This window comes from Emys orbicularis, chromosome 5, assembly GCF_028017835.1.
Source record: "Emys orbicularis isolate rEmyOrb1 chromosome 5, rEmyOrb1.hap1, whole genome shotgun sequence".
In the NCBI taxonomy this organism is placed as follows: Eukaryota; Metazoa; Chordata; order Testudines; family Emydidae; genus Emys; species Emys orbicularis.
This window is the reverse complement of record NC_088687.1, coordinates 101793110-101904004: the sequence shown is the minus strand read 5'-3', so window position 1 is coordinate 101904004 and position 110895 is coordinate 101793110. Positions and strand designations below refer to the sequence as shown.

The 110895-nt window shown below is 43.5% G+C and overlaps 1 protein-coding gene across 2 annotated transcripts; it reads left to right on the top strand.

The window, feature by feature from the left end:
- The first annotated feature begins 46428 nt into the window (after positions 1-46428).
- On the top strand, positions 46429-110491 carry KLHL5 (kelch like family member 5). 2 transcript variants are annotated; one of them, XM_065404822.1, is made up of 11 exons: positions 46429-46911; positions 55312-55494; positions 65834-65970; positions 66541-66737; positions 73341-73553; positions 90320-90506; positions 91918-92142; positions 92445-92607; positions 103100-103312; positions 108250-108421; positions 110435-110491. In XM_065404822.1, the coding sequence occupies exons 1-11, from the start codon at positions 46529-46531 to the stop codon at positions 110489-110491; spliced, it is 2130 nt and encodes a 709-aa protein (XP_065260894.1). In that variant the 5' UTR covers positions 46429-46528. The 2 variants fall into 2 exon arrangements, with proteins under 2 accessions (XP_065260894.1, XP_065260895.1); XM_065404823.1 differs by lacking the exon at positions 55312-55494.
- The last annotated feature ends 404 nt before the right edge of the window (positions 110492-110895 follow it).

Here is a 110895-nt window from a genome sequence, read left to right as displayed (position 1 = left end):
GCCTAAGAAAGTGATCCTCCAAAGCCAGCAGCTCTTTAGAGAGCCCCCTAAGCTAGTTGGGAGTGAAACACTAAGGAGAGGGGCTTAGGTGCCTAAACAGTTGACCTAGTGCACCTAGCTGATGGACCAGAGAAGGTACCTCTGTCCTCTTGGAATCCTCAGCCACAAACTCTCTCTTACAGTTAAATGGCTGACCTGTCTTAGATGCCATGGTAGGCCAAACCCTAGCAGCTGAAACTGTTTTTTTCCCCCCTCTCTTGCTCTCTTTCCTGCTCACAGTCAACACATCTCTCGCTCTAACCCTCTTTCCCTGTGCCCCCACCTGTCTTTTGTGCAGGTGCTGTGTTGCTCCCCTTTCAGCTATTGTTGGTCTGTATCTGGCCCTCCTGCTGTGAGGTGTCACAGGTCTTAAGTGTGCTCAGAGCATGCCTGCAGGATTGGGCCCCACTAGTGAGACCGGTGTTCCCCCTAGCTAGCTTGAGAATCCTGCTCTGGGGCGTCAGCTTGAGCTAGGGCTTAAAGCTGTTTGTTAGCTGTGGGGTAGCATCAAAGCATAGGTGGCTTTGCAAATGCTACCCGGCCAAAACTTAGGTGCCTAGCGGGGTAGGCAGATGCTGCATGATGATTTTCAAAATGTCATTGGTGCCTCAAGAGGTGGACTTGGGTTCCTAAAGAGACAGATAGGCACCTAAATACCTTTGAGGATCTGGGCTCAGGTCTGAATACTGATAATTACAGTTTAAGTTGGTTTTTAAAATTCTGCTTGGTGTTTTATGGAAGTGGATAATGATGTGTGGATTACAGCAGATTCTGAACTACTCACTGAACCACTGGTTAGCTTTATGACTTACCTCATACATTTACTTTTAAACTTAGGGAAAGCATACATTTTTTTGCTCAATTTTTGGGGAGCAGCATTTCCAGTTGTCAGCATATCATAATCAAATATATTTTAATCTTTTTTTTTTCTTTAACATATAATTTACACATTGCTACAATTAACTTAGAGCTCTCTTTTGATGATGTGGTATAAACACAATATTTCTTGTACATAAGATGGGAATGTAGTTTTGCTTAAATATGTATGTTCTTGCAGCTTGATTCCTAGTCTTGCTTAAAGAAAACTAAAATAGGTTGTGTTGTATTAAAAGGTTATATTTTTGTAACAAGTTAATATCTTATGGCCTGCTTCAGTAGAAAATTAATAGAATCAACTCTAATTAAGCTTCTTTGCCGCACAGAGAGCACTTTCAGGTAAGCTAGAGCCCATGGCTTCAATGAATAGCTGTGACATTTACTGGAATATGTAATTTGATTTTGCCCCTTTGATTTAATTCAGAAAATTATTTGCAAAGACTTGCAAGTTTGACTAGAGGATATACAATCAGACCATTAGATATCATGGGGATGGGTACAGTATGGGAACCAGAATAGATTAGAATCATATGTGCTTCATCTATCTCAAAGGATACAGTTTAGTTAAATTTTTCATTTTATGAACATTAATATGTTAAAGATACTGATTATCAAGCTAAAAATCTTTCACAGTAGAACATCTGCAGAAACTGCAGGCTCATGATGTTTCCATGAACACTTGTTCTCCTCTTGGCATATGAAGAAAATAATTCATTCTCGGAGGGGGGGGGAATGTATTTGTTAAGAATTAAATCATTTTTTTCTTCTCTTGCAATTTTCTGGATAGTCTATTATCATTTAGTTCTGCATCCCCACACAATGACATTTAAAAAACAATGTACAAACTGAAAGTCTATAGTTTTACTAGGGTCACATCAATTTTCTTTTTTAATATTAAAGCTGAAGGGTAATAGACAATTTTTTTAAAAGTGTTAGATGCATATGAATAAGAATTGCACTGCCTAGGTTCAAAAGTTACAGATAATGTCAAATAAAGACAGTGGAACTACTCAAACACGCGAATAACTTTACTCAATTGAGTGTTGGCAAAACTAGTCCATAAGTCGTTGTACAGTGGGGAAACTAGATGTGAATACATGCGAAGTGCTGTCAAATGCACAAAGAAAATAAACTTTAAAACATAGATTAATTTTGCTAGCTGCTTTCACTTATATTAATCTTGGGTGTTACTCAATAACTATAGTAAGCACAAAATTTTCAAATAGGATTTTAAAATAATCACTGTTCTTTCAGTCAAGCACATCATTGCAAGAGGCAAGATACCAGACTAAATGGTCCAGTGAGTTGTTCTTGGAATACAGAAGCTGCAATACCAGAACTTTTATTCATGGACAAAATTGTGCATTGTTAGGGGTGCAGAACTGCCCTATAATACATGGACTTAAGTATTAAGCATCCTGCAGCCTGTCTTCCAAAATCTTCAATTTCACAGATGTGATGTTACATCTGTGAACTAAATTTAAACTAATTGCCTTTCCCTGCCCCCCAAATCGTTATCAGAGCTGGCAGGGAAAAGGCAATCATAACGAGAGTCACTCCATGAAGCTTTCATTGGAGTGGGAGGCAAGAGCCACACTGTGCAGGATAAGGTACTGGAGTGGGAGGGAATGCTATCCTTAAAAAAACAAACCCCAAAACAGAGAGGACAGGAATGGCAACAGCAAGGGAAAGAACAGCGGGCAGTCCTTGTCTGCAGTGCATGGATCTGTCATCCTGGTGTATGTGTGTATAATATACTGTAGAATGGAATACAAGCCCATTTTTAAAATTATAGAGCTATAAGTCCATAGCCAGATTTGAGCTTCGCTCTCATCGTTTGATGTCACTCAGAGCTCCTTCATGGAATTATAGCTCTATCATTCAGTTACTTATTTCTTAACTGGTTTCAGAGAGTGTTCATATTGTATACAGATAATAGTTTAAGGGTAATATCTTTAAAAGTGCTCGGCAGTGGTCTAATTGCTTCCTTTGACTTCAATAGGAGCTTTACTATTGACTCCAATGGTAGCAGAGTTAAATCGACACTGAGCATTTTAAAAAATTCCACCGTAACTTGACATTAGAAATGTAACAATTTGATAAAATCTTTTATGTAACAATTTGATAAACGAGGCAGCCCATATCAAACCCTGTGCATACACTCTTTTGAGAATTTGACTCTTTTTCACTTTTGGGAGGAAGGATAGTCTTGTGGTGGAAACACCAAACTTGGACTCGGTAGACCTGAATTCTGGTCCTGGTTCAGCCACAGATTTCCTGTATGACTTTGGGCATGTCACTCAAGCTACCCTGTGCCTCAGTTTCCCATCTGTAAAATTAGGATAATACATACCTACTTCACTATGATGTTGAAGATTAAAATCTGTTAATCATCGTGAAGCACTCCGCTATTATGGTGATGAGGGCCATATAAACACCTAAAATTCTGTGCAAGTAAGTCCTAATTTGTGTTGGTGAATTGGACAGTGTATGCACACAATGTATGTATTTTGTGTATGAGTTTGAAAATCTGAGTTCAAATCAGATTTAAAACACTTAATTATTAATGTACTTATCCTCATACATGCAGCTCATTTAAAAGTAGGCATCAATTCTGGGCGCTATATTTCAGCAAAGATGTGAACAAATTGGAGAAAGTCCAGAGGAGAGCAACAAAAACGATTCAAGATCTAGAAACATGAAGCATGAGGAAAGATTGAAAAAATTGGGTTTGTTTAGTCTGGAGAAGAGAAGACTAAGGCCTGGTCTACACTGGAGGAGGGAGGGGAGTCTATCCAAGTTAGGCAACTTCAGCTACATGAATAATGTAACAGAAGTCGATGTACTTAGATCTACTCACCACGGTGTCTTCACTGCGGTGAGTCGACTGCTGCCTCCCCTCTCCCCCATCGACTCTGCCTGTACCTCTTATGCCAGTGGAGTACAGGAGTTGACGGGAGAGTGCTTGGGGGTCGATTTATCACGTCTAGACTAGACACGATAAATCAACACCCCCCCCCCCCCCCCGCTGGATCGATCGCTATCTGCCGATCTGGCAGATAGTATAGACATACCCTAAGAGGGGAACATAATAGTTTTCAAGTACCTAAAAGTTTGTTACAAGGGGGAGGATAAAAAATTGTTCTTGTTAACTTCTGAGTATAGGACAGGAAGCAATGAACTTCAACTGCAGCAAGGGAGGTTTAGGTTGTACAGTAGGAAAAACTTCCTAACTGTCAGGGTGATTAAGCACTGGAACAAATTGCCTAGGGAAGTCGTGGAATCTCTGTCACTGCAGATTTCTAAGAACAGATTAGACAAACACCTCTGAGGAATGGTCTTAGTTATTACTTAGTCCTGTGTTGAGTGCAGGGGACTGACTAGATGCCTATTGAGGCCCCTTCCAGTCCTACATTTCTATGATTCTGTGATTACAGATACTGTGCATCATACTTGAATTGTCTTCATAGCAGTCCTCAGAAGAGTAAGAAAAATAGCTTCTCCAAATAAAATAATCTCTTATTTTCCATTCTTGGATCTTTTGCTTTGAGCACACAACTAGGCAAGAACTCTTTGATTTCAAAGATGAGTCACTGGAGAACCTGAAGAAGGTGCTAGACTGTTCCACTGTATTCTGAGTTCAGTTCCTTACTGACTTTAGTCTGATAATTCCTTAGGGTACGTCTACACAACAATTAAATGCTTGCAGCTAGCCTAGGTCAGATGATGGGCTTTCAGACCTAAGGATGTGGGGCTATCAAATTTCTGTGTAGATGTTTGGGCTCGGACTGGAGCCTGAGCTCTGGGACCCCGCAAGAGGGGAAGGTCTTTTATTCCAGTGGCCATGACTTTGAGGTCAGCATAGATAAGGAAAGCTATATTCAGCCCCATGTCAGTTTGTCATGGGTTAAAACCCTAGTGGGCAATAAAATATGTTTAATGTATATGTGCACTGAGACTCAAAAAGGTTTTCACTGTACCTTTAGTACATCTGAGACATCAGCTGCATGCTTCTTCTTGCTAAAGTAGGCTAGCTGATGTCAAGGTGCATCTGAGCTTTCTCTGGTCCCCTCTTTGGTGTCTCTTATCTCTTGAGGTGTAACCGTGCTATGGATGTTGACTCAAATTGGATTCAGGCCCTGTTACTCCCCTCATTGTAATTTCCTCCTCCTGCTTTTTGCTCTGTGTGCCATCAATGCAATTTGTCACTACATATGTTGTTTTCTCCCAGTGATTTAAAGATATGCCTAGACTGTGATCTTTTGATGTTCTTTATACTCGTGCATGATTAGGGAAAGGGCAAAGACGAGGTTCACAATTGTTGCTTAGTGCTCTTGGGTCCTGCAGAACCACCTAAAACACGTTTGAATCCTCCAATATGTCTTACAGTTAGTTAGCCCAGAACTGAAGCATCATGCTCCTAGGCCAGGGGTTCTCAGGACAAATTATTTGGTGGCCTCAGAGTGTGGCCACCAACTCTTGCTGGTGGCCACTCTCATGCTTTCCCCTAAAATACTTAATTAGCTTTAGGAAAAACAAATAAATATGCACATACACATGTCCAAATTATTGTAAATTATTTATTGATAGCTAGTATGCCTGTTGTGAAAAGTGATATTAACAAACACACAAGTATTACTTTTCACAGCAGACTTACACAGCCCTGCAAGCCTGGGGACAAATTAAGCCCTGGATGGGAGATCGGGGGAGGCAGCGAGGCCAGGGGCAATGGGGGTGGGTGGCCGGGGGAGGCAGCGGGAGGCTGGAGCCTGAAGCCCCATGTCTGGAGGATGGGGCATGCCACCACACAGCTGGAGCCCCATGGTTTGAGCCTCATCGCACCTGGGAAGGTGGGGAACACACTGGCTGCCTGCTGCCCCAGGTGTCTCCAGAAGTGGGCAGGGCCCAGTCCCTGCTGGCAGCCCCAGCAGCCAACACCAAGGTGGTGCATCCAGGAGCACCAGGGAGAGGGAGGGGCACCTGCTTTGCCCCCCACCCCAATCACAGCCCAGGAAGCTGTGGCCACAAGAAAAGCCCCTGGTGGCCGCATGTGGCCACGGTGGCCGCATTTGAGAAATGCTGTCCTAGGCCATTTCGAGGCAAGTACCCAAGTAAGTGACTTAATACATTATTCTAGTGGAGCTCTGCTTAAAGCCATGTATCACTTTCTAAGGTAGCCAAAGAATGTGTACCATAGGAGACCAGTGATAGCAACTGCCAAAGGCTTCTGTTGACGCCTCTTTGAACAGCATCAGTATGGGCATATGAGCCAGTGGATTCTAAAAGACAACAGGGGAGGACATTGGTGGTCCTGATGACCTTCTCTCTCTCTCTCTCTCTCTTTGAGAGATTCCTTTGATAGTGTAAATGCCAAAATCCTGACCTTGGCTCTTTTAAAACACTTCTCCAACACCAACTGTCATGGGATGAAAACTAAGTACATTTCGCATTGATCCCCAAGGGTCAGTCCTAGGACCAATCCTGTTCAACTTATTCATAAATGATCTGGAGAAAGGGGTAAAAAGTGAGGTGACAAAGTTTGCAGATGATACTAAACTGCTCAAGATAGTTAAGACCAAAGCAGACTGTGAAGAACTTCAAAAAGATCTCACAAAACTAAGTGATTGGGCAACAAAATGGCAAATGAAATTTAATGTGGATAAATGTAAAGTAATGCACATTAGAAAAAATAATCCAAACTATACATACAATATGATGGGGGCTAGTTTAGTTACAACGAATCAGGAAAAAGATCTTGGAGTCATCGTGGATAGTTCTCTGAAGACGTCCACGCAGTGTGCAGAGGTGGTCAAAAAAGCAAACAGGATGTTAGGAATCATTAAAAAGGGGATCGAGAATAAGACGGAGAATATATTATTGCCCTTATATAAACCGATGGTACGCCCACATCTTGAATACTGCGTACAGATGTGGTCTCCTCATCTCAAAAAGATATACTGGCACTAGAAAAGGTTCAGAAAAGGGCAACTAAACTGATTAGGGGTTTGGAACGGGACCGATATGAGGAGAGATTAAAGAGGCTAGGACTTTTCAGTTTGGAAAAGAGGAGACTAAGGGGGGATCTGATAGAGGTATATAAAATCATGAGTGATATGGAGAAAGTAGATATGGGAATAAGTAAATAACTTTTCCTTAATACAAGAACTAGGGGTCACCAAATGAAATTAATGGGCAGCAGGTTTAAAACAAATAAAAGGAAGTTCTTCTTCACACAGCGCACAGTCAACTTGTGGAACTCCTTGCCTGAGGAGGTTGTGAAGGCTAGGACTCTAACAGCATTTAAAAGAGAACTGGATAAATTCATGGAGGTTAAGTCCATGAATGGCTATTAGCCAGGATGGGTAAGGAATGGTGTCCTTAGCCTCTGTTTGTCAGAGGGTGCAGATGGATGGCAGGAGAGAGATCACTCCCTCTGGGGCACCTGGCATTGGCCACTGTCGGTAGACAGGATACTGGGCTAGATGGACCTTTGGTCTGACCCAGTACAGCTGTTCTTATGAACTAAATTTATTCTATAGCTGTATTTTGAGACTTGCCCACAGTTAGTTTTACATGCTAGTTGTGGATACAGTCTAACATCCAGTTTTTTCAACTATTCACTTTTTTATTAATTATTTTAATGTGTGTTTTTCCTCCTTTAGGTTCTCTTATCTACCTGGAACATTTTGAAGGAGGAGAACAAATGGAACTACAGGGCTCTATGAACATGTAGAGAAACAGTATAGGTAATTATTATATATCTTTTATTATAACAGCAAGCTATGCTCAAATAACATTGTGAGGGATCCTCCCAGGGTGCAGCCTGGGACCACTGTGCCCCTTTAACTCTCTCCAGCCTGGGCTGTGTGTCTCAATGCCTTGCTAGTGACCAGCAGCAATCCCCTCCAGGCGCTATTATCACTTAGCACAGCCGCATGTGGAGCCCCACACCCAGCTAGATTGCACGAATGCTCCCAGAGCCACTCAAGATGAGCAATGCAAATTTATTAATTGGTTCACCACTTCATCAATGGAAAGTGGATATACACCAGCCTTTGCAAACCTGAGCACATTTGCTACACCCTTCATACAAACTCACTGGTAAAGATAAACAGTAAAACAAATTTATTGACTACAAGAGGTGGATTTTAAGTGATATTAAGTGATAGGCAAAAAGTCAGAGTTAGTTACCAAAAGAAAAGAAAATATAAGCACGCAGTCTAAACTCTCAGCCCTATTAGACTGGACAACATCTAGATTAAGCAATTCCCCCCCCCCCCCCCCCCCGGATATTGCAGTTCATAATACACAGATTTCACCCTTGAAATCTGGGTCAGTCCCCTCAGTTGGAGTCTTCAGAGTGTCCTTGTTGCTTGCAGTGTAGGTGGGTGAAGGAGAAAGGCCCAGCATGTGGCCACTGTGTCTGTTTGTTTTATACCCTTAGTCCATGTGCTTGGAAAACAAAAGTCCAGGCATGTCTGGGTGGGCATTGCTGAGTCTCCAAGCAAGGTTGAGCAATTACCCTGGTGTGGCCTCATGCACGTGAGTCACTGCATTGTAGCTTCTTTGCTGGACAATGGTTGTTGATGGGTTGATTGACACCCTGCCCGGGTGGTGGTTACATACCTTGCTGTTGCCTCTGGGGAGCTAATATCTGGTTTATTCCCCAATTTACAGCATATTTTAGTGACAACCATACAACACAATTCTCATAACTTCATATGCATTAATGGTATACATATATGGATAGAGAAATGACTTTCAGCAGATCATAACCTTTCCCCTGATACCTTACAAGGCATGCTTTATATCTAAGTTCACAAATATATATATTTTTAAAAATGAGGAATATGGGGGTTACAGGGCGCTCCCCCAAGGTACAGAATGTCACAAACATTACGGTGTTGACTAGCCAACAAAAGCATAGTAGTTTCAAAGTTTTACTGAAATTCTATCCCTTCCTTTTTTGTTGTGCCACACGTTGTCAGATCCCCTCAGTAAGTGAAGAACACTTGAACAGTTTGAACTGAATTTACTTTTATGGATTTCAGACCCTTAATGTTGTTTGGAACATAGTCTTGTGTGCCTTTATCTCCTTTGCTCTCTCCTTCAAAGCATAGTTCATATAAGAATATCTGTACTGCTATAAAATGCGTTTATTCTTTTTAAAATACAGAAGAATTTGTAAACAAGCATTAAATGAGAATCTGTTTAATCAGGGGAGGGGAAAAAAAACAAAATATTTTAATATTGAATCAGTAAATGGAATTGTTGCACTCAGAGGAATGGCTATGTTGAAGAGGAACTAACAGCTCTGTTGAATCTCATTACTCCAGTAATACTGACAGGTTTTAGCTTAAGAGTCTTTTCTTTTTTGTTTTGGATGAAAGTTAAAGTAACTTTCAAAAGGCATAACTTTGACATCTGCACAAAGCAAGATGATAAAAGAATACTAAAAACATGAATATATATAGGAATCTAGCCTTTTTTTGAAGTCACTGTAAAGTGAATTGTTGCAATAAAAACTGAAGGGTTATCTCCAATTAATTTAAGATTTCTTATTTGTATTAAAAATGGAAATTGATCAGCTGCTACTTGCTTGAACGATAGAACCATTTTCAATGTTGGATCTTTGATAAAGAAATATTGAGGGGAAAATCAGTTTTCCAATATTGTCTAGAACTCATTCATGTTGTGATATTACTACAGAAACAGGTCTTTCTCTGTATTTGTTTTAATTTCTGTCACGTTATCAGTAGCGGTGCACATTTTACAAAGTAAATGTAAGTTGTTCCACTATCTTTATTACTACCTATCTAATTCTAGGAAAACATCATTTTGACTTTTTGGGGGTGGGCATGGTGGTGGAGCATATTACACTCAAGCAATTTCAACATAGAAGTTTGAGTGGTATGCCTTGTGAGCCACAGAATCATTCAAAGCAGTAAAACTATTGGGGCACATGTGTACTGACTCATCTAAATATTTAATTGTCAGTCCCCCACTCCGTCAGCTGGAATGGTCATAGAACCAGCTCTTTCCTTGTTCATCCTCCTTCTCTTTTACCTCTTTTGTTTCTTGTGCTGTCTCACACACACCCCATAAGGTAGGTCTGCACAGCAGCTGGGAGCGAGCCTCCCAGCCCTTGAAGACAGACTTGAGCTAATGCGCTAAAAATATGTTGTGGCTCAGGCTGCAGCTCGGGCTCCTGAACTCACCTGAGTTGCAGCCTGAGCCACAATGTTCGCACGGCTACGTTTAGCGAGAATCTGTCTACCTAGGCTGGGAAGCTCACTCCTCGCTGCAGTGTAGACATACCAAAACTGGCAATGAAAAGAACTACTCTTCAAGGAGAGAGCATTACAAACGTATGGATATACCTTCTTGGTCCCTAAGGCAAGATTGAAACAAGGAAATAGAGATGTTAAGAAACAAGTTTTTAAATACACCTCTACCTCGATATAACGCTGTCCTCGGGAGCCAAAAAATCTTACCGGATTATAGGTGAAACCGTGTTATATTGAACTTGCTTTGATCCACCGGAGTGCGCAGCCCCGCGCCCCCGGAGCACTGCTTTACTGTGTTATATCCGTGTTATATCGTGTTATTCGTGTTATATCGGGTCGCGTTATATCGAGGTGTATTTTAGAATCTAGTGCCAAAGGCTACAGTGGACCCCCTGATAAAAAGAGGCCGACTGGAGCTTGCAGATTATTTAGCCATGGCTAGATTCATCCAAAGTTAATGTAACTCATTGTGTCATTGAGGATTTTGAATTTTTTTTTGCACATCTATTTAATGGTGTATGAAGTTGGTGAAAAGGTTGAACACTTTCTGAGTTTCTGATACACTCCTCAAGATAAGGAATCTGATAAGATACAAGTTGAGGAGGAAATTCTGTGTTCATTGAGTCATTTACTAAGCGAATAGCTGATTATCACATGGTGATGAATCAACTGCAGTGTCTTTTATGCGCCAAACTCAGCTTCTCTGCATTTCTTTTCTGAGATGGTAAAAGGCTGGAAATGCAGATGACCATCCAGAAAGGTCTAGATCTGACCAAGTTTACTCTGCATATGTTATGTGTCCATTACTGTTCATTGGCATCTGCAGTCACACTTCACAGGAATTCTTAGAATCCTAGAAATGTAGGGCTGGAAGGGACCTCGAGAGGTCATCAGGTCCAGCCCCCTTCGCTGAGACAGGACCAAATGAACCTAGATCATCCCTGACAAGTGTTTGTCCAATCTGTTTTTAAAACCTCCAGTGATGGTGTGACACTGAGCCAGAAAGGGCTAAGCAACTTGTAGGCTAAATGACCCAAATTCGACCTTTAAAGACAAATTAGGGCCATTTTTATAAATAGTGAACAAAGCCATGTTAAATAGACTAGAGCTTTGAAATGTAGACTTGTACTGTTGGAGAATTAGAAGAAGATAGTGATTGTATTTGTCTGTGTTTACCCATATCTTGTTAGAGGTTAACAATGTAACCAGATGGTTCTTGTCTGTTACTATATTCTATTGATTCAGAGATCAAAAGGGAATATTAACATTTAGATGAAACTTGGGTTTAATAACATCATTGTCTATATTTCTTTTTGAAGTTTAGTAAACTGTCTAGGAACTAATTAATGGATATTATCTTATGCTGATGAATGCAATTAAGTACCTGTGTATACATAGAAAATAGGTTTTACTTCAAAGCCACTATTCTTCACCCAAGGAATACCTGCTGTCAAGAGGCTATCAGTAGATTTCCACAGATCTATAAAAGAACTCTAGGGCCGCAATCCTGTATCTCAGATCTGCTTAAGCTTGGTTAGGAGAAGCTTGAGTCGCAAAACTGAGGTCTCCAGCTTCAGTTTGAATTACCCTGCTAATTCTCATGAAAGAATTAGAACAAAGTCTATATATAGACTGCATATTTGGACTATAACCTGATGAACTGATTCTGGAAAGAACTTTTGCTACTCAGCAGCTCACTGTCTCTACTATGAAACTGACCTAAGACTTATTCATATCTGTATGTATAATCTTTTACCTATAATACTCTTTTTTTAATAAATCTTAATTTAGTTAATAAGAATTGTCTGAAAGCATGTATTTGGGTAATATCTGAAATATTCAGTGACGTGGTTGGTAATGTGTCCGATCCCCTGGGATTGACAGACCTTTCTGATGAACAAGATTTTCAGTAATCCTCATCATATTTGACTAAGCTGTCTGGGTGGGAGCGCAAGGCTGGATTCCTTTAAGGGAACTGTGTTTTTGGCTTCAGGGTAACAAGTAAGGTATTGTAGAAACTGTTTTGTTGCTTGATTGGTGAATCTAATTACTAGAATAACCACCAGTTTTGGGGATCATCTGTATCATTCTTTGCAGTTTGCCGTGATTGAGCAATCTCAGTGTGGTCCTCCCCAGGCAACAATGGTCACAGGAGCGGATTCCACAACCTCCCTTAGAAGCCTATTCCGGAGCTTAATAGTTAGAAAGTTTGTCCTATTATCTAACCTGAATCTCCCTTGTTGTAAATTAAGCTAATTATTTCTTGTCCTGCTTTCAGTGGACATGAAGAAAAATTGTTCACCATCTTCTTTGTAACAGCCTTTAACAAATGTGAAGACTGTTACTAGGTCTGCCCTCAGTCTTCTTTTCTCAAGACTAAATATGCCCAGTTTCTTTAACTTTCCCTCACACATCAAGTTTTCCAAACCTTTTATCATTTTTATTGTTCTCCTCTGGACTCTTTCCACTTTGTCAACATCCTTCCTAAAGTGTGGTGCCCAGAATTGAACACAGTACTCCAGGTGAGGCTTCACCAGTGCTGAGTACAGTGAGACAATTATCTCGTGGGTCTTCCATATGACACTCCTGTTAATACATCCCAGAATGATACTGGCCTTCTTTCCAATCTCATCACATTGTTGACTCATCCAGTTTGTGATCAACTATAATCCCCAAATCCTTTTAAGCAGTACTGCCACCTAGCCAGTTATTCCCCATTTTGTAGTTGTGCATTTGGTTTTCCTTCATAAATGTAGTACTTTGCAATTGTCTTTACTGAACTTCTTCTTGTTGATTTCAGATCAATTCTTTAATTTGTCAAGGTCATTTTGAATTTCAATCCTGTCCCCCAGACTGCTTGCAATCTCAGTTTGGTGTCATCTGCAAATTTTATAAGCTTACTTCACTCCATTATCCAAGTCATTAATGAAAATATTGAATAGTATCGGACTCAGGACTAACCCTTGCGGGACCCCACTAGATATTCCCTCCCAGTTTGACAACAAACCATTGATAACTACTCCTTTGAGTGCCATCTTTCAACCAATTGTGCACCCACCTTACAGTAATTTCATCTAGACCATGTTTTCCTGGTTTGCTGTATCAAAAGGGACTGTATCAAAAGCCTTATTAAAATCAAGATGCATCACATCTAATGGTTCCCCCCATCTTCTGGGCCAATAACTCTGTCAAAGAAGGAAATTAGGTTGGTTTGGCATGATTTATTTTTGACAAATCCATGCTGGCTATTCCTTATAACCCTAATATCCTCTGGCTGCTTACAAATTTATTGTTTAATAATTTGTTCCAGTATTTTTCCAGATATCAAAGTTAGGCTGACTGGTCTATCATTCCCTAGATCCTCTTTGTTTCCCTTTTTTAAAGATAGGTGTTATGTTTTCCCTTCTCCGGTCCTCTGGGATCTTACTCCTCCTCTATGAATTCTCAAAAATAATTGCTATTGGTTCTGAAATTTCTTCAGCTCATTCCTTAAGTACCCTAGGATGAATTTCATCAGGGTGTGCTGACTTGAATACATCTAACTGATCTAAATAGTCATTAACGTGTTATTTCCCTATTTTGGCTTGCATACCTTCTCCATTGTGGTTAGTATTGCGTTAAATGACTGGTCACGATTGACCTTTTTTTGTGAAGTCTGAAGCAAAATAGGCATTAAACACCTCAGTCTTCTTGTTGTCATCAGTTATTAGCTCTCCTTCTCTCCTAAGTAGAGGACATACATGTCTCTTGGTCTTTCTCTTGCTCCTAATGTATTTAAAGAGCTTCCTCTTATTGTCCTTTGCTAGGTGTAGCTCATTTTATGCCTTAGCCTTTCTGATTTTTGTCGCTACATGCTTATTCTATTCTTTTGTAAATCTTCTTAGCAATTCATCCATGTTTCCACTTTTTGTAGGATTTTTTTTAAATTTTTCAATCATTAAAGAGCTCCTGAAGGAGTCTGTAGTGGTCCCTCTCTCTTAAGTGGGGAGGGTGGCCTCCACCTCGCTGTGTCAGGCAACAGCACTATAGCTCAGGTCCCGCTGGTGGGGCCGAGCAGTAAGAAGTCTACAGTCTGCTGTAGCCACTAGCAGAGGCAAACCAGCACTAACAGTTTGATGCTCTAGCCCTCTCCGATGGGGCCAAGCAGTGAGCAGTCTGTTAGCCCAGAGCCTCCTGGCTGGGGCTGGCAGTAATTAACAGTCTAGGGCTCTGTCCCTTTGGGTGGGGCAGAGCAGGGAGCATGCTTTAGCCTAAGCCTCCTGGCTAAGGCAGCCAGAACACACAGTCTAGGGCTCTGACCCTTTGGGTAGGTTTGCCAACCTTCTAATCGCACAAAACCGAACACTCTAGCCCCGCCCCTTCCTGAGGCCCCGCCCCCCACTTACTACATTTTCGCCTCCCTTGATGGCTCGCTCTCCCCCACCCTCACTCACTTTCACTGGGCTGGAACAGGGAGTTGGAGTGTGGGAGGGGGTGAGGGCTCTAACTGGGGGTGCAGGATCCAGGGTGGGGCCAGAAATGAGGGGTTCAGGGTGCAGGAGGGGGCTCCGTGCTGGGGCAGGGAGTTGGGGTGAGGGCTCTGGAGTGGGGCGGCCGGGGATGAGGGGTTTCGGGTGCAGGAGGGGGATGGGGCTAAGGGATTCGGAATGTGTGAGGGGGATCTGGGCTGGGGCAGGGGATTGGGGTGCGGGGGGGGTGAGGGCTCAGGCTGGGGGTGCAGGCTCTGGGCTGGGGATGAGGGGTTTGGGGTGCAGGAGGGGGCTCCAGGCTGGGGTTGGGGCTGAGGGATTCGGAGTGTGGGAGGGGACTGCGGGTTGAAGCAGGGGGTTGGTGTATGGGAGGGGGTGAGGGCTCTGACTGGGGGTGCGGGCTCGGGGGTAGGGCCAGGGATGAGGGGTTCAGGGTGTGGGAGGGGGCTCTGGGCTGGGGATACGGTGGGGTGAGGGCTCCGGCTGGGGGGGAAGGCTCTCTGGTAGGGCCGGGGATAAGGGGTTTGGGGTGCAGGAGAGGGCTCCGGGTTTGGGCTTACATCAGGCAGCTCCCGATCAGCAGCACAGAGGGGCTAAGGCAGGCTGCCTGCCTGTCTTGGCACCATGCTGCTCCCCGGAAGCAGCCAGCAGGCCCAACTCTTAGGCAGGGGACGAGGAGGCTCCGCGTACAGCCCTCACCCGCAGGCACTGCCCCCCAGCTTCCATTGGCCGTGCGGAGCCGGTGCTAGGGGCAGGGGCAGCACACGGAACCCCGTGGCTCCTCCGCCTAGGAGCCAGACCTGCTGGCCGCTTCTGGGGCGGAGCACGGTGCCAAGACACGTAGGGACTAGCCTGCCTTAGCCGGGCAGCACCACCGACTGGACTTTTAACGGTCCGCTCGGTGGTGCTGACCGGAGCCAGTGTTCTGGTTGAAAACCAGACACCTGGTCACCCTACCTTTGGGCGGGGCAGAGCAGGGAGCCAGCTTTAGTCTAAGCCTCCCGGCTGAGGCAGCCAGCCCACACACTAGGCTCACCGTCTCCTGACCGGGGAGATGGGGGAGCCACAAGCCAAGCGCAGGCCTTCTGGCCTAGGGGTACAATGGCTGTCACCCCAGGGGTGGGGTTGGCGGCAGGGAGGGTAAGGGGACCTGGGCCCACCCGATTCCACCGGTTCCTAGCCCACGGCCCTAACAGTGGCGGAGTGTTCTGCCACTGGGTCAGTGGGGATTCTAGTGGCAATGCACTGACCCCTGTTCTTGCAACAAAACTGGACTAAAGTCTGGTTTCCCCAGGCTACTTCCTACCACAGTTTAGAGAGGGGGTTCGTAGTCTAAGGGTCCTCTGTCTCCTCAGGGTATACTGCAGACGGCAGTCCTGGCAACTCCTGTCCGGGGTCGGTCTTCTCTGGAGGCAGGGCACTGTGCAGCACAGGCTCGTCTGCAGCGGTTAATAGCAGACTGGAGAGGTCTGTCTACTTCTGTGGTTCCCACTCAACTGAGCTGCAGGGCCTTCCCTTTATACTTCCTGTCCTGCTTTGGTATTTCTGGCAAGGAGGTAGAGCGGATCTGGCTCCGCCCACCAGGGGGAGGGTAGTGATCCCTTGCTCTCAAGTCTCGAGGGAGGCTACTCCACCTCACTACAGAGCCGTAATGCCCTCTTACCATTCTTCCTATATTTCCTTTGCATTGGGATAATTTGCAATTGTGCCCTTAATATTGTCTCCCTGAGAAACTGCCAGCTCTCCTGAACTCCTTTTTCAAGTTTAGTCCTTTTCCAATATTTTTCTCAAATAGTATCCTCCCAATATCTGCAACTCTTATTCATGTTGGCATTATTTAGTGAGCAATGCAGTACTCCTAAATGCTACATTTTTGTTCTTTACTTCTATTGGACATCAAGGTCTGGTCTACACTAAAAAATTAGGTCAATTTAATGTCAGTCAGGAGTGTGAAAAATCTAGACCCCTGAGTGGGGTTGTTAAGCCGACCTAAATCCCCTTGTAGCCAGTGCTAGGTCGATGGAAAAATTCTTCTATCAACCTAGCTACCACCTCTTGGGGAGGTGGATTACTTATGCCGAATGGAAAATCCCTCCTGTTTGGTGTAGGTAGTGTCTATAATGAGTGCTATGGCAGGGCCACTGCATGGTGCAGCAGTCCCACTGTCGTGTTTTAAGTGTAGACAAGTCCTAAAAAGCCAATATTGTTTACTCACGTAGCCAAGAAGATTGCACTGATCATCCCTAAATTAAATTAAATTTTAGGGAATTTGCCTTTTCAGTTAGATGCTAGCTTAGTCATTATGTGTGTGATTCCATTTGGGCTTCTTTATGCTTATAAACAGCCCCCTGGTTGATTGCCAGAGCATCTTTTGTGGTATCTGCAAGTCTGTTGCATAATAAGTGCCTGTGTGGTAACACACTAACTGCAGAGGTTGCTTTAATTCAATGGCAGAACCAAGGTATTTGGTAGAATATATGAAAACTTCCTCTTTCACAATCAGCTAAAACAGAATATATAATAAAAGAGCCGCCCAACTTGGAAATATTGTATAGAAAGTGGAATATGTTACCTCTTCCCAGATTTTGAAGTCTTTACATGTAGTTACTACAGCTCATAGTATTGTACTCTTCTTATTCCATGTGGATATTTTCTCCTCAAGAAGTCTTTGAGGCTCACTGCTCCTGTCAAACAGGATATGTGTTGGAGAATTTCACCTGTCAGCTCATGACCGCATCACCAGAAAAATCATCAGCTCATCACAGTAGTACCAGAAAAAGATAACATTGACTAAACTAAGAGTGACTGGGAATCAGCTTTAGTAGCACTAGGAGATTGCAGTAGGAGAGGTGTGTGTGTGGGGGGGTGTAAGCTCCAGGGGAAAAGAAATCCAGACAGAGGTTTACCAAACCTGAAAACTTCAAATTGTAAAGTTCAAATTTTTGATTGTGTGAGCAGCTTTTCAAACACTTGCATTTTCTCCCATTATTTTTAAATAATGCAGCATAAAAGATTTTTTTAATTAACTGTAATCCTGGCTGTTCATTAGTAAGAAAAGTGAGGCCTACTTAGCAACTCCTCATAAACAAAGCAAGCTTTAAACTGGAGGGAACCATTTTTCCTTCAGAAAGTTGGGTTTGGGGTGTGGCAAAAATACTTACAATCATAGAACAAAACAGATGAAGGGAATAGTCATGGCTCTGGCCTCTAAATGTTGCCAAAGCTTGCACAGGAAAACCTAAATTAAGATTTACAAATGCATATTTTATAGATTCACTGCCAAGATTCATTGGCCAAAAAATTGATTCTCTTTGTTCCATCTGTTCTACATAGGGTTTTCCATGTGTGTGGTCTAATATAATCCTCCTGTGGTTATGCACGCCCTTCATACTCATGGTCTAGTATTGACAGTAACATTCTCATGTGTAAATAATTCTGAACTTGGAGTCTTGCTAAATATTGAAATCCAATATGAAGATCTTGCTGCCTGCTTTACGCATAACCTGTTTCACTTTTGATCATGGGTTCTTCTTCTCAAAGTATAGATGTAAGAGAGTCCTTCCAGAGAAAGCGGGAAGAGAGCAATGAAGGGTAGGAGAAAACAGAAGGATTTTGACTATTGCTTTCCATGACTTCCCTCCATTCCCTACTCCCCTCCCACCACTGTCAAAAAACTAAAGGTAAGCTGTCTCTTGGCAGCCCACTAGGCTACTGTGCAATTACAGCTAATCTTTAAAACAGTATAAGTAAGGAGAGAGCTACTTTACAATAAAAGCCTTTTTGAGATTGTCCTGGAAAGATTTCCCTTTTCCTTTCCAATGTGCCATCCATCCCCATCTCTCCTTTCTCCCCCCACCCTCTCCACAATACTACAGCACAATGCAAGTATATGAGACCTGATGTTGTGATTCAATATGAAGTTGCAGGAGGTTGTCCCATTTGGCACAGAGTGGCAACACTGTAAACAAATGTATAGGGCATGTTAGATATACACGGGTGTAACATTTAAAATGTGAACAATATTGAAATAAGAAATACTTTAAAATTCATAATGCTATGAAACTTGATTGTACTTTATGTATGTAGAAAGTTAATGGCATTGCCATTAAATTCTCAATGGGAAGAGAGGATATAGATGCATGGGATCATCAATAATTCTGAATATTGTAAGTAGATGAGAAAAGCATTATGTATGAGTTCTTGCAGTAGCAATCAATCAAAAGATATGAGATGTATTATAACTTTGCTATCTTTTGAAAGGTTGAAATAAACTAGACTGATTAATGCATATGCTAAGTTTAAACTGTTAATTGTTCTTATTGGTAGTGGACAATACCCCACATTATAAAAACCTGCACACCATTCTTATATTTGTTAGTAGCATACAGATTGTGTAGTATAAGCAACGTCTCTCGTTCCTCTTGTTCTTGAATATTAGGTTTTCTCCTTATCAAGCCTGAAATTAAGTGTTACCTATAAAACAGTTTAGGAACATATTTATTAATTGTATCTGGCTTATATTATTTAATACTGTAGGTGTCTGTAGAAGGTTCGTGCCGGGGCTCGACCCTCCTGGGCAGGAGGGGAGCCACACCGACTCACTACTGGTGGAACAAACAACCAGTTAGTTCAGGACTCAGGCCCTTAGTTCAGGACTCAGGCCCTCAGGTGCGGGGGCTGAGCCAACAACAGATAGTTCAGGGCTCAGGCCCTCTGGTGCAGGGGCTGAGCAAACAACAGATAGTTAGTCCTGGGGCCCAGGCCCTGGAGCAGGACGGGGCACAAACAGTCCCAGCTCAGGCCCTTTGGGGCAGGGCTGAGCGAGCAATCAGTCAAGTAGCTCAGGCCCTCTGGTGCAGGGGCTGAGCAGACAAGTAGTTGAGGAGCCCAGGCCCTCTGGTGCAGGGGCTGAGCAGACAAGTAGTTGAGGAGCCCAGGCCCTCTGGTGCAGGGGCTGAGCAGACCAGTAGTTGAGGAGCCCAGGCCCTGGATCAGGGCGGGGCACAAACAGGCACAGCTCAGACCCTTGGATGCAGGGGCTGAGCAGACAAGCAACAGTTAGGTAGCTCAGGCCCTCTGGTGCAGGGGCTGAGCAATACACAGTTAGGGAGCTCAGGCCCCCTTGTGTAGGGGCTGAGCAACAATCAATTGGGGGTAAGCCCAGGCTCCTACACCTGAGCGTTGGGTGAGGGGGAAGCCTGCCACCCGTGAGCGGGGGTGGCAGGGGAGAACGCAGGCCCACCCACTCCACTGTGTTCCAGCCCGGGGCCCTAGCAGCGGTTACTGCCGCTGCTGGTCAGTGGGGTATCCTGACCGAAACACACTGACATTGGCTCACATGCGTCTGCAGCCTGACCGAGGTCTGCTACCCCCGGGCTACTTCCAGGTTCCCCCTCAGGGCCTACCTCATCCGTGGCATCGGGCCCAGTCCAGTCCACCAGCATGGGCTCCTCTTGGCCGGGGCTTGGTGGCAGGTCCGGCAGCTCCGTGGGGAAATCCGGCCAATTGCACTCGGGCGGCTCCTCCGGGTAACAGCAGGGGCGGAGGGGCTCTGGTGCGGTCTCGCCTTCGGGGTTGGTGTGGGGGAGTTCCAAGGGCTCCTCCCAACTACGGGAGCGGACGGGCTCTGGCGGCTCCTCCTCGTAGTGGGCTCGGGGCAGCTCCGGCCAGCTAGGGCAACGGCCTCGGAGGTGTCCCGGCCGGGAGCTCCCGGCCGCACGTCTGCTCCGTGCGGTGGCCGGGCTCTGACTGAGCTCCGGCGGCCGGCCTTTATACTTCCTGTCCCGCCCCTTGACTTCCGGGGGGCGGGAACAGGCGGCAGTGGCTCCGCCCACTCTGGTGCCTGCAAGGGTGCTCCCTCTTCTGGGCAGGAGGGGAGCCACACCGACTCACTACAGTGTCCATAACTTCATAGATGCAATAAGACATGATCCAAGTACACAGACGCTTAAAATCTAAACTGTACAGAACACAAAGATATCAGCAAGGTTGAGTGTCAAAGCAAGAGTGGGCACGTGTGCGTGTGCAGTGTGAAAGGAAGGGGGAGGGAACTCGCAGGAAAGCATTTTGTCGTTCATGGACAAAGTTAGCATTGCCATTATTGGAGTCCTCATTTTACATTAACTTTAGTATAATAAAGCTCCCTAGTATTCTAGTTTGTGTTGAATTATGCCTTCTACATTGTTTACATCTAATTTGATCTAAATAAATTTTGACTTAACTTAAAAGCTAAAATATTATGTCTAAAAACAGCAACAAAAATCATAGGTGTTGAATGTCAGTGTAGTAACAAACCTATGCAATCTGATTATAATTACAATATTAAATCATTAGATGTATTTTGTATATTAAATCTTTATTCTTATTTCTATTAGCCTAAACCTGATAAGGCTCAAAAAGCTTTTCACTAAGAAGAAGCATGGAATTTTAAGCCTTGAAGTGTTCTTCTAGGAAAAAAAAGAAGAAAGAGAATCTATTAAGATTCCTGAGCAGATACAGGTATTTATCATTTGATCTTCCCACACTGTCATAAATCCACAACTTAAATTTAGTTAATCAGTGGTTTATTTCCTTCAACTAGCTAATTTAAATTTCAGTTGCATTTTTGCATAAGTAATTGACTGAATTTTGGCCAGAGAACTATAGTTGAAAATACAGTAAATGCATTTCAGTTAAAATCCAACTAGTTCTTCGCTTCGTCATAAGTATTCTCAATGTATTATATACTTTTAAAAAAAATTAGATGAAGCATTTTAAAGAGCGACCCTATGATTTGTATGTGTGTGAAACAGGGTAATGAATGGTAAGGGGAAGATAAATTAGTAAATAGTTGCAAACCATTTTAAAATACTACACAAAAATTTAGATTTAAGAAAGTGAAAATAGTAGTTAATCTTGACTGTCAGACTTACCATCTGGGACAATAGAGAAAATTGGATGGTAGACCTTTGTCCTATAGTTTCGTCCTGGTTCAGCTCTCACTTTCTTCTGGAGGCCAAGCCAGTCCGCTTTGAGGTTTGTAGAAGTTCATGTATGCCCCCATTGTTCAGTTGTCACTCTGCATGTGTAATGAGAAAATGCTTTTGGGAGTCTTGTGAAACAGGGCATTGCAGTGTACTTTGAAAGAACTATCAGAAAATTAAATTAATTGGTGCCAATTCTTCAGGAAAAGGAATTTTGGCATTTAGGGGTACTGTATTTCTCAATAGATAATGCCAAAATAAATAAGAGCTGCGGATATTGGGAGGATACTTCTTGAGAAAAATATTGGAAGAGGACTAAACTTGATTTTTAGAAATTGGAATTGGAGAATTACTATTCAGATAATTCCCAAATGGATAAGACCTAGAGATAAAAGCAAAAACGTTTTGGGCTTGTGTTTTGTTACTTATGAATTGCTGCTGGTGCAGTTACTGAAAAATGTGCGTGCACGATCGTCGGAGAAATTTTCTACCCTAGCAACGCCCGGTGGGTCAGCTGTGGAGCCCCCTGGAGTGGCGCCTTCATGGCGCTGGATATATACCCCAGCCGTGGTATATATATCCCAGTCGTTGGAACTGTGGAGCGCGTCATAGCTGTTCTCCACTCTCCCTAGCTTATCCTGTTAATTCTGTAGATAGTTGTAGTTATAGTTGTTGTATAGTGTTAGATAGTTATTCATCTTAGTTTTTAATAGTTGTAAATAGTTAGCGGGGGTTAAAGGGGTTGTTCTCCCCCCTTTTCTCCCCGGCGCATAGCCAGGCTCATGCCCAAGGCTCCTGGCTTTAAGCTGTGCACGTCCTGCGCTAAGCCTATGCCTACGAGTGATCTGCACGACTCGTGTCTGAAGTGTCTAGGAGAGTCCCATCAGACAGATAAGTGTAAGATCTGTAAGGTCTTCAGACCGAGAACCAAAAAGGAGCGGGACTTTAGGCTTAGGCAGCTCCTCATGGAGGCGGCACTTAGCCCGGATCCTCCCTCGGCGCGCCCAGCCCTGGCACCGAGCGCCTCGGTGCGCAGCGCCCCTGCGGCACCGACCGGTACTGCACCGTGGGCAGAATCGGACAAGGCCTCACGGCACCAGCCTCCTTCGGCACCGCGCCCGCCACAGGGGCCTCGGTGCCGATCCCTGTCTCCGGGACACAAGAAATCCCGCAAGGCGCAGGAGACTGCAGTCCTGAAGATGCCGGCTCCCCCGGTGCCGGGGGTAGAGCCGCGTCCGCCTTTGGACCGCCAGAAGCAAGTGCCTGCTACACCGTCGACTCCGGCACCGCGGCCGTTGAGTCCGGTGTGGACTGGATCACCACCTCGGTCGGCGGTGGAGCCTTGTCTTCCGTCCACCCCAGGGACCTTCGCGACGGCGAGAGACCTTATTGCTCTCACGGAGCCGGCACCGTCCCAACCACCGGCACCGCCGGCTCCTCGCGCAGTGCAATCCAGGGGCAAGCCTGCCCTGGTACGCCCGCCGTCTCAGGACGTGGACTCACGGCACCGCTCCAGGTCTCGGAGCAGGTCCCGACGTCGCTCGCAGTCCCGGCGCCGACTATCGCCTCGGCACCGGTCGTACTCGCGCCAAGATCCTCTTCACGGCACCGGTCTACGTCTCGGCACCGTCACGATCATCGGTACCGATCGGACTCAAGACATAGTTCTCGGCACCAGTACGAGCGCCGCTCGAGTTCGAGGGGCCGCTCCCGGTACCATGTCTACTCGCGGTCGTCGTCTTCTAGGTCCAGATCCGGATCTCGGCACCGATATGGCCACCGGCACCGATCCTGATCCCGGTACCGCTCACCGGCACCGCGCAGGGACCGATCACCTCCTGACCGGCACCGATCGGCACCATATCATCCTGAGCCGATTTTGACGCGTTCGGCACCGCCTTGGCCCTCGAGATCAGCGTCTCGCTCCTCCGACGGGGCCTCGAGATTGGCATACCCTCCTCAGGGTCAGGCTGCTGCGGCTGACTTGGGCCACTGGCAGGAGGTGGCGGAGGACCCTGCGCAGGGACCTACGCACTGGTCGTTCTGGACCCCGTGGGCGTATCACCAGGCGCAGGGGGCTCCACCATCAGCCTCTCGCTCGGCACGCTCTGAGCCCAGGGTCCTGGAGGCCACCATCTCCCGTCCTCCCCCAGGGGGCATGGAGGCTCCCGTGCCTACACCACCTGAGGCCCTGGACCCAGGGGCAGGCGATGCTCCGCTTCAGGGACCCTTGGAGCAGGACCCGCCATTAGACCCCTTGCCACCTGAGGCATCCTCCTCATCTTCCCCAGATGAGGCGGTGGCGGGCACAACAGCTTCAGGCCCGCCCCCGATAGATCTTCGTGCACACCAGGACCTATTACGTAGGGTGGCGCGTAATATGGATCTCCAGGCGGAGGAGATAGTAGAGGTGCAGGACCCGGTGGTGAGCATCCTCTCGGCTGATGCCCCATCCAGGGTGGCATTACTTCTGATTCGGACGATTCAGGCTAATGCCACTACAATATGGCAAACTCCTGCCTCTATTCCACCAACAGCCAGAGGGGTGGAAAGGAAGTACTTCATCCCTTCCAAGGACTATGAGTACTTATATACTCATCCCCCACCGTGTTCACTAGTGGTGTCATCGGTGAACGCAAGAGAGCATCATGGCCAGCAGGCTGCAGTGCCCAAATCGAAGGATGCTAAGCGCTTCGATTTGTTCGGGCGTAAGGTGTATTCAGCGGGAGGGCTGCAACTCAGAGCGGCAAACCAGCAGGCGCTCTTGAGCCGCTACAACTTTAATTCATGGAACTCTATGGGGAAATTTAAAGAGTTGGTTCCCCAGGACTCAAGGGAAGAGTTTGGGGCCTTAGTGGAGGAGGGTAAGAAGGTGGCGAGGACCTCCTTACAAGCCTCCTTGGACATAGAGGACTTGGCCGCGAGGACGCTGGCCTCAGGTATTGCCATGCGGCGAGTCTCCTGGCTCCAGGTCTCGGGCTTGCCGCCGGAACTGCAGCAGACCCTGCAGGATTTACCCTTTGAGGGCCACGGGCTGTTCTCGGAGAAGACGGACTCTCGACTGCAGAGCCTCAAGGACTCGAGAACGATCATGCGCTCCCTGGGGATGCATGTCCCAGGGCCCCAGCGCAGACCCTTTAGGCCCCAGCCTCAAAGATTCTACCCTCCCCCGCCTCGTCCAAGACAGGACTTCGCCAGAAGGCGGGGCCGAGGTGGTAGGCGAAGGTCGACCGGCCCTCAACCCGGTCAGAACCAGGGGCCGCCTAGGCCACCTTCAGGCCCTAGGCAAAACTTTTGAAGGTGCGGTCGAGGACGGCGCCCCAGCCACTACCCAGGATCCAGCTCCCTCCTTTCGGGATCGCCTCTCCCGTTTCCACCGTGCTTGGTCCCTTATAACCTCGGACCGTTGGGTCCTTCGCACGGTGGAGAGGGGATACGCTCTCCAGTTTTCTTCGTTCCCTCCCTCCCACCCCCCTTCCCCGTCCCTCTTCAGGGACCCTTCTCACAAGCATCTCCTTACACAGGAGGTTTTTGGGCTCCTCTCTATGGGGGCCATAGAGGAGGTTCCGCCAGAGTTAAGGGGCAGGGGGTTTTATTCCCGCTACTTCCTGATCCCCAAGTCAAAAGGGGGTCTGCGAACCATTTTAGACTTACGCGGACTCAACAAATTCATAGTAAAGTTGAAGTTCCGCATGGTATCATTGGGGACCATTATCCCTTCCCTGGATCCTGGAGACTGGTTCGCCGCCCTCGACATGAAGGACGCATATTTTCATATAGCGATCTATCCCCCTCACAGGCGCTTCCTTTGATTTGTGGTAAACAAGGTGCACTACCAATTTGCAGTCCTTCCCTTCGGCTTGTCCTCGGCTCCCAGAGTGTTCACAAAATGTATGGCTGTCGTGGCAGCATACCTTCGTTGACAAGGGATACAGGTGTTCCCGTACTTAGACGACTGGCTGGTACGCGGCCGCACCAGAGAGCAAGTTCAAGCTCACGTCCACATAATAGTACAGACATTCCACGAGTTGGGCATTCTACTCAACAAAGAGAAGTCCACTCTAGAGCCAACCCAGAGGATAGAATTTATTGGGGCAGTCCTAGACTCCAGACGTGCCCGAGCTATTCTACCAGACAATCGCTTTCATACCGTCACAAGCATCATTCGAGGGCTCAGGGCCTTTCCGATTACCACGATAAGGACGTGCCTCGCCCTATTGGGTCACATGGCCTCTTGTACTTATGTAACCAGACACGCCAGACTTCGACTTCGCCCACTGCAGGCCTGGATATCGTCAATGTACCACCCTCGTCAACACAGCCTAAACATGGTGGTCACGATCCCGACCTCGGTCCTGGCCTCTCTCACCTGGTGGCTGGACCGCAAGGCGGTTTGCGCAGGAGTGCCATTCCACGCCCCTCAACCCTCCCTGCACCTGGTTACGGACGCCTCATCTCTAGGTTGGGGCACTCACCTCGGGGAGCACCATACCCAGGGAATGTGGACCGCACCCCAACTAGCCCTGCACATCAGTGTTCGAGAGCTGATGGTGGTGCGCCTGGCGTGCCAGGCATTTCTCAATCTCCTACAGGGCCGTTGCGTGTTAGTCCTCACCGACAACACCACGGCCATGTTTTACATCAACAAGCAAGGCGGAGCCCGCTCGTCGCTTCTATGCTAAGAGGCCATTCGCCTGTGGGACTTCTGCATCGCCCACTCGATACATCTCACGGCATCGTTCCTTCCTGGAATCCAGAATACGCTAGCGGACCGTCTCAGCAGGTCCTTCCAGACACACGAGTGGTCAATTCGCCTGGACATCATCTATTCCGTCTTCCAGAGGTGGGGATTTCCCCAGGTCGACCTGTTTGCATCTTGAGCCAACAGGAAGTGCCACGCGTTCTGCTCCCTACAAGGGCGATCTCTGGGCTCTCTGTCGGACGCGTTCCTTCTAACCTGGAAAGACCACCTGTTCTACGCTTTCCCTCCATTTCCACTGGTCCACAGGGTATTGCTCAAGCTACGCAGAGACCAGGCACGGGTAATTCTAGTCGCTCCAGCTTGGCCATGGCAGCACTGGTACACCACACTGTTGGAGCTATCGGTTCAAACACTGATCACACTTCCCTTGTGTCCAGATCTCATCTCTCAGGACCAAGGCCGACTATGTCACCCCGACCTGCAATCGCTCCACCTCACAGCGTGGATGCTCCATGGCTGAATCGCAAAGAGCGGTAATGCTCGCATTCCGTCCAACAGATTCTGCTGGGAAGTAGAAAGCCCTCTACACGGACCACTTACTTAGCCAAGTGGAAACGGTTCTCCTGTTGGTGCGAGCAGCGAGCCACGCCCCCCTTGCAGGCGCCTATTCCTCTTATACTTGAATATCTCCTATCCCTAAAACAACAGGGCTTGGCGATATCTTCGGTCAGGGTTCACCTGGCCGCCATTTCGGCGTTCCACCCAGGGGAACTCGCTTCCTCGGTCTTCTCTAACCCGATGGTCGTTAGATTCCTCAAGGGCTTAGACCGACTGTACCCACAGCAACGCCAGCCCGTTCCGACGTGGGATCTCAACCTGGTTCTCTCCAAGCTCACAGGGCCTCCGTTCGAGCCATTGGCTACCTGTTCACTCCTGTACCTATCCTGGAAGACAGCCTTCCTTGTAGCCATCACCTCAGCAAGGCGCGTTTCTGAACTCAGGGCGCTTACGTCCGAGCCCCCATACACTGTTTTCCATAAGGACAAGGTGCAGCTTCGCCCCCACCCTGCCTTTCTTCTCAAGGTAGTATCAGCTTTTCACGTGAACCAGGATATATTTCTCCCAGTCTTCCATCCTAAGCCGCACGCCACGCGCCAAGACCAGTGTATGCACTCCTTGGACGTGCGCAGGGCCCTCGCCTTCTATATTGAGCATACGAAACCATTTAGAAAGACGACGCAACTCTTCGTTGCAGTAGCCGACCGGATGAAAGGCCTACCGGTCTCCTCCCAACGTCTCTCCTCTTGGATCACATCCTGCATTCGTGCTTGCTACGACCTGGCTGGTGTCCCGACGCCACGCCTCACTGCCCACTCCACGAGGGCACAAGCCTCCTCGACTGCCTTCCTGGCTCAAGTCCCGATCCAGGACATTTGTAGGGCTGCAGTTTGGTCATCAGTCCACACCTTCGCCGCTCACTATGCGCTTGTACAGCAATCCAGAGACGATGCTGCATTCGGATCAGCGGTTTTGCACACAGCAACGTCTCACTCCGGCCCCACCGCCTAGGTAGGGCTTAGGAGTCACCTAATTGGAATCGATATGAGCAAGCACTCAAAGAAGAAAAGACGGTTACTCACCGTTGTAACTGTTGTTCTTCGAGATGTGTTGCTCATATCCATTCCAAACCCGCCCCCCTTCCCCACTGTCGGAGTAACCGGCAAGAAGGAACTGAGGGGGCGCTGGGTCGGCTGGGGTATATATCCAGTACCATGAAGGGGGCTCCACAGCCGACCCACCGGGTGTTGCTAGGGTAGAAAATTTCTCCGACGATCGTGCACGCGGCGCGCGCGCACACCTAATTGGAATGGATATGAGCAACACATCTCGAAGAACAACAGTTACAACGGTGAGTAACCGTCTTTTTTCAAAATGTTTAAGAAGCTTAATTTAAAATTAAATTAAAATGCTGATCTTACGCCGCCGGCCCACTCAGCCCGCTGCCGGCCTGGGGTTCCGTTCACCTAGTTCAGCAGCGGGCTGAGTGGGGCCTGCGGGACCCCGGCTGGCAAGGGGCCGGCGCCAGGAACTCCAGAATGGGGGTGCAGGTGGGAATGGGGGGGGGTGCAGGAGCTCCCGTTTGGTGCTCAGGGCAGGGGTGGGGATGTGGAAGGGGTGCAAGAGTCAGGGCATGGGGTGTGGAGGGGCTGGGTATGTGTGGGGGGTGCAGGAGTCAGAATGGGGGCTGGAGGTGTGTGAGGGGGGTGCAGGGGTCAGGGCAGAGGGCTGGGTTTGTGTGTGGGGGGTGCAGGGGTCAGGGCAGAAGGCTGGGTGTGTGGGGGGGGTTCAGGACAGAGGGCTGGGATGCTCGGTTCCCCTGCAGGAGAAATCGGTGGGTGGGTGGGCTGAGTGGGGCCAGGACCCCAGCAGGCAGCAGCGTGCCATCAAAAACCGGTTTCACCCTGTTTTTTAGATTTCACCCTGATTGCTAATAGGTAGAGATTGGCTTAAACTCAAAAGCATGACACTTAATCTCTTACACAAATATATTATTATTATTAATTATGGCAATTTTGGATATTGATATCCATATATATGTCTAATCCCATTTTGAATATTAATTTCTTTCCCTCAGCAACTTTCTGCAGCAGTGAGTGACTCCTACAGTTTCACACATTATGTAAAAAAATTCTTAGGTTGTATTGCTGTTGAATGCCCTCTTGTTCTTGTGCTCCTCAGGTATCTGCACACCTGGCTCCCACTCATTCTGGCCATGCACCCTATACACAAGAGTTTAGAATGTTTTTAAGTAGCAGTATCCATTGGGGCTGTGCATACATCCTGTATGCCCTTGCACTCCCCTTTCAGAAGGCATAAAGGGCACAGCATCCCCAATTGCCATTTAGTTTCTTCTTACTGCCCATGGCAGTGAGTCGGCAAAACTCAGTGTCTTCTTAGCTACTGTCCTATCTAGAGTGTACTCCTAGTTTATTTTTGTCTATTGATATTTTGTTCCGCCCAGTGGTGATGGGTGTGTGGGGAGTTAAATTAGTTAGCCCTGGTATCAGGACTCAGTAATCCTATCAGCCTTGTGTTTGAACCAAAATCATAAGGTTTTAAAACCTGTCCATATGATGATGCAGCAATGCCTTTAAATGTTAGGCTTTTTTTTTTTTTTTGCTTGGGGCGGCAGAAATGCTGGAGCCGGCCCTGATCCCTCTGGTTCAACACTGTGAGGCTTTTAGAGAAGATAGTGAAGACTTCATTTGATCACAGTAGTATCATGGAATTTTCCCAGTGCCAAGCTGGAACCGAGGCTTGTGTGACAGTGAACAAGCTGAGGCTGTGGCCTGACCTACATCTAAAACTTAAGTCAACCTAGCTACATCTCTCAGGGGTCTGAAAAATTGACACCCCTAAGTTAAGCCAACCTAAGCCCTGGTATAGGCACCCCTAGGTTGTCGGAAGAATTCTTCCATTAACCTAGTTACTGCCTCTCGAGGGAGTTGATTTACTACAGCAACAGAAAAAAACCCCATCTATTGCTGTAGCAAATGTCTATGCTACAGCAGTGTAGCTGCAGTGCTGCTGCTGTAGTGCAGACATAGCCTCAGTCTCAGCAAGTCAGATGTTGGGGGAAGGAATTTAAAGGGAGTGCAGGAGTGGTTGCTTCCACCCTTATTATAAGGGTATTTTTTCATCCTTCTTCAAGAGGTTTGCAATTTGGCGGTGTTCTTGGACATTTGTCTACTCCGAGAATTTGTCAGTAGGTGGCACTTGCTGAGGCTATTTTTTTTTTTTTTTTTTTTTAAATCTGTGCCTGTCTAGAAATGTCTGAAACTTTTCAGAGGCAGACCTCACCACAGAAATATCCGTGCTTTTTCGATTTCTAGATTGGTGTATTGCAGCGCAACCCATGTTGGGCTATAGCTGAAGATCACTTGAAAGCTAGAGCTCATGGAGAATATGCCTGCTTACCTCTTAAGGGGTATTGGCTGCAGGGAACATGCACTATATTCAGGGGTGAAAGTAACACAAGACGGGAGGGGTGGGGCCTCGGGCGGACGGGACGGCTGCCTGGTCCGTGCTGCCTGAGGCTCCATTGGCGATTTAAAAGGGCTCGGAGCTCCGGACGCCGATGGGGAGGAGGCGGGGGGAGGGCTGGGCTTTAACATCGGCTGCGTGCAGGCCGGTACTGGCAGCCACTTCTTACCGGTACACCGTACCGGCCTACTTTCACCCCTGACTATATTCCTGTTTATTTCTAGGTGCAGGTCAAGATGCTTGTACTTAGATACCACTGTGATATATAGATGAACTGAAATCCATATAGCCTTATATGCCTTAGACCCTGGCTGCCATTGCTTTTCTCTCCAGAAGCCGCTAAAGTTAGATGAAACACTAGATTTAAACATATGGGACTAGTAGCCTGGCTTTCTCTCATTAGAGATCCCTTAACTCTGAAATATGCTTTCTCCTTCCCTCCCCCCACTACTGGTTTGTCAGAGCTATAGTCTATCCTTTCTTTTCTTAAGCTTTTACTCGTGAGGTTGGTTTGGATAGCAGTGGCACGTTTGATTTTAAGAAAGTACCCTTTCCTCTCTTGCATCTTCAGAGGGAGAAATGTTATGTCTCTGTTTAAATTTGTAGACATGTTATAGGATTTATTTTTCTTATATGAATAAGATGGAGAGCTGAGCAAGGTCCAATTGCTGCTCTACAAAGATCCCTTCATGGTGCCATAAATCTGAATGCTGTCTCTGCTCTAAACAAAGCTCCTTCTCTTTTTGAAGTCCCTCTCAGGCTGTTGCCATTATCCTCTGGGTGTAGCAAAAAGGAAGCAAAGAAAGGAGGACAGAGAGGGCTTTTTTTCTTTTACCGTAATCACTTGCCTTCAGACACAAGTAGGTTTTTTGTCTGTATGTAACTACTTCCTTTGGGTTAATATTTTAATCTGATTTTATATTTTTAAATGTCTACAAAAATAGTTTTGCAAGCCCGGTAACATTCCAGAGTGTGCATTTGATCAGTTACAAACATCTTAAGTATGCTGAGGCACTCATCTATGCCTCAGCATAGATGACTAGTGTTTGTTAGAAATATTTTCAACTGCCAGTATTTGCAATCTTGTATCAATTTTTTAGAGTTTAATTATGTTCTAAAGTTTGAATTACAATATTATACAGTACATAGCAATCTTTGGAATTAGGAGAAACTAATTACAGCAGTTAAAATAAGGACTAAAATAAGGACTTTAATTATATTTTGATATTTTCATTTAGTTGACAATTAAATCGAATATTAAAATCTTCTATTGATCAGCTGAGTCTTTTGTCTCTCAGGCCTTGACTTGAAGGACAAAAGAGCTGTTCAGGATAAACAGATAATTGTATAATCGATTTGACAGAATAATCAGATTGAAAATATAGTATTTGATGTTGCATTGGTGTTGGATGATGATAATATAATTGTGTAAAGCCAAAGGGTAGTAGCAGCAACAACAGGAAAAACACCTGAATAGAAGAGTGCTGGTTTTCAGATCTTGAAAATGCTTCAGTAGATGTTGTTATATATTCATTTGGAGGTTTAATTTTAAGCACTAATTTCCTAATAGAAAATTAATCTAAGATAATAAATACCAAATAATAGAGACTTATTTAGACTTACCTTTTGTGTGTGTGTGTGTGTGTGTGTGTGTATTTATTTAGATGTATTAAATCCTCTCTAGCACTGTGGGTACTTCACATCTTTATGAAAATGCATATACAAAATTCAAATAGATTACTATCTACAAAAGTCTAGCACAAATAAAATCTCTCTCCTGCCTCTGCTCATATTCTAGTTGTATTTCTTTAGATTGACTATTGAGGTTAAATAGCATCTGCTGACCTTATGATCTCCTTAGCATAAATATCGTGTCTACGTTGTAACTAATTATATTGGATTATCACTCTTCAACACTTGGACAAATGAAGCAGGCCATATATATTGTCTTAAGAATGTGAGTGCCCTGAATTCCTTTTTAATAGTTTAAAACAAAAACAAAAAAAAGCCAATATCTTTTTTTCCTCCTTCATTCTGATAAATTATTCTTGAGACCTTTTTGTGGGAAGTAATTTATTAAAACTGTCTTGCTGAATTCTTTCAGTTATCTATCTTGTCCTCTAGTGCAAGTTTAACTATTAGCGCCATTTTAAATTGTTCCGAATGCAGAATTTGGTAAATTAAGCTCCCAGTCATGCACATACTTAAATGTTTGCAGAACCTTGCTCACTTGAGTAGTCCTGTTGAAATTTATAGGACTACTCCATGTGACTAAAGTTACACATGCCCTTAAGTGTTTACAGGCTCAGAGACTCATGCTTTCAAGAAAATCAGTATTCTATTATCAGTTGATTCGGAGCCTGTCAAGTTCTAGCGCAGGGGTTCTCAGGACAAATTTTTTGGTGGCTCAGAGTGCGGCCACCAACTCATGCTGGTGGCCACTCTCACACTTTTTCCCTAAAATACTTGATTAGCTTTAGGAAAACCAAATAAATATGCACATATACACGTCCAAATCATTGTAATTTATTTATTGCTAGCTAGTAAGTCTGTTGTGATATTAACAAACAGACAAGTATCACTTTTCACATCAGATTTACTCAGCCCTGGCAAGCCTGGGGACAAATTAAACCCTGGATGGGGGAGGCAGTGGGGGCCAGGGCGGATGGGGGTGGAGGTCTGGAGCCTGAAGCCCTGCGGCCAGAGCCCGAAGCTCCACGGCTGGAGGATGGGGTCCAGGGATGGAGCCTGAAGCCATGTGACCAGGGGCCTGCCACTGCGCAACTGCGCAGCCAGAGCCCAGGGCTGGAGCCCGAAGCCCCACGAGCAGAGCCTGCTGCCCTGCCACCCCAGGGCTGAAGCCCAAAGTCTGAGCCTTACCACTCCTGGGAAGGTGGGGAACTTACTGTCTGCCTACTCCTCCAGTGTTGTGCCCCAGGTGTCTCCAGAGGGGGGAAGCATCCAGGAGCAACAGAGAGGGGGAGTGGGGCTCTACTTTGCCCTCCCCCCATCACAGCAAGAAAAGCCCCTGGTGGCCACATGTAACCACAGTGGCCGCATTTGAGAAACGCTGTTCTAGGGTGTCTCCACAGTAAGAATATAAAACTCCCATTAATTTCAACAGTATTATGTTAACAAAGTGAGGACAATGTGCCCTTAGGTAAATTATATGTTTTTTTATGATTTGCTATAAAGTAGAAAATTATACCTTTTTGACTTTACTATGAAAAGACGTGTTTAGGCATAGATTCTTTGGTCTACAAGTTAAAAGCCCCAATCTTACAAAGACTTACACACATGCTTAACTAAGCACTGCGAGTAGTCTTAAGGGCTTGGCTACACTTGCGAGTTAGAGCACATTAAAGCAGCCCCGGGCGCCCTAACCCATGACGCGTCCATACTGGCAAGGCACATAGAGCGCCCGGACTCCGTGGCTGGAGCGCTCCTGGTAATCCACCTCCACGAGAAGCATAACGCTTGCTGCATCCCGGCTGGAACGCCACAACGCCAGTGTGGACGCCCTGGTCTATTAATGCGCTCTGATCGGCCTCCAGAAGTGTCCCACGATGCCTGTTCTAGCCACTCTGGTCATCACTTTGAACTCTACTGCCCTGCCCTCAGGTGACCAACCGCCAGACCCGCCCTTTAAATTCTCTGGGAATTTTGAAATTCCCCTTCCTGTTTGCTCAGCAAGGAGTGGAGTGCTCTCAGCGAATCTTTCCAGGTGACCATGCCTCCATGCGCCAGGCGATCCCCAGTATGGAGCAATGGCGAGGTGCTGGACCTCATCAGTGTTTGGGGGAGGAAGCTGTCCAGTCCCAGCTGCGCTCCAGCCGTAGGAATTACGATACCTTTGGGCAGATATCAGGGACATGATGGAAAGGTGCCATGACCGGGACGCACTGCAGTGCAGGGTTAAAGTGAAGGAGCTGTGGAATGCCTACCACAAAGCCAGCGAGGCAAACCGCCGCTCCGGTACTGTCCCCGTGACCTGCCGTTTCTACTTGGAGGCGACCCCACCTCCACTCCAAAGACCACCATGGACACTTCAGAGCCCAGTTCAACATGGCAGGAGGAGGAGGAAAGCAGGAGCGAGGCTGGTGAGGAGAAGGGGGACAGCCCGGCATCCCTAGATGCATGCAGCCAGGAGCTGTTTTCAAGCCAGGAGGAAGGTAGCCAGTCACAGTGGACGGTGCTTGGGGAAGAACAAACAGCAGAGGAGGTGCCCGGTAAGCGGCTTTTATTTTGGGAAGGAAGTTGTTCGGTGTGGACTCTTGGGGCAAGGAGGGTTAGGGCTGCATGCATGCTTAGATGCGGAATAGGGCGTTGATGTGCTCTCTCACATTGTGGTAATTGGCCTCAGTGATCTCTTCAAAGGTCTCATGCAGAAGCTGGGCAATCTGCTTGCGCAGGTTCCTTGGCAGAGCTGCTGTGCTCCTTTTCCCAGTAAGGCTAACGTGTCCGCGCCACTGTGCCGTGATGGGCGGGGGGACCATTGCTGCACACAGGCAAGCTGCATATGAGCCAGGGCAGAAGCTGCATTGTAGTAGAAGACCCTCCCTTGCTTTCCAGGTCACCCTCAGCAGTGAGATATCTTCCAGGACAAACTCATCCTATGGAAAATGTGGGGACAGTGTTCAGTATAGGGGCCCCCTGCAGCTGTCGGCTCTCCCCAAAGCACAGAACCCCAGAGGAAAGTGCGGCCGTGAAACAATCAGTCCCCCTTGCCCCTGTGCTTACTCACCATTTTGGGGCTCCTGTGGGTTCTGTGCACTTGCTTTGGGGCGGGCAATTTCTGCTATTGCGTACACTGTATTTGTGTTTAAGTTCGGCCAAATCATTGCTCTGTCTGGTGTGAACAATGTGGCCTCTGTTAAGTGTTGCATTTTGGCTTTACAGATGCAACCTTGAGAGCCCAGCCGTCCTTGTTATCAACGGCCGAAAGACTCCAAATAATCAGGAAGCATCTGTGAAGAAGCAAAGAGGACATACTGCATGAAGTCATGCAGCAGTCCCTTAATAAAAATCAAAAAGTGCAGGAGTGGCGGGAGAGTGAAAGGAGGGTCCGCCCGCAGAATGCGGATCGCCGGCATCAAAGCACGGAGTGGCTGCTAAGCATCATGGAGCACCAAGCGGACTCGATACAGGCGCTCGTAGCAATGCAGGCGGAGCACTTCTGTGCCCGCCCCTCCCCGCAGCCCTTGTCCCCAAACTCTTTCCCTTGTGCCCCCATGTCACCGCCAACCCACTTTCCCCAACATCTGGGTTCTTATTGCCACCAGCTGCCTCCAACACCTGTAGCTTCACCACCCAGCCCTGCAAACTACAACCCTTACCCACTGCACTCAACCCCCATCACCATGCATTTTAACCAGCCTGAAGTGCAGCACTCATTGCATGGCACTCCAGACAGAAAGGCTGAGTATGGTAACAGGACATACACAAATCTGTGATTGTCCCGTTCCCCTCCCCACCCCCTTCCCTCGTCCCACACAGCACAGATGTGTCATGCCCTTTCTGTTTCCCAAGCAGTTGTTTCTTTTCAACAAATGAATTTTTTGGCTTTGAAAACGTTCTTTATTATTGCATTAAGTAAAAGATACCGTAGCCTAGAAAAGCAACAGGCACTGCAAGTCAGTGCATCATACATAGCAAACACAGATTCCTACTAGCATTGGAACCACTGCACTTCACTCCCGTGCAGGGCACCAAACATTACTGGTGGCTTTCAGCCTCCAATTGCTCCCTCAAGGGATCCCTAATCCTTGCAGCCCCGCGCTGGGCCCCTCTAATAGCCCTGCTCTCTGGCTGTTCAAATTCAGCATCCAGGTGTTGAACCTCTGAGGTCCATGCCTGAATGAATCTTTCACCCTTCCCTTCACAAATGTTATGGAGGGTACAGCACGTGGATATAACCATGGGGATGTTGTCATCGGCCGGGTCCAGCTTCCCATACAGACAGCACCAGCGGCCCTTTAAACAGCCAAAAGCACACTCCACAGTCATTCTGCACAGACTCAGCCTGTTGTTGAACCACTCCTTGCTGCTGTCACGGCTCCCTGTGTAGGGTTTTGTGAGCCACGGCATTAAAGGGTAAGCGGGGTCTCCAGAGATCACAATGGGCATTTCAACTTCCCCTACGGTGATCTTCTGATCTGGGAAGAAAGTCCCAGCTTGCAGCTTCCTGAACAGGCCTGTGTTCCGAAAGATGTGTGCGTCATGCACCTTTCCGGACCAGCCTGCGTTAATGTCAATGAAACGCCTATGGTGATCCACAAGCGCCTGGAGAACCATAGAGAAATACCCCTTCCGATTTATGTACTCAGAGGCTAGGTGGGATGGTGCCAGAATTGGAATATGCATCCCATCTATCGCCCCTTCGCAGTTAGGCAAAGTTAGCCACAATGTCATGCACGTTACCCAGAGTCACTGTTTTTCTGAGAAGGATGCGATTAATGGCCCTGCAAACTTGCATCAACACGATTCCAATGGGTCGACTTTCCCACTCCAAACTGGTTAGCGACCCATCGGTAGCTGTCTGGAGTTGCCAGCTTCCAGATTGCAATAGCCACCTGCTTCTCCACTGTGGTAGGGCAGCTCTCAATCTCGTGTCATAGAATATCAGGGTTGTAAGGGACGTCAGGAGGTCATCCTTGCAGCGCAGGGTGGGGGCGAGCTCAGCACACAGTCCCATGAAAGTGGCTTTTCTCATCCGAAAGTTCTGCAGCCACTGCTCGTCATCCCAGACTTGCATGACGATGTGATCCACCACTCAGGGCTTGTTTCCCGAGCCCAAAAGCGGCGTTCCACGGTGGTGAGCATGTCCGTGAATGCCACAAGCAATCTCGTGTCATATGCGTTATGCGAGTCGATATCATTGTCGGACTCCTCACTGTCAGTTTGTAGCTTAAGGAATAACTCGACTGCAATTCATGACGTACTCGCAAGACCCATCAGCATATTCCTCAGCAGTTCGGGATCCATTCCCGGAGTTCGAAAGGGAAGACAGAACGCACAGTACAAAAAATGTTTAAAGATGGCACCAAATGTGGATGAAAGCACAAGGGATTGCTGGGATGCGAAGCGATGCATCACGGGGCATTGGGACAAGACCCAGAATGACCCGCACCCCATGCCCCCTTCCCACAAGCCACAGCGCCAGAATGGGAAGAGGTGCTCTGTGGGATAGCTGCCCATAATGTACCGCTCCCCTTGCAGCTGACAGTGTGAACATGCTGCAGTGCTTTCCCTGCTGCGGTCTCCGAGAGCTGGTTTAACTCACAGCGCTCTACATCTGCAAGTGTAGCCATGCCCTCAGTTAAGTACATGTGAATAGGTTTTGCAGGATCAGGGCCTCTGAGGATATGTCTACACTACAGAGATTATACTAGCATAACTACTCTGGCATAATCCCGTAGCATAGGTGCAGCCTACACGCATAGAAGGGTTTTTCCATTGGCATATGAACACCACATTCCTGAGCAAAATTTGCTACATTGATGGAAGCAGTCTTCTGTTGACATAGCTGCATCTCCACTGGGATTAGGTCATCATAGCTGTGTTGGTCGGGGGTGCATGTTTTATCATAGCTATGCCGACCTAACTTTTTAAGCAAGTGTAAACCAAACCTGCAAAGTGACTATACAAATGGCATTATGGCATCCTCTGTGCGTGTGTGTCTCTGTCTGTCTGTCTTTCTGTATGATTGAGTCCACAACCTTGCGCCAGAAAAAGCAGTAAATTGGCAGGAGTTCCCAGTAAGTCAGTAGAAAGGGCTGAAAAGCACTAGAGTTGGCAAGTCTGCCATTGCCTTTACTTGATTTGCACAGGAGCGATTTGAATTTAAAGAAATTATTTTGTTGATATGAACAAAAGATAGAATCCAGCTCAGTCTCTTAGTTGTGTTGGCTTTGCCATGCTAACTGTAGCTGTAAAACTTATTGCTGACATGTAAGTAGGTATGACTTTGAATACAGACAGGAAGTATCTGAACATGAGCTTAGGTGTTAATGTATTCACCACTTCTTGTCCTGTCCTGTCTCATCTGTCATCCTTCACGAACACTGAGCACAAATACACAACATGGAGAGAAGGGATAAGTAAAAAGATGCCATTTTTTCTTTCTATTTCTTAGAGTAGAACCACGGTTTAAAATTCAAACTGCAAAATTCTTGTAAGTTATATTTTAAGTTAAGTTCTGATGAAATTATTGTTTAAATATTAACAAGATCATCTGGAAAACAATGCATTGTTGGCTGACCTCACTGGTATTTGTTTATGTAATGTGGTAACTTTTACTGTCACATCCAATCAATTCCAAAATTTCAGGGAAAGTTTTAAGCATCATTGGTCAGATTTCTAATGATTTTGGGGACAATCATAACATCTAAAGAGGCAAATGGTGATTCATCTGTCAAAGGCATCCATTAACACCTTGCAGCACAATAGTGTCCTTGCTCATCTCTCCAATACAGTTTAACATATTGACACCATGAATGACAGAAGAGAAATAGTTGCTCTCCCTCCTGGGAGCCAGGGATAGGATACTCAGACAGCAGGGGTAGCCAGAGGGAGAGAAGAGGAGAGAGATGGCTTCTGTCATTCCTACCTCCTAAAAATCTGCTCCAGGTGAGGGAGAGAGGGCATCATATGTTCAGCCCTCCCTTTCAATCTGGGGGGAAGAAAGGTACTTTGCGGGGGTGGAAGAAGAGAGTCGCACAGAGTTCCTGACAGGGTGGGGAGAACAGGGGATTCTGCTGTGGGGGAAGGGAATGGAGGAAAACAGAGCCCATTGTTTGGTGGGGTGAATGGGGGACTCTGGTGTGGGGGGGAGGGGGAAAGCTAGAGGACTAGAGCCCCTGGCATGATGTGGAGAATGGGGGTGGGGTACACACAACTCCTGGCAGGGTAATTGGGGAATCCTGGTATGGAGGCATGGGGGTGCATAGAACACCTGGTGATGGTGGTGAAATTGGTGGACCCTGGCATGGGGGAAGGTTGGAGAGAGTGGATGAAGCCCCTGCCATTGAGGGATGGGGAGAAGGAATGCAGGTGGACCCAGAGCCCCTGGCATGGGGAAGAGAATGGGGGATCCTGATATGGAAGGAGGGAGGGAGCAAAGAACCTGTGTCAGGGGAAAATTGGGAGAAGTTGAGAAAGTCCCTGAAAGAGAGGGTCGTAGGAGCATGGCACATGACGGTGTGGTGGGAATGGAGGGATGCACGGAATCCCTGGTATTTGCAATAAGCTCCGCCTACAGAAGCCAGGAATTGTGCACCCCCTTTATATATTGTGGCAAACCCAGGACAAACAGCTACAAAGGGGGTAGTAATCAGTCCCAGGGGGTTAAAAAGGCCTCTCCCAAGCCACTGAAGAGAGGGAACCATGGGGAAATAAGGTTCAGCTGGGCAAGGGGTTACTAGGGAACTAATTAGGTTCAGCTGGCTCCAACTGCTTGGGACCTTTTTAAACCCTCCCCGGCGTGGAAGGGGGGGGAGAGAGAGTGAGAGAACCAGGGAAGCTGCCAGTAAGTTAGGAGCAGCAAGGCCCTGAACCCTTCCTGCAAGGAAGGTTGCACTCTGTCCCCAGAAGGGAAGATAAACAAGCACAAGGGGCTGACTGAGAAAAGGAATAGCCAAACCCTGTGCTACCTGGAAGGATTTGCCTTGCCCAAGCCTGTGTCTCCAAGGCTAAAAAGGACTGAGCCTGCAGAGGAGAAGAAGGTACTTTGCCACAATATTGATATTCATTGACACCGAAAACTGATATCAGGTATACATATCCAATAGAGAAAGGGGAATGGGTTTGATCTATGTTTTGTAAAACATCATGTAACTTCTGTGTATGACATAAAATCATCATTATCAAAAAAATTCCATGATACTACTCTGATCAAATGAAGTCAGCCACCCAACAAAAGCAGCAACAATAATCTCATATTCTATACACCCACTCAACCCTTTTGGTTCCCAACTGCCTAAAAAATAGTAATTTGGGCATGCTTCAAAGGTCAACAAATCTGGGGTCTGGTAGATACAAATTGAGAAAACTGAAGCACTTCCCTCAAGTTACCAAGCAATCCCTAAATAATTTTGAGCATTATGGGTTAAAACCAATGCTTTTATCAATTCAGATTCCATGTAGACTGGAAGTCATTCTCTGCCTTTTAAAAATCCTGAGTATTTTTAAATGCGTTTTCATGATTGCGCACCTTGACGAGTTCACCTAGTAGCTCTCCCCTGTTGTGTGCAGCTGCCCAATTGACCATGCAAGCTCCACGCACTAGATGCACTCCTGGCTGGATTAGACAGGAGGTATTGGATCTCCTGGGCCTGTAGGAAAAAGAGACTATGTAGGCACAGCGATAGACCAGCTGTAGAAATGTGGACATTAAGAAAAGATTGAACATATAATATATAATATAAAAATAGTAAATGAAACAATGAGTTCGTACTTCTGTGGCTCTTTTGGGTAATGTTGATCGCTAATTTGGCTCCTTGAACCATTGAGGTCTGAGTATCACTGGTCTAGTCAGTCCCACCAGCTGAGCACGGATGAGCCTGATGAAGGGGCAAGAACCTCAGGTAAGTGTATGCGTATATTTTTCCTTACAGTGCTTAAATGTAAAGATGGTGCCCAGCTCAGTCCCAAGTTAGCAGGGCAAAGATATCAACTTTTCATTGCTCTCTCTTCTATGAGTAAAACAGTGTGATGCTGTATGGAATATGTGGAATACTTTGTGATATTATTATCAATGTTATGAAATTGCAATGAATCGTGCCAGATATTCCGTGTAAGGTGTCAGGGAAAATGTTATGATTTACCCGGTACGATAATCTTGTTTATATGTTTTGTATCACATTTGTAGTATGATTTATAGATTTGTAGGGAATATCTCTATTTCAGACTTGTGCTGTGAATCTGGATGACACCCCCAAAGATTGGCACCAGCACTGCCTAACCTGTTCGATGGCCCATCAAGGGTCATCAACTGTACAATGAACCCACTGAAAGGAACTAGGGGATACACTTTATGAGTCAGCAAGGCATGTGGTATGCTTATGGACAGAACTCTAAGGCTTTCCATGCTATGTGCTGTAAAGTTTATGTTTGGGACACAGGAAGTACAAGTCACATGACAAAAGAATATAAAAAGCAGTTGCATCATCTCCATTTTGTTTTCAATCCTGCTTCTTACCTCTGGAATAACTTTTCTACAAACTGAAGCTCTGAATAAAGGACTGAATGACTCATCCAAGCTGTGGGAATGTTCCAGAGGAACTTTCATGCCAGCAAACTCACCAATGCTACTAAGAACCTGATATATGGACTTTGAAGTCTCTGTATGTATTTGATGGCTTTACCATTTAACAACTCTCTTCTTGTTCTTTCTTTTTTCTTTACAATAAACATTTAGTTTTAGGTGCTAAAGGATTGGCTGGCAGCATGGTATTTTGGGTAAGATCCAAATTAATATTGATCTGGTAACTTCGCTGACCTTTTGGGGTCAGAAGAACATTTTGTTTGTGACCAGAGTTTTAAATAACTTCTCACTTACTGGACCTATGTGCTAATTGGGAGCCAAAGAATTGGAATGCAATAAAGGGGCTGTGTGATTTCTTTTTTTTTTTAACTACTTGATAATCAGTGTGGGAGATCAGAAGTATAGTCTATGACTGGTTGGTGAGTCTAACTTCAGTGTTACTCCCAAAACTGGTGGTTATCTGCTCTCCCTTTTGCAGTCTGCCCTGCCCTTGGTATTTTCAGTGAGGGCTGCCCCAGGCAGTACAAGCAGTACAGCAAAAGGCAGAGCTATCTGATTTTCATTCCTCTGTAGGGTTAGGAAGGGGGGCCATGTGGAGCAGTTTGTTTATGTACATAGAGATGGCCCTTGTATTCTCCTGAGAGATCTTGATGAAACTTTCACAGAGATACTCAGTGATCCTCTCCTGAAGGTTTCTAGGGATGATAACCTTATTTTTTCCTTCTTGGTAGGACACTTTCCCACACAATTCCACGATGATTTCAGCAGGCACCATTGCAGTAAACAGACTAGTGGCACTCAAGCCAGGGTATCTTCAGGGCACTAGCAACAGCTGTGCTCTCTGTGCCTTTGTTACCCTCAGGAGTATCAGCTACAGTCACCACTGCCTGTTGAAAATATTGCCAGTGTTCAGTGCCATTGCCTTATACTCATATCCTTGGATATAGGGGCCAAAATGTTATCATTTATTGCAACCAAAAATTTCTCTCCTCCTTCCTCCCTGCCCCAGCAGGCTATGCTCACGATGGCTGGAGCTGGAGGGTGGTGCTATGCAGAGGTGTCCTAAAGCTCAAGTGACAATAAGGATGTCTTATTAAAAGTGATTATGGGAATAAGGGAAGGGAGTTTTGAAACTTACCTCTTCCTTTCTGTTGTAACTTCTAAATACAGTGTTTACATCTGTCTTTCATCTGTAACTACTGGCATTTGAGCCTTGAGGGTACCCCCTCTACACCTGTGGAACATCTGACCCTGATGAGGAGAAAGAAGAGGACTAGAGAGGGTATGTTCAGCAAGATCTGCAAGCCAGTGCTGCATAAGACTATGAACAGAAGGCCTGGAGGGTGAATATTGCAGACACTATGTAGAAGGAAAGAGCAGACAGGAGAAGGAGAGGGAGATGCACCAGGACATAATAGGGCTTCTCAGACAGTCACAAATGCTGCAGGTGCTTGTTGACCTACAGATCCAGCAGTCATGGCTTGCCCACCCATTGCAGTCACTGGAGAACTCCAATTTAGCAGCTCTCTACATACCCCAACATTCCACGTGGCATCGTGGGTCACATCCCTACCCCTACCACTCTACTCCGAGGAACAGCAACTCCAACCAAAGTTCACATACGCCAACTGTAGAGCTCACAGATCAATTTATGTGTAGCATAAATGGGCAGGGTTGTTTTCTACCTTTCTAATTTTCAAATTCTGTTCCGTTAATTTATTTTGGTAGTTTGTATTGTATTGGGTTTTTTTAACTGCATGTTGTTTATTGCCAGGCAATAAATTTGTATTTTTTAAATAAATTTAGTTTTATTACCTCACAACTTATGCTGCTAGTCAAAGCACCCACTACTTGTAACTCTCACCAGTTAGTGCTCATTTCTTGGGCCTGGACATGGTGCTCCACCATCTGCAGTGTGAAAATTATGGGATATGGATAGCATTATGGGATGGAGAAAGTTGCATGATGGGAACTTGACTCCTTGCTCCCAGGCACCTTTGTGTGACTCGTTTCTACCCCACAACACATTGTGAAAATTTCCCAGAAGGCAGTGACCTGGCCAGTGGTGAGTGGCACAATGGAATAGCTACCTGTGGTGCACTGCAATCTACATAGACATAATCACTGCTGAGTACACACAGTGCCAATGCAAGCAGCCAAGTATGCATGTGGACGAGCAATATGCTAACTGCAGCAGTTGTACGCTGATGTAACTTACATCAACCAAAGTTTGTAGTGTAGCACAGCCTCACTGTCTTTAATCATAGTTCTGATAAAATCCTTGCTGCACCTTCTAATTGCTTCTCCCCAGCCGCCAGCACCATCTCCTTTTTGTCTGGATTGAGAGTCTGCTAGCTAGATTTCAACCAACCTCCAATCTTACGTAGTAATACTCCTGGGGGAATATTGTGCCACTGCGCGTGCGCAGAATTCACGTCTCCCAAAGATTTCTTCGCTTCCCTGCAGAAAAATCACTTTCTGATGGGGGAAGCAAAGGGAAACTGCAAAACTGGTCATACACTGCTCCCCAGCAGCGCAGGTGCATTGTTTCAGGCCTCCAGAGCAGCCAGTGGAGAGGTAAATCAGTGGGGGGGAGCTGGGGATGCACCAGCCAGTGGCTTCTACCCTGTGCCAGGCTTAGCTGCTATTCCCGGCAGGGATGGGACTTCCTCTTCCCCTGCAAGGAGTGGCCAGGACTGGGTCAGACCCACCCCCAGAAACCTCTCTAGCTGCAGGAAGCGCCGCATGCCCCCTCCTTCCTGCCTCCATTGCTCCTCAGCTGTGGGGGGGAGGGGTCACTGTATGGGGAGCTGCTCCTCTATCTGCCCCATGCCCGTGCATCTGGACCCACCTCATACCCAGATTGCCCCACCAAGCCTCTCCACCCGCACCCAGACCCCCCCCCAACTGAGGCCCCTAAACCCGAACCCACACCCCAACAAGCCTGACCCTCTGCATCTGGAGCCCTCTTGCACCCAGACACCCTGGCCAAGCCCCACCTCCCTGCATCTGGACCCCACTCCTGCACCCAGACTGCATCCCCACACTTGAACTCCCATCCCAACAAGCCCTATCCCACCTGGACCTGACTAGCTCCCCAGACATAGACCACCACCCCACTGAGCCCCACCAAACAGCATCCAGACCTGCACCCCATCAAGCCAGCACCCGGAAACACCCCCCCCCCCCGCTGAACTCTTCATACCCATAGTGCCCTGGCTGAGCCCCAACCACCTTCACCTGGACGCCCCCCCCCCCCCTGCAGAGTCCCATTGCCTCTCCACTCAGAACCCCTCCCCCAACGAGCCCCTGTTCATCCAGATCCCCGTTGTACCCGGACCACCCAGCTGCCTGCAGCCAGATTGCCTCACACAGAATCCTTATCACCTCACACCTGGATCTCCCCGCTCTAAGCCCCTCCACACTTGGATCCTGCTGGGCTGAGCCTGCCTGTCTACATCTAGTGTGCTTGACACAGAGGGGCAGAGCCCCAGGGTGTTTCTGGGGCAGGTCTGGCCCTTGCATTGTGTCAGGGTCGGGTGCAGCCTCACCACCGAGTCCATGTCCTGGGGTGAGGGCTGCAGGGTGATCTCCCACATCTGTGCAGTCAGTGGCCTGTGCTCCCCACTGTCATGCTGGATCCTCCACATTTATTTATTGATCAATAAAATTTGCAGAATTTTAAAATACTGTTTGCAGAATTTTTAATTTTTTGGCGCAGAATTCCCTCAGGAGTAAATACAGGAACTCCTATAGCAAATTGTGATTTAAAATATCCCTGCTGTTTGACCTTCTCTTTTCCAAATACAAATAGAGAATTCTGACATGGGATTTTAACGTATTTTAAATTACTGCTTATAAAATATATATAGCACTAGAGACTGAACTCCTTTCTGCAAAGGCAGTTTTATTTTTCCACTCTATCTGATCAGTGCACTTTAAGTTTTACCTGTAGGGGCCAGTTCTAGAGGTGAGAAGATAGTGTGGTCTTGATGCCCCTTGAGTCTGTGGTGCCTCTGACTCCTTGATGATGATCAATTAGTTGCAGTTGAGATTATGGTTTTCATGATGTGTAAATAGACTGAGACCATTAGCGCATTTCTCCTAGGCTACTAAGCAACCATCAGTAGTAACTTTCAGTCACTACAGACCCAGATTTGATTCAAACCAGTATGTCAAGATGAAAGGCTCTGTAACCCTTTACATGTCCCCTGAGCCATCTAGTCTGTTTGAAAAACAATTTGATGCATGTCTTGTAACTGGAAAGAAATAAGGAATCCTTTCCAGTTCAGATTTTCCTGAAATAGAATCAGTATATTGGAATATTTTAGCCTTTTTTATAAGTGATTTCTTAACAGTGCAAGAAAGTGTTTCAATTGCTTTTTAGAATCACTGATTTTTTTCCTATTTGTAGTAGCAAGAGTTAACACAGTAGAGCAGTAGAGATTCTGAGATGCAGCATAGGAATTACGTTCTCTGTCATTTGTGGTTTAAGAAAAGGGGGTGGTATTCAGCATTTGAAAGGGCTTTAATGAATGCTGTTAGTGTTTGTGAAAGCTAATGGTCAGAGGATGTGGAGGAAAGCAATAGAAAGTGCATTGGCTGCTTCAGTGTGACCTGATTAGCATTTTTCTTGATTGAGGTGACTGTTTCACCTTGTATTTTCATCCCAGCATTTTTCATCATCTCTTGCCATTTGTTTATATTCAGATGACATATGATTTTTAAAAGGGCTTTTATGTATGTGAATGCAGTCCCTCCCAAAATTTGCTTGCCATATGCAGGAAGAGCATGTGTTTCTCTAGTCTTGGTTGGATGCACAAATCTTCTTTTATGTGCATTGCTTCGTGCCCTGTTGCCTAGACGATCACTTGCTTTCATTGAGGATGTCTGGCTCTCGTAAAGAGTTTGACGTGAGGCAGATTTTAAAAATCAGATGGAGATGGTTTGGTCACCAGTCATCAATCCCTAATTCTGCAGTGGACAGCCACCAGGGAGACTTCTGGAACAGAGGACAAAATGCAACAACTGGTGGGACAAAGTTTTTAGATCCAGGTAACCTACCATTACCTTTGGCATCAATTGGTTACAGAAGGTCTAGCCAACAGGATTTCCAGAATTCACCTCCTTGGCCAATGGCATCCACCTCTGAAGTCCCTACATTTGAGTTCACAACAGAAAACTGTGGAGATGCACGTTGGCTTGACAGACCAGAAGCAGATGATGGAGCGAGTGAAGAAGAAAATGAATCGGACAGCAGTTCATGCAGGTTAATTGTTATTTTCCTATTTTGGGAAATTAGTTGTCATTTTATGTCTTGAATGTCATTTTATATTTCATGCCTACAAATGTCAGCTATAATTTATCCTAGATTAAAATGCTTCAGAATTTTCTGATAGTTGCATTGCATCAAAAGCATAAAAATACTGATAACTGGCAGAGCATATAATTGAATATATTTGCTATGACCAAATTAAAATTTAACTTTAATATAGCTAACCTATAGCAAAATTAATCTTTACAGCTACTGAAAATAATATGCACACAATAGCTTTACAAGGCTTTTTTTGAATTACTTTAGAGTAACATTTGTTCTGTGCTTAGCTGTGTTAAGAATTAGTTTTACACTAAATTAGAAAGAAATAATGTAGAGGTAAGATTTCTATAGCTCTGAAATCTTTAAGTATTTTTGAGAATAAAAGATTCAAATGGAAAAATAAATTTTATTTATTTTAGCTATGAATCTCAGTTATAATTTTCTCAGGTATGTGCATTTTTGCAGTGTTCTGCAGTTGTAAATCTGGGCATATAAATCTGTATTTTAATGTCCATATTCATATGTTGATTATGCAGCCGAATGTGAGTACAGCTTAAAGAAAAAAAATTTTTACTTCATCCATTGAAAGTGATATATTGCCAACCAGCTTGTGCAGCAAACTAAAACATGAAAAGTGCCTTAAATTGATTGTGGCTGTGCTAATCAAGTGTCTTAAATTGTAAACCTAATTATGTCCATAAAATTATGGTAATAGTTTTGTTTCTGTTTTACATCTTGTTTCTGGTGCTAAAAATAAATAATATATGAAATTACTATTGTTTTTATCAAAAGGTGTATGTTAACTGGTGGAAAATAAGTAATACGTAATTTAATTTCTCTTTTTTTTCTGTTTTTTTTCCAAAATGTCAGTTTATTTTCATTACATCCTTTATTACTTAGCTCAACTATACTATACAGAGTAACGTGTCTTGCTGTGCCCTTTTTTGTTGTTGTAAATATTAGAAATGCTACAATAGCTAACTTGTCATCTCAAATTAATTTTCATGTGGTTTGCTTTCTAGCTTTTAAAATTATTTTGCAGTGACTTGATATTCTAAAGAAGTGTGATTATCTTTATTTAAAGGGGGCAGAGTTTTATTAATAAGCCTATTAGAGATAGATCAATGTGTTGCGTTCCCTTTGGAGAGTGTACCCGTATATAGAAAAATTTAGTTGGTGCAAAGGCAAACAGACAAGAGCAAACACTGCACAATTTATGGTTTATATCCTTAACAAAACAAAAATTCTCTCTGTTTAGGAGTCAACATAGCATTTGCTTTTGTCACTGAGTTGAAAACATTTATCAGAATTATCAGGGAATGAAAAACTGCATAATGAGGCTTTATAAAAAGCAATTTAGTCTTGCTTATAATAAGTATATTTAGCTATCAACAAAATGAGTTTCAGAGAAAGTACCTAAGAATCTTCTATATGAGGTGATTTTCAGTGTGTGTTTTTGTAAACAATTATATGAACAGTTACTACAGATGACATGAATACATCACCAGTCAATCTGCAAAGATAGTCTTTTTAATATTTTCAGAAACATCTACTCATTGAGTGCAATTTTTCTATGTACAGCACTACACAAACAAAAGAGGATATTCCCAAAGTGAAAACTATTGGTATAAAAAAACATGTTTCATTCAAAGAGATCAATATGCAGTCTTTAAAATTAAAGAGACATTTTGATTTGCAGAAATGGTCAAGTACAGGAAAGGAACTGTGACCAATAAAACTAGTTAATAAAAGTGGAGTATTACAATTATCTGTTTAAAGTATAGGGGGAATCTGTGTATAATCTTAGTATTTTAATTTTACTTATGGTGGTTGAGTTCTGTTTTTTGTTTTGTTTTTGCAAGTGGCAAGGGTTATGTAGTACTAGAAACACAATTGAAGTACAAATCTTGTCTGGCTTTTGTATCCTTTAACAAAGTAACTGCATCCTTGTTTTCTTGTATGTTTACACTCGTAATCTGAATCATGTAGAATTATTTGCCTGGTGTGTGTATTCTTTGTATTGTGCTTTAATTCTTGCCATTACTTTATTTTCATTAAATGAGAGAATTTTGGATAAATTATGGGTTCAATATGAACTGTCATGCCTAGTTAATGCTAATGGTTAAGAAGTTGCTTCATTTAATCATTAGTTTGTGTACACTTGCATCATCAAGATAAGGTGTATACTAAACCATTCCTGCTACACACCCTTTATAATAAGTATGCAAGAACCCCAAACTGGAATAATCTAAAAATACCAAACAATGTGGCACATCAGTTGACACAGTCTGACTGACTGAGCAGTTGGAAGCTCCCTCCTGCTTGTAATCATTAATGTAAAGAGATTTAATAACCATACAATCATTTTTCTGTGTATATTCTTCTAAAATACAATTTCACATTTACTAAGTTCTTTTGGGTAGCACAAAAATACTTTGTTGCACTCGGACTTCCTTCCTAATATAAGGGCCCCATGTTCCCTTCAGTGGAAATAAGCCACATCTGGGAGTGGAAAATCCATTTTAACTCAGTTTCTTTCATTGAATTCTTCTGTAAAAGAGGGAAGACTTGGATGGACAGGCGCGCACGTGCATACACACACCACCCACCCTCCTCTGTCATAAAGGAGAATGAGATTCCAAGCCCATTGATCTGCAGAGATCTGTAGGAGAGAAATGTTGCGTGTGTGGAAAGTTCTTGCGTCTGCACTCCTCTCTAGCTGAGTGCCATGTTGCAGGCCCTGGAAGCACAGCATGATAGAGGAAATAGTCTTGTATTCTGCATGTCTCCTCCCCTCATGCCATATGGGAATAGTGGGCCAAAGCAGAGGGAAGAAGGGGATTTACATTCTGTTTCTGGTGTTATGAAAGTTTAAAATCTTGACATGTATACTTTAACATGTATATTGGGGCCTATACATGAGATCCTTTTTTGCTATTGATCCTCTCTTACACCTCCTGTAGTGCTGCTGTGTATTAGCTCTTAAATACTGTAGGGTGTACCTTAGGGTTGCCAACTTTGTAATATTTAAAAACTGGACACTCCAGAGGGAGTGCCGGAACTTCTCCTGCCCTGCCTTTTCCCTCCCAAGGCCCACCTCTTCCCCTGAAGCCCCGCCCCCCGTTTGCTTCTCATCCCCCTCCACTCCCCATTGCTCTCTGCTTTTCCCCTCTCTTCCCCCCTTTCTCTCCCCCTCTGCTCGGGTTGGGAGGGACTTGCCTGCAGAGCTGGGGCACAGAGAGGCAGTCACCCAATGCAGGTAGGAGGCGGCCCCGGCTGAGTAGGGGATGGCACGGGTAATGACCCGGTGCCTCCCCGCCCACATTAACCAGACTTTTGGTGTCTGGTCAGTAGATCTGACCAGACACTGTCAGGTCCCCTTTTTGACCGGACTTTCCGGTCAAAAACCGGACACCTAGCCACTCTGGTGTAGGCTAAGCATAGAGAAAGTTCATTTCACCTAGATATCTCTGGAAGATTGTTAGGGATAGGTTACTTAATGATTAAATAAATACAAATTAAAACAAAAACAATACCATAGAACTAACCAGATCTGTGTCAGACATCACTGATCAGTTTACTAGTATATTGTATCCTTCCTCCCCACCCCTCACTCTGTTGTCTTTTTAGATTGTAAATTCTTTGGAACAGGGAGCATGTCCTATGTGTTTGTACAGCGCTTTGCGCAAAGTAGATCCACCCTGAAATAATGGTTGTTTGTTGATTTCTCAGTTGTGGGTTTGTTTGTATTAGGATGATACGAAGACACTTAATACTAACTGAGGGGCTTATAGAGGAGTATGTACTGGTTGTATGCCCCGTCCTAGAAAGTAAACCAAAATCAGAATAGACACACTGATCATATGAAACAAATTTTCCCTTGTAAAACCGAAATTGTCAGCATACCTATAAATAAGACAATTCTCAGTAACTAAGGCAGTTATAGAAAGTGTTAATGTCCTGTTTGTCTCTAGGGAGGCCTCACATACATACAAGGGCTAAAAAAAAAAAAATCTGTTTTTTTCCCCACCTGAGTCAGAAAATTCATTTTAGCATTGTTCTATTGTGAAAGGTGTGGGTTGCTTTTTTAAAAGACCTTTTTACTCAACAGGGGTCTGTTCCTCATGTATCTTGTGTCTTACTCTGCTGACAGATGTTGAGGGATTTTGTTTTGTTTTGTACTGCTTTTCACAATTGTCTTGTGCATTTCTGAGATCTAGATGTCAGTGTCATCTCAGTCTTTACAGAACTAAAGATCTTTTTTCGTTCCTTCTAATCCCTGTCTATCACCATTAAATCCTGGTCTCTAACTCTCTCAAACTCAGTGTCTTCTTTCACTCTTTTCTTCTTTTCCCCTGCTATCATGCCCCCTCTTCCCAAATATCGTGTTTCCCACTAAAGGGTATTTGCTGCTTCTTCTGGGACCACTAAAATTTATTCTTTTTTTGGCATTCCCCTCTTTAAAACTCTTGCCCATGCCTTTATAATTTTTCAACTTGGGTACTGTAAAATTATGCTTTTTAGCCTTCCTGTCTCTCTTCTCTCCAAAACATACAATTAATGTCATCTCCTTTTGCTCTGTCCATACCACCTCCCTTCAATATTTGAATCCCTTCCCTGGCTTCTTATTTCTTACCATGTTAGACTGAAAGTGGTTAGCCATGATCAAAGCAAGTCTCATCTGAAAAATGTTTAGCACAGATGTATACTATTAGGAGCATTTTTGTATGTAGATGCAAGATCTGTGATCTGGCCATTAGCACAATACATTTCTGTAGTGTAGACAAGGCCTTAGTCCTCAAGTTCAAGGGTGTATATACTCTCTCTTCCCTTACTCTCTCCTATAACCACCTCTATTCTCATTTCCTCCTAATTTCCCCTTCTCTTCCCCCCCCCCCCCCCCCCGCCGTCTTTTACTCCCTATGTTTCTGCTAGTCCTCGCTAACAATTCCAGTATGGCTTCATGCCTACATTCATGCTGAGCTCTAAATTTGAAAAAATCTCCTACTTCCTGTTTGCCAAATGCCTTCTCCTTCATATCCCAAGAATCCTTCCTACCTCATTCTCCTTTTCAAAAAACTTTCCACACTCTCTGTTACTTGAATTGATGTCTTGCTGATTTTTGATTGTAAACTGTTCTGGGAAGGAACATCTTATTCCATTTTTGTGAAGTATCATATGAATATTTGTCAGTTTACATACACTAATAATTCAGAAAAAGCTGACGTCTTAAAGTTCCAGTGGTGAGTTACATTTCTTGCCTCCATCTACTGACCAAAATACATGAACAATGTATTTGACCTATTATGCACTAAAGATTTTTGCAAAAAAGTTCCCATTGGTAGCACCATTGTGAACCCTAGTCTAGAAAAGACTTCAGCAGCTTCCTGTATTTTTACCACTGCTAGGGTGACAGATGTCCCGATTTTATAGGGACAGTCCCGATATTTGAGGCTTTTTCTTATATAGAAGCCTATTACGCCCCACCCCCTGTCCCGATTTTTCACACTTGCTGTCTGATCACCCTAACCACTGCTTGGTTTCACAGCAAAAATGGTATAGTGTGTGTGGGATTTTTTGGGTTATAGCAGGTAACTGTATCACGTTAGCTATTCGAACTGTAAAATCTAGTAAAGACTAGGCACTGCAGGTAGCCTTTACTGCGAGGGGACTAGGTGAGATCAGCCTTTATAATCCTGCCTGTGGTTGACCTCACCTAGTTTACCTCACAGTAAAACTACAGTGACTTGTCTCCACTAGAATTTTACAGCAGGATAACTAATGCATGTTTGTTATGCCATGGTAAAAATGCAACTTTTTCTTGGCAGTGAAGACAAAGCCTTAGTTTAAACCAACTGGACTAATGGTAGTATTGGTAGGCAACTTTTAAAAAATGATATTTATTGAATAATTGTTTTTCAAGCCAAAGGCACTAGTCCTCAAGAGGAACAATGTCCACGCTAAGTTTAAAATCTCAGATGTTGGTCCTATATACTAGTTCCAAAAAGGATATTTAGAACTTTTTATAATGGGAAAAGGATAAAATATGTTTTTGTTTTTTCACTCTACCATAATGAAGTTTGCTCAGACTTTAAAATTTTATTTTATTGGCAAAGCCAAAGCATTGAGAAGCTCAGTCTAAGGCATGGTCTGCACTAAAAAGCTACTTCGCCCAAAGGTATGAAAAATTCACATCCCTGAGTGGCATAGTAAAGACGATCTAATCTCCAGTGTTGACAGTGCTAGGTTGATGGAAAAATTCTTCCATCAATCTACCTACTGCCTCATGGGGGAGTGGAATTACCTATGCCAATGGGAGAACCCCTCCCATCGGTGTAGGTAGTGTCTACACTGAAGTGCTGCTGCAGTTACACTGATGTAGTGAATCAAGTGTAGACAAGCCATAAAAGGTGAATATTTTTGAAAATGGAATGTTTGAAACCAGCTGCTTATAAAGAATGATGGATTTGTAACCTTAATTATGGTAGGCAGGGCTAGTGCTTACTAGAATTCTTATGTAGTAATTACATTTTTTTTGTTTGCTTTGTTACTATCTGAGAGTATAAAAATCCACAGTTTACATGTTCCCTGACACTGTGCTCCCACCTCCTCCAGAATTTAGAAAAAATTGATATTTCTTCTGCTTTCAGAGATAGCTTTCACATTATAAACTGCTGCTCTGTGTCCTTGTTGAGCTGCAGCAGTGCAGCTTGAAACAGCAAAAGGATAGGTGTGTATTCCACCCTCCCACTTTTTAATAGGCTGTTAATATTGAAGCCTAATTATGATTACTTCAGTGCCACCAAGATTAATTGTTTTGCTACCGAACAATGAACCACTTTCCCAGGCAAAAATACTTAATCAAAAATCTTGCTTGGAGTAACAAAATCCCTTAAACTAGTGGCACTCAGACTGTGTTCTATGATCCTCAGTGTTAAATGTTTTAAGACCCAAGTAATGAGTTGACTTCCAAAGAACTACTCATGATTAAAATAAAGCATGTGCTTAAATTCTATGCTGGATTGGAGTCCTAGGCCTTGTCTATGCTACCACTTAAGTTGACATAAATTATGTTGCTTAGGGGTGTAAAAAAAACCCCTCTGAGCGACGTAATTTACATTGACTTAAGTTTGAAAGAGTAAAAAGGGAAAGTCTTATTAACTGAACTGTATTTTCACCGACTCATGTTCCAAGATATGTGACAATAAAAATATTTCCACTGCATACGTGTCATAACTATGTGTATGTAAATATTTATTTTTCTAAATTTATTCTCAAAGGAGTTGTATAGAAAGGGCACTTTAAGACATTTATCTCTCAAAAGTACTGATATGGCCTCCATTACAATAGTATCCAAGAGCCTTACAACAACCTGTAAGAAAATGGAAATGTCGTTATACCATTTTACAGATGGGGAACCAAGACTCAAAGAGACTAATGGTATGTGTATACTGCAGCTGGGAGCATGCTTCCCCGCCTAGGTAGACAGATGCACACTAGCTTGCTCAAGCTAGTATGTTAAAAATAACAGTGTGGAGATTGCAGCATGGGCGGCGGCAAAGGCTAGCTGCCCAAGTACAAGTCTACCCATTGGACTCAAACTTGTGTGGCTAGGCTATGCTGCAACATCCACACTGCTATTTTTAGCATACTAGCTTGAGCGGAGTTAGCACATCTATCTCCCCATGCTGAGACATGCTCCCAGCTGCAATGTAGACATGTTGCCATAGCTATGCCAGCATAACCCGGTAGTGTGGATGTAGTCTACACGGATGAAAGGGATTTTTCTGTCTATATAGGAACACGACTTCCCCAAATTATGGTAGCTAGATTGATGGAAACATTCTTCCATCAGTTTAACCTCCAGCGTAGATGTAGCTAAATCAGCTGCATTGGTCAGGGGTGTGGATTTTAAGTATAGACCAGGCCTCAGTGTCTTGCCTAAACCTACATAGGGAGTCTGTGGTAAAGCAAGTAATGGAACTCTGGTCTTCTGAGTTCCGGGCTAACTCCCTAACCACTAGATCAGGGGTTCTCAAACTGGAAAAATGTGGTTTTAATTTATAAGAGGGGTTGCACTCAGAGGCTTGCTCTGTGAAAAGGGTCACCAATACAAAAGATTGAGAAATACTGCATTAGATCATCTTTCCACTCTTCAATGGACTTTGGACCACACACACGTGTGTGGAGGAGGGAAGATGCGAATAAAAGTAATTGCAAGAGACAAAGTGTTAACCTGAGTAATATATATCACTTCTAAAATGCAAGCATGACTTTCATTGTTTCAGCTATGAACAGAATTGCTGTATTAAAATATTAGCCATACTAAGATTTTATTATTATGTCCTTCAGGACTTCCAACAGCAGTCAGACTCTATCATCTTGCCAAACTATGGAGCCTTGTACATCAGATGAATTTTTTCAGGCACTCAACCATGCTGAACAAACCTTTAAAAAGATGGAAAACTACCTGAGACACAAACAACTATGTGATGTGGTATTAGTTGCTGGTGATCGCAGAATTCCAGCTCACAGGTAAATATCTAAAAGATTCTGATTCTAAAATAAATTACATTGGCTTACTTATGTTTGTGCATCTGTGGTGTGAGGGTTAACTATTTTGCTTTAAAATAAAAGATTCAAGAAAGAGGAGGTTTTGACCAAATAAACTTTGGAAACTAAAAATTAACTTCTGTCTATTCCCTGTGATACATGATCAAAAGTAATTCTAATGGGTACAATGTTAATTCCCACCTGTGACTATACACTCAAAGATTTGGCAAACAAAAACAATAAAATCCCTACCCAGAATCAATTTTGAAAATATTTCAAGGACTGTAGTATTTTTTACTGTTCACAAAGAAAAAATTGAATTTAATATTTAAATGTGTATTGGATGTTCCCTTGTGTCTTCCAAATTAATTCAGTGTTATGGTTTACACAACTGTAAGACCAGCCGGACGATTCTCCCTTAGCAACGTCTGTAGGGTCGGTCTGGGTGCCCCCTGGAGTGGCGCCTCCATGGCGTCCAATATAGGAGCCTGCTGACCCTCCACCCCCTCAGTTCCTTCTTACCGCCAGTGATGGCTAGTTGGAACTTTGCTGCGCTCCTGCAGCAAGCCTAGCAGTGTCTCAGTTCGTGTATATAGTTCTGATTCTCATAGTTTTATAGTTAGTGTTAGTTGTAAGTTAGTTAGTCAGCTGTTGGGGGGGTTTCCCCTAAACTCAACCCTTGTCCCCTCCTGGGGCATGCCCGGGTCCCCAGGGTTTAAACTCTGTGCGGTCTGCGGGAAGTTTATGCCAAAGAGTGACCCCAGGAATCGCGAACAGAATTCTCCGCTCTGGTGGAGGAGGGGAAGCTGATCCCTCCAAGCAGCCCTGGACGCAGCAGATGCAACCTCACACACACTGGCCACCGGAGTGGTGATGCGGCGAGGTCCTGGCTTCAGGTTTCCGGCCTTCGCCATGAGGTCCAGCAGACCATACAGGACCTTCCCTTTGAGGGACCCACGTTATTTTCTGAGAAAACGGACAAGTGGCTCCATAGCCTAAAGGACTCAAGGGCTACTTTACGCTCCATGGGCCTGCACACTCCGGCCACTCAGCATAGACAATTTAGGCCGCAGCCAGCCCCGCGGCCGTATCAGCCCCAGAACCGCCCACAGGCCCCGCGCAGTAGGAGTAGGAGTGGCAGGAGGAGGCAATATCCGTCTGCTGGACAGTCTTTGGGCCAACCAAGGCCTCCGTCGGGGCCTAGACCCCAAATTTGATGGTGTGGTCAAGGACGACCTACCAGTCAGGACCTTGTATCCTACCAACCTTACCTTCTCGTCCCGTCTTCCATATCGCGATAATACCTCAACACAGACTTTACCTCAGATTTGTGGTGGGCAACACCCATCTTCAGTTTGCAGTCCTACCGTTTGGTCTGTCGATGGCCCCGAGGGTCTTCACAAAGTGCATGGCAATTGTGGCGGCCTTCCTGCGCAAGCACCAAATTCAGGTGTTTCCCTACCTCGACGACTGACTCATCAAGGGCTGCTCCAAGGTACAGGTGGAGGCTCAGGTGGTCTTCATCAGATAGACCTTCCTCAAGCTCGGCCTCCGGCTAAACGAGGCCAAGTCTACCCTGTCCCCTGTCCAGCAGATAGAGTTCATAAGGGCAGTCCTGGACTCGACTCAAGCCAGAGCGTACCCCCAGAGTCCAGGTTCCGGTCCATGTCCGACATCATTCTCGGTCTCAGGCATTTTCCGACCACTACAGCAAGAAACTGCCTGAAGTTGCTGGGGCACATGGCTGCGAGCACCTATGTGGTGAGTCACGCCATGCTCAAACTGCGCCCTCTCCAGTCCTGGTTGGCGACCATGTACCGACCAACCAGGGATGCGCTGGACTCTGTGATGACGCTGCCCTGTGCGGTGCTAGACTCCCTCCGGTGGTGGCTCGACCCGCGGGAGGTTTGTGCAGGAGTGCCCTTCGCCAGCCCTCAGCCCCCCCTATCCATGGTAACCGATGCGTCGGACCTGGGGTGGGAGGCGCACCTGGGGGATCTCAGGACCCAGGGCCTTTGGTCCTCGGAGGACCTCACCATGCACATCAACGTCAGGGAGCTGCAGGCGGTGCATCTTGCCTGCCAGACTTTCAAATCCTGCTTGGCAGGCAGGTGTGTCGCAGTTCTCACGGACAATACCTCGGTGATGTTCTATATCAACAAACAGGGGGGTGCATGCTCCTCTCACCTGTGCCGGGAAGCCCTCACGCTATGGGACTTTTGCGTAGAGCATGCAATTCACCTGATGGCGTCTTACCTTCCGGGGGTGCAGAACGGCCTAGCGGACACCCTCAGTCGATTGTTTCACAGTCACGAGTGGTCTCTCCACCGGGATGTGGTACATTCAATCTTCTGTCTCTGGGGCTCTCCCCAGATAGACCTGTTCGCCACACGCCGGCGTGGCCGAGCCAGCATTGGTTCACGTCACTGCTGCAGATGTCCGTACAGGCACCCATCGCATTGCCCCTGCTCCCGGACCTGATCACACAGGATTGAGGCCGCCTCTGGCACCCAAACCTGGAGTCACTCCACCTCACAGCCTGGATGCTCCATGGCTGAACCTTGTAGAAATGGGATGCTCCCATCAAGTTAGGCAAGTCCTCCTTGGTAGCAGGAAACCCTCTACCAGGGCCACATACATGGGCAGGGCAGCAGGGACAGGCTCCGTTGCTCGCCCCGGTCCCGCTCATACTAGATTACTTACTTCACCTAAAGCAGCAGGGACTTTCACTCTCCTCGGTTCGGGTCCACCTGGCCACCATCACCGCGTTTCACCCAGGGGCTGATGGTTTCTCGCTCTTCGTGAACCCACTGGTCAGTCGCTTCCTCAAGGGCCTGGACAGACTCTTCCCGCATACGTGACAGCCTGTCCAGGCCTGGGACCTTAATTTGGTCCTCTCTGCCCTCACGGGCCCCCACTTTGAGCCCTTGGCTACGTGCTCACTGCTGTATCTCTCCTATAAGGTTGTGTTCCTCGTGGCTATCACCTCAGCTAGGAGGGTCTCGGAGCTCAGAGCCCTAATGTCCGAGCCACCCTAGACTGTCTTTCATAAGGACAAGGTCCAACTCAGGCCACACCCGGCGTTCCTTCCTAAGGTGGTCTCCCAATTCCACATGGGCCAGGACGTTTTTCTCCCTGTGTTTTATCCTAAGCCACACTCTTCCAGCAGGGAGCGTAGACTGCACTCCCTGGACGTTCGCAGGGCCCTGGCGTTCTATATCGAAAGAACCAAGCCGTTCAGGAAATCAGTCCAACTCTTTGTGGCTGTGGCCGACAGGATGAAGGGACTCCCTGTCTCGTTACAGCATATCTCCTCATGGATCACGTCCTGCATCCGTGAGTGCTACGATTGGGCGAAGGTGCCCGCCTCGCCGATTACAGTCCACTCCACCAGGGCGCAGGCCTCTTCTGCGGCGTTCCTGGCTCAGGTTCCGACCGTGGAGATATGCAGGGCGGCCACGTGGTCCTCAATTCATACGTTCATGTCGCACTACGCCATCAGGCATCAGGCCAGAGACGACGCAGTTTTCGGTCGTGCAGTGCTTCAATCTGTAGTGGACTCCAACCCCACCACCTGAACTCTGGCTTGGGAGTCACCTGCTTGGAATGGACATGAACAATCACTCGAAGAATAAACGGTTACTCACCTTCTCGTAACTGTTGTTCTTCAAGATGTGTTGTTCATGTCCATTCCAATACCCACCCTACTTACCCCTCTGTCAGAGTGCCGGCAAGAAGGAACTGAGGAGGTGGAGGGTCGGCAGGCTCCTATATTGGAGGCCATGGAAGCACCACTCCAGGGGGCGCCCAGGCCGACCTTACAGACGCTGCTAAGGGAAAATCTTCCGGCTGGCGTGCACGCGGTGCGCACACACCTGCTTGGAATGGAGATGAACAACACATCTCGAAGAACAACAGTTACGAGAAGGTGAGTAACCATTTTTTACTAAAGGGTTCTTAAATCTAGTAGAGAAAGGCATAGCAAGAACCAGTGGCTAGAAGCTGAAGCCAGACAAATTCAAATGACAAATTAGGCACAATTTTTTAAAAGTTAGGACAATTAACCAAAGGAGCAAAAGGAGATGGATTCTCTATCCTTTGATGTCTTTCTGGATGATGTGCTTTAACCAAACATTGCTGTTGGAGACATAGTTGGCACTTTGTTTCACAGTCATACCACTAATTTTCAAATATGTCACTCCAACCTATATTGTTTATTGGCAGTTAGTTTCCCAAGGCTCAATTTCAATATTAACCTGAAAATCAGTTTATAGCTGTGCATTTTAAAAAACAGTTTCTTTCCAAGTTCTGTCAGTTTTCTATTGGACAGTTCACCATAGATCAATTGGTCTGGTATGTGCTTCTCATCTATTTGTAGAACACGCTCAGTTTTTCCAAGTTATATTTCCATCAGAATTGCCTGTATGCAGTTGAGATCAGTGTGCATCAATACAATGTGGGGGATTATTTTATCGTAATACTTTGAGTGACAAAAAGATGTCTCAAATGAAAACTAACACTTTGGCATTATGTTTGTAATAAGCCATAAGGAGAATGGAAAGCACTCCTGTGTTGGAATTAAGTGTTCAGGGTGGATAAAAATCAATTATTTAAAAAAAAAAAATCGGATTTTTTTATTTAAATAGAATTTTTTTTTATAAAATGCTTTTTGAGGAAAAAACCTATCTAAAGATAGTTTTAATTAAGATACATTATAGCTCAAAGATATCTCATCATGGAATAGGGATTATAAATTCTAATTCTATAGTATGAGACAATATATTCATGTAATCTTTAAGAAAAGTTTTGTAAATGAGTTCCAATAGTTCCTGGATTAGGAACCCAATTTTATAGAGTTCCAGGGGCTTCTGTATAGATTATTTTGGTTAATCTTTCTATCTACCCAATGGGACTCACTGCTCAGTCTAGAAGATACCATCAGAGATGCTTAGTTTTGCAGTTCTCAAACTGTGGATTTGTGTCTCCAGAGATAATATGCTTGTTAAAAGCAAAAATGTTTTTAATTAAATAAATACATAATATATAGAGGTGAGAAATAACAGTCCTCAACCTTATTGTCCCTCTGTAAATTTGTGTACACAGAGTCAATCTCTTACCTCTCTCTAAAAGTGCAAAGTTTCAAAAAGTTCAATGAATAGAAGATTGTTGGGAGCAGAATAGATCTGGACAAGGAGAAGAAGTCTGGAGATAAATGTGAGAAGGGAGGGACAGGCAGTAGAAACAAAAATGAAACTGTTTGAGCAGCATATTCCAGAAGTCTTGAGGTCTTTCTGAGTGTAGCCTTCATTGATTTGAGATCTACCATACCATTCTCTCACTAGAAGGGAAAACCTATAATGGCAGCAGGCGGTAAAAGAGACCCAGTTTGAAATAAGAACCATTCAAGAAATATACCGTATATACTCGATCATAAGCCAGTTCGTTTATAAGTCGACCCCCCCCCCAAGATGGATAAGTAAAAATGGAAAATTTTTATGACCCGTTCATAAGCTGACCCTATAATTCAGGGGTCAGCAAACTTTGGCTCCCAGGCCATCAGGATAAGCCGCTGGTGGGCCGAGATGGTTTGTTTACCTCGAGCATCCGCAGGCACAGAGGTAAACCTAAGTAAACAAAGTGTCCTGGCACGCCAGCTGCCTACCCTGATGGGCCGGGACAGAAACTGGGGAAATTTTTTGGGGGGGAGAAGCTGGAAGTCAGGTGAGTAACCCCTGTGACCACCCCCCACATACCCCACCCCTAGCCCGGGACCCCCACACTCTCCCCATCCCATCCCTTCCCACCTTATCTGGGGAGGGCCAAGGGAGGATGTCTCTGGCCTCGCTGGAGCTGCTCCAGCAGGCCGGGCAGCGTGGCCGCAGCCTGCTCCGGTGGGCCAGACCGGGTGGCGCGACCGCAGCATGTTACAGCAGGCTGGGCCGGGCTGGGCCAGGCGGCACAGCTGCAGCGTGCTCCAGCGGGCCGGGCGGCGCAGCCACAGCCTGCTCTGGGGGGCGAGGCCGAGCGGCACGGCTGGAGCCTGCCAGCCCCGGAGCTACAGCTGCTTCGGAGGCTGGGGGGAGAGCAGCGTGGCCAGAAGCAGAGAGACTCTGGCCCGCCTCTTCCCTTCTGGCTCTGCTGGCTGTGCTGCCTCTCCTTGCTCACTCTGTTGGGGGGGAGGGGCTGTGTCCCACCTCTCCCTCTCTATACCCGTTCATAAGCTGACCCCCTTCTCTGGTGCTTCCCTTTTTTACTACAAAAGTTCGGCTTATGAACAAGTATATACGGTATGTTTTCTGATGATGTTTTAAAGAAAGTCACACCAGTGAATTGGTGGAAGTCACTTAAGCACTTGGATTCAGAGACTCTTGAAGTGATAATTTCACTTTTAACAGCAGTAGCTTCTTCTTCCGGTGTAGAAAGAATATTTTCTTCCTTTGGACTAATTCATTCCAAATTGAGAAATCGTTTGGGACCTGAAAAAGCAGGAAAGCTTGTTTTTCTTTTCCAGATTATGAACAAACAGGAAAATGAAGGTGAAGACGACAGAGTTAGCTGCAGCAGCCAATATTTTAAGTTTCTCATGTTGACCTGGCTGACATAGTCGATCTAACTTTTTTTAATTTCATTTAACTATTTTAGTTAAAAACAATTTGAACAAAAACAAACCTGATTTTAAAAAACTTGAATGTTTAAATTCAAAAATTCATATGCTTGTTTTGTTAAAATATTATATGTTTGCTGTTGAAGAAAAAAATCCAGACTACATAACATTGTTTTAGTTAAATAAAACAATTTAAATGTCTGTCTGGTGATGTTCTCCTCCTAATACAGCATGGCAAGAAAATCCTCCAAATATTAATGATTAACCTGTTGAACTGGAATAGTTCACCTCCCAATGACTTCATAAATATCTGCTTCAATTACCTTTGGTAAATGAAATAACCAAAAAATCATTCATTTTCTAATATAGCTGTAAAACTAATCTGAAAAGTTTTCAAAATAAATCACTTAAAAATTTATAGTGTGTACCTTCTAAAAATGAAACCTACATCTATCTCTGAGTTGTGAAGAATATGTATTAAGGCTATAACAACCAACAAGAATGCACTTTTATATAGAAATCTATGATTAAGTTGAGTCTTCCTGACTAGTGATTTAAATCAAATCCACCCTGATCTATTTTTTTTTTTTAAAAGGAGGTTCTGCACTTGTGCATACACATAAGGAACAGACAGGAGCGCCGCCAGCTTTTCTACCGCTCTAAGCGGTGGAAGGTCCCGCCCCAAAATGCCGAACCCCACAGAGGTGGTGGAAGGTCCCGCCGCCGAAATACCGTCGCGGTCGCCGCCCACCAAATTGTAGGTCGCCTAATGGGTTGCGCCGGACCTGGGAACAGACAAGAATAAGCCACCAATTCTGCTTAAAATACTATAGAATCCAAGTAAACTACTTAATCATCGATACAAAAATTAAAAGCTACTTCCAATGCAGAACTTAAGAAAAAATTTCAAAAGCCAGTCAGTTACTCTGAGATTGTTCTTAAATAGAAGTCCAAAAATTTGTGTTCTATTAAGTCTTGTGTTCCTGATATCATCTGAACTGTGATGGTGGAGATGTGTCTGAAAACCAGAGCACAGATAGCTTCTGGAAAGGAGGGGGAAAGCTGATATGTTATGTCCAAGTTCCTCTATACTGGAACTGCTGTGATGGCATGGCTGGAGCTTAACTTTGTTGAACTAACCTGTTCTTAAATAGAAGTCCAAAAACTAACCTGTTTTAACTAACACAATGTTCATCATGACTTGGCACTTAGTGTGGACTGGGACTGTTTACTGTGTCTTTTAAACATGACCTGTCCTTGTTTATCTTAGGTGCTAAGTTGTTGTGACAGGCAGATTTCTCAAACTATGTAAAACTTATGAATTCTGATTATGAGCTTGATGTGTGTCATATGTGTTTAATATTCTATTATAACATTATATAATTATATATAATTATACATTATATATTATACAATTATATATAATATATAATTATATATATGTTTAACTAATATTATATTAGTTAAAACAAATTTCCTAAAATTATGCTTTTTCCCAATATAGACAAGATTTCTCACTACAACTGTAGTGAGAAAGGTGGAGGGGGGAAGTGGAGCTGAGTGTCACGGATAGAGTTCCAGGAATAAGAACACAAAAGGAAGACTTAAGGCTATGCCTATGCTATAGAGTCGATGTGAGCATAGCCCCCTGCCTTAGATGCAGCTTATCCCGTCAGAAGGAGTTTTTCTGCCAGTGTATGAGCACCACCTCCCAGAATGACATTAGCTATGCCGACAGAGGAACTCTTTGGTTAGTATAGCTGCATTTATACTGGGGTTTTTGTCGGTATAGTTATGTTAGTCAGGTGTGTGGTTTTTTCACACCTCTGGCCAACATAGCTATGCCGGTTTACATTTTGAGTGTAGACCAAGCCTAAGGCAGTGTTTGCACAAGAGTTGTACCAATTTAATTATATTGTATAGTTTAAGTGGTATAACTACCCCTAGAATGGCTGAAGTTATACTAGCTTAAATGTGCTTATACCAGTATAGCTTGAACAGAAGGGGAATAAACTGTACAGTCATAAGGCATCTTTTCAGTAGTATAATTGTCTCTTCTCTAGGACTTATACAGATATAACCACATTGAAAAAATCACACCCCTTACTGAAATAGTTAGACCAGTGATTTGTGTGTAGACTGGGTCTTAGCTTAGGCTACTGTTGCAGCAAACACTATTTTCCCGTTAGAGCCCTAAATATTATTACAATATTGTCAATGTTAAATATTTTTAACGTGCGATATTTAGTTTACATGTCTGGTTCTGAATTTTAATGGAAGAATATAATGAATTACAAGTTATTTTAAAATTTGTTTTATTAACTCATTCAAATCTAGTCCAGCCAAAGAACCATTCACTTTCTAAACTTAACCATGACTACGTGGTCCCAGGACAATCTAAGGCTTCTGACTAAACAGGAGAATATCAAATCAATCTGACAAATCTCCCTCAATGACAAGATGAATTTATCTCATACCACAGTCATGCTGTACAGAACCCTATTCTGAGAGGCAGTATTTGAAGCTGAGATTTTATTTAAATGAAAAGCTAAAACACCCAGAACTGCCACATGGATAGCTATCCTAACAAATTATTCTAATTATCCTCTGGGACTGAATAACCTAGTTTATCAAGAATGGGCCATAAAAGGAATTTTGTATTACAGGGATTACAGAATACTGTTATAATGTCCTTTGAAATGTTTAAAATGCTTTTAAACCATTGTCCTCATGGTCAAATTGTGTTTAATTCAAGTTCTACACATTCTCACCCATCTCCATTGCCTCCAAAAGGCTGGCAAAAAGCATTTACCTGATGCATCCCTGGACAAAGATGATGCAATGGATAACAGATGGAAGATATGCAGACACAATTTAATGAAAAGTAATGGCTGCAACACCGTCAGCAATCTATAACTTTGCAATTGATAAACTAAGACACAATTTTATGTAGTTAATCTGTAAAATGCATCCAGTTAATCCAAATATCTGTAAGAAATACTACCAAGCATTCCCCTTGCTTTTCCACTCTATTTAATCATATCTTCAGCTACCTTAATTCTTGAAAATGTATTACTATTATAATATGTATTAAGTGTTTTGCTCTCTCTCTGATGCAAATAACTCTTCGTTGAGCATTAACCTAGACATGCACTCATCCCAAACAGTTGACAAAAGTAATGTGTTGTACCTTGCACAAAAAAGGTAACTCTACTATTACCATATTCCTGTGACTGACTTACTATACTCACATGTGGAATTTTCTGATTTGTATGATCTCCAGTTCTACTCAGTAGGCAGGTTCTGTCATTGATGTTTGTATCAATTAATATTTTAAAGTATTTTTTAAAATTACTAAGAAGTAATTCCTTTACCATTTTAAAATTAATAATTGATTGTTTTTTCCAGGTATTTTTCATACAGTATCTAATGCTATGTATTTGCTTCTTTATGTATTATTTTTATATGGCGACTATAAAAAGTCATTGAGCACTAAAAGGGTAAATCATTTACATCAGCAGAAAATGTACTTTCAGTGACAGTACTTCATTATTCATAGGAAGGAACTGGGGCATGAAGCAGTTTGTCAAGTTTAAAATGCTTTCCTCAGTACAATGCACCTTCAAAGGGCAAAATAATGAAGCATTTATTAACAAACGTCAGCTTCACTAAGGTCTTTTTTTGCCTCTCTCTCCCCTTTCTCCAATATGTTCTCAGATTAGTTCTCTCCTCTGTTTCGGACTACTTTGCAGCCATGTTTACTAATGATGTAAGAGAAGCAAGACAGGAAGAAATCAAGATGGAAGGTGTAGAGCCAAATGCACTGTGGGCTTTGGTTCAATATGCATATACAGGTAAGAAGAATGAAGAAAAGGGTGGTAATGTTTCTCTGATGTTCTGTCCCTAAGTGAACATCATATTCCATTATTAGATTTCAGATATTTGGTAGAAATGCTGCACCATACAGTTAAACTGCTTATTTATTAAAACTACTATTACTGCCATTATCTAGAGCAACTCAGTGGGATGTAGTTAGTTGTTAGTTGATGTCTAGTTAGTTGACAAATGTCAAAATATTTCAGATGCATCCTGATTGGCGAAAGGAGAATTTTTTTTCATAATTCTTTTGCACTATATTATGCAAGCTACTAATTTTTAATTTTTGGGCTGTTTTGTAGGAATGTTATTGTCTTAGTTCTGTAGCATGTTCTGAAAATAATTCTATGTTTATGATTTTTTGGGAGGAGGTTGACGAAAGATAAAAGCAGAGGAAACAGAACTACCATTTCAGCCACATTTCTCTCTCTCTCTCTTACTTAGTCTGTCAAAAAACCTTTTTTTTGTGTGTTCAGAAAAATCTCTTGTTGGAATTACAGTCAATATTCTTTCATAAATAATGAGCACGCTTCTTTTAATATTGTTAGGTCGCCTTGAATTAAAAGAAGATAATATTGAGTGCCTGTTATCTACAGCTTGCCTTCTCCAGCTCTCTCAGGTTGTGGAAGCATGCTGTAAGTTCTTAATGAAACAACTTCACCCATCCAACTGCCTTGGAATCCGCTCTTTTGCTGATGCACAGGGTTGCACTGACTTGCACAAAGTGGCTCACAATTTCACCATGGTATGTCCTTATTTGTAGCATCATCCATTCATTGATTTTTCTGTAGCAAGGAAAATATAGAGTATCTGCCTTCCTGAGGTAAATGTTGCTATCCCGCCCCCACCCCCTAAGAGCCATTGTTATTATCAGAGCTATTTATATACTGTGACATTAAGTACTGCTTTCTATCTTGGTAGTGTTCCATTTAGACAGAAAAAAGGTAATGGGTAAAATCTTCAAAAATGCCTGTGACTATTTAGAGAAACAGCGTGGGTGAGGTAGTATCTTTTATTGGCCCAACTTCTGTTGGTGAGAGAGACAAGCTTTCGAGCTTACACAGAGCCCTTGTTCTGGTCTGGGAAATGTACTCAGCCACCTTCTATATAGCAACATAGGAACAAGGAACATATGTTCTTAGGTAGAATCATGAGTAGTCAAATGCAAAAGTATAGCCAGCAATTAAGTGAGGGTTTGGGGATTTATTTGGAGCAAGTCTGATTCTCTGACATTCTTAAATTTCATTCCCTCACCAACATCTTTTGTTAATTTTTCTCCTTACCTCCCTCAAAGGTATCATTTTATGGTAACTCTACTATCAGAGAAGGGTAAGGACCTAAGAGGCATATCTGTCTGTGGCCAGTTAGCACTGCTGCTCTTTGCTCATGGGAGTTCCTAGAGTTACATGAGGTACTTCTCTCCCCCTCCCATGACATGGCCTCTGCTGGTCTAGGCTCTTGGGAACTGAACTTAGGCATCTGGATACCACATCAGTAAACTTAGTATTAAAGCCTTTGATCCCCTGTGTGGTATCCCCACGTCATCTGAAATGTATAATTTGTGTTTCTTAATTGGAATTGGGGTAATTGAATCAGAAATCCATCGATTCTCCTTTTACCTTCTGAATTTTTGCTGAATGGAACCCGTTGTTTGGTTGTTTTATTTTTTATTATTTTTCCTCTTACTTAATGTCCAAGCTTACTATTGTTTGCAGTGTTGTTGTATCCATGTTGGTCCCAGGATAGTAGAGAGAAACTTTTGAGGTACACACAGAGACCTGAAGAAGAGCTCTGTGTAGCTCAAAAGCTTGTCTCTTTCACCAACAGAAATGGTTTACCTCACCCACCTTGTCGCTTCAAGTTTACTATGAGAGATTAGAATCAAATACCCTGGCATTCTTGTTGTGTGTGATTCAGTTCCCTCTCAGGTGGGTGGATCATTGATGCATTTAATAATGCATACATACTAATGTTTATTAAAACACGTGAATGAATAGTGTGCAAATCACAGTATATAATAAGAAAAGGTTTCATTATTGGTCAAGTATGGATTGAAGACACAGCATCAATAAAACAATCAGATGAGGCAGGAAGAACAGAGTAAAACAGATATGTATGATTATGAGAAATAGTTTGCTTAATTGTGAGAGACTGAGAAATCATTGTACGTTATGATGAAAAAAAATCACACAGAAATAGACTCCTTATTTCCTCCTTGCCCAAACAGTTTTTTTCTAAATAAATAATTGTCCTAGTTGTGGCACTGTCTAGTCACGTTCTTCTAACATTTAGTAGTGGAGTGCTAGAATCAGAAGGTTAACAAAATATTATTTGATGCAATTTAAAATATTAGCCTTTAGAAGGTGTACCTCCATCTGGTCTTATTATTTTGACAGCACCTGTTGGTTGTTGTCTCACTTCTCAAAAGTTAGTTTATTACTGACTCCACATCTTTCCTTTAGTAAGAAGTTGTTCAATTCCCAGGAAAATAGTTGTGTACCTTTAGGCCATTGTTTACTTCAGTGGCACAATTACTGATTCTAAAGCTTTGCCATGAATCAAATTTAAATTAGCTGGATTTTAAAAAGCCATTTTCAAACTAATTAGTTGTGCTAGATGGATTCTTCCCAAGGCCTTTTTAATGTTGTTTAGTTCCAATGGAGACATGAAATTGAATTTTAGTAATAATGAGTAATACTGAAACAGTTCCTTTGGTTTGAAACTAATGTTGCTATGGAAACTGAATAGAAATGTATAGTCCAATTGAATCTTCAATTAAAATAAATCCCAAAATAATTTCATTTGTTTAAAAGCAATTTGAAAGAATAAAAATGTTTAACACTAATAAATACTAGTCACTTGATGCTCATTCCATTAAAAATATTAAAGCATCATGGTTAAACATACCTATAGTTCTGTAAATTCTATTGTTTGTTAAAAGCCATAAATTATTCATATGCCACAAATGATCATGGGTTACACTGAAATGACTCTGACTGGAGAAATTTCTGTTGCTTTTGCCACGCTGTTTTGCCTTTCTTAAAGGCACTTGAAATTTGAGGTAAATTAATAGTATAAAATATTTATATTTTAATTTCAATATATTCATTTTCTTTCTTTTGCTGCTGCTTTTTCTTTTCTAGTCCGATGGAAAGAGCAGTTCACCATGCAGACAATTTCACTGCAGTTAAAACAGCTACTCGGTTTTAATGCTGTCATATTGAAAAGCTATGAGTGAAACAATGAGTATTTTGATAAGCACCTAATTTAAACCATTGCTGTACTTTGAGACCAGCAGTTCACATGAAATGGGCATTTTCTCAAAATAAAAGATCCATCAGTGAATAATCTCAGTGGGTCCAGCTCCACTAATGGACTTTCTCTATCTGAACAACATCCATTAGTGTCACTTGAAAGCGTTGGCATGGTTTCAGTCAGTGCAGTGTATTTGAAGTATAAATATAAGTAGGAATGATTTGAATGCTGGACCACTTCAAATTAAAAGTATGTATGTTGCTATTTTGCTAAAAGTACATGAGTGTTTCATTACTTTATTATTAACTATGTTGTCACTCAATTGATAGACTATTTACTCATTGTGACAAAGAATAAGAAAACTCTTCAAGGTTATTGTCAAACTAGATCAGTTTTTTAGACTTCAAAATTTGACAGTGCCTGAAAAATCCTCAGGACATAGTAAGTGAAACACTGCAACAGTCTAAAGTGAATAGTGGTGGACATAATAGCATATAAACAGGCATTGTGGGCCTGATTCTGATAATGTAGGCATGTAAAATGCAAGTACCAGGATTGTGTTTGCAAATGCACCAAATTAATCTTTTACACATACAGTTATCCTATATATAAATATAATTTATAAAAAGTAATGGGCCACATGACTACAAATTTAAAAATGTTGCTAGACTAGCCAAAAGATTAATTTAAGTATCTCTGTATCCGGGCATAAAGTACAGAGTTTTTGCACCTTTGATTGTTCTTTTTCCAATGCAGCATCTAACATAGTGTTTTACTTCCAACATCTTCCTGTTATATCAGGTCTGGGGACATCCTACATTTCCAACAAGGGTGACTGCTGTGATTTCTTTAGTTTATCCAGGAGATCAGAATCACATAATCTCCATTAACTTGATATCTCAAGTAACATCAAGATGCTATGCCATCGTGTCCCAAGATGAGCACAGTATAATTCCTCTATTTTGAGGACAGGGAGGGAACTAAAATATAATTGATTCAAAATTTGTAAGAGTTGATGAATGTCATTAATTATTCTAAGATCAACATTATTTTTTTAATTTAAGAAAATCGTTCATTGTGTGGTGATTGCTTTGTAGTAACAATACTTAGTACTTGTATAGTGTCTTCATCTGTAGGTCCTGAAGTGCTTTATAAAAGAGAGTGAGTGTAATTGTACCTTAATTTCCCATCTGTAAAATGGTGATAGAAAAGTTAAGGCAAGGGTCTTGTAGCTACTGAATGGCAAAGCTAGGAAGAGAATCCAGAACTCCAGACTTTCAGTCTTGTGACCTATCCAGTGGCCTATGTGGCCTCTAATTATCCTCAATCTATCAAGGAAAAAATCAATTTTTATTCTCTTCTAGCTCATTTGAGAACAGTTGATAGTGTGCAGTAGTTATTCAATGAAATATTTAGCTTTTTTTCCCTTTCAAAAAATGCGAACCAAAGGGAAATGAGTGTTTTCAGAGAAGAGGAAAATGGCTTGTACTTCTTTCAGGGCTTGAAAAATCCACTTGCCTATGGTGAATAGGAAATTTTCCCAGGCAACTTCTGCCACATCCAAGCTTTAATTTTTGTGTTAATTTTTAGTTTAAGTTGCTAGCCTTTTAAGTTGCAAGGAAAACCACCTGAACATGAAGTGATTATAAACCAGTGCTGTCCAAGTGTGCAAGAAGAGAGCTCCAGAATCTCTGCTGCAGCTGCTGCTCAGAGCTTTTTCAAGCTTTAAAGCAGAGTGAAAAGTGAACAGTCACGTCAGTTTTTATTACTGGTCTTCAGAAGCACATGGACAATGCAAAAATATTACAAGAATTGGATCAAGTTCAGCTTGCTGCTGCTTGAGTAATTCATGAGCAATAGCAGAGATCAATACTAACTATGAGGAGAAGAACTCAGAAACAGAGGCTTGGAGCGGGATGGAGAAGCAGATTCAGCGCATATGTAGCAACCAGAAAGGTGTGCCTTAGCTGTGCCACTGTGGTGTAGACATACCCTTAGTGTGAGATAAGAGACAACAGATGGATACAGACAAACAGGGGAGTACAAGGAAACAATTAGACAATATTGGGCAACATGATAGGAAGTGATCTCCACTTGCCAGCATCCCAATTGTTGTCAAGTTTTTTGTAGGCATCATGGCAGAGAGGAGGGTTTTGAACATGGATAATGAGGCAGCTTTATGGACATTTATGGGGAGCACCTCCCAAATGTGAGAGGCAACGAGGGAGAAAGCATGAAGACGCTTGTTTAAAAATGTAACTAGATATTTGTAGACAATCGTGTGCCTTGTCCTCTTTTATATCTTTTAGTCACACTAATACATATTCAACTCGTTTAATCTTTCCTTATAAGTCAATTCATCCAGCCTTTGCAGGTTTTGTTCCTCTTCTCTGAGTTCCCTTATTTTGTCAATATCTTTCTGGTAATGAGATGCACAGAATTGAATGCAATACTCAATGTATTTCCAGAGCCATATTTAAAAAAAAATGTCATCTCCCTCCTCTGTGATGATATGCCCAGTGCTTATGCAATCCAAAACTGTAATGGACATTGTTATTGCCATTTTGTATTGCAAATTCATATCTGATTTGCAATGCCATTTTCAATAGTATTTCTTTCTACGGCTCCCAGATTTTTCTCTGTTATTAAATCTGTGTTTTGAGTTATTGAATTATTTTTCCTCTGAGATACTAACTTGCATTTTTCCAAAATGAAGGTCTTTCCAATTTAGGATTTTCTGTGAATTTCACTAACATGCAGTTTACTGCTTTTAGATCATTAATGAAGATATTAAATAGGGTTGGTCTTAACACTAATCCCTGCACAGTCCCCTTATCGAACACACCCACTCCTGCGGATATTTTGGCTTTTATTTTTACCTTTAAAAAAAACAAAAATATTTCAGCCACTTTTCAGTCTACATGTGTTTGGATAGCCAAACCGATTTCAATTAATTTTGAGAGTAAGATTACTTTAGAGATTAAATCAAATGTTTTTCTAAAATTCAGCTACATTATGTCTGCTAATTTTGGACTTGATCATGGAGTTACTACAAACTCTGAGTAAAAGGAAACATATCGATGTGCTGTTCCAGGAGCAGACCACATTGGGTACGTCTACACTTCAATAAAAAACCTGCGGCATCGAGTCTCAGAGCCCGTGTCAGCTGGCTTGGGCTGTGCGACTATAAAATTGCAGTGTAGACATTTGAGCTTGCCTTGGCTCCAGCCCGAGCCCAAGCACAAACATCTACACTGCAATTTTAAAGCCCCCAGCTAAATCCCTGCAAGTTCAAGTCAGCTGATCTGGACTAGCCACAGCTGTGCCACGGGTCTTCCACTGCAGTGTAGATGTATTGTTTTGAATCAAAGACTCTTTCCACCTTATGCCTTCTTCTTGTTCCCCTGCAAAGGAGCATGGAGGAACTGTGATCTTGCCCTTGTCAGTACTATTAAAAAAGCATTCAATTTTGGCAAAATATATTTGTTATAAGCTTCTTATTGCTCTTCTAGTTTTTTGTGGTTTTTTTACCACTTGCACTTGAGTTTAATAAAGCTTCCACAAAATCTTCTAAAAATCCTGGTATTTTTAAATAATGTGCATTTATGGTTGGAAACATTTTATATTGTGTTTCTTCCTACCCTGAAATGAGGACAGGCTACTAGAAATGACAGAAGGGAAGATGTGGAGAATTGAAACCTATCAAACAAGTAATTGTTGATTTAAAAAAAAAAATTTTTTAGCCTGGTGCAGTACTGTGAATCCTTTATATCTTCATTCCATTATCTATATACCTTATTCAGCTGTATTTGACTTACAAAACAATAAAAACAATTTAAAATAACCCACTGAAAGTTAAAGTTAGAACTGTTTTTCTGTTCATTTATTCATTGGAAATTATATTTGACACAAACCAATCCAACTATATTGAAGACCATTACAAACATGCCCATTACTGGAGTATGCTGTACTCTACTCAGCAAAATCTGCATCTCAGTACATGGTGTTTCTACAACTTTCAGCAGCGGATGACAATAGTGGCCTATCCAAAGGTCTTCAGTGTTCATATTGAAAATACTTTTTTCTTTTTCAGGAGAATTTCATGGAAGTAATTAGAAACCAGGAGTTTTTATTATTGCCAGCCGCTGAAATTGCAAAGCTTTTGGCAAGTGATGATATGAATATTCCTAATGAAGAAACTATACTGAATGCACTGCTTACTTGGGTTCGACATGATTTGGAACAGAGAAGGAAAGAACTTAGTAAGCTGTTGGCTTACATTAGGCTGCCTCTGCTTGCTCCACAGGTAAATTATTACAAATATAAAACCATTAGCTCTTTCTTCCCATGGATAACATCAGTATTTTTAGGGGACATACTTATACTGTCTATGTGGAAGTTCCCCCAACTAGTAGTGATTTTGGTTTCTTAGAAATAGAGATAAATAAATGAGGAATGGGGAAGATCTGTAGTCAGTTTTGTATTTGAATGGATGAGAATGCCACCTGCACTAGGGTCATTAAAATAACTGCTCTCATTGATTTCATTAATAATATTTAGCACTTATATAATGTCAAAGGGTTTTACAAACTGAACACTTGCAACATCCCTGTAAGGTAGGGTAAGAATTATCTCCATTTTATAGATGGGAAAACTAAGGTTTTCATGAGCCTTTGACATATACAAATAAAATTCACTAATCAACATTTATGAACTGTGACCTTCTTCAATCTCTTAATGATTATCTTTAAAGCACTTGTATGCACCTTGTGTCCTCTTTATGATCATTAGATGGGTTGGCTAGAAGGCATTTGCTTTTGATACACCTCTACCCCGATATAACGCGACCCGATATAATACGAATTTGGATATAACGCAGTAAAGCAGTGCTCCGGGGGAGCGGGGCTGCGCACTCCAGCAGATCAAAGCAAGTTTGATATAACGCGGTTTCACCTATAACGCGGTAAGATTTTTTGGCTCCCAAGGACAGCGTTATATCGAGGTAGAGGTGTACTTACATTTGAGTACTCCATAACCAGTGGCAGAACTTACTGAGCTGTGGGTCCCTGCATTTGTAATTCACTTTCTTTAGAAACGTATTAAGGTCAGAGTCCATTGACCTTCAGGAAATAATTCAAGGCTCACTTATTTTGTTCAGCATATGTTTAACATAAGTATTTTTTCACGCAACACACTGTCAACCTCTGGAACTCCTTGCCAGAGGGTGTTGTGAAGGCCAATACAATAACGGGGTTCAAAAGGGAGCTAGATAGATTCATGGAAGATAGGTCCATCAATGGCTATTAGCCAGGATGGGCAGGAATTTGCCAGAAGCTGGGATTGGGTGACAGGGCATGGATCACTTGATGATAACCTGTCTGTTCATTCCCTTTGGGGCACCTGCCATTGGCCACTGACAGAGGACAGGATACTGGGCTTGATGGACCGTTGGTCTGACCCAGTATGGCTGTTCTTATGTTCTTAGCTGTTTTTATATTGTTCTTGTCTTTTAATCCATTGTAATTGAAACATCTAGAGTCCTTGGAAATAGAATTTACAGAAATTAGTAAATAAATATAAAATCAAGAGAAATTGGGCCTGATCAGTACTAATTGGACAGTAAACATTAAGGGTAAAACACCAAAACAATACTTGATTACAACCACTATTGTGTCTCTCACTTTTCTTCCATCTTTTGCAGATGTATGCTGGCATTTCTGATTCTACATTTCTATCACCTTTTTCATTTATTCCATTTTTTCAGATTCCTCAAAAAATGAAATTGAAGTATTTTTAAAATGAATGTTAATCACACATAAATCAGGAAATTGAATTAAGTTGCAACAACAGCCTTCACTCTGACCCATGAGGGTGCGTTATAGTATGATGTTTTGTTACATGATCACACAGCAATGGGCAATGTGACATAGCAAACACAGTAAAACATAATGAAACTGTTTCCAATTTTATGGTAGAAGGTTCAAAGCTGTTTGGAAGAAAGGAGACAGAAAATTGGAGGGCTCACTAAAAGCCATTTTGTTATAAGTAGAGATGTGAGGACTTAAACTCACAAACTTAAAAAAATTACAGGGCATCTGAAGTAGGGGATTGCTCATTGGAGCTATGCCATCAGCGATGAAGGTTTGTCCAAAATATTGCATTGGGCATTATGCGAGGTGGACAGATCCAACGTGAACTCTGAAAATGATGGCTAACACAGGCAGCAAAGATGCAGGGCAGCAGCTGCACCTAGCTACCCGAGGCAAAGGAAGTCACTGAGAAAGACTCAATGGCTCAGGTCACACAGCGTGAAGCCAGTACCGGTAGACCAGGAATAGGGTTGCGTTACTGCACCTCCATCTCATCCTAGTGGGACGAGATATTTCCCAGGATAATCGTTGGCTCTTTTTTTTTTTTTTTTTTGACCATGAATAACCTAGTACTCAGCACCAGGGTAAAAGCCCCTGCCTTATTTTCAGCTGTAGATGCCCTGTCGGTGCCGTCTTCCCTCAGTGCAAACATGATGGGTTCATGCCAAAGCCCTCCTGGGGACGCACGTCCACTGATGTCGACAGGCACATCTGGAGTACATTGTGACAATGCATCCAATTGTATCTGGGATCTCCAACAGTCCACCAAAATTGCAACTTGGAATGTTGCAACTCTTCACAGGCATGGTCATCAGGTCGCTGTCTCACCCGAAATGGACCGTTTCATATCAATCGCAGAACTAACAGAACTAACAGAAGCAAGGCTGATGGATCACAGACATCATGAGGTGGACGATTCTTTCCTTCTGTATTCTGGCAGCCCCAACCATTTATATGGTGTAGCAGTACTATTGCGACATGAAGCCAAGTCCTCCCTGACAACCTGGATGCCTATGTCTCCTCATTTACTAATTGCACATCTTAAACATCGACCCGGTTACTTCACTGTCATAGTAGTCTATGTGTCGACAGAGGAATCTTTTGACTCAGTTAAAGATAATTTCTGTGATCAATTGGAACATCTAGTATGCACAGGCCTTCCACATGATAATCTCGTGATCTTGAGTGACCTAAATGCAGTGACTGGCTTCCTGCGAACTGGGTTTGAACAGGTCATTGGTCTTTATGGTTCAGGCACACCCAATAATAACTCTTGCCGCTTGCTTACATTCTGTGCCTCCCAGAATCTTTCCATTCTTGGGTCATGGTTCAAGTGGCGACGCTTATACCAGATGTCATGGATCTCTCATGATTGTGTCACTCAAAAGGAGTTGGACCACATCATTACACACGATAGGCGTATCTTCGCCTGCTGTAGAATTTATTGTGATGCGGAATGCGCGGCGAACACAGATCACCATCTAGTCGTTACCCGTATGGTGTTGATGTTCCAACGAGCAGGTAAGCCCTCTCTGATGATGAAGTTTGACATCTACGCACTCCGTGTGCCAGGTTTAGCCAACAGGTTTTGTATTGATGTCAGCAACAGATTCTCAGCTCTAGCTAATCTGCCAGACGACATGGAGGTTGTCTGGTCCCTGTTTTCTTCTCCCCTCAACCAATCTACTGAGCAGACGATTGACTATAAGCATCCAGCACGTCGACCATGGCTATCGGAGGAGGCCTTCCAGATAATTAAATTGAAGGCCTCCGCGCGCCAGCGTGGTGATAAACACACTCATAATCAGCTGAAGCGAAAATTTAACACCCTGGCACGCCGCGATCGCAAGGCATATTATAACCAAGTGGCAGATGATGTTGAATTTGGCTTAGCCAGGAGCGACTTGCCACAAGTATTCCACGCCATTCACAACCTCAGTGGTCAAGAGGTAGTCACTACAAATGGTATCCTGAATGCTAGCCAAGGCCATCCAATGTAAATCGGATTATGACATTCTCTCACGCTGGGTGGAACATTATCACAGTGCCCTGAACCATCCTCCAGCTGCCACTTGTTCAGAACTGGATGATCTCGCAGTCACTGCAGTTCTGGATCCAGACATTTGTACTGATGCACCAACATTGAATGAAGTGAAGTATGCCATCTCTAAACTGAAAAATGGACGCACAGCTGATGCTGATGGCATCCCCTCAGAGCTGCTAAAATGTGCTATTGATCCTGTAGCAGCATCACTTCTGGCCATCTTTTGTCTGGTGTGGAGAACTGGAACCCTGCCAACTGCCTGGAAGGATGGTATTGTGATCTCACTCTATAAGGGCAAGGGACTGTGCAGCGAATGTAAGAGCTACAGGCCAATCACCTTGCTGTCCGTTCCAGGAAAGGTATTTGTGCATATTTTGTTGGCATGCCTGGAGCCTTTGCTACATCGGAAGCGTTGTCCCCAACAGTCAGGCTTTATGAGGAACAGTTCCATATTAGATGCCATTTTGGCCCTTCGCTTGTTGTCAGAGATAAATCATGAGTTCAGGAAGCACCTACACATAGCGTATGTTGATGTTAAGGCTGCATTTGATTCAGTAGACCGTGTCACGTTACGGAAGGCCTTAAAGGGTGTAGGTGTCCCTACTACTCTGCTGGACTTGATTAGAGAACTGCATAATGGAACCACTGCCCATTTTTGTCTGGGGAACTGGATGTCAGCGCCTTTTAAATCAGTATCTGGTGTTAGGCAGGGCTGTGTTCTGGCCCCTGCACTCTTTTGTCGGCCAATGGATTTCATAATGCAGCATTCCGTCAGGTCGATAGGCATTGAGATTGGTGATCTCTCACTCACAGGCCTTGACTACGCTGATGATGATCTTTTAGTACGGAGCCCCGACAGGTTTCATGAGGCACTCCAGCATATGGAGGAGGAGTCAGCTAAGATTGGTCTCCATGCTTCATAGTCAAAGACAAAACTGAAAAATCTAGGACCAGGTCCACCTGCGACTCCAATCTCTTTGAACAATGAAACCGTCGAATCAGTTTCCAGCTTTTGCTATCTGGGTTCTATACTTACTTTCTCCTCCAATTCTCATACAGAGGTTCTCCATCAGATTGGCATCGCAGCATCTGCCATGGGCCGTCTACAACAGATATGGAATCAACATCATCTTAGTATGACAACCAAGTTCAGGATTTATTTGAGCTGTATCCTTCCATACTGTTGTACGGGTGCGAAACATGGACACTATACTGCACAGACTGGACAAAGCTGAAGGCATTTTACACAAAATGTCAACGTCGTATACTGGGCATAAAGTGGCATGACTTCATCTGTAATGCAGATGTTTATGGTTGTTTGAGTCTACAGACTACTAGCGCCATTGTCCGCAGGTGGCGCCTTATGCTTTTCAGACATGTCGCAAGGATGCCACAGGACATTCCAGCGAATGCCGTTCTCCGAGTGGCTTGTAACATCCGGGATAAAATTCCACCAATCGAGGAGTGGAGGTGGCCCAGAGGCAGACCCCCTAGTACATGAGTTTATCAAGTCTGTTCCGATGTTTGACTCTCAGACCGTCAAGCCTTTGCAGTTGCGCAGGAATGGACCAAATGGCGAACTATCGCTACAGCCAACTATCTGGCTAAACGAAGAAGAAGAAGAATGTTATAGGACTGTAGAGCTAATGGCAGCAAAACTTGTAATGGAACCTCTATTTCATCAGTTTTATTTATAAAGATTTCTTTGAAGCTACCATTGTACATTCTGGCATCCCTGTTTATTGACAGAAGCAGCATCCTAGACATCTGGAAAATCTTGTTGCTGTTGTAAAGGCTTGTGACATGGTTGTTTATTTGTATTTGTATTATGTGTTTACCAGGTTCCAGTGGCTAGTATCTGGTCTTTGATCATATTCTGAAAAAGTTGATTAATCACATTCCTAACTGTGAGAGATTCAGCTTTCTTTTCTTCAGAAGCTCCTAGTACTTTAGAATTTTCTGTTTAAATTACTGCTAAAAAATTTGTTCCAAATATACAAACATTATACCTTTTTCTGCATCTGTTTTTCAGATGTGCTTATAATGTTAATGCACCATTTGTAATTGCTCAATTATAAATGTCTTTGAAATTTGGTGCAAGGAGCTACATAAATAACCAAATCCCCAGAAAACTGTAATTTATAATTGGGGCTTTTGTTTTTTGGGGTTTATTAATTGCATTTTTCAGGGTTTATTTTTAGCAATTTTTGCCTTTTATGTAGATGTCAAAAAATCAGGGCTTTTTGGGGGGCTTTCTCTTAGTATATACTGTAATGAGTAATGTATGTTACATTGTATAGTATAATATATATACTGTAATAAGTAATCTCTTTGATGTTCTCTAGAGCACTTTAACATAATACTCTTTCACACAGCACTACTTTAAAGCGCACTAGAGAACCTTTGGTGCACTCAAATGGGGTCTGCATGGACCAATTAATGAGTAACACATAAGTGTGCTTTAGAAGTCATGCTCCCATAATCCATATTACTGCTCCATTTAGACAAGCCCTTAGATACAAGTAACCATTTCCAGTGTTTTGCAGGTTTTTACTGGATACACACAGATTTCTTTTTCTTTAATTGGGGTTGTTTTATCAGTGTTGATCAGTTAAAACCTAAAATCAGAATGCATTATAATTAAATTATAATGATTATAATGCATTCTATTAAATGGTTAGCATTTGTAAAATATGTAAGTCAAGACAGGTTGTTTCAGTGGGAAATATTAATTTACAATGAATTGCAATACAGTGGACTTAGTCACAAGAACACAGTTTGGGTTTTTTTAGTCAAAAACAGCCTTAGACTGCTTATATTTTTAGTTATCATTGAATTATTTTCATAGGTCCAAGCCTTGTGCTATAGTAAATCATAGCTATGCTGGGGTTCTCTATTCTAGTGAGTAGATATATTTGTTGTTTGGAGATGCAAAGAAGTATTTTGCAAGAAGTATTAATTTATACAGCTTTAGTGGGTTTGATCTCCCCCATCCCCCCAAGGTTAAATAGTACTTGTCAGTCTCAAAAGTAGATCCAAGGACTGGGTTGAGGTCAGACTGTTGTCCTTTTGGTAGCCTTCTGTATTACAGGAAAGCAGATTTCAGTGCCTATTCTTAGGGTATGTCTACACTACGAGGGTAGTTCGATTTCACTTAAATCGAATATGTGGAATCGATATTGCAAAGTCGAACGTGTGTGTCCACACTAAGGACAGTAATTCGACTTTGTGAGTCCACACCAACGGGGAAAGCGTCGACATTGGAAGCGGTGCACTGTGGGCAGCTATCCCACAGTTCCCACAGTCCACGCTGCCCATTGGAATTCTGGGTCGAGCCGCCAATGCCTTCTGGGTAAAAAAAAATGTGTCGAGGGTGCTTTTGGGTAATTGTCATCATCCGTCCGTCACTACCGCCCTCCCGCCCTCCCTCCCTGAAAGCGCCGGCGGGAAATCAGTTCGCGCACTTTTCTGGTCAGTGATAGCGCGGACGCCACAGCACTGCGAGCATGGATCCCGCTGTGACCATCCCTGCAGTTGTGGCCGTTGTCAACGCCTCGCAGCTTGTCATCCACCTTTACCAGAGGCAGATGCAGATAAACCAAGCAAGGAGGCTACGGCACCGCGGTGAGGGCCTGAAGTCTGAGAGTAGCACAGGCCTGTCAGAAAGCACGGGACCCAGCGCCGAGGACATCACGGTGACAATGGGTCATGTGGATGTTGTGGAACGGCGATTCTGGGCCCGGGAAACAAGCACGGACTGGTGGGACCGCATAGTGCTGCAGGTCTGGGATGAATCCCAGTGGCTGCGAAACTTTCGCATGCGGAAGGGGACTTTCCTTGAACTTTGTGAGTTGCTGTCCCCTGCCCTGAAGCGCAATGACACCCGGATGCGAGCAGCCCTGACTGTCCAGAAGCGAGTGGCCATAGCCCTCTGGAAGCTTGCAACGCCAGACAGCTACCGGTCAGTCGCGAACCACTTTGGCGTGGGCAAATCTACCGTGGGGGTTGTTGTGATGCAAGTAGCCAACGCAATCGTTAAGGTACTGCTCTCAAAGGTAGTGACCCTGGGAAACGTGGAGGTCATCATAGATGGCTTCGCCGCAATGGGATTCCCAAACTGCAGTGGGGCTATAGCTGGAACTCACATCCCTATCCTGGGACCGGACCACCAGGCCAGCCAGTACATCAACCGAAAGGGCTACTTTTCAATGGTGCTGCAAGCACTGGTGGACCACAGGGGACGTTTTACCAACATCAATGTCGGATGGCCGGGCAAGGTTCATGACGCTCGCGTCTTCAGGAACTCTGGTCTGTTTAGACGGCTGCAGGAAGGTATTTACTTCCCGGACCACAAAATAACTCTTGGGGATGTGGAGATGCCTACAGTGATCCTTGGGGATCCAGCCTACCCGCTAATGCCCTGGCTCATGAAGCCCTATACTGGCGCCCTGGACACTGAAAAAGAACTGTTCAACTACCGGCTGAGCAAGTGCAGAATGGTGGTGGAGTGTGCTTTTGGCCGTCTCAAGGGGAGATGGAGAAGCTTACTGACTCGCTGTGATCTCAGTGAAACCAATATCCCCATTGTTATAGCAGCTTGCTGTGTGCTCCACAATCTCTGTGAGAGCAAGGGTGAGACCTTTATGGCGGGGTGGGAGGTTGAGGCAAATAGCCTGGCTTCTGATTACGCCCAGCCAGACAGCCGGGCGATTAGAAGAGCCCAGCGGGACGCGCTGTATATCCGGGAGGCTTTGAAAGCTAGGTTCCAGAGTGAGCACGGTTACCAGTCACTTTTCAGTTTGTGTACAGAGAAGCTGAACCTGCCCCCGTTTCTTTACCCAGTTAATGTTGACTATCCTCTCCAGTTACATACCCCCTTCACCGCCTTCCAAAAAAATAAAATCAGTTTTATTTTGTTAATGAACACCGTTGTCTTTATTACTGTTTTCGCGGGAATGTTTTAAACCTGGGACGCAGACTGTGGTGGGGAGCGGGTGTAGTGTACTGATGCAAATGATGCTTCTAAACTCCAGGAATGACAGGATTCGCAGTGGTGGACTGGTTGTTTCAACGGAGCCTGCCAGCCCTCCTCCCGCGTCTATGTGGGGGCTATGTGACTTTATGGCAGGGGGAGGAGGGTTACAGATCCCCTGCTGCGTGGCTCTGTGATCCAGGAAAAGGACCGCTGCATAAGATCTGTAACTGCCCTCCCCCGCCACAAAGTCACAGAGCAACCCCCCACCCCCACAGAACATGAAAACCACCTCCCAGACTGACCAGGTAACTAGTCACTGCACTGTGTATGTGCCCTGCTGCTGGACCTGCCCCCGCCTCTGTACCCTGCTAAAGGTGACTGTCCTGTCCAATTACCAAGCCCCTTCCCCCCCTTCAGACAGACTCTCCTCCAAAAGAACATGATGGAAACAGTAATGAACAGAAACGTATTTTTTATTAACAACCACACATGAAACTGGGGGGTGAAACTTGGACGGGGGCTTGGGTGAGGCGGGAAGGAAAGGACTTTTCAAATTTTGGGGAATGACAGCCTTCTGGTGCTTGAGCAGTCTGCAGGGGTGGAGTGAGAGTTTTCACGGACTCTGCTGCCCCTCCTTCTTTGGACTTTGGGTGAGGGGGGTATGGGACTTGGTGGCGGGGGAGGGCGGTTACTGATAGACTGCAGCGGGGCTCTGTCCTCCTGCCTCCGTTCCTGCAGAACATCAACAAGGCGCCGGAGCGTGTCCGTTTGCTCCCTCATAAGTCCAAGCAGCGTTTGAGTCGCCTGCTGGTCTTCCTGCCGCCACCTCTCCTCACGTTCCATGTGTGTCCGGTGCATTTGGGACAAATTCTCCCTCCACTGGTTCTGCTGTGCTGCCTGGGCTCGGGAGCAGCCCATTAGTTCTGAGAACATGTCCTCTCGCGTCTTCTTCTTCCTCCGCCTAATCTGCGCTAGCCTCTGGGAGTGTGATGCCAGGCTGGGTTGGGAGACAGTCACAGATGTGGCTGTGGGAATGAGAAAAAGGTAGTGAATTCCTCCGAAAGATAAATTTAGTTGTGAACAAAGAACATAGTCTTTCTCTGTGAACAAGACCATGCACTGCACCTATCACATGCGCACTCAGGACAAGGTCGAATTTTCGGACCTCGCCTTCAGTGCCTGGGGTCTTGCACTGCCGATCTGGGAAGCGGGGCAGGACACCGGAATTTCTGTAGCAGGCAGACATGGTAAGCCGTAGACTTGTGGCTGCTTAAAACTTGAATAGTAGCACTGGCCTCCTTTCACATTGAAAGCAATGCCAGTCTCTGCTGCCAGCAATCGGCCAAGCATGAACTCTGCCCCTGTCCCACTCCCTCGCGGCTGTCCCAGGGAAAGATCCCTGTATGCTGCCCCTCTCCCGCCTCCACCGCGTGGCTGTAAACCGGCGGTTACAGTTCTGTAAAGGAACGGGCAAGCAGTCCCAATACTAACAGTCCCCTACCTAATTCAAAGCAGGTCATCATGAGCGACATCACAATCATGAGGATCTCAGACAGCGATAAAGAACGAATGCTTCGGGAAAGCCAGCAAAGACCAGGGCCGTATGCCGCCATGCTGTGCAAGGCTATGATCCCGGAGTACTTGAGGATCTCCTGGCGCGGAAACGTCTCCTACTTCGGAGGACCCAATAAGGCCGCTCTCCCCAGGAACCTGATGCACAGGCTTTCCAATTACCTCCAGGAGAGCTTCCTCGAGATGTCCCTGGAGGATTGCAGCTCTATCCCCGGACATATAGACCGCATTTTAATATAGCTGCACTGGCAGGGACTAAAGAGTGGAGCGGCTTGGGCAGCAGAATCATGCAAAACTGGACATTGTTAAATTTTTTTTAAATAGTTGGGACTGAATAGTTAAGTGCCTAGGACAAACAAATCATGAAAAACCCATTGTTGTTATTGTTAATATTCCAGTTCTGTTAAAAATAAATGTTTAGATGTTTAAAACACTTACTGCTTGATCCTTCCCCTGAATCTGTGTCCGGGTTAAATGCTGGGGACGGTTGGTAGGGGATCTCTGTAAGGGTGATGAAGAGATCCTGGCTGTCGGGGAAATCAGCTTGGTAAGCGCTGTCGACTGCCTCGTCCTCCTCATCTCCTTCCTCATCTTCCCCGTCCGCTAACATGTCCGAGGAACCGGCCGTGGACAATAGCCCATCCTCAGAGTCCACGGTCAGTGGTGGGGTAGTGGTGGCGGCCGCACCTAGGATGGAATGCAGTGCCTCGTAGAAACGGGATGTGTGGGGCTGGGATCCGGATCGTCCGTTTGCCTCTTTGGTCTTCTGGTAGCCTTGTCTCAGCTCCTTGATTTTCACGCGGCACTGCGTTGCATCCCGGCTGTATCCTCTCTCTGCCATGGCTTTAGAGATCTTCTCATAGATCTTTGCATTCCGTCTTTTGGAGCGCAGCTCGGAAAGCACGGACTCATCGCCCCACACAGCGATGAGATCCAAGACTTCCCGATCAGTCCATGCTGGGGCCCTCTTTCTATTCTGGGATTGCACGGCCATCTCTGCTGGAGAGCTCTGCATCGTTGCCAGTGCTGCTGAGCTCGCCACGATGTCCAAACAGGAAATGAGATTCAAACTGCCCAGACAGGAAAAGGAATTCAAATTTTCCCGGGGCTTTTCCTGTGTGGCTGGTCAGAGCATCCGAGCTCGGACTGCTGTCCCGAGCGTCAACAGAGTGGTGCACTGTGGGATAGCTCCCGGAGCTATTAGCATCGATTTCCATCCACACCAAGCCTAATTCGATATGGCCATGTCGAATTTAGCGCTACTCCCCTCGTTGGGGAGGAGTACAGAAGTCGAATTTAAGAGACCTCTATGTCGAACTAAATAGCCTCGTGGTGTGGACGGGTGCAGGGTTAATTCGATGTAACGGCGCTAAATTCGACATAAACGCCTAGTGTAGACCAGGCCTTAGTCTTGATCTAGAAGGATGCAGAGGTTGGTGGTGTTGTAGAGGCACTTATGTATGGCATCAAAAGTAATCCATTCAGCCAGTTAAGGAGTTGTGTTTACATATATATAGAGAGAGAGAATCTTATCTGGTCCTTTTTATTCAGGAATATAGTGGCCTAATGTCAAATGTTTTAGCTTATGCTCAAATAAATTTGTTAGTCTCTAAGGTGCCACAAGTACTCCTCGTTCTTTTAGACAGCAGTGTGACACTGATATTCTATCTGTACACAAGTATAAAGCATTGCATGCCAACATTTAAAACATTGTAACATTTCTTTCAGTTTAGCAATTGTCTAATAATTAAATGAGTGTAAGATCGTCAAAGCAGCAAGCACTGCTTTGTATTAAAAAAAAAAAAAGCAGTTCAGGTGAAGTATTGCAACTGAGAATGATGAAAACTAAGATAGGCACTGTTCCTTCTTACTGATGGTTTTAATCAAAGGGATTTTAATTTGCTTTTCAAATAGAAGCAAACCTTTGCTAAAGCCAAGTTTAAAATATTAATTATGGTATTTTGCATTAGTCTGAAAACATAAGTTGTTACAATCTGATGGAAAACTTTTTTATAAATCTATAGTTCTGTTTACTTCCTTAACTCAGTGGTTCTCAAACTTCTTTTTTCGCAGACCACTTGAAAATTGCTGAGGGTCTCAGCGGACCACTTAGTGATCTTTCCAAATGTTTGTACCACTAGCTAACTATTGTAAAGCACTTTGGATAAAAGCGCTACATAAAACAACTTAATATTTAACTTTTTTTCCTACAAATAAAAGCACACAGCTCACATTTTAATATCAGTAGTCTTTCTAATGCGATGGATGTGCCCTTTCCCCTCTGCTGCGGCAGCCCCCATGCTGGGGCCAGGAAGGAAGGGGGTCTCTCCCCCACCACAGAGCTGAGGCTGGGAAGGGGGGGCTGTCACTCCCCAGCAGCCGCAGCCCTGGTGCTGGGGAAAGTTGCCTCTTTCTCTGGCTGCCGCAGCCCTGCACATCCCAAATTCCCCCCACCCCCCTTTTCTCACCCCACTGTGCCCTCCCACCTATCCCCTCCAAGGCCATCACCTCACCTTACCTGTGCGTCTTCCCCAGGGACCAGGCACCTAATTAGTGGAGCCACACCTGCACGGCTCCACTAATTAGGTGGGTGGCCCTTCACTCTCTTGTGTGCGGCCGCCCAGGTGTGCACCTTAGAAGTAGCTATCTGCAGACCACCTGAATGGAGCTCGTGGACCACTGGTGGTCTGCAGACAACAGTTTGAGAACCTCTGCCTTAACTCATTTTGCTGCCTCCATGCTGACCTGAATTTATCACTTTTGGCAAAGGAAAAATATGTATGCAATATGTTCCCTTTTCCAGCATAAAATGGAGTAAGACCTAATAGTTGTGAAATTGATTCTTTTATTTTACAGAAATCTCGTATTTTTTTAGATATTTTTGCAGCATGATGACAAATGTTGGGTTCAAAAGCCCCAAGAGAGCTGAGAAACAAAAACAAAAAATAAAGTAGGAATATCACAGACAAGTGAATTACATAAATTGAGTGCAAAACTTTCAAAAGGAATAAAGGAATTGGGTGTACAAAACTTCATACTAAGGGGAAAATTGTGCTTGGCTCCTGCACAGAGGCACAAGTCAGAGAAGTGGGTGCAATGTGCCTCCTTTCCTTATGTTCCCATGTTGCAGCTGGGCACAATTGAGATCTTGCACTCACCTAAGTACTAGCCTGTCAAAAAAGGAGTGAGATAGAAGCCATGGCCTTGCCTCTCTCCTTTGTATCAGCTAGCAAAGCTGATCCCCCACAGAGGGAGTGCACACTACACAATCTTTAAAGGATGGTGCAGCAGCTAGACAACTCATCTCCTGGGATCTTTGTGTTTATGTGTGACACAATACTTCAATGAGGCCCCGCTGGGAAAATATACCACCACCCCACCCAACAGTGGGCTCGGTTAAATCTAGGCAGCTCTAAATTCACAAGAGATGCTTATGCTTTTGTGGTCAATAACCAAATCATTTCAGTGAACCTGGCTAACCTACAGGGGCAATCTTTGAGAGAGCTTGGTTAGTACACTTGAAAGTGAGATGGTTCTCTGGAGGCAGGCAGGAATATGAGATCTGTCATGGCTGACTGCCAGCTTGATCCAATCCATGCATCATAATAAGGAAAAGCAATATTTCTTACTAAAGGAGCCACAGTCTCCATCTCTTCTTGTTTATGTTGGGAATTATACACGATGACCATCTCTCCAGAAGAAATTATGCTTTCATGTCTGACCTCAGTCTTCTTTTTACTGGACCTAATGTGCACAGTTCTCTTAATGTATATTTCCTAACTTTTTAGAATACTTGATACTGTTCTGTAGACTTTTTAGCACATGTGATGAACCTGGGACTCATTTCATCATGCTGCAATGAAATGAAGTTGAGTTTGATCAGTGCATTTGCACATAGAACCAGTACAGAAGAAAACTCATTGGTGTGTTCAAAAGTAGCAATCTAAGATTAAACCAAGAACAGTGTGAAGAACTAACATCCCACTCATAATAGGGGTCTACATCACAACTGCCCCCTTGGCAGATCTTAAGAGCATGTCTACACTACAGATGTTTAGACTGACACAGCTATGGCACTGCAGCTGTGCCGCTGTAGTGTAGACACTTGCTACAGCGATGGAAGGGGTTTTTCTGTCACTGTAGTTAATCCACCCCCTCAAGAGGCAGGTAGTTAAATTGTCAGAAAAATTCTTCTATCAACGTATACCAGGGCTTAGGTCAGCTTACATACATCTTTTGAAGATGTGACTTTTTCATACGCCTGAGCAATGTAGCTAGTTCAGCCTACATTTTAGGTGTAGATCAGGTCTTAGTGTTTTTATACCTGTGCAGTGCTTAGATGCTAATAATAATAATAAACACTGTATAAATTAGGACTGTCAAGCAATTAAAAAAATTAATCATGATTAATCACATGATTAAAAAGATTAATCACACGATTAAAAAAATTAATTGTGATTAATCACATGATTAATCGTGCTGTTAAACAATAATAGAATACTATTTAAATATTTTTGATGTTTTCTACATTTTCATATATATTGATTTCAATTACAACACAGAATACAAAGTGTACAGTGCTCAGTTTATATTTATTTTTATTACAAATATTTGCACTGTAAAAAAAAATAGTATTTTTCAATTCCCCCATTGCAAGTACTGTAGTGCAATCTCTTTATCATGAAAGTTGAATTTATAAAACAATGTAAAACTTTAGAGCCCACAAGTCCACTCAGTCCTACTTCTTGTTCAGCCAATTGCTCAGAAAAACAAGTTTGTTTACATTTGCAGGAGATAACGCTGCCCACTTCTTGTTTACAATGTCACCTGAAAGTGAGAAAAGGCATTCTCATGGCACTGTGGTAGCCAGCATCACATGATATTTATGTGCAAAATGCGCTAAAGATTCATATGTCCCTTCATGCTTCAACAGCCTTCTAGAGGACATGAGTCAATGCTGATGACGGGTTCTGCTCGATAACAATCCAAAGCAGTGCAGACTGACGCAAGTTTTCATCACCTGAGTCAGATGCCACCAGCAGAAGGTTGATTTTCTTTTTTGGTGGTTCGGGTTCTGTAATTTCCACATCGGAGTGTTGCTCTTTTAATACTTCTGAAAGCAGGCTCCACACCTCAACCCTCTCAGATTTTTGGAAGGCACTTCATCTTTTTAATCCTTGGGTCGAGTGCCGTAGCCATCTTTAGAAATTTCACATTGGTACCTTCTTTGTGTTTTGTCAAATCTGCAGTGAAAGTGTTTTTAAAATGAACAACATGTGCTGAGTCATCATCTGAAATTGCTATAATATGAAATACATGGAAGAATATGGGTAAAACAGAGCAGGAGACATACAATTCTCCCCCCAAGGAGTTCAGTCACAAATTTAATTAACGCATTATTTTTTAACGAGTGTCATCAGCATGGAAGCATGACCTCTGGATTGGTGGCCAAAGCATGAAGCAGCGTACGTATGTTTAAATACCTTGCAATGCCGGCTACAAAAGTGCCATGCGAACGTCTGTTCTCACTTTCAGGTGACACTGTAAATAATAAGCAGGCAACATTATGTCCTGTAAATATAAACAAACTTGTTTGTCTTTGCGATTGGCTGAACAAGAAGTAGGACTGAGTGGACTTCTAGACTCTGAAGTTTTACATTGTTTTGTTTTTGTAGTTTTACATTGTTTTTGTTTTGCAGTTATGTAACAAAAAAAATCTTCATTTGTAAATTGCACTTCAGTACTTATATGAGGTGAACTGAAAAATACTATTGCTTTTGTTTAGCATTGTTAGAGTGCAAATATTAGTAATCAAAATAATAATATAAAGTGAGCACTGTACAGTTTCTGTGTTGTAATTCAAATAAATATATTTGAAAATGTAGAAAAACATCCAAAATATTTAATAAATCTTAATTGGTATTTTATTGCTTAACAGTGCAATTAAAAATGCGATTAATCTCAATTAATTTTTTGAGTTAATCATGAGTTAGCTGTGATTAATCGACAGCCCTAGTATAAATGTCATTGAATAGACCTCTGCCTCCTTCCCGCTTTGCCATTTCAGTCTCTAAGGTACTGTACTGAGGTACAGAGAGGAAAAGTGAATTTTACAAGATCACAGAATAGGTCATTTGCAGAGTTGGGAATAGAATCTACTTTGAAGAGTCCAACTTTTGCTGCAATGTCTTTGACACCCCCAGATTAGATATTTTGCTGTAATTATTGTGATTCTTGATACATATGGCCAGGGTTAAATCGAGTGACAAATTTGATAGGAAGCATTTTCCTCTGGGTATATTGGCAGTGACATTGGGAAATTTATTGTGTCTTCCTTTGGAGCATTGAGCAGGAATCGCCCATTAGAATAAGGTGAACCTCATTCCTTCCCTTCTTCTATCTTTCTAAGTATATTTCAAAATATGTGAGTGTTCTGTACATTGATTCATCTAATTTTACACTTTTTCTATTTGTGTGATCATTCTGATGAGTGTTTATTGTAAACCATACAGCAATATTTTTCAGACTAAATGTTCCATTATAATTTTTATTCTTTTAAACTTCTTGCCATTTGCTTAGCACTTTAACATGTTTAATTTTATTTTTGCCAGTTTCTGGCAGACATGGAAAATAATGCCCTCTTTAAGGATGACATTGAATGTCAAAAACTCATTATGGAAGCAATGAAATACCATCTGTTGCCCGAGAGACGACCCATGTTACAAAGTCCTCGCACAAAGCCTAGAAAGTCTACAGTAGGAGTGTTGTTTGCAGTTGGAGGAATGGATGCAACAAAAGGTATTGGTTTACATAATGTTAGTTGATGACAATGTATATTGAAAATCAGTTGAGTAGAGTTTTGTAAAGATATATTTATTAGATATGTATGTAGGATACAAATTAAAACATTCAAAGGCTATATATTATAATGTACAAAATTCACATATATCTACTGATGTTTTTTACTTCAGTAATAGACATATATAGCAATAAAAATATTACATGTGTGCAGGAAAATGAGTTATAATTGTTGTAAACCAGTAATGGGATCGCCTCACTTCTGTTCATTTAGATGTTCAGTCAAATGAATGGAAAATCACCTCTGTTCACTTGAGTGTTAATTAACATGGTTAAAAACTTAAGGAAATTATACATAAAAATGTTAATATTAATGAAGACTTGAATACAAACAAAAATAAGTGAAAGCTGCTACAGAATATTTAACTCGTACCCTTATTGACTATTAAAGCATTCTATCAAGGTGTCTCAGAATGGTACTTTTATGAGCTTTCATACTGTGTGGTGATAACTAGAAACATTTTAGTGAGTTGTGAATGCCATGGGAATTAGAACACATTTTCATTCATTCTTAGGCCTGGTCCACACTACCCCCCCACTTCGGACTAAGGTATGCAAATTCAGCTACGTTAATAATGTAGCTGAATTCGAAGTACCTTAGTCCGAACTTACCGCGGGTCCAGACGCGGCAGGCAGGCTCCCCCGTCGATGCCGCGTACTCCTCTCGCTGAGCTGGAGTACCGGCGTCGACGGCGAGCACTTCCGGGATCGATCCGGGATCAATTTATCGCGTCTAGACAAGACGCGATAAATCGATCCCAGAACATCGATTGCCTGCCGTCGGACCCGGAGGTAAGTGTAGACGCACCCTTAGTTTGTGTATTAATTTTAACATTATATTAATACAGATTATACAAATGATGTTAGTTGTATATCTATAGACTGTGAATGTGTATGTGTGTGTATATGTATGAACCTGCATTTTTTCACAGAACTTGAGATTTTGTTCTAAATATTATGATATGAGGTTAATCTTAATACCTAAATATAGTTCTGTCAGGTTCATTTTATGTCACTTCCTGAAATTTTAATGGTCTTTATAGGCTTAATCCAGCAAGGATGTTGAGCATTCTGGCTCTTGCCCTTCAAAACATTTAATTTTTAAACATGTAATTAATCTGGGATTAATTACATGCTTAAAATTAAATAATATAATTAAAATTAAAATTAAAAAATAAATAAATAATACTACTTGCATTTTAAAGTTAAGCATAGGCTTAAGTGAATTTCAGGATCAATTCCAGAGGGCTCAGCAGGCTGGAGGATCAAGCCTTCTGCCAGTAATTTAAATAGAACACTTACTGCAAATAACTGTTCTCTTTGACTATAACGTGTATATATTTCTGTTAAGGAGCTACGAGCATTGAAAAATATGAACTGCGTACCAACATGTGGACTCCTGTAGCAAATATGAATGGGAGAAGGTTACAGTTTGGAGTTGCAGTATTAGATGATAAGTTGTATGTTGTTGGTGGTAGAGATGGACTGAAGACATTGAATACTGTGGAGTGCTACAACCCCAAAACAAAAACTTGGAGTGTAATGCCACCTATGTCCACACATCGGCATGGCCTTGGTATGTATAACTTCATAATTTTTAAAATGCTAAACCTATGATTGGTTAAGAGCAGTTAAAATCTCTCTTTAAAGCTCATTTGGTTTTATCTTGATACTAGCCTAAATCTGAACTCTAAAATCAGCTAAAATTAAAGTGACAAATTATTTTGATTGATTTGCTGTGGAACATATTTAATATTGGCAGCCAAAAGAGGATGTGATTTGTATTTATTTTAAAGGTGCACCCTTTTTTGGTAGGGGTAATGGAAAAGTGATGCCCTTTGTTTTTCCAGGAAGCAGTTGTTTCTCTCTGTTTTTTAGGGGTAGCTGTATTGGAAGGTCCTATGTATGCTGTAGGAGGGCATGATGGTTGGAGCTACCTGAATACAGTAGAAAGATGGGATCCACAGGCTCGTCAATGGAACTTTGTAGCCAGTATGTCAACTCCAAGGAGTACTGTTGGTGTAGCAGTATTAAATGGAAAGTAAGCAAAGGCATTTTCTTGAGAAATAATTTGGTCCAATTTTTGTTTACATTAATTTTTTTAATGTAGCTTTAGAAATATTTTAAAATGAATGTATTGCTCATGAAAGATGTTAGTTGATAGTACTGGGAACAGAAGTCCTCTTCTTATAGAAAAAGTACAGCATTGACTATGCAAGCTTCCCCATCACACCCCAATGTACTTCAGTGCTGTAAAGGAGGAGTCATCTCTAAGGGTAAGCAAGCAATTCTATCTCCTTATTAATGAAGTCCCTGACACCTTTGCTGAGGGCACCAGTTGGAGTTCTAGTTTCTGTTAGTGTTGAACCTATGTACTGATGAAAATTAACCTTTTGTAACTCTGCAAATGGCAAAATAATCAAATTTGCCAATACCAAACTTTAATACATACAGGTAATAGTTTCTTCTTCTTTGGCTTTTGTAGTTTAGAACTACATTTTCAAAGCCATGACCTAATTAAAGCAAAATACTTCAAGTCACACAGTTATTTTTTTAAAAAACAAGACATGTTCAAGTTCTCATGTTTTTAGAAGAATGACAGCATAAAGTTTACTAAACCAACAAAGACTTGCACTAGTCCATATTTTTAGAAGTAGAAAAAGGCTTCTAAAATATATTAAGTGTTTTTATTTCTGCCACTTGTCCATGTCTGTAGTAAAGAATCCACATAACATCTATAGCTGTGCAGTACAGTTTTAGCCTATACTATAGATGATGTAGATATGGGTGTAGAATAATCCATTTTAAAGACTATTAACTCCCCTCACACTGAGGGCCGGTGCAAGGATATTTTGCACCCTAGGCGAAACTTCCACCTTGCGCCCCCCTCCCCCTCTTCTCCCCCCCCCCGAGCATCGCTTATTATAAACTTTCAAAAATGAATACTGCATAATGTGGCATTGTTCATTAGAATTAATACAGAGAGGGAGGATTTGGCCCATGAAACAATAACTGTATTAAGATGCGGCCTGTGAAAAAGTTTGAGAAATCTGGACTTAAATTTTTTTGGTGACATGATGTAATATTCAGTATTGCCAACCTCAAACATTCAGAACTCATGAGTTGGGCCCCCACAAAATCACTCGATATCTGACCTATCAGTCCTCATCCTCAAAGGAAACCTGCAAAACACTTTTCAAAAGATGAGCCTGGGAGCTTGAATTCAAAACGTTGCTAGACATTAAAAATAATGATCTTCATAAAGATACTGGATTTATGGTTAATTACAACAACTTGCAACCCACTAATCTCCCCTTTTGTCCTGGGATTACAAGGGAGTTAATGGGCTACTTCACCTTGAATGGTCCCCTTGAATATGTGCTAACTACTTGTGCTAAACTATCTGTTAGATCTAGTGTTTAGCTGTGACACTGTTAGTTCTTTTTCAGACCTGAAGAACTCTGTGTAGCTCAAAAACTTGCCCTTCTCACTAACAGAAGTTGGTCCAATAAAAGATATCACCTCATCCACTTTGTCTCTTTTAAATAATGTGACAGCACAAGGGATTGTATAAAAATCATGTGTCCCTGTAGCTAAACCCCATCACCCTGGTCCTTTTCAAGTGTTCATAGTAATAAGTTCAATAACAGATTTGCAGACCTTTGATATCTCTACTTAAAAATGACCTGACAACTTTCCAACAACTGATGAAAAGTGCTTATTTGAAATGTTCTTTATAAAATAGGCCCCTCCCATGTGATTTCATATTGTAAAGTTTGTCTTTAAGTTTAAACTAATATTTACTGAAACTTCTGTTTCTATTTGACATTGACTCCGCTTATGTATAATATGTGTTTCTTACTTTACTGATCACTTCCTTATCTGGGAAGTGTGAAACCAACTGTCTTGGCATGATTTTCCTAGTTTTGTGGCTGTGTTTTATAATCAGTTGAATTACTTTTTAAAATGTTAGCTACATTAATTTCTTTGTATGTTGTGGCGTTCTGAACAGTTTAAAGAGCAGGATACATCACTGCAACTGGAATTGTTTTCTTGATTTAAACACTGCAAATAAAAAAAGTTGGGGCATATTTTTGAAAGTTAAGTTAATGCAAATATCAAGTATTTAATCATGTAACTTTTTAAACAGGACAGGTTTAAGTCCACCCCCAAGGATAGGGATTCCAAACGAATGGACTTCATGGGCAGGAAGATTTACACCTTCCCTTCCCTACATATATGGATTGCTAACCAGCAAGCCTTGCTGTCCAAGTATGATTTTATTAACTGGACAGCTATGTCAAAGTTCGCAGACCAGCTGCCTGAGGCCTCGTGAGAAGAACTTCAAGTATTTGTAACTGAGAGCTCCTTTGGTGGCTAAGACGTTCTTGCAGTCCGCACTAGACGTCATGGACACCTCTGCCATTGAGGATTTGCCCTTCAATGGCCAAATGCTGTTCTTGGACAAGACTAATGAAACACTGCACTCCTTCAAAGACTCCAGGGTCCCTGGGGGGGGTGTACATGCCAGTGGTGCAGAGGCACCACTATGGCATTCAGCAGCAACAACAGCAGCAGTATTATCCGCAGTGCATGTTTGGCCAGCCTTTGTCTCCTCCGAGGTAGCAGCCCCTCCCCTCCCCTGGCATCCCCCAACTTCCCATTTTGATTCCTTGGTCCAGAGCACTGTTCCAATCATTGCTCCCCCCTCCTCATCTCCCGTTGGGGAAAGGCTGGGTCACTTTCACAATGATTGGTGTTCAGTCACCACTGACTGCTGGGTCCTAAGCCCCGTCAGATTGGGTTATGCCATCCAGTTGCTCTCCACACCTCCTCCCCATGCTTCCTCCCATCCCTCTTCAGGGACCCCCCCACGAGATATTGCTCCTCAAGCAGGTCCTTTCTCTACTGGCTTTGGGAGCTGTGGAGAAAGTTCCACCGGAACACCAAGGTCACGGCTTCTACTCCCAGTACTTTCTAGTACCCGATCCTAGGGAGGGGTAAGACCCATTCTTGACCTTCATGGCCTCAACAAATATATCAGGTACATGAGGTTTCAAATGGTCACTTTATTGACTATTCTCCCTGTGTTATCTCAGAATGACTGGTTTGCTGCTCTGGACCTTCAGGATGGCTACTTTCTGTGGCTTGGCAAAATTGTCACATGGAAGTTCCTTTGATTTGTCATGGCAGAGCACCACTTTCAGTACACAGTAATTTAGGAAGAAGGGAATTCACATCTTCCTATATCTGGACAACTGGTTGCTAATGAGCAGATTCAAAGAGGAAATTCTTGTTCACATTGGCACTACACCATGCTTGCTCGTCCATCTGGGTCTCATCCTAAACACTGGGAAGTCAACCTGGGCTCCCACTCAGAACATCAAGTTCACTGGGGCCCTGTTAGATTCCAATACGTCAAAAAAGTTTCTGCCGAACAATTTCAGACAATTTGCCACCTTTGCCTCAGTCTGCAGTCTCAGCCTTGCACGAAAGTTCTGACAGTCTGAGGCTCTTGGGCCACATGTCTGTTGTACACATGTGGTCCAGTTTGCAAAATTGTAGCTTCACCTCCTTCAAATGTGGCTCAAGAAAGTTTATCATCCCACTCTTCACACCCTAGACAGACAGGTTTGTCTTCCTCCACTGGTCCTGGACTCTTTGCAGTGGTGGATGCATCCAGAGAATGTTTGCCAAGGCATTCCCTTTGTCCAGCCTTTGCCAACCAGGTTGATTGGGTTGGTGGGCGCACATGGGGTCACTGAAAGTTCAGAGGCTGTATTTGGAGCAGGAGGCCTCACTCCATATCAACATGCTAAAGCTTCAGGCTATCTACAATGCATGTCATGCTTTTCAGGACCATATTAGAAACTCAGTGGTTCACATACTGACAATACCACCACAATGTACTATGTGAACAAAGACGGGGGAGCACACCCCAGGTTGCTCTACCTAGAGGTGATCAGGCTGGGGCAGTTCTGCATCGAGGAGAACATTATTCCAAAAGCCATTCACTTGCCCGGGGTTCAGAATCATCTTGTGGACTCTCTCAATAGTTATTTTTCTCTGAGTCATGAGTGGTCCCTGAAGACCAGTGTCCTCCAGGTCATCTTCACAGTTTTGGGCATCCCAACGATTGACCTGTTTGCTACAAGGGACAATGCAAAATGTCATCTGTTCTGCTCTTGAGGGAGCTTCAGTCCAGGCTCCCTGTCTGATGTTTTCCACCTCAGCTGTCAGTTGGCTGTCCTGTATGCCTTTCCCTTGATCTCGATCATCCCTCATGTCATCAAGCTCAAGGCAGATTGGGCCAAGATCATTCTCATTGCACCAATGTGGCTGAGACAGTGCTAGTTCTCCAACCTTCTCGTATTGTCTGTTCAGCCTTCCATACTGCTTCCTCCCCATTCCATCTTACTCACTCCAGAGCTAAGGCTGCACCTGGCATCCTGTGCTCAGCTCCCTGTATCTCATGGCATGGCTGAATAAGGAGGAAGAGTAGTGTTTGGTGGCTGGCCAACAAGTCCTCCTTTAGAGGAGAAAACCTTCCACCAGGCTGGCATATTCAGTGAAATGGAAGTGATTTTCAGTGTGGTCATTAGTTTTAATTCCACAGGCTATGCTGGTCTCTATCCAGGACATTTTGGAGTACTTGCACTTTCCATCATTGAGGCTTGCATTTAGTTCATTCAAAGTGCACGTGGCAGCCATATTGGCACGTCTTTCCCCGATTCAGGGAAGATAAGTCTTCTCCAATGCCATGGAAGCAAGATTCTTAAAAGGCTCCTTCATCTACATCCTCCTGTCCAAGAGCTGATTCCTCTGTGGGACCTTAACTCAGTCTTAGTGGCCTTAATGAGACCTCCATTCAAGCCCATGGCATCTTGCGCCTTTCCACTTTTGTGCCAGATAACTGTGTTCCTCATAGTGATAACATCTGCAAGGAGTGTGAGAGCTGAAGGGCTGATGGCAGAGCTTCCTTATACACAATTCTGCAAAGACAAAATGACTTTATGACTGCATCCAAAATGTTTGTCTGAAGTGGTTTCTCACTTTAATTTGAAGTAGGCAGCATATTTAGCTGCGTTCTTTCTCAAGCTGCATTCATCTCTGGAGGAGCAGTGTTTCCATATTTTAGATGTCAGGCAATGTCTAGCCTTTTATCTGGACAGCACTAAATCATTTTGTGCTTCACCTTGTTTGTGTCATATGCGGATCTCATGAAGATTCAAGCGGTCTCTTTGCAGACAATCTCCAAATGGATAACATCCTGCATCAAGACTAAATATGAAATAGTTTTGGTTACACCCTCTCAGCAGGTGCGAGCTCATTCTACAAGGGCACAAGCAAAGTCCATTGTGTTCCTCAGTGATGTTTCTATATTGGACATGTGCAGGGCTGCTACATGGTCATCAATACATATGTTCACGAATGATTATGCCATAACTGCATCTGCCCTGGAAGAAGCAAACTTTGGTAGAGAAGTCATTCAATCCTTGTTTAGGTAGACTCCAAACCCTGCTTCCTGGACTGGGGGAGGGCTACTGCTTGTGAGTCACCTAAGTAGAATACTTGGCTGCATCTACTTGAAGAAGAAGAAACTGTTACTTACTATAACTGTGCTGTAACTGTAGTTCTTTGAGCTGTGGTGCAGACATGCATTTCACCACCCACCCTCTGTCCCCTCAGTAGCGGAGTATTGTTTTTGGGCATTCGGGGGAGGGTCAGGGTAGCGTTGTCTCATGTAGCCAGGGGAGGGACTATGACCATGAAGTGCAAATGCCACCCCTCTACGGGTACTGCTAGGCAAATTTCTCCAGCTCCAGTGGGCTGGATGCGCACATACCTAAATGGAATACACGTCTGCATCACATCTTGAAGAACCACAGTTATAGTAAGTAACCATTTCTTCCACCACTTCATGTGGAGGACTTTTCCACAGTTTGATAATTATCACTATCTGGAAGCTTTTCTTGATATACAACTTAATTTTTTTTCTGTCTTAATTTTATCCAATTACTCCTAGTTACAATCTGTGTGCTGCACTTAAAAAATAGCGCTTCCCTCTTTGGTGTTCACATCCTTCAAATAGTTGTAGATTGTTATCATAACACTCTTAATCGTCTCTTGAGCTGTATCTGTACTGGGGATATTTGTACCCAGATAACTATACTGATGCTGCATCAATATACGTAATCCCCAGTATAGAGAGGCCCTTAACCAAGTTGCACATTTACTCTTTAAATTTTCCTTACAAATCAATCCCCTCAGCATTATTATTATTATTTTTGTTATCTGAACTCTCTCCAATTTGTCTGTCTTTCTAGTAATGAGGTGCCCATACCTGAATGTGATATTTCAGATGCATAAAGAGAGTACCTCCTTGCTCCAAATCCTAATGTGATGCTTCTGCATTAGCAGCCCAAAATTCTATTGACCCTTTTTCTTTGCAGTATCAGATTGCAGATAAGTTTACATCTGATTTAACAAGATATTTAAGCACATGCCTAACATAAGCATGTCAATAGTTCCATTGATGTCAATAGAGGTACTCGTGTTTAAAGTTAAACACATGCTTAAGTAAATTGCTGAATCAGGGCCTAGGTATCTATCCCTATCTAAGGGTATGTCTACACTACCCGCCGGATCGGCGGGTAGCGATCAATCCAGCGGGGATCGATTTATCGTGTCTAGTCTAGACGCGATAAATCAACCCCCAAGCACTCTCCCATCAACTCCTGTACTCTACCGCCGTGAGAGGTGCAGGCAGAGTCGATGGGGGAGTGGCAGCAGTCGACTCACCGCAGTGAAGACTCCGCGGTGAGCAGGTCTAAGTACGTCGACTTCAGCTACGTAACTTAGATTGATCCCCCCCTCAGAGTAGACCAGGCCTCAGTATTTCACCACTTACTGTACCTATGATCCTTTAGGCAAGTTTTTAGTCCCTGTGACTGTTCATATTTGTGGCAGTTTGATTTCATTCTCAGGGTAAAAATTCATTGGATATTATGTCAAATGGTTTACTAAAAACCCAAAAATATTACATATACCTCAAGTTTGTCTGTCAAGATTTATTCTTCATTAATCCATGTTACTGACTGTCTAAAGTTTGTTATCCTAGAAGATGTTTAGTAATTTTTAAAATAAAGATAGAGGTTAAAATTCCAGTGTTTGGAATGTTTATTTTATACTATTTCTCAAAACATTTTCATTATGTTCTCCAGTTACTTGCTCATCAAGTTCTTTGAACAATCATCTCCACTTTTCACTGGGACATGACTTGCATAGTAGGTTACCATTTTGCAGTGTATTCATTCTTAAGAGGGAATTAAAACAATGAGACTAGTGAGGACTATTTGGTCTACCATGCTTTGAAAAGTGATGTTAATTTGAAACATGAAAGTATATTGGTTCCTACTAAAAAACTGGTATTTGTCAAATGTTACTTCACAATGGTATCTGAGATATCAGTTATTTCCATGTTTAGTATAGGAAAAGATGTGCATGGTAATTTTTTGCAAATGCTGACAATATAATAGTTACCATTTATAGTACCTGCTGATTTGATTATTCAGACTGTATCATTCTCTGGACCAGATGAAACCATTTTGAATAATGGCACTTCAGGATGCCTTTTTAATTGTACTTCAAGAGCAATATCACAGATTAAACTTACTAGCTTTTATTAATGTGTTGACTTCTTCATTAGAATACTTCCTGGAGTTCTATTCTTCAAAATAAGAGCATTGGGTACAGGGGCGGCTCTATGTTTTTTGCCGCCCCAAGCACGGCAGTCAGGCGGCTTTCAGCGGCGCGCCTGCGGGCGGTCCGCTGGTCACGCCAATTCGGCGGCATGCCTGCGGGAGGTCCGGCGGTGCTGCGCCTTGGGTGTCCCTGCCGCCGAATTGCTGCCGAATCTGCGGAACCGGCAGACCTCCCACAGGCATGCCGCCCCAAGCACGCGTTTGCTACGCTGGTGCCTGGAGCTGCCCCTGATTGGGTATGTAGCATACCCAATAATTCTGTCTGCTGTTTGCGGATTGCTCATGGATACCATGAAAGTTGCCCATATCTGACCATCATTATTAATTTCTGAGTTTTTCTTCGGGTTCACCGGTCATGTAGTGCATCTAACACTGGATTTCTCTTTCCATTCTTAAAGTAGTGCCTTAATTGTTCATCAGTTTGAAAAGCTGTTACTAGAATGAGCCAAAAACCTTTGTGTATTAGAAAAGGGCAAACTACACCATCTAGTGGATGTAAGGACATTATCAAGAGCTAAAATTTGGAGGCAGAATGTTTGTTTGTTTTTTTTAAACGGGTAAAACAAGGCTTTGATATGGCCGTCATTTTGAATTTCACTGTACCATGTTTTAAAGAGGCATATCAAACCTCAATACAAAGCACTTTCTTTCTTCAGGATGCCCATTCTACAAGGGGGAACAGCCAGCTTGGGATTTAGGCAAAAGTGTACAGTATTTAAACAGATACTTTTTGGTATTTAGTTTCCTGGAGATCATGCTGGATTTTATTATGAGATGCCCTTATTGAGTTTAATTTTTTTGGAGGAGTACTGATTCTGGCTCTTCACCGAAATTATGTTATGCAGGTTCACCATCTGCAATCTGTACTGTTACTGAATAATATACCCAGTTGTGTTTAAAATAAAACAGAGAGGACATGGAAGTTGGGGTTACTCACTGTGGAGGAGTTACATTTTCTTTCCATTTTCAAGTGCAGCTCCATCAGCTTTATGCTCTGTCCTTCCTTCCCTCTTAAACTAGGGTAGCAACTTCTTCATTTTCTTTTTCTTTCTTTCTCCTATAATCAGACTGAAATGCAGACAACTTCAGAGAGCATGCCACTGCTAAGGGAAGGGCTAGACAATTTTATCTCAGCCCAGAGTGGATGCTACCCTGCTATGCTGAGGGAGCTGCACTAAAGAAAGGAAACTGGCTACCTCCATGGTGAATAATGTAACTTTTAAATTGTATTTGGGAGCTTTGTTTTGGAGCAGTAGCCTATTGTGATAGCATGCTACCAGTACTGAGGAAAACTAAAATGTATTAAATAGTTGCTAAATTATCTAACTGGTCCCTTTAGTGTTGAAGTATATATGATTGAACTACTGCTGATTTCAGGAAGAAGATATATTTTAAAAAATTTAAATCCATGACTTTTATTGCATATGGGTAAATTTTTTCAAAAGTACATAAGTGACTTAGAGACTCTTTAAACACTTTTGAAACCAAGACTTAAGTTACTATTGAAAATGGGACTTGGGCTCCTAAGTCACTTAGGTATAGAACTGGGTGAAATGTTTGGACTAATAGTTTAGTCATTGAAAAACACAGTTTCAGTGGACTATTCAGTGGACTATTTGTGAATGTGACATGAATTCATTCAATAGTTTTGGCCCAAAAAATATTTTTTGGGACTTCAACATGAAACTATTATTTTTTTGATTCACCCAAATGTATTGCAATTTTTGGATTCAGTTCAGGTCAAACTAAAAAATTTTTGATTCCCTGCCCATGCCCCCGGAACTGCCAGCAAATCAAAAAATTAGCTATTCACCCAACTTTGTTTAGAGTAAAAAATTTCAAGAGCACTTATGTCCATAGGATGGATCATAAGTGCTTCATTAAGGACATCACATGTGTTGACAAGTATTTTAAATGCTTGATTATCGTTGTTATGTGTTTATAATGACTGAAAGAAAAAGATTAAAACAAAACCTTATCTTCCATCTGAGTCCTAGTTGTAGAGACTTCCACTGAAATTTCAAGACCTTTGAACTTTTTTCTTAACAAATTTGAGAGATTCCTCACCCACAATCAACTGTCACATGAAGCTTACATCCTTTGCATTTGAAAAGTTTGAAAAAAACATTGTTATGCAATTCTTACTGAAATCATTATTCTGCTATTTGGAACAGGGGTAAACATTTTTTTAAGCTTAGGACCAGTTAAAATTGGCTTTTTCTATAAAGATTGAAAAAATAAATGTTATAAAAAATCTTAGGATCATAACAACATGCAGGACAAAAGACAAAAAACAATCATGAAGGCTAGACAGTGAAAAGTGGGTCAGATAAATTGAATATTATTAAAAATATCTAATAATCATTATTTCAAAGATACCATTTGAAAAAAAGCTATCTTCCCAATCCCCAGATCATTATCTATTTCTCTGTTATATTTTTCTCCACCCCTTCAAATTCATTCTAGCTAATTTTATTTTCCTGAATAACCATGTGTAAAAATGTATCTATAAATGAGGAAATACTATTACTGTAATACACCTCTACCCCGATATAACACTGTCCTCGGGAGCCAAAAAATCTTACCGCGTTATAGGTGAAACCGTGTCATATTGAATTTGCTTTGATCCGCCGGAGTGTGCAGCCCCCCCCCCCCCCCAAGAGCGCTGCTTTACCGCGTTGTATCCGAATTCGTGTTATATCGGGTCACGTTATATCGGGGTAGAGGTGTATTTATTTTATGAGTTCAGTTGGTTTCTTTTCTTTACAGACTTTATGCAGTTGGTGGTCGGGATGGAAGTTCTTGTCTCAAATCTGTGGAATGTTTTGATCCTCATACTAATAAATGGACTCTCTGTGCTCAAATGTCAAAGAGAAGAGGAGGTGTGGGAGTAACTACTTGGAATGGGTTCCTGTATGCTATTGGTGGGCATGATGCTCCAGCATCAAACTTGACATCCAGACTGTCAGACTGTGTGGAAAGGTAATACCTAGATGAGGATAGAGCTGGTGAAAAAGTGTGGAATGATTTTCACAAAGAGCTGTAATGAGAACCTGTTAAAATGGTCATATAATTTTAATACTAGTAAATATGTAGACATATACCATGTAATCAAAACATTATTTATAATATGGTTCATATCCAACAGAGTAAAAATACCATCTTATTGCACTTTATCCAGAAAAATTATTTTGTTTTCTAACAACCTCACTGAAGGATTCAGAATTCATTTTAAGAAAAACTTTTAATCAAGATGCTTACAAACACTAGTGTTTCACCCAAACTGGCCTTTCACAAGAGATAGAACTTTCTACATTCATAAGGTAACTTTTAAATGAGTTACCATTCAATTTCTGCCCAATCCTTTAATGTCACCACTTTCCTAGTTCCCCTTGATATTATGGAAAAATCAGGTATGTCCACCATTCGTGAGTAATGCAATCATCCCAAAATTGAAATGGATTGATAGAAAATGGTTATTGGAATAAGTTTGGGATGACTGCATTACTCACAAAAGGCAGAACTAGATGTGAATTATACAGGTCTCATCAAACAAGTGACCATTATAGTAAAATCTTTATACTGCGCAATCACATATTTTCTCTTCACTGGTGTCAGGTATCCAGATCTCTGAAATATCCTGTTATGGGCATACTAAGCCAGCTCAACTTTTTCTGATACAGCACACTCCCTGTTTACTAGGGGGGCAGATTTTCAAAATTCTTTCCCTGGACTTGATCCCTTCAAACTCTCTTGCTCCCAAGAGGTCACCAGTCTCTTCTTTCCTGTGACTTCCCACAGCCTTTTCTGTGACTCTTAAGCCCACTCCTTTATTCACAGATTTCTTTTGTTTGAGGTTCCAGTTCAGAAACCCTTCCAGCTAAGCCCCAGAAATGCTGCTTTCAAGCTTTTAGTGCACTAATGCTGTGCACCTGAAAATGAAATGGGGAAGTTGCAGGACCAAGGCCTTGCAGAAAGGCTTGCAGATATGCAGCCCCATCCCAGCACAAATTAGATTTTAGAAGGAGATGGGAAGTGCTAACACTTGAAGAAAGGTCATGGGAAAGAAGTGCATCAATTTTTGCCCAAATGTCACCTGATGAGGTTGACATTTCAGTTCTGAAACAGGATTATGAATGACATGATATTCATAAATAGCATCTAGAAAAAATTATGAAATAGGTTAAAATGTATTACTAAATGATCTTTGTTAGGCCAAATTTTAATTTGGAAGTTGGAATAAAATTGCTACAATACATGTGTTTTGCTTATTTCTAATTTGCTCTCTCCTTCTAAATCAGTGGGATGGAGGTGTTGAAATGTCTGCAAAACCAACATAAAATAAATTGAATGCAAATATAGTAATCTAAAAATTAGCTTCATAAAATTCACTGTGAAGTTTGTGAATGCTTGTTTGTTACTGTACACTGTGATAGGTTTTCAAGAGCATCACATTGGTATTGTGAAAGACCCAGACCAGTGGGGTACAGGAGTCTGGTAGAGGGCAAATATACTGGTCACTGAATGAGTAGTTTTCTGTTCCCTGAGTGACCAGAGCAAGGGCTGCACTGGAGTAATCAGGAACCTGCTAGAACCAGTTAAGGCAGGCAGACTAATTAGGACACCTGGAGCCAATTAAGAAGAAGCTGCTAGAATCAATTAAGGCAGGCTAATCAGGGCACCTGGGTTTTAAAAGGAGCTCACTTCAGTTTGTGGTGTGAGTGTGAGGAGCTGGGAGCAAGAGGCGCAAGGAGCTGAGAGGCAGAGGGTGTGCTGCTGGAGGACTGAGGAGCACAAGGGTTATCAGACATCAGGAGGAAGGTCCTGTGGTGAGAATAAGGAAGGTGTTTGGAGGAGGCCATGGGGAAGTAGCCAAGGGAGTTGTAACTATTATGCAGCTTTTACAGGAGGCTAGGGTTACCATATTTAAAAAATAAAAAAAGAGGACACTCCACGGGGCCCTGGCCCCGCCCCTTTCCCACCCCGGCCCTGCCCCTTCCCCGCCCCAACTCTGCCCATTCCCCGCCCCTTCCCCAAAGTCCCCGCCCTAACTCCCCCTCCTCCCTCCCAGCCACACGAAAAGGGCTGCCCAAGCGCTACCGGCTTCACGGTTTGCCGGGCAGCCCCCAGACCCTGCGTCCCTGGCCGGCGCTTCCCCAGCGCAGCTGGAGCCCGGGAGGGGAAGTGCCCAGCCGGGGGCGCGGAGGCTGCCTGGCAAACTGTGAAGCCAGTAGCGCTCGGGCTTCGGGCAGCCCCCATGCCTCCGGACCCTGCGCCCCCGGCCGGGCACTTCCCCTCCCGGGCTCCGGCTGCTGTGCTCCTCCCCTGACTCTTCGGCTCTGTTTAAGAGCCGAGCTGCCCAAGCGCTACCGGCTTCGGGCAGCCCCCATGCCTCTGGACCCCAGCCGCCGGAGTAGAGCAGCTGGAGCCCGGGAGGGGAAGTGCCCGGCCGGCGGCTGGGGTCCGGAGGCAAGGGGGCTGCCCGAAGCCGGTAGCGCCCGGGCAGCTTGGCTCTTAAATAGAGCCGAAGAGTCAGGGGAGGTGCAGAGCAGCTGCGGGAGGGGAAGTGCCCAGCCGATATTTTCCCGGACATGTTCGGCTTTTTGGCAATTCCCCCCGGACGGGGGTTTGATTACCAAAAAGCCGGACATGTCTGGGAAAAACCGGACGTATGGTAACCCTACAGGAGGCACTACAGACAGCTGCAGTCCACAGGGCCCTGGGCTGGAACCCGGAGTAGAGGGCGGGCCCAGGTTCCCCCCAAACCTCCCAATTGACCGGGACTGTGGGTTCTTCCAGAGGGGAAGGTCTCTGGGCTGTTCCCCAACCCACATGGTGAATCTCTGAGGCAAGAAAATCCGCCAATAAGCGCAGGACCCACCAAGATAGAGGAGGAACTTCGTCACAGTATATAAATCAATTATATAAATCAAATTGACAAACACTTTGTATAGTTCATAATTCACTATCTTTCAGTACATAATGCACTTTGCCTGCTGCATAAGTTTCAGGCAATGCTTCCACACTATGACTCTACATGAATAAAATGTGTGTTTCCAACAGAGACCTGCTGCACTAAAGAAAAAGGTGCCGGAAAGACACTCAAAACTCATTACATCTTTGCATCTCATGCAAAGAAATCAACACCAATTTCATCCCCCAAACTCACTTTAGTGGTTTTGGATACCTTCTTAGCGATGGATATATTTTCTTTTGATAGTCCTGTGCCTTAAAAGCATTTTATTAATGTGATTCACTCAAGAAATTTATGTTTCTGTTTTCTTGGCATTGTGTCTTGTAACCAGGGCTGGTTCCAGGCACCAGCACAGGAAGCAGGTGCTTGGGGCGATCAATGGAAAGGGGCGGCACGTCCGGGTCTTCAGTGGCAATTCAGCAGCGGGTCCCTCCAGGAGCGGCGCCAGGGTTTTTGGCGCCATAGGCGGGGGTCCTTTCGCGCTCCCGGTCGTCAGCGGCAATTCTGCGGCAGGGGGGTCCTTCCGCGCTCCCGGTCTTCGGGGCACTTCGGCGGTGGGTCCCGGAGCGAGTGAAGGGCCCGCCGCAGAATTGCCGCCGAAGACCCGGAACGCGGAAGGACCCCCCGCCGCCGAATTGCCGCCAAGGGCGGCAAAATGCCGCCCCCCCAAATCCTGGCGCCCTAGGCAACTGCCTAGGTCGCCTAAATGGAAGCGCCAGCCCTGGGTCCCTCAGTCCCTCTTGGAGGGAAGGACTGGCCGCTGAATTGCCACCAAAGAATGAAGCGGCGCAATAGAGCTGCCGCCGAAGTGCCGCTGATCGCGGTTTTATCTTTTTTTTTTTCTTCGCCGCTCGGGGCTGCAAAAAAACTGGAGCTGGCCCTGCTTGTAAATATGCTGGCTAATCTGAAAAGGAGACATTTACAGATTGAGTCAAAAACAAATTTTTAAAAGACGAGTTTGGACTCTCCAATTTAATTCCTGACCTATCTGTTAAAGACTGTTGATGTGCTCTAGGTTCAAATTTAACTGAGGTGTTTTCAGTACACCACCTGTCTACTATTGTGTTTGATCCTAATGACGCCAGTTTATGGCGAGAAAAGTTCTGTAAATTGCTGCAGAAGAATTTTGCCATGTACACCGGGTTGATGTTTTTTCTATAAATTATAGTTATTGCAAAAAGCAATGATCAACTTACTTGTCCAATGAATCACCTCAGCAACACTGTATTACTCTGTATGTAATTTGGGATTTAATAGTTGTCTGTCTGTAAGATGAAGAGAGCACTAAACTCTAACAGAGTATGGCAGCAGAACTTGATTCTGGAGCAGAGCATGTTTGGTCATAAAAGGGGAAAATTGTAAAAAAAAATAAAAAAATGTATCTATTATGTAAAAGATTAACATAGTCCAGAGATTACTTGGGCCCCGGTCACACAAGCTACTCCAAGTTACATGGTCCAGCTTGCAGGATTGTGGACTTAGTGAAAAGGTGAACTGGTAAAGTTATCAAAAAACTTATTCTAGTCATAGATTGTTAAATAACTTCTAAAAATGACTTAATTGTTTCTATTTTAAGTGTCTTGATTTCTTTGCTACTTTACCCTTTCCTATGTAGTTTACCATAGAAACTTTACAAGATGATAATTCAAATAACTCTTTAACAAATTATTCATATATACTGCTAAATGAAGTTACATATAGTATTGTTAACAGTATCTTTTTCTGTTTCTGTATGTGACTGTACAGCCTCAGTGAAATGATTAACCAAATGCTGCTTTTAAGGGAAACGTTTAAACAAGTAAGAAATCCTTTTAATTTCACACCCGAAGAGAGAATACTCCTTTGCTGATTCCACTAGATAGTCTAGTACCTTGAGAGTCAATTTCAGTATTTTTAATGGAATTTTAGGCAACAATATTAGACTTTTACAAAAATTATCTTTCAGGTATGATCCAAAAACAGATGTGTGGACTGCAGTGGCCTCCATGAGCATTAGCAGAGATGCAGTGGGAGTGTGTCTCCTTGGTGACAAGTTGTATGCTGTTGGAGGATATGATGGGCAAACCTATCTTAACACAGTGGAGTCTTATGATCCCCAAACGAATGAGTGGACACAGGTACAGTTTCTAATTAAATTACCGTGTATATACTCGATCATAAGCCAGTTCATTTATAAGCTGACCCCCCCACACCCCCCCAAAGATGGATAAGTAAAAATTGAATTCAGGGGTCGGCAAACTTTGGCTCCCGGGCCATCAGAATAAGCCGCTGGCTTGAGATGGTTTGTTTACCTCGAGCGTCCAGAGGCACGGAGGTAAACCTAAGTAAACAAAGTGTCCTGGCGCGCCAGCTGCTTACCCTGACGGGCCGGGACAGCAACTGGTGGGGAAATTTTTTGGGGGGAGAAGCTGGGAATCAGGGGAGTAACTCCTGTGACCACCCCCCACATGACCCCACCCCTAGCCCGGGACCCCTACACTCTCCCCATCGCATCCCTTCCCACCTTATCTGGGGAGGGCCAAGGGAGAATGTCTCTGGCCTGGCTGGAGCTGCTCCGGCAGGCTGGGCAGCGCGGCCGCAGCCTGTTCCGGCGGGCCAGACCAGGTGGCACGGCCACAGCATGTTCCAGCGGGCTGGGCTGGGCGGCGTGGCCACAGCCTGCTCTGGGGGGCGAGGCCAAGCGGCACAGCTACAGCCTGCCAGCCCCGGAGCTGCAGCTGCTTTGGAGGCTGGGGGGAGAGCAGCGTGGGTAGAAGCGGAGAGACTCTGGCCCCGCCTCTTCCCTTCTGTCTCTGTTGGCTGTGCTGCCTCTCCTTGTTCCCTCTGTTGGGGGGAGGGGCTGTGTCCCAGCTCTCCCTCTCTATACCTGTTCATAAGCCGACCCCCTTCTCTGGTGCTTCCCTTTTTTACTAAAAAAATTCGGCTTATAAACGAGTATATATGGTATATGGTATTATTTATTTTAGTGATGCCAAAAGTGTGCTTGGTGCCTCCCAGTAAAGAAAGAAAAAAGATTAAGTACGTGCCTCAAGGAGCTTACCTGCAATGAGGAGATTACAAGACAGTAGGGGTATAGCAGAAGGACAGAGACAAAGACCACAATTTTCAAAAATAAAAGTTTAAAGTTAGGTGCCTAAATCAATTATCTGATTTTCAGAAGTGCTGAGCACCCATCAGGTCCCATTTTCCTATGTTTGAAAATCTTGGCCAGTGTCAAGAAGATTATCTGATTATTCAGCATGGATAGTGCAGTATGATGAAACCAAGATATTTTTAAAAAAATAGATGAAAATAAGTACAAGAACTTGTCCTCTAGTTTTCTTTTTAAAACAAAATAAGATTTAAATTTTTTTTTATAGGGCCCCATTTAGTTCTCTTGCTGCCTATTATCAGGTCCCTCTTATCAAGGCTGATTTGATTTGTCTGATAAGCTCGTCTTGGCATTTGTTTTATCTAGATACTGTACTTGTACCATGATCATCATCATGGTATATGAGCATCTGGTGAATAGACTTCAAGGCTGCCCTACTTTCTCCTTCATGCACATACCTCCAAGTGGTGCTTGAAAGCATTTTTCAGGTGATCAGGAGCTGTGTTAAAGCTGCATTAAAAGACCTGCACAATACAAGCTATTTGCAGTGTGCAACAACTTTTCTTGGTTCTACCAAATCTATGAGCAATGCTGCAGACTGTTCAATGTCATCTACAGGACTAGGATTGTTGCATAGCAATGAAATGAAGGCCCAGTACCAAGTACTGTTATACTTAGAAGTACAGTGTTAGATGATAATCCCATTTTAAAATATAATAAAAATACTTGATTTTTAAAATATTCAAATAAATATTAGTTTACTGTGAAGAGTACTGTTTATGGGGTGTGCCATTGACTTTAGAGAGAGCAGAATCTGGTCCTGCAGAAGAAAATATTGCTGTTTGAGCATTTTTATGCCAAACTTCAGCCCATTTTGTTAATTTTTAAAGTCAGGTTACAAAGCACCTACAAATATGACATTACAACCTTAACTACTGTGGTACATTATCCGTTTTGAAAATCTGTTTTTCTTTAATAAAGTTGATTATATTTATTTTATAACCATAGCACATCAGTCATTTTTTGTTTTTTGTTATAGGTTGCACCATTGTGCCTAGGAAGAGCTGGAGCATGTGTTGTGACTGTAAAACTCTAATTATTTTGTATATGAAGATACTAGTCTCTTCCATAGACTCACTACTTTTTTCTCAAGTGAATGAATACGTTACCAGTAAACAGAGGTACTGTGTGTTTTCTTCAGAGCTAAGTGTTTGGTCTTAAGATAGCATACAGCTAAACAATTTTGAATGGACCAATAATAAGCACTTTTTAAAAAAATTACCTTATGTTACCATATACATACAAGAACTGTATTTGTAAGCTATTGTACTGCGGTCAGTTGATTGCCAACAAATACTTTCTTATTAGAAAGTGCTAAGAAACTGAGTGAGTCTATTCTAAAATAATTGAATGTTACAGATTAAGGATCCTGATCTTGCAAACATGCATGAGAGTGACTTTATTCACAGAAGTAGTCCCACTGATTTCAATGGGCATAAG

What these genes read in the sequence shown, in the direction of transcription:
- KLHL5 (XM_065404822.1), top strand. Translation starts at nt 46,529, where the DNA reads ATGTCTGGCTCTCGTAAAGAGTTTGACGTGAGGCAGATTTTAAAAATC. An exon ending in GGTTCAATATGCATATACAG is followed by an intron (nt 65,971 to 66,540) that starts GTAAGAAGAATG and finishes TAATATTGTTAG; the next exon opens with GTCGCCTTGAATTAAAAGAA. An exon ending in GTAGCAGTATTAAATGGAAA is followed by an intron (nt 92,608 to 103,099) that starts GTAAGCAAAGGC and finishes TTTTCTTTACAG; the next exon opens with ACTTTATGCAGTTGGTGGTC.